The sequence below is a fragment of the Triturus cristatus genome, chromosome 2_1 (assembly GCF_964204655.1).
Source record: "Triturus cristatus chromosome 2_1, aTriCri1.1, whole genome shotgun sequence".
Lineage (NCBI taxonomy): Eukaryota > Metazoa > Chordata > Amphibia > Caudata > Salamandridae > Triturus > Triturus cristatus.
In genome coordinates this window covers 194,070,641-194,214,819 of record NC_140581.1, presented here as the reverse complement: position 1 = coordinate 194,214,819, position 144,179 = coordinate 194,070,641, and positions in this window count along the sequence as shown.

Below are 144,179 nucleotides of genomic sequence, written 5' to 3'. Positions count from 1 at the left end.
GTGCTAGGGACTGACCTGAACAGAATAACAAGGGGCATTGTTTATTGACCTTGCTCACAGTGTTCAGACTAAACTCCAGGAACAGACAGAGAATGAACAAAGCAGACAATTCTCATGTGAAAGACATAAACAGAGTCTTGCAAAAATAAAGCCATATGATAACGCATGCAAAAGTAGCATCATGGCTGCTGGGTTCAAGCTAACTGAGCGATGTCGACAATGTCCCTATTGGCCACGTGACACCCTCCCCTTGGGCAGTTTGTGGTGTATAGAAAAAACAGAATGCAACTGTAAGCAGAATCCAAAAGCTTTGAAAAAAGCCCAAATTAGTAAAAATGTAAAAATTCTAGTTTAAAATGTTTTTAAGGCAAGTCCAGATAATTCATCCGATTACATGAACCGTGGAATGCAAGCTGTTCCAAAAGGTCATCCCTGTTGTTCATAACAAAGAGCGATGCCATCCAGTTGAGCAGTTCCAAGGAACACACGTGCCTCTAAGAGCATATCCGGGCAACTTGCATGATACTCGATGAAACTTCGTTGCAAGAGGCGCTGTGCAGCCTCACAGGTATTCCAGTCTGCCAAAACTCCAAGTACAGCCGCCCACATCAACATGACCAGAACAGGTCTGGTCATGGGCCAGTAATGGACCCATTAACAGATCATAATCCAGGTCAGTGCCGGATGTATTGGAGAGGCATATATCCAAGGCCCAACACAAAGGGAACCGTCAGCAGCAATAGAGCACAGGTTGCACGCAAGTGAAGTAGGCAAAGCAAAAGGTAAGTTCATAATTCACAACAAGCGTCGCCAATGGCAAACATCCAAATAGCTGTTGCATTCAGTCAATGTACAGTTGCAATTGGCCAGGTCTGTGCAGTACCACAAGATGGGCAGACAGTGCGTAAAAGGAGCAGAAGTACCAGCATGCCGCACGCCAGCAAGAGGATTATTGCAAACCCCTTTAGGCGCTGGTAAAAATAGTATGAATAAAGGCCGGTATTACTCCAAAAATCATCTGAAAAGAGGAAACAAGGCCGGATCCCACAAGTTTAAAAAATATAAGCAAGGCCTTCAGTATCAGACACATTAAATATTTGGTGTATTAATTCTCCAAAATGGAGTGGGAGATTGGTGTTCAGTAGTGAGTGTATCTCACTTGTGGTTCTCGCCACCTTCAATTAGAATGTCTTGCGCACAGATGTGAGAGCCACTTCTTGTTGAAACAATAGCGATTTGAGTCTGCTTTGTTTTTTTGAAATCTGTTTCCAAAGTCGGAATGGAAGGCCAAATTGGACTATCTACAATCCCATGCGGGTGTTGAAAAAGGACATTGCTGTAACACGTTGCAAAACTGTTACTATATAAGGGATGCCGGTCCATTAGCCACAGCAGTCGTGGTTATTCAAAATAAGATAACTGCCATTTGAAAGCAACACAAGTGTGAGAATATTAGCTGGGATGGGCGTACCTGTTAAAAAACAAGCCAAATTAGGTGCCGACACGTTACAGGCGCCGTGCAATTTAACTTGTTTGCAAACTAGGGAATGTCCTACTGTGAAACCGCAATCTTCCCCTGTTAGGAAAACCATCTTATACGTGCGCTGACATCTGTAGGTGAAAGGCAAGGACCACAAATCATGAATAGAAGCACTTCCCAGGGCTCAAATCATCCAACCGGGAAGGGTTTAATGCAAGATGTAAACTTAAATAGTGAGAAGGGCAGTGAAATAACTCCATGTATTAAGCACACAGCTGAATCAGTCTCTGCTATAGAAAAAGGTAACTGTTCCAATTCTTTTATGTGTAACAGTGTAAGTTGCGTCTTTCATGGACATAAATTTCTGTTCATCCGTCAAATTAAATGGTAAAAACAGTGCAGAAGCATTCAAATAACCCCATGGAACCTTTCCCATTTTGAGCGTTTGTAACGTCCATGAAAATTGCATCACAGAACGCAATTGATTTTGACCATGATACAACACAGATACATCAGTCTGTACAATATCAATAACAGAGGAAACAATATCCTCCAAGGTGTATATATGGGAAGATAATGTATTAATGCTATTATCCACCAGTCCAAGAACTTTTTCCAAATTAGCCTGGTCAATTTGGTGCAGACACACCGCAGCCTCCATCTGTGACAGTTTCCACAATTCTTTGTATGTTTCATTAATAAATCGTTTGATCTAGATGATTTAGGACCTAAAATAAAATCAGCAAATTGATGTCACTCGAGAAAAGGGACAGGTGTTCTTTCACGGATGACAGTGTGAAGTGTCCCAACCATTGTTGACACAATTTACCCACCAAATACATTGTGACTGAATGAGAATGTGCAAAACGTGGATCAGGTTTACTTTGTGTGAAACCCTGTCGTTCATTGAGAAAACGCAGTTGTGGTGCATTGGAACCTGTTGGCCACAACAACCATCCCAAGGGGTCGACATCAGAAATATTTATACTATCATTTTTGAACAATCAATCATTCATGGGTTTGTTAAGCACAACTACTCACCCATAAGGGTCTCAAGGTGCTGGGGGGAAGGAGGGGTGGCACAGGGTCCTGTCCATCAAGGAGGAGGTCTATCGAAGAGCCATGTTTTGAGGTCCCTCGTGAAGATGGGGAGTGATGTTATCTGTCTGAGGTGGAGCGGGAGGGCATTCGAGGCTCTTGTCACGTGGAAGGAGAAGGAGCGGCCTCCCGATCTGGACTTTCTGGTGTGGGGGACCATGGCATGGGAGAGCTAGGCTGATCGTAGGGTCCTTTAGGGTGTGTGGAATTTAAGTCAGCTGTTCATGTATGCTGGTCCAGTGTTGTGGAGGGCTTTGTGTGCGTAGGTGAGAATCTTGAAGGTGATTCTTCCCTCGATGGGGAGCCAGTAGAGAGTACGCAGGTGCTGGAAGATGTGGCAGTGTCGCGGCAGGTTGAGGATTAGTCTGGCAGCGGCGTTCTGGATGTGTTGTAGCTTGTGGGTGAGGTTTTTGTTGATTCCGGCGTAGAGTGCATTGCTGTAGTCAAGTCTGCTGGTGATGAGTGCGTGAGTGACGGTCTTTCTGTGTTCGAGGGGTATCTATTTGAAGGTCTTGCATAGGAGGCGGAGGGTGTGGAAGCAGGTGGATGCGACGGAGATGATCTGGTGGTCCATTTTGAGTTCAGAGGCCAGGATGATTCTGAGGTTGCGTGCATGGTCCGTAGGGGTGGGTGGGCTTCCCAGGGCGGGGGGCCACCAGGTGTCATTCCAGGCATCGAGGTGTGGGCCCATAATGAGTACTTCTGTTTTGTCCATGTTGAGTTGCAGACAGCTGCTCTTCACCCATTTGGTGACTGGTTTAATGACTTCTTGAAAGTTGTGTTTGGCTGCGTTGGGTTCGTTGGATAGGGAGAGCATGAGTTGGATGTCGTCTGCGTATGAAACAATGTTGAGTCCATGGGTTCTGATGAGTGGGGTGAGCGGAGCCATGTAGATGTTAAACAGTGTGGGGCTGAGGGTGGATCCCTGGGGGACTCCGCAGGTGGTCAGTGTAGGGTCCGAGAGGAAGGGAGGGAGTCTGATCCACTGCGTTCTGCCGGAGAGGAAGGAGCAGATTGAGTCGAGGGCCTTGTTTCGGATCCCGCCATTGCAAAGTCTGCGTGTTAGGGTGCGGTGAGAGACTGTGTCGAAGGCCACTGAGAGGTCGAGGAGGATGAGGGCTACTGTCCTCTCGAGGAGGATGAGGGCTACGGCGGGTGTCGTTTGTTGCAGTGAAGAGGGCGGTTTCTGTGCTGTGTTTTTTCCGAAGCTGGATTGGGAGGAGTTGAGGATGTCGTGCTTTTCAATGAAGGTGGCGAGTTGGCTGTGAGCGGGAGCAGGGAGATGGGTCTGTAGTTCTTGAGGTCGGTGGGGTCTGCCAAGGGTTCCTTCAGGAGGTGGTTGATCTCGACAGAGCATGGGGGAGATGGTGTCGGCATTTCTGTTGAAGATGTGGTGGGGCAGGGATCCATGGAGGCCCCAGAGTGGATTGACTTCATCATCTTCAGAGTATCTTCAGTGGTGAGGGCTGTCCAGCTGTCAATCGTAGGCTTCAAGTTGTCAGCAGTGGTTGTTGAGGGTTCTGTGTGTTGGCTGTCTTCGTCAAAATTGTCGTAAATGTTCTTGATTTTGTGGTGGAAGAAGGTGCTGAGTTTGTCACAGAGGTTTTGTGAGGGAGGGATGCCTGTCGACTCGCTGATGGGTTGGGCGAACTCCTTGATGATGCTGAAGAGTTCCTTGCTGTTGTGCGCGTGCGTGGAGATTCTGTCTTTGATCACTTTCTTTCTTGTATTTCTGATGAGTTGGTGGTGGGCGTTGGTGGCGGCTCTGAAGTTGTTGTGGGCTTCTGTAGATTTGGAATTTCTCCAGGCCTTTTCGAGGAGGCAGCATGTGTGTCTGGACTCTCGGAGTTCGGTGGTGAACCAGCTGGCTTTCCTGGTGTGTGTGTTGTTGTTCTTCTTAAGGGGGGCTATGGTGTTGGCGTAGTCGGAGATCCATCTGTGCAGGGTTTGGGCTGCGGTGTTGGGTATCGTCGTTGTCCGTGATGGTTGAGGTGGAGTTGCCGAGTGAGGTGTTGAGCTGGTCATCGGTGAATTTAGTCCAATTTCTTTGTGGGAGCAGGGGATGGGTTCTGTGGATGGTTGGTGTTGTGAAGGTGAAATGGATGCAGCGATGGTCTGTCCACAGGAGTTCGTGGTGTTGCTGAAAGTTATTGAGTTTCCTGTTGTGAAGATGGGGTCAATCTGGCGGAGTCCAATGTTGTGGAGGTTGTCCAGGAGGGATGTGGTTTGGGGTCTTGTTGGTTATCGAGGTGGAAGTTGAGGTCTCCCAGCAAGGTGTAGTTGGTGGACGCGATTGCCTGCGGGGTGATGCTGTCTGTGATGGAGTTGGTGAATGGTCTGCAAGGTCCGGGGGGTCAGTAGATGAGGGTTCCCCGGAGGGTGGTGGTATGGCTGGCCTGTATCTTGAAGTGTACGTGTTCCATCAGGTTTGTGAGGCTCGTCGGGAAGTGTGCTCAGTCGGAGCGTGGATTTGTGGATGGTGGCGATTCCCCCCCCCCCAGGGCAGGTGGGGCGGTCCTTCCGGGAGATCTTGTATGCTTGGGGAATGGCTATGGCGATGTTAGGTACCGAGGTGGTGTTGGTCCAGGTTTCAGTGAAGAATGCAACATCCGGGGTGGTGCTGTTGAGGAGGTCCCAGATTTCAGTGGCGTGTTTGTGGATGGATCAGACTTGAGGAGGATGCATTGCAGGGTAATTAATATATCAATTGTAGGATTGGTGAGTGTGCGCCACGCATCATACTCGGCCAATGAAGGAATAGAAGGAACATTCAAATTTTTGGCCATTGCCAAACCAAAACAAGTAGTCTGTTGCACCGTGTCACTTAAAAACAAAATTTGAGTCGAAATTAGACACACACGATGCAGGGCTTCAGTACCTTTGACCTGCCAATCTTTAGTACACCAAACGGATTTCAAATCAATTGTGTCTTTCCAATATTCGTAACCATGTAAGGCCAAATCAGTCCTAAAGTAATTAGAATAAATCAATTTAGTGTGAGTTAATATGAATTTAGATTGAGATGGCAATTTAACTTATAGAAATAGGATCTTGGATTAGACGTATTATGATCGGAAACATAAGTGAACTCATGCCGTAGAGCATTAGAACTCCCCTGTTAAGGAGTCAGAGAATGCTACCACTGAGTAAAATTCAAAATTGGTCTTAACATATTTGTTTTATGCAAGAAATGATGGCCATAATGTTGGTAACAGAATAAATCCACATAATTGGCCGAATTCAAATACAAATCTTCAGCATCAAAAGCAGCATAATATTTTAAATCAGAAAGCAATGAATGAATGGCCTGAACATCCTAGTTTGTCTGAGTGTATGTCTTGTGATACCACATCTCCTAGTAAAACTCAGAACACATATGGAATGTTAAGGACCTCCGTCGGACCATGGATATCGAATGTAACTTTATCCCAAACGTTGCCATCTGCAACAGGGAAGGCAGAAATGTTCACAAGAGCTTGATCTCTTTTCATGATAAGGGATGATGCATGGGGAGCCAGAATCCATCAACAAATTTCACAGTAGAGAGTTCAGGCAAATAATGACCATTGATGAGCAAGAACAAAGCTGTCACAAACCCAATCCACATGAAAAGCACTATACGCGTAAGCACCATCCAGATGTATGTCCAGGGCCGGACCAGGTAAGTCTTCTTGAACAAGGCTATGGTAAGACTAGTACGTGTCGGTGGTGATGACACAGATGAGGACGAAGAAGAAGAATCGTAAGAGAAACTTGTACGATCCAGGTAATAACTGCTTGCCCCCAAAAGCAACAATGGAGACTGTACAGCATCAGAATGATTATGTAGGGTACGGTCCAGAATGTCAATGATGACCTCAACTGGAGGAGAATCATACTCAACATCTGCATTAATGGAAGATGAAGGTACAACAGACAAGAAATCAAGAGAAGTTTCCAACTCCCCCTCCACAATGCAGGGAGTAGTCGAAGAAGCTGAAGCCATCGGAATCAGTTAAACGGCTTGGCTTGGAATACTGGGAGTCATACTATTCAGTATCGGCCATATGGTTTAGCTTGGCATTGTCAATTGAAATTAATCTGTTTTCCTTGCGGCCAGGCAAAGGAAGCAAAATCACTGTATGGCTACCCTTCAATCCAAGAACAGAGACATGTGCACGATAAGAGGGACAAAATTATTTTTTGTTCTCCAGCTTTTCTCGTACAAGATCACCAACTTTAGGAGGCCAGCCAGGAACAGCAATCAACACTGCTGCTTCAGTGGACGAGGGCAAATGATCTTTAGCCAGTGTGTCACAGGTCTTTTGTAGTACCTGCAATATAGTAGAATGGTTATCAACGTCAAATGTTGCGACAGCCGCCACAACGTCTAACCCATCAAGGTCTGGCCCAAACATTTTAATGCCAAAGAACATTTTGTAGGGCGTCCACCTACCCAGAGATCTTCTTGGGAGATTATTTAGTGCACGTTGTACCCTATACAAATGAGTCAGCCAACCCCTGCCAGTACCAAAGACTCCTGCTGTCAAAGAATGCTTTAAGTCACGGTTCATTTGCTCCACCATAGAAATAAGGAGATGAAAACTGCACCAGCACCCCCATTGACCTCATTGCATCCTTGTAAGCCTCAGACGCAAACGCAGGACCTTGGTCAGAATGAAAGGTGCCACAGGCAAAAGTCCCCACAAAGACACGCAAATCTCTAATGACATTTTTAGCGTCAGCACTGCATTGTATTCAAACCCATAGGAACCTAGTGAACGAATCAACTGCAACTAAAATATGTTTACATGCAGTGTCAGAAGTCAAAGGACCGCAGTAATCAAGATAAATACAACCAAACGGATGGTTAGAAATGTATAGCTGTGTATGTGATGGACGTGCAACCGTAGATGGATTAATCTGTTGACAAATGTCGCAAGACAGTACATAATTACGGGTTTCTTTGTATAAACCACACCACCAATAACGTTACTGTAAAATAGAAACAGTCGCAGAAACCCCGGTATGTGCCGAAGCCATGCCTTCATGTGAGGCTATTATCAAAGGAATTCTGTTGTCCTCGCTGGGAATCAGCCAATCCCCAACAGGCCGGTATCGTAGCAAATGGGTCTTGCTCAGGTGACAAATGATAAGAATACTTAGAAGGGAAACCTTCCGGTAATTCCGTCCCACCCTTCATAACAGCTATCACCGCTAGAATATCATTATCAATCTTAGTCATGGACCTAGTTACTGCTGCTACTGAACATGTGGCCACCGCAGATTTGGCTGTCTCATGAGCCAAAGAACGCGTATGGCTAAGAGTATGAATATTGTGTGAGTGGAAAACATTCTTTAAGTTCTGCCACTCGAATCCAAAGCGTTTTATGCTTGATTGCATTACCTTTAGAATCTTGATAATCATTCTGAGACCAAAAGAATAAATTGTCATTGAAAGCTTGTACGCAGTAGTAAGAATCACACACAACAAGAGTGTTGACATCAGGATCAGTGAATTCTAAAGCTAAAATCAAAGCACCCAGCTCCGCCAATAGAGCCGTACTGTCCTCCAATACCTGTGTATGGACAATAGAAGACTTGAATTTACCATTTACAATTGAGCCAGCGACAATAGCGCAAGCCGCCGAATAAGCATGCTTTGACACAACGGCTGGTTGAGCAGATCCGTCGGTATAGATGATACATTTGTACTGATCCAAAGGAAGCAATGACAACGGAGGAGGATGAACATGTTCATATTGTAAAATCTCTGCAATGAGGGATCTAAGCTAAACGTAACATCAGCCGATGCCAAAGAACTTTTTGTATCCAATGTGGATGCAAAGCTTCAGAATTCGGAATACTCGCCTATGTCACTGCTTCTAAAGCAGGTACAGGTGAAACCATAAGAATGTGTTATCCTGCACCAGAGAGCGTTCCTTTAGAATCACCATCTGGACCGCTGTCAATTTTTTTTTAACTGTGTAAATCGCATTCCCGCCGCTGGTACAAATGCGATTTATAAGCTATTGGTACTGTGTCACCTTCATTGAACGTCAAATATGTGAAACCTACAGTCCCTGGAACAATTCTTATGAGCAGGTTCGTAGAATTATCACGTATTAACAAGACTTTGGTCGAAAGCAGATCAGAATGCAAAGACCTAAGAATCATGCTATGTTCTGGACGCCAGCTAGAAGACGAAAAAGAGGGTTGGATCAACACGTAAAGCGGTTTGATAGGCTGTGCATAACCCGGAATGTAGGTCCTCCCGAAGTTTAAAAATCTCAGCAAGGATTGCAGTTTTTTCAATGTGGACGGAGGTTGCAGTTCTGCACATTTCTCCAGAAAGTGGGGGGCTAAACCCCTACCTTCATTATTGAGCTCGTAGCCCAAAAAAGTACCAGCAAACAGGCGATGTGTGACTTATCAAAATTAAATTTGAACCCTAAGTTGGCAAGAGACAGTATGATGCGATCCACACGTACAAGATGCGGTATTACCTCATCATATGTCAGATAAATGTCATTGACGTATGAGAAAGCATCAGGGTCCTTGTCATGTAAAAGCGACACATCACGGGCAGCAAAAGCCCCAGGACTGTTCTTATAGCCCATAGGCAAACGCGTAAATCGCTTTTGATTGCCGACCGCGGTAATTGTGGTCAAGTCACGGCTATCAGGATCCAAATTGTGACTATAAAATCCATTGGAAATATCCAGTGTTGTTTTGTATTTTTTTTATAACAATATTATTCAATAACGCAGAACTGTGTGTCTTTTGTACTGCAAATGTACGAACTTGACTGTTTAAATGTCTGTTATCCAAAGCTATACGATATGAACCATCCAGTTTCGAAATCAGAAAAAGAGGATTATTCATGGATGAAACACAGTGTTCAACAACACCCCAATATTCCAACTGGTTCAAAATGTCACTTACGGATGCTTTTGCTTCATGCTTGATCAGATATTGTGCCTGTGGCTGTGGCAGGGATCACAAAGGGATTTCATGTGCTAGCTAATCGAGGAGCGGGGTTCTCACTGTCTGAGGCATACTTCGCTGTCAAAGCGGCAACTTTCTACTTCTGAAACGGGGCTCGAAAAGGAGGTAATTGGCTTTTACGTCAAACTGGCGTGGCGGATCACGTCTTTGCTGAGTGGTCTCGCCTTGTCTGCGTTCCTGTCACTCCCCACCACTGAACTGTGGATCTGATGATTCCTGAAAGGATCGAGGAGAGTGCAGATAAATAACTTGGAACCTCTCTGGTGTCTTAATTTTAAAGTGGTCACGCATATCATATCTACGTTCAGAAGCATCAGGTGTCGGTGAACCCGCACACAAACTTTGCTTCTGCTGTTGGTGCCACTGATTTCTATTCCGTGCCTTTTTAGGAAAGACTGGACACCCCTCTTTTTCAGGAGGAGGCTTATTCTGCTTTTGAGTTAAAGGCTTAGTTCCCAGATTATTGCGCCCCAAAGATTTATATAGGTTTGCAGTAATCTTTGGCAATTCACGTTGTTTATCCATGTCAGCCACGGCCTCTAGGCACTGACTCACCTGTAAGCTAACTGCTTCTTTCTTGACGTTAGCAAGAATCACGTCGGAGACAATAGGGAAAACACCAACCAATCTCATCCCCAACTCCAGGGCAGCCGCTGCCCTGTGCTCATCTTGAACTTTCTGAAGAACGGACGGAAGCACGGTCATGGAGGGGGTGCCAAAATACAGTGAATAAACCGCCGCAAACACCTTCCCCCATGTGGTGCATTCAGCCAGATTAGGAATAAGGCCTTTAGGTAAGCTGATTGTAAGTATCCTGTGTTTATCCATAGGAGACGTATGTGGAAAAACAGCTTTGAGTTGCTCAAACTTCTCCGCCAACCAGAAGGGAAAATCATCCCTATTCTGTGGACGCTTCCCCATCAATGAGTTAATCATGATAGGACTAATAGCCACGCCACCACCATATCCTGGTGGCTGAGTGGCACCAGCCAGAGCTGGCGGTATATTACGAAACATATATTGCATGACACTTTACAATTGTACCTCCAAGATAACTTGGATAAGGAGTAAATCCCGCAAAAACGGGCCATGTGGCTCCGTCGGCAGATAAGGGTCCGAGAAGGACCACAGAGGCATGATGAGGAAGGGCTCCATTAAACCATATGGTGTGCTCCCAAGCTGACACTGGAACTTCAAGTAACCGATACGGACGGACAATTTATGGAACTGCACCACGTTCACATTCATGAAAGAAGTTATTGTTCTCGTCAACATCCGGAAACTTAACCCAAGAATAAAAAACTTTGAAGTGGAAAGCCGCGTCCGCCTCAACTACAAATATAAAATCAGTTCCCACAACCGGGACTCCATGCTGAGTCAAATGAGCAGTAACTGCAGCGCGGTTAGGCGCCGCAATGTTGATTGGTTACGCCATCACCGACACTGGATATCATTCATAATAATTTAAGCTCTAAAAAAACCTATAAATCTCACATATAGGAGGTCAATCCCTCACACCACTGACATCTCCGCAACTGGTGAGAGGGTTTTGTGGACAAGCACAACCGCTATTCAGGGGTCTTGTCTAGAAGTACCAGACCAAACGTTGGTGGTGCCATATTGCAGGGATTCTGCACATACACAGAGCTATGCGCAGGAATATGGGACCTCAGTGTATAGGGGCTAAGCCTTCCCACCACCTTAGGGCCCATGAACCCAGGACCGACTAGCAATAGTGTCTCACTCGCTCTCCTACACACTTATGAAGAAGCAAATGATTAGACACCCCAGAACAAAACACTCACGGATCTCTCAGGAATCGTGGTAACAAGACACACCTTTTCACTCACACTCTTGTACCTGTTCACAATAAGAACTGACTGAAATACGAATATAGTTTAAAATGTTTATTTTAACTGTTGTGCTCTAAAATGCAATATTCGAGCCACAACCAGCAGCAAAATGCATAAAACTAATACAGTTAGCATTGCAGCTAGGCCATATATCATAAAGGGAGATGTCGTCATATAAAGACAGTGGAGAAAGGACTATAAAGCCTAACCACCCTCCCCTGGGTAAGAAGAAGTTTTATTATATAATAGAAGATCTCTGGGCTTTGTCAGCAGACCCCATACCTTAATGCCTAGATAGTATATCTACATCATAGGAACCGCATTGCTTTCCTCCCTGGAAAGCTCCCTCTCCAAGTGTGTGTTACCTAAACATGCATCCCCATAATATCAAAGTACGAGTTTCCAGCAGCATCTGCATTAGCATGTTTTGTCTAGGTGAAAGGGACTGACCAGAACAGAATAACAAGGGGCATTGTTTATCGACCTTGTTCACAGTGTTCAGACTAAACTCCAAGAACAGGCAGACAACAAACAAAGAAGGCAGTTCTCAAGTGAAAGGCATAAACAGAGTCTGGCAAAATAAAGCCATGTAGTAACGTGCCCAAAAGCAGCATCATGGCTGTTGGGCTCAAGCTAACTTAGCGATGTTGACAATGTCCCTTTCGGCCACGTGACAAGGCATATACACGAAAGTACAAACACAGGACGTATGGAAGAGTATATCGAACGAATTCTCTGCGCTGTTTTTGGCGCTGGCGCCTTCTTCTCACAACTGGTGATAGAGAGAGCTCATTGGTCACTGGGCCATCGGCCCTCTCTGGGTGACTAGACTCCTTAATTATCACCAGAGAAAAGAGAAAAATTGAGTTTGAGGGGAATGCACTTACGTTCTGCCTAGACAATACTGCTGCAGTGCAAGAAGCTAGCAGAAAGTTTGTACCGGTGAAAAGGAAATTGCAACAAGCACAGATAGACTACCCTACGATGCACCACAAAGTCACCCAACAGGGTAAGCAGCACTTCAACAGGTAGAAGATTTTCTGTAGTGTAACTGCCGCAATGTGTCCAGGTCGGACTCGGCTCGATCACACTCCGTTCATCATCACCAATGTCAAAACAGGACTAGTCAAGACCAATGTGTAGACCTGCTCAACTTTAACTGGACTCTCCAATTTATTCAGTCATAAACGTTATGCGGTACCATTGAGACAGACAAGTAATAAGTTCACCCGTAGGGTTACGATTTGGAAGTCATTGTTATACATGATCACTCATACAGCCCGTTCACCATCACCAATGTTTAAAGCAGTGCTAGTCCAGAATACCTCACAGACCTTTTCATATTTAACTGGACTTTCCTATTTATTTCGGCATAAACGTCACACTATAGTATTGGGATAGATGAGTAACAAGTCCATTATTATGGATGTGGTTTGGGACCGATATGCAGGATCAAACATGCAGCCCAAAGGACTTACATAAATGCCATTTCATTGGTACATTGCATGGTTCTGGCTCAAGGCACCTTCCCCTCTTTTCTTGTTCCCACCTGTACAAAACAGTGGGGGGAGGAGACTTGTGACCCCCTGGTGTTACCTCTTAAGGAGAACTCTTCTCAAATGTTTATGGTTTTTTGTTTTTCTTTTCGTTTTGAATATTTTCTGAGTTTATGGGGGAGGGAGATTTGACTATGGCAAGTTTGGGTTGTTGTTGTGGGAAGGGGGGATTTTGGGGTGAGATTTGCAGTGGCACGTTATTCAGGAAAGCACTGCTAAGCCATTGTCATTAGCATTATTAGGATAAAGTGAATATGGCGAAACCAAAGCAATTTTCTAACATTTATCACATGTCCTGGAATGTTCGTGGGCTAAACAATCCACACAAATGCAGACATATCCTTGCATATTTGGATAGACACCAAGCCCATATTGCATTATTGCAAGAGACACACTTCAGCCCTTTAGTAACTCCCACCTTCGCAACCCAATGGGTAGAGCATCAATGTTTTGCTTCTTATTCGACTTATGCCAGAGGCACCGCAATACTGATTAAGAAAAACACCCCATATGTGGCCAGCGGATCTCTACAAGACACACAGGGTCGATACAGCATTATGTGGGGTAGACTGAATTCCTACTCTTCCAATAGTTAACTGCTACTTCCTCAATACCGATGACCCTTTGTTCTTCCCTACACTATTGGGGAACATGCTAAATATAGGATCCACTTACGTACTCTGGGGAGCCAGCTTCAATATTGCCCTCATACCCACACAGGATAGGTCATGTCTACACCCTCACCAAGAATTTTGTGATGATTTGGCCATTTTCTTTGAAGAAAAAATTAAGAAACCTTTAATCGGACTTAAATACTCTGCGGACGATGATGCACATAAGCATACTGGTGATGCTACTTTAATAAAGTGTGGTATAATCAACAGGGAACACATGACAGTTCTGGATCATTTCCAGAATCCCACACAAGAGGAATTTAATGCAATTGCTGCTGGCATTTCCTCAGGTTCCCCTATGGACCCACTCCCACACAAGTTTTAGAAACTGTTTGGTGGTGAACTCTTTCCACATTTACACCATATTTGCTGTCAATCTCTAACTAACGCGATAGTCCCGGACTGCTGGAAAAAGGCAGCTGTCTCTCCACTGCTAAAAAAGGCCACACTGGATCCCCAGTGTCCCTCTAACTACAGACCCATCTCCTTGCTGCCCTATCCAATTAAGATTCTTGAGAGGGTAGTGGTTTAATCTCTTTAAAAATACGTTGAGGACAATGAGTTGCTGGACGAAGTCCAATTTGGGTTTCGCCCTGCACATGGGACCAAGACTGCCCTAGTAGCAGTCTTGGATGACCTGAGAATACGGCCTGACAGTGGTCAAGCAGCCTTTTTAGTGCTGCTTGACATGTCGTCCGCGTTCGATCCTGATTAAGAGATTGAAGGAAGTGGGTGTTGTAGGCAGTGCGCAAGACTGGCTGCATTCTTATCTTTCTAAGAGGCAGCAGGCAGTGACTATGTCGCCATTCATCTCCCAGAACAGAGATGTCAAACAGGGGGTGCCACAAGGCTCGGCCATCAGCCCAATTTTGTTTAATCTATATCTTCGCCCTCTCATTGTTTTAATAAAAACATTCGGCATTGATGTCATTAACTATGCGGACGACACTCAGCTTGTCTTCGCTGTTGAAGGCAACAATGCAGTGTCTCTGGAAAAATTCCACAATTGTATGCACAGAACGGCAGAATGGCTGAAAGAGAATTCTCTACAATTTAATGGGGAAAAAACTGAAGTCTTGTGCTGTACCGCAGGTAAAATTCAGAGCCCTCTCCCAGCACACTTTTGGCCAGATTCGGCTAACAACCCCTTAGTGCATGCTAATACAGTCCGAAATTTAGGAGTGTTGCTGGATAGCAACTTACAACTGGACTCTCAGGTGAATAAAACAGTGAATACCTGTCTATCTCTGCTTCGAGCTCTTCGGAAGATACTCCCGTTTTTACCCACTCCTGTTAGACCTCAAGTGGTACGGAGCATTGTTCTAAGCAGAATAGATTATTGTAATGCACTCCTTTTGGGTGCCCCAGCCTCTTTGACAAAGAAATTACAAAGAGTACAGATTATGGCAGCTAAGCTGGCATTAAATCGGTTTTATGGAGCCTCTGCCTCTTTGGCCTTAAAATACCTACACTGGCTGCCCGTTGTGCAAAGAGTTCAATTTAAGGTACTCTGAGTTGTCTACAGGGCATCATACAACACTGGGCCCAAAGTACTACAAAGAAAGTTTGTATGGTACTCTCCTGTTAGATTCCTGCGCTCCTCTTCTGCAAATCTGGTCAGTGTTCCCCATGTTAATAAAGCTCGAATGGGGGGCAGATCTTTTAGTTTCACAGCATCCAGACTTTAGACTGCACTACCTCTGGAATTTAGACAACTGAACACCTTGTCATGCTTCAGGAAGGAATTGAAAACCAGACTGTTCCCTAGAGTCTAGACTTTTCACCTATCTCAGTTTTTGATATCCGTTGACTGGTAATCTAAGCGCCAGGATACCCTTGGGGTGACAGCCACGCTATACAAGTGCACTTTACATTACATTACATTACATTACTCAATTGCCCAAGATCAGCTACCAGGTATCATTACAGATAATCATCTCCTTGATGCTTGGATACACCTTCATCCCTCTAGAAGTGAAGACACCCATTACTCAGCAGTGCACTCAACATGGTCTAGACTAGATTATTGGGTTATCTCCAAGGTAATGGGAAACTGGGTAGAACAAGTTGATCAGCTTGTACGAACGTATTTATATCATTCCCTAATAAAACTAGTGTTTGCCCCGCCTGGGGGTGGGACTCCATATGCCAATTGGCGTCTCACCCCAACGGCATTACTAGATACTGCATTGAGGGCAGAAATAGGGAAGGAAATAAAGGATTTTTTCAAGGGTAATGTTGGGTCAGTAACACACATGACGACGGTATGGGAGGCCTTTAAAGTTATAAGGAGGGGACTGTGCATTGATAAGGGAGGTACAGAATACAGTTAAAAAACTTGAATCTGAAATAAAAATGCTGGTGCAGGAATTAGGACCCTCTTTGGATGGTGATAAAGAATCAGCCCTTAGAGATAAGATTACTGAATATAAAGATAGGCAGAATGAGAATGTTTGTTTAGGAGCAAATATTAAAGGGTTCATAGCTACGGGGAAGGGGAAAGACCCGCAAAAGCCATTTCAGATCTCATTCGAAAGCCATTATTCTCAAATTATGTGACTGAAATATGAGAACCCAATGGCACTATTCAAAGAGACACACCAGACATTTTCCAACACTTAACAACATATTATTCCTTTCTATGGGCTATGCAGGAACAGATACCACTTGAACTTAACCCATATTTTGAGGAAATTGTTCTGGGCTGGCTAGGGGATGCCCAGAGGGAGTTTCTAGAGGAAGACGAGATTCACACTGTGATAATGCAGATGACTTTGGGGCAGGTCCCAGAATCGGACGGCCCCCCCGATCAAATTTTACAAACCATATTCAGAATGCCTAGTACCTTTACTAAACAAAGTGTACGAAAAAGCTTGTGAAATAGGTATCCTCCCCATGAGGGAAGCAGTTACAACTTCTTTACTTAAACCTGGTAAGCCAGCAGAGGAGTGTGAGTCATATCAACCACTCTCATTAATTAATAGCAATGCTAAAATTTTAGCTAAAGTCTTATCTAACAGACTAAGGGCCAGATGTAGGTAACTTCAATTTAGCGAGTACTTAATAACTATTTTTACCGAATCGCTATTAAGGACTCGCTAAATGGAATGTAGGTAGGAATCGCTAAAATATTAGCGATTGCTTAGCATTCCTTAATAACGAATCGGTAATTGAGATTCTTTATTAAGGAATACCTACCCATTCATTCCTATGGGCTAGGAGGCCCATAGGAATGAATGGGAAGATATTTACTATTAGCGATTCGGTATTACCGAATCGCTAATAGCGGAAGCTATTTCAAGGGTGCCAGGGTGTCCACAGGACACCCTGTTGCACCCCTGAAATGTGCATGTGTGCACATGTGGCGCACATGCATGCCCTAAGGACATGGATGTGTGCCACATGGCACATTTAAAAAAGCAAAAAAGTGCTTTTGCAAAGGAAATCGCTACTTACCACCAACTTGAAGTCGGTGGTAATTAACGATTCCTTAAGGCTGAAGTGCACTATTTTAAGTGCTACGTACATTGCATTTAAGGAATCGGTATTTCCGATTCCTTAAATGCAAGAGTATTTTGCAAGTAGGTTTCAACAAACCTACATTGCACTCAGCCAAATACCGGTCGGTAACGCAGAAATTCTGCGAATTTCTGCGTTACCGCTCGGTATTTGGCCACCTACATCTAGCCCTATGCCTCGCGATGGATTCCATTGTACTTCCAGACCAAGCAAGCTTCATCCCGGGATGTGCTACATCCTATAACCTCCGCACACTATTCTCAATAATGCAGGACATAGACCCTGAAATAGCGGTAGTGGCAGCATTTTTGGACACCTCGAAGGCGTTTGACTCAGTAGAATGGGACTCCCTCCTGGGAATCCTAAAACGCATGGTAATGCCCCAATGTTTTCTTGAATGGATCGAACTATTATACTGCCAGCCGCAAGTATTTGTTCTTCTTATTGGAGTGCACTCATCTCCCTTCCTGATATCTTGAGGCATGAGGCAAGTGTGTCCATTATCCCCACTTCTCTGCGTGTTAGCAATCGAACCACTGGTGGCCAAACTCAGACAACATCACAAAGAGCGGGCTCTTCGACACCCCACCAGACACATTCTAATATCTCTTTACTCAGACGATGTCACGTTCTATATCAGAGATTCACAAACAAATCTGAATCCCATGCTGCATGAATTTATAGCTTTTGGGGAATACTCAGGAATACACAGAAATTGGGGCAAATCTCAAATATTACCCCTCACCGACACAGTCTCACCATATACACTAGACTATCCAATAGAGTGGTGCACTACTGAAGTCAAATATTTAGGGATCAGGATCACCAGAGACGGGACTGAAATAATACGAATTAATTACGGCGCAACTTTAGTATCCTTAACGTACTCTATCACACGATGGATAGACATGCCCCTGTCTATTGCAAGAAGGATTTCTCTGATAAAAATGGTAATACTACCTAAACTGCTCTATCTTTTCACTGATATTCCGTACAACCCCGTACAAACATTCTTCGCAGCACAAAAGACACAGCTGATACGATTAGCGTGGGGTGGCAAGCAACCTTGGCTCAGGTGGGAGGTGTTGACTCGTCCCTTCCCGCAAGGAGGATCTGAAGCCCCCGATCTGGAATTCTATTATTACTGAACACAGGCGCACTCTGCTACATACTGGTTTTACCCTCTGCCGTACATGCCACACCTAGCTGTGGAGTTAGGGTATATGGACCCGACCCCACTGACAGGATTCATAGCGGTACACCCCAAAATTAGAGATGCAGACCCTACCACGGTAACATGCACCACTCTGATATGGCAGCGCTTGGCAGAGATGCTGGACATGCTGATGCTATACTGACCCCTATTACCCCTTCCATACCACCCAGACCTAAAAGTGACTCAGGAATTAGGTTGTAGACAACGTCCTTCCTAATATGAGGCCTCCAAAACCGTCTCCCTGCCTGCCGATGCAGCAGCAACAAGACCCATAATACCCAGGGGAGGGGGGCGGCATTGTTACCAACAGAGCTCGCAATGCCCTCGAGGGCGGGAAGACCTCCTTTGGTCTCCCCCGCGTAGGCAATGCCTCCCAATGGCTGGACTCACTCTCACTCCGGCGAGTGGGGTCCCAAGAAGCTGTTGTATGGCCTTTCAGTGGTTGTGGCCACTACACTGCAGCTTCTCTTTCCGTTTAGGGCCAGGAGAGGGGGAGCACTAGGTTCTCCCAAGCACGGAGCTTACACGAGACTCCTGTCGTGATACCTCTCATGGGACTCCGGTCTTCTAACGGACTCCCTTCACAGGGGAGGCCCTGCCCACAGTCAGACGCAGACTTTGCCTGACTTCCTGCATTTTCTCGGCTCCCCTGTTCCTCTCAGACCCTCAGGGCAAGGCAGTGCTGCTCGGACTGCCGGATTGTGGGCGAGCCTTCCTTTCTGCATTGCCCTTCACTTAGCCACCCTCTGGCCCCTCTGTGGGCGTTCTCAAGGGCAACTCTGTATGCGGCGTCTTCACTGGCTTCTGGGGGTGGCCAGGCAAGACTGCAAACTCCATCCGGCCCGCTAGTTGCCCAGCAACGCTTGTGACTCCTGAGGCTGTCGTCCAGCTGACGGGCAGGCACCGTAGATTTGTGCAAAAAGCTTTGGTCTCAGGCTCTCGAAGCCGCCCTGGAAAGATCCCCAATGGGTTTAGGGATATCGGCTGCACTCCAGGGCCCTTACCACGCGATGCCACCCACAAGAGCACTCCTTCACGCTTTTTCTGTCTGCCCCCGGGAGACAAAGGAAACAACTCTCCAGTCCGAGCACATCGCTCCAGTAATAGCACAGGGGTGGGGAGCACCAGGCTCACCGTGCGCTGAGTTTCAAACTTACAAGGGGCAGAGCTGGGCCTAGGCAGGCCAGCTCACAGGGCCCTCCAACAGAGAGAGAGTCCTTCATGGCCTGTTCCTCCTGGCGCCCAGCAGTCCTTCAGCAACAAGTAAACACAAAGTTCCTTCAGCCCCACACATGGCGTCACAGCCCCAATATTAATACCACGTTTAGTATTTGTTCTGCCCTGCCACAGGGCACTGGACCTAGTCCAAACAAGCTCTGGGTGGCACTTCACAAGTGCACCACAGTCCCCATTGTTAGTGTAGGCGCTGGCCCCAGACACACCACAGGGGGGCGGAGCCAGCATTGTGTAATGCAGGCACAATCCCACTACTCAAAATGCAGATTGGCCTATTCAGCCTAGCGCTGACTCACCCAGCCTCTACCCAGCCCCTGTCAATTAGAGCCAGACATGCAATACACAAGAGGCATGCACAAAGACACATAGCACACTCAAATACCCACTTCTAAAAGTGACATTTCTAAAGTAGTGATAATAAATCTGTGAACACCATTACGCAGCATTTATTACCACTTTTCCAAACATACCAAACTTGACCACACTACTTCTCTCATGTCAGGAATTACCACTGAAACACATATCAGGGATTCCCCAAGGCATTCCTATGAGAGGGCAGCCTCACAGTAGTAAGAATGAAACCAAAATGGCTGCTTCTCACTACCAGGACATGCCAAACAGTTAAGGCACATGTCCTACCTTTTACCTACAGCGCACCCTGCCCATGGGGTTAGCTAGGGTCTACCTTCGGGGTGAATGATATGTAGTAAAAGGGGAGTCACAGACGTGGCAACCACTTTATGTGCCACGTCACAGAGGCAGTAAACTGCGCGCACCGGCCCTGCAATGGCAGAGGCCTGAGACCGATTTGAGTGGTGTAAGCAGTGCTGCAAGCCCACCAGTAGCATTTAGTTTACTGGCACTGGGTATAGGAGATACCACTTTACAAGGAACTGATATGTAAATTAAATACGCCAAACAGGTGTAAACCAATCTTACCACGTTTACCATAGAGAGCACATGCACTTTACACTGGACAGCAGTGATAAATTGCTCAGAGTCCTAAAACCACCAACACTAGGCCAGAAAAAATACCATGAGGAAGGCAAACAGTTCAAGGATGACCCTGCAAAAAGGGCCAAGTCCAACAACAGATAAAAAAAAAAAAAATATATATGTATTGATTGATTGTTGCCTCACAGGTGCGTGCTACCTCAAAGATGGCGTCTACTCCTGGACGTACGCTCCTGCAATGTCCTAGTGTTTTTCACTTTTTAGCATGTGTTCCCATTTGGAACACAAGCTTTTGTTACTTAAACACCACCCACTCTGCTTATCAGTTATCTCCACGGTGTCAGAGATCAGGGTAGGTCGTTCGCAAATCAAGCACTTCACAACCGTGAGTATTGGTCTGACGTACATGCTCCCCTTTGACATTCCAATTGATTTAGTCATACTATGAGTAATGCTTCTGATTGTGTCTTCTCAGGGTGTTTTACGCCAGTGAGCGTTTTCCTCTGCCACTTATTGTTGGGGCATAGTACTTTCCCCCTATATGGTAAGCCTCTTTTTTTAGATATGGACTCTTGCATTCATTACAGTCCCAGAACTGCGTATTGGGATTATGTCACTGTTGTTTGCCACATGTCTGTTTTCTGTGTATGTACATTTTTCACGTAAATTCTGACATTGATTCAGTCCAGACCTGCACCATTAGGGTGGAGATGACCCCAGCATGTAACTTTCCAACTGTACAGCATGCCAATTGAGTATAAGTATTTTGGTTTGTTTTGCTTTCATTCTCTCTTTTCAGGTTGGTTTTTAACCCTGAAGGTATACTATATGCTTATGTAAATGTGGTTGGGTACGATTTCAATATTATGCACTTTTTAGTGACCCAATCACAAGTAGGTTAGGGTCTTGGTCCTGATGAATTGTTTTGATCAGTTTTGACATTAAATAGGCAAGAAACATGTCAACAAGTATCACCTTTAGAGCTCGTTTGGACCATTGGATCCATTTGTAGCCATTCATTATTTTTTAACTATAACAAGATGATCCACATATGAAATATTCTAGGGTATCCCTTAGTTATTTATAACCTCACACAACACCAGTCTACTCACATTATTACATTTAACACTGCACCTCACTCTTCACATCGGCAAAAAACGAAAAAACTCCAGCAAAGAGCCCCCTCGCCTTTGGGCACTGTAGCGCCGGCCAACGAGTGGCTACCCAATGAAGAAGCATAACACTCATTCAGGTGTGTGAGGGCTCTTGCTCCTGAGGAATCAGAACCCCCGATCTGACACTTCAGGCTTTTCCCGACCTCTTCCTCACCGACCTCAAAAACTACAGACCCATCCTAATCAATCAATCAATCAATCATGAAATTTGTATTGCGCACTACTCACCCGGAAGGGTCTCAAGGCGCATGAGGGAGGGGGTCTCCTACTGCTCGAACAGCCAGCTGTCTCCTGAAGGCGAGGTGGTACGGGGTCAGTCGCAGGTGGACGGGCAGGGAGTTCCATGTCTTAGCCGCCAGGTAGGAGAAGGATCTTCCTCTGGCGGTGGTTCTCTGGATGCGAGGGACGACGGCGAGGGCGAGGTTTGCGGATCGTAGCTGGCGGGTGGGCGTGTAGAAGGTCAGGCGGTCGTTGAGGTATCTTGGGCCAAGGTCGTGGAGGGATTTGTGTGCGTGGGTGAGGAGTCTGAACGTGATCCTCTTGTTGACGGGGAGCCAGTGCAGGTCTCTCAGATGGCTCGAGATGTGGCTGCGTCGGGGGACGTCCAGGATGAGTCGGGCGGAGGCGTTCTGGATACGTTGAAGTCTTTTCTGAAGCTTGGCTGTTGTACCGGCGTAGAGGGTGTTTCTGTAGTCTAGTCTGCTGGTGACGAGGGCCTGGGTGACCGTCTTCCTGGTCTCGGTCGGGATCCAGCGGAAGATCTTACGGAGCATGCGAAGGTTGTGGAAGCAGGCTGAGGATACGGCGTTGACTTGTCTGGTCATAGATAGGGAGGAGTCCAGGATGACGCCCAAGTTGCGTGCGTGGTCCGTAGGCTTGGGTGCGGTGCCTGGGGCCGGGGGCCACCAGGAGTCGTCCCATGCGGAGGGCGACGGTCCCAGGATGAGGGCTTCTGTCTTGTCCGTGTTCAATTTCAGGCGGCTGATGTCCATCCATTTGGCGACGTCTTTCATCCCTTCGTGTAGGCTGGTTTTGGCGGTGTCGGGGTCTCTGGTGAGGGAGAGAATCAGCTGGGTGTCATCGGCGTAGGAGATGATGTTGAGGTTGTGTTGGCGTGCGATGGCAGCGAGGGGTTTCATGTAGATGTTGAAGAGAGTGGGGCTGAGCGATGATCCTTGCGGGACGCCGCAGATGACTCCGGTGGCCTCAGAGAGGAAAGGAGGGAGGCGTACTCTCTGTGTTCTGCCGGAGAGGTATGAGATGATCCATTCCAGGGCCGTCCCTTGGATGCCGGTGTCGTTGAGGCATTGGACTAGGGTGCGGTGGCAGACAGTGTCAAATGCTGCGGAGAGGTCTAGGAGGATGAGTGCCGCTGTTTCACCGTTGTCGAGCAGGGCTCGGATGTCGTTGGTGGCTGCGATGAGGGCGGTCTCGGTGCTGTGGTTGGCTCTGAATCCGGACTGTGATGGGTCGAGGGATCCGTTCATCTCGAGGAAGGCGGCCAGTTGCTTGTTGACGACCTTCTCGATGACTTTGGCAGGGAAGGGAAGGAGCGAGATGGGGCGGAAGTTCTTGAGGTCGGTCGGGTCCGCTGTTGGTTTCTTCAGCAGTGCGCTGAGCTCGGCGTGCTTCCAGCTTTCCGGGAAGGTGGCTGTGTCGAAGGAGGTGTTGATGATGTCTCGGAGGTGGGGTGCGATGGTAGAGGCGGCCTTGTTGAAGACATGGTGGGGGCACGGGTCTGTTGGCGATCCGGAGTGGATGGTGTTCATCATGCGTGTTGTGTCTTCGGGGGTCACCGTGGTCCATGTCTGGAGGATGGCGGCGGGGTGCGTAGGTTCGACCAATGGGTGCGGGGGTGAAACGCCGAAGCTGTTGTGGATGTTGGCGATTTTGCAGTGGAAGTACGAGGCGAGGGAGTCGCAGAGGTCCTGTGAGGGAGTGATGTCGTTGTTGCCGGTGCTGGGGTTAGAGAACTCCTTGACGATGTTGAAGAGCTCCTTGCTGTCATGGGCGTTCTTGTCCAGTCGTTCCTTCAGAGATTTCTTCTTGGTGGTGCGGATGAGCTGGTGGTGTCTGCGGGTAGCGAGTTTGAGGGCGGTCATGTTGTCGGCGGTCTTGTCGAGGAGCCAGGCCTTCTTGGAGTTCTTGAGTTCGTCGGTGAACCAGGGGGCCTTCTTGCTTCTGTGCCTGGTGAGTGGGTTCTTCAGTGGGGCGAGGTCGTCGGCACAGGAGGTCAGCCACTGAGTGAGGTTGAGGGCTGCTGTGTTAGGGTCCGTTGTCCTGACAGGTGAGTTCTGGCTGAGGGAGGTGGCGAGCTGGTCTACGGTGATCTTGCTCCAGTTCCTGTGGGGAGCCTGCTTCGGGTGGTGGTGGACCGTGTTCTTTTTGAAGCTGAAGTGGACGCAGCTGTGGTCAGTCCAGTGAAGTCCGGTGGAGTGGCTGAAGGTGACATGCTTGCTGGATGAGAAGACGGGGTCGAGCGTGTGGCCGGCGTAGTGGGTGGGGGTGTTGACCAGTTGCTTGAGCCCGAGGTTGGCCAGGTTGGCCAGCAGGGTGGTGGTGTTGCGGTCGTTGTTGTTCTCCAGGTGGAAGTTGAGGTCCCCGAGGAGGATGTAGTCGGCGGAGGGGAGGGCGTCGGGGCTGATGAAGTCCGTGATGTCTTCGCAGAACTGTGCGTGTGGTCCCGGGGGTCTGTAGGTGAGGGTGCCTCTGAGGGTAGTCTTGGGGTCGGTGTGGATCTGGAAGTGCAGGTATTCGGCGGCGTTGAAAGCGTCGGTGGAGTCAGTCGAGATGCGAATGGTGCTTTTGTGGACGATGGCGATGCCTCCTCCGGTCTGGTTGACGCGATTTTTCCTGATGATCATGTATCCGTCCGGGATGGCTATGGCGATGTCGGGGGCTGAGGAGGCGTTCATCCAGGTTTCCGTGAGGAAGGCGACGTCTGGAGAAGTGGTGTCGAGGAGATTCCAGAGTTCCACGGCGTGTCTGTGGACGGAGCGGGTGTTGAGCAGGATGCACTTCAGGTGGTTGCTGTTGTCCGTCTTGGTGGGTGCGGTGCCGGTACGGAGGCAGGAGAAATTGCAGGATCGGCAGGCGAAGGGTCCATGGGTGTGTCGCGGGGATGCTCGGTAGCACCCGGGGGTTCGGGCGGTGTTGAGTGCGATGAGTGTGGCGGCATCGTAGGTCCTGCGGGGGTTCTGGCGCTGGGCGCGGTCCAGGCGCGGACGGGCGCAGACGGGCTTACGGGCGCAGATGGGCTTACCTTTGGCGCTCAATCGGCGCTCCCGCTGCGCGCGTCTGCTGCGCGGTCGCTGAGGGGGCGTCATAAGTAGTGAGCCGGGAGGGAGGGTCAGCTGGGAGGCGGGAGGCTGGGTGGCCAATGGGAAGGAAGGGGAGGCGGGACTGCGGGGTCAGCGGCGGGAAACCGGAACTGGGAAGCGGGAAAAGGAAGGCGAGTGACCGGGGCAGCTGCGGCGGTGAGCTGGCGCGAAAATGGGCAGCAGAGCAGGCAGCGAGCGGAGGGCAGTACCTGCAAGCGGCAGGGCAGAGGTCAGTGGCGGCGGATGAGGTAAGTGGCGTCAGGGGTGTCAGCGGTAACAGCAGGCAGGCAGGCAGGCGTCAGGTAGCAGCAGTGGAGGGGGAGCGACCGCCTGTGAGGTACAGGGGGTCACAGTGACCAGCGCGGAGTGGACCCCTTAAATAGTGAGCCGGGAGGGAGGGTCAGCTGGGAGGCGGGAGGCTGGGTGGCCAATGGGAAGGAAGGGGAGGCGGGACTGCGGGGTCAGCGGCGGGAAACCGGAACTGGGAAGCGGGAAAAGGAAGGCGAGTGACCGGGGCAGCGGAGGCGGTGAGCTGGCGCGAAAATGGGCAGCAGAGCAGGAGGGCAGTACCTGCAAGCGGCAGGGCAGAGGTCAGAGGTCAGCGGCGGCGGATGAGGTAAGTGGCGTCAGGGGTGTCAGCGGTAACAGCAGGCAGGCAGGCAGGCAGGCGTCAGGTAGCAGCAGTGGAGGGGGAGCGACCGCCTGTGAGGTACAGGGGGTCACCATTCCCAGCAAAAGTCATTGAGAAAGCCATCAACAGCCAACTCACCACCTTCATTGAAGAGCACAACTTCCTCGACTCCTTCCAATCCGGCTTCAGAAAACACCACAGCACAGAAACCACCCTCCTTGCTGCAACAGATGACATCCGCTCCCTCCTGGACAGAGGAGAAATGCAGCAGAACGCAGCTGGTCAGACTCCCTCCTTTCCTCTCGGAACCTACATCTACCACCTGCGAAGTCCCCGAGGGATCCTCCCTCAGCCCCACGCTCTTCAACGTCTACATGGCTTCACTCGCCCCCATCCTCAGAACCCACGGACTCAACATTGTTTCATACGCAGACGACACCCAACTCATCCTCTCCATATCCAACAAACCCAACGCAGCCAATCACAACTTTCAAGAAGGCATGGAAGCTGTCGTCAAATGGATGAGATGCAGCTGCCTACAACTCAACACTGACAAAACAGAAGTACTCATCATGGGCCCACACCCCGATGCCTGGAATGACAACTGGTGGCCTCCCGTCCTCGGAAGCCCACCCACCCCCACGGATCATGCACGCAACCTTGGAATCGTCCTGGACTCCGAGCTCAAAATGGACCGCCAGGTTAACTTTGTTGCATCCTCCTGCTTCCACACCCTCCGCCACTTACATAAGACCTTCAAATGGATTCCCCTCAAGCACAGAAAGACCATCACTCACACCCTTGTCACCAGCAGACTTGACTACGGCAATGCACACTACACCGGAATAAACAAAAACCTCACCCGCAAGCTACAAACCATCCAGAAAGCTGCCACAAGACTGATCCTCAATCTACCAAGACACTGCCATATCTCCCAGCACCTGCGCAGACTCCACTGGCTCCCCATCAAGGCCAGAATCACCTTCAAGATTTTCACCCACGCAACAACGGACCAGCATACCTGAACAGCCGACTCGAATTCTATGCACCCCAAAGGACCCTACGATCAGCCCAGCTCTCCTACGCCATGGTCCCCCGCACCAGAAAGACCAGATCGGGAGGCCGCTCCTTTTCCTTCCTCGCAGCCAGAGCCTGGAACGTCCTACCGCTCAACCTCAGATAGACAACATCACTCTCCATCTTCATGAGAAACCTCAAAACTTGGCTCTTAGATAGACCTCCTCCTTGATGGACAGGAACCTGCACATCCCACCCTCCCCAGCGCCTTAAGATCCTTACGGGTGAGTAGTTGCGCTTAACAAACACGTGATTGATATGATTGATTGATTTATAAACTGCATACTTCTTTGACTTACATAGCCTAATTGGGGCGTGTATGCTGGACCTCTATCCGCCACTTGCCCCCCCCTGTGACATTAGCTTTAACATCTTCATGGTCATCCACAACTTCAACCTTTTTTCTGGCTATCCAAGTTGTGATTGAAATCCCCATATGAATCCTTTGGCTTACTGCATAGCTACAATTGTTTATTGATTAGGTATTTAATTAAGTGTGTAACCACAACTCAAAATGGTGGTTTGAATAATTGGTGGAGGGAAGTAAAAGAACCATGCTGCATGAGAGATTGCGATGTGAATGTGAAGTTATTTATTTACCTGTAACACAAATAAAAATCTTATGGCTGCCTACAGATTTTTATTAATACTAATGTTTTAAAAGGAAGGGCTAAGGTACTCTGTGTGCCTGGAAGAAGATTAATCAATGCAGTAAAACATATATTGCAAGAAGGAGTAATTCATGCTCTACGGTGTATGTATTTATTATTCAATGGCTAAGGAGGGGCTCTGTGGCTTTTAATATTTAATCTGGTTCATCCCTCACAATTTTTAAGAGCATTGCTGGTAGATTAAATGTAGACGCAGGAAGGCTGTTTCCAAGAAGTTTATTTCATGAGAAAGATCCCATCCATCAGCAAGCCAGCATGAACACCAACTGACCCCTTAACATGCTCTAGATCAGAACCCCATGACATACTTACAATTCTATACATCACAACTAAGGCATGTCATGAGATTCCAGATCAACCAAGGTAACTAAGATGAAAGATGGGATACCACACATGCCTTGTTATTCTGAAATATTGTCCTCAAAGGCCATGAATATAAATTTACTAAAATTCTCCAAATTTCAAGAGGAGAAACACATATTGCTCATAGCAGGCTATTTTTATTTCCCCCAAAGTCTATTTTTATTAAAATATCAATTATGTGAATCTATGACTTTGGGTATTCCTAAATCATGTATGAACATGGAGGCGGATTTACCATTCTTTTACTCAATGCAACACAGCAAGGCAACTTGCTGAGCTACGTTGCATGAAAGAGAGAGGGCAGAAAAGCTCCATATTTACAAAGATATGGAATGTTTCTGTTTTCTCCTTGTGCTGACGCACTGTGTGCTGCCTTGCTCCAATGCAGCCACCGTTGCACCATACTGCAAGGCTGTCTGTGTTAAAGGCAGGATCGTCCCTTCATGCCCAAAAGCAATCCTTAGAGTCCTAATCCTCTTTCAGTGAATGCAGCACACATAGATAGTGCAATCACCGTAGAGAAATAAAGATACTTTTCCTCGTTACCACTCTGTTGGGTAGGGGCAACATTTTTATGCAAACCCAGTTGTACAAGTCTGTGTAAATGTGGGTTTGCATCAAAATACAGGGGTGAGTGCATGAAAACGCCCATGATCCTCCATGTAACATCTACCTAAAGCAAAGTAACGTGAGGTGGTGCTAAGCTACCTTACTTTGTATTTGCTAAACCAATGCAAACCCATGCAAAGTGGCTTTGCACGGCTTAGTAAATCCCAGTTAAGGACTTGCGTTGCCTTGCGACTACTCGTCTCATGCAAGGACAATGCAAGTCCTTAGTAAATGCACCCCATGGTGTCAAGGAGCTGAGGGGCATTATGCTGTCTATCTCGAGGCTTAGCGAGCACACCTAAGAATGCAGGGTTTGTAATATCATACTAATGCAAAACAACATCCCTATGGAGTGGCTGCAATGAGGCAGTCTTTGTAAACAAGTATTATAGCTTCTTCGTGCCTCCAAGTTCCTCATCCATGCAGTGAGGCCTTGATTACATAAATGATTCTAACAGTTGCCATTCGTCATCGTTATACATTTACTAATGAAATCCGTTGGAAGCAATGATTACATTGTTAGAAAAGATAGCTTTCTCCAAAGTTTAAAAAAAAATGAAAAATGATCATTTTAATTTACTGCTTGTGGTAGGAGAGTTTAATCTTAGTTAAAATGTAATCTAAAATAAATAATTCAAATAATTCACAAGCTGGAGCCACAGAGGAATGATGTATTTTGAATTTCAAGAATTTTAATTTGTAATCACAATCTGGGTAGCATTTAGCATCTTAAAACAATCTTAGCTTGCATTTCTTGTGAGCTGTAATAGCAAAAGGAGCTGAGTATTTTAACAGTTTTACATTACATCACACCACATTACATTAAATACACCTATAATTTCCCTATGAGCAATAACATTAAACGTCATTTGTGTGCAAGTGAGTAGATGGTCAATGTATAAAATTATTTTTTAAAGGAATTTACGTACAGTGTGATTTTCTAAAAACTGTGTTTAGGGCAATCAGTCTTGAATCCTCATTCCCACCCACCCTCCGCTGTCTGTGTGGTTCCCCATCTCATTCCACCCACCCACCACTGTCTTTGTTCTTCCCCATCCTTGCCCACCCCCATTGTCTAGAACAAAGAATGGCAGCAAGGCACAAATTACTGCACCACCCAGTATAGTCACTCCTAAGTCACAAATTGTATATGCCCACCTCAAATGACCAGCTGCCACATGGCCATAAATCAAGTACAAATCTAACAACAAAATGAGAGGCAATATGATCATAAATAAAAAGTCCAAGTTCCAACAGTTTCAATCCACAGTTCCCAATGTGAACAGGAAATCCTTTATTCAAAATTCTTCTATATCATGCAGGTGCAGCCAACAAGTTTCGTCCAACAACAAGGGCTTCTTCAGGGCACTATGAAGAAGTATCAATAATTGTTGGTCATGATAAAACATGCCAGATAACTGCCACAAATCTTCAGCTCCTTTTTATATTTCCAAATCGTTCTTCTTTAAAAAACTGTAAATGCATAAGTGAGATAATTATATATCGTTATGCACGATATCATCAGGTATTCAGCAGAGACAGTCTAGTGTTATTGAGGGAATAGCCATAGTTCAAAAATTCATTATCAATTGTCCTTACAAGGTTTCTTCAAATCGTACGAGTCAACCTGCTCCTCCAGCGTCTCCTCCTTTAAAGGAGGAGATGCGGGAGAAAAATTCATTATCAAGTGTCCTTTCAAGGTTTCTTCAAAATGTACGAGCCATCCTGTTCCGCCCGCGTCAACTTCAACCCACTCCCAGTTTGTTTGGTTTTTGTTTTAAAGTGCACTAACGCTATACACTATATAGCATTTTGTTATTTACTAATCCGTCTCAGATTAGTAATAAAAGAAAAAAATGCTTGCCTCATTTGGTGGGCTCTCATCCTACAAAATGAAATGACAACTGCGTCATAACACTTTTTTTTACATTACTTTCACCCATGTTGCACAACAGCCACACTGCTCTATGGTATGGCTAAAATAATAGCCAAAGCCAATAGGCCTCATAGGCGAGACCTATTGCTTTTGCCAGTGCTTGTTGTACCATAGTCGAATGACTGGCTGCCCTGATTTAAATCACTAGCGTTCTGCAGTGCATAATGTGTAAAAAAAAAAAATATTCAACATTACGTTTCTTCTTTAGGTTTACTCATTGCTATAAGAATATTAACACATTGCATGTTGTCATTTGATTCAAATAATTAGCATGCCATATTTATGTAGCGATTAACTCATTCTAAATTGTCCCATGTCTGCGTAGCTTGCCCAGTGTTGCTTTTCTGTGCTTGTAGACCTGCAGTTATAAAAGGACTTGTTAGGTTATTTTGCTGCTTTGGGACAACTTGTTCCTATTTATTTTGACTAGTGTTGTAAATCTAAATCTAAACTATATCTTCACACTTTCATTACAACTCTGAAATTCGAAACTTTCAGCTAAACAGACACACGCCACAAGCACACAGACACATCATCTAAGACCACGTGCTCATAGATTCAATGATGCGCAAAATAATTGCCATCATTCTTCCCCCCAAAAAACACACAAAAACATCACTTAACTCAGTGCACAATGACAAAATAGCAGGAAAGATGTGCAGAGACACTAAGGGGCATATTTAAAAGAAAGTGGCAAAGCATGTCCTTAAGCCAAGAAGGCTAACGACACACTCCGTCACTTTTGAAAGGCAGGAATACACCATATTTACAAGAATATGGTGCAGCCCTGCGTTTCCCCCACGCTGGTGCTAAATTTAGCTGCCTAGTACCAATGAAGGCACCCTTGCACCATAGTGCAAGGGTGCCTCTGTTGAGGGGAAGGATTGTTTAAGTGTTAGAACGTGTCCCTTCCTGCACATAAACTACTTGGCGTTTTGCTGTTTCTATGTATGCTGCACAACGCAGCACACATGGAAACAGCAAAAACAAGGAGAAATAAAGCATTTCTCCTCATTTCGCCTGTTTAAGACCAGGTTTTCCTTGGTCTTAATTTTGGTGCTGCCTTCTATTTACGCTGCCCTTATAAATAGGAGGCAGCGTCAAATTCAATGGGTGTTGCGGTGGAATGCCCACCACAACACCCATGGCCCTCCCCTTTCACTCTAAAGTGTAGCGTGAAAGGGGGCCTTATTGACAAGGCAGCGTAAGCCACATTAAGTGGCTTAACGCTGCCTTGTCAATAAGGCGAAGCCCCTATTGCTACCATAACGTCTGAAAAAGTGACGTTGTGCTGCGATACAGGCTTGTAAATATGCCCGTAAGTGGCTGTAATTAACAATATCGGACGACATCTCCATGCATGTTTCCTCCTATTATGAGTTAAATGCCATGTTATAGGGGAATAACTGTGTGCACCGGGATTTACAGGCAAATCTTTGCATGGAATTTCCAATTCAGACAGGTTTAACACATATTATTTACCACCTGCTGTGACTAGGGGGTAGCTGTATGGGAGGGGACAGTTGCAGCTTGGGGTATTGTAGAGCGATTTGTGGAAGATTGGAGAGAGAAGAAGAGGATTTCGCCTAGCAGGTGGAAGCATTTTATGCTCTCCTTATGCCTTGGAAGGGGGTGGGGGACAGGCTGTATTGCAGCCCATTTCCAGTCAAATGTTCTGGTCACTAAACTCGAGGCCGGAGCTGCTGTACCTTAAACACAGTAAACACCTTCCCACTTATATAATTGGGAAAGGTGTGGCGCAGCAGCCAGAGCGGTTTACTCTGGAGCGCGGGGGTCATGGTTCAATCGCCAGCGGCAGCTCAGCTCAGCATCATGTGACGCTGGGCAATAGCTCACTTAATCTTCCCGACGGCCCCCAGCGCCTTGAAACCTTAAGGGGTGATTTGTCCACGCTTTAGAAATATGGATTAATGGAGCACAATTGCAACCAGGAATTCTGCTCCGCTTATTTTGCATTCTGGGCCTCAGATGTTGTAAATACACAAATTATAAAGTATTCAAGAGCTCCAAAAATGTATAAATGAACTGCATATACCTACTTAAAACGACCCAGAAATACCTTTTACCATCACTCGGAGTACTGCAGAGTCCTCAGTGTTTCCACGAGGAGAGTGGAAGCCCAGAGGCACCATGACAGGTAGGGCGAAGCTATTACTAGCCGAACTGGATTCCTCCCCATTATGAGTACCACTTATTCAAAAGGAGCTGAAGGAGGTAGGTTTGAGGTCAGGCCAATGTTACCCCTACGTTTTGGTAGTTTTACCCTCCAACCAAGCGCATGAACTATGGAGATCTGAATCATGAAGGAGGATGCGGGCTCCATGCATGGAAGTAAGAACCTCCATGAAGGCTCTAAAGCCTCCACACTCTCATAATCCATCTCTCTCAGTCACTGCTCAGTTGGCACAGCACCCTTGATTTCTGGGCCTTCAATTTAATGTTATTCTCTGCAAATCTACATTGTTTTGAGGAACACCTAACAGGTTGCCGTTAGAGCCTCATGGTGCTTTTATCAGGGATTTCAGGAAGGGGTCATTGGGTATGTGGAAATGCAAATTGTCATAATGTCCAGAAAGGAAATAGCAGGGGATCTTTCTGACACAATAAGACAAAAGGCCATAAATCTAGAGCCTTCTGCCTCAAAACCTCCCATCTGAGAACACAAGAGCAATCAGCAGTCAGAGAAGAAGGAAGGGCCTGGTTCCTCTTGGATTTGTTCAAGCTTTAGCACTCAAGTCTCAAGAGGATCACCACCATTCTCAGACATACACTACATGTCCCTCATTCGTAATGTTATCCCTACCCACAACAGGAGTTGCTGAGACATGCTAAACAAAAATCTGTATCCCATCAAGTGACATCACTTTCACGGTGCTTGCTTATCAGGATGGTCTATTCTAATCTGTCTACCTGCCGCCTGTAGACTGGGATTTTAGCCGTATTGGATTTCACCTTATCTGCTGCAAACTTTACCCTTATGCCCATGACAAATGTTGCACAAATTTCTGCCTTCACACTTTAGAGCTAAATATCATACTTAGTGACCAGGATATCCAGACCCTACTTGTTCTGGCATTGAAAGAACCTTTTTGTGTGTACAAGCCTTGTGTATTTTTTCTGCCATTTGCTTCCAGCGCATGAATGGCAGCCATCTTTTAATGGAGTTTAGAAACTTCATTACAAGATGGTCACCATAATTCAATGGGCATCCCTTCGCTAACATAATAAACAAATCCATGTGCAGTTACGATTGTTGAGATCTTTAGAGTCTTAAAGGCAAAATTATAATTTCACATACCCCTTATGAGAACACATAAAAAATATATTATCTTCTTTACTCTTTATTTGTGAAATAACTTTTAATATTCCAAAATATCCACCTTACTGACAAGGTGCTCTTCACAAACGAATAACACTTCCACTGAAGAAAAATCACATTCCTCACCAGCTCAGTCCCCAGGCATCATGCAAACAAGCTGCTCCTTCTTTGAGCTAGGACCATCCTTCTGGAATAAATTCCCTGTCTACCCATATAAAACTCGAAAGTGTATATTTACAAGAAGCTATCGCCACTGCAGCGTCAATTTTTTTACGCTGCTGCAGCTGTTTTTTGGGGCGCCATATTTACAAAGTGACACTAGAGGCCTTAAACGTCATGTTTGTAACTCCAGCGCCTATTTTTCTTAGCGCCAGATCTGCTTGTGGCAGTTTTTGCTAATGATATGCAAGGTAGGTGTTCTCCTGGAAAAAGCATTATAAAACTGACGCAGCCGTATTTACAAAGCTTTTCGGAAACGGCGCTACTTTTGAAAAACAGGTGCAGAGTACCAACTGCCGCAGTTTTTTATCGCTATGAAAACACAGGTGTAAAAATGACACATGGACACTGGTATAAAAGCAGAACATGCCTAACTCACTCTGGCAAGTTGAACTATGCCATGGACCTACTACCATTGCTGCTCGGAGCACCAAGAAGACCACCTCCACCACCACAGAGGCAGCGCAGGAGAAGGGAGCGGACATACCTCCAAAGGATTACCTTTATTGACTTCAGGGAGGAGAAGGTCATTACTAATTACAGGCTCAGGAGGGAGTCCATTGTCCACCTCCTGCACTGGATTGCACCAAGGCTGCATACAACATTGCAGCGGTGAACCAGCATACCTCTGCCGGCCACGCTACTGGTTGTCCTGCACAGGCTGGCGTCTGGAACTTTCCAACCCACCACAGCCAGAGTGGCAGGAGTATTCCAGACTTCCTTCTCAAGGTTCTTCCCCTCCGCTCTGGATGCTATTATAGGCCACACACCCTAGTACATTTTCTTTCCCAACAGTGCAGCAACAATAAGAGAACAAGAAAGGCTTTTATGCCATTGCAGCATTTCCACATGTGTTGGGGGCAATGAACTTCATCCATGTGCAACTTGTGCCTCTAGCGGCTACGTCACACCTCTACAGCAACAGGAAGCACACGTATTCAATGAACGTGCAGGCAAAAGTGGACCATCTGGGCCTCTTTAATAATGTCCTTGTGAAGTACCCTGGCAGTGCTCATGATTCATTCATACTCAGGCATTCCACCGTCAATAAGCTCTTCCAGAATGGGACGTATGGGAATGTCCTATTGGTTGGTAAGTGCTTCTCAAGCACATGACAGACCACATGACAGTCAATTATGTTGGAATACATTGACAGACTAGTCTTGGGTTGAATGAGACAGTGCATTCGTAGTTGGTGCAGGCCTACATACTTATGCACGATCCTACAAATCACACACGTCTAGACTGCCTACGCCAACGTGAGCCACATGTATAAGTGAACTGAGCTGATGGAGTATCACTGGTCATGATGCACTGGTAGAGCAGCTCACCAAATCATACCAATGTAGCAATGCAAAATCTGTCTGCATGCCATTGAAAGGCCTCATAGGAATGCAGAAGGCAAGCCACAGCAAAGTGCAGCATTCATTCACCCCATGTTAAGTATGTGTACCATGGGCCTTGCTGTGGCCTTTCCCATGCAACACCAATGAAGATCTCACACATTTCCACACATCCCATGTTCAGAGACCCTGTCACTGTGTGCAAATAGTGTGCCTCCCAAGGGGAGGTGAAATGAGGACATATAATTATATGTCTCTTTGTCATGTCCAATTACTGGGCGTCCTGCATTACTCATGGCACATAGAATGAGGGAATTGCATAGATAATGTGTTTTTGGTGCAGGAATGTGTCTCTTAAAGCATGACATTAACCTGACACATGTGCACCATTGTGCAAGAGGGGGGGTTTGATGGCACTAGTCACTACCATGTTATGGTGCGTATGTGGACATACTGTGGATGTGATGGATGTTTAGTATATTTGAAAAAAATGAGGAGTTTGGCCCTAAGGGACTAGGACTAGGCAGGGCCATATACAAAAGTAAGAAAAGAATTGCCTGAACCTCAATTTATTTACAAGCTCTTATAATTTATGCTTCACGGCCAAACACATTTCTTTTTGTTTGTACCGGTGTTTTATATATACCTTTTACTTCATACGTTTATACTTTCATTTAATTTTTTCTGTATTAAAAGGGAAATAGTCCACAATTTTAGACAATACATAAATACATAAATAAAAAAAAAACTTACAAAAAACATTTGAAATCTACATATCTATTAGGACATACTCTACATACTACATCACAGTTCACAATTCTATACAAAAAATAAAGTAGACAAAAAATCATAACCATGTTCACAGGTTACAGTGAATAAATCAGTATCATAGATTTTTTAGAAAAATATCTACATATCCATAAGAGCACAAAGGAATTAATCACATAGTCAATCAAATAGAAACTAATTCAAAGTTTAGTGAAATGCAAGATTTTTAATCCTTATTCTTCTATGCTCTTTTGTTGTGCCGACGCGTTTCGAATCATAGGAAATCAATGCCTGGATTCTCATCAGGGCTTCTTTATTTTCTGAAAAGGTGCAAATGGTTCTTCCTCATCGGTTATCTCCCAGTCTAATCTCTGTATTCTCTTTTTATCGAGGATTCTCTTTCTTGATCGCTTGATCGATGTCAATTTCAGGCCATATATTCAATTACATTTTCATGGCTCCTTATACATGGGACGGAGATGTCTTTACTCATCCAATTCTATTAAACGATTGTATCAGCGTTGTTATTGTCTCGCGTCTGTTTTCTTTTTCCGAACGGTGTCTCCTTTGCTCCTAGAGCATTTACCCGTCACAGCGTTCTTCTGTAAACTCGTTAGTTCCTATTGACGGGTCGCGCTGCTTCTGGGAACTTCTATTGTTTAATTTAAATCGCGGTTCCTCGATATGTTTTTCTTGGGCTGCACTTCGTGTCAATCTCCCGGCTCCTCGATGTCGTGGCAGTCTGCGATTTAAATTAAACAGTAGAAGTTCCCAAAAGCAGCGCGACCCGTCAATATGAACTAACGAGTTTACAGAAGAACGCTGTGATGGGTAAACGCTCTAGGAGCGAAGGAGACAAGGAGAGCTTTTTCCTCTATGTGTGCCGCAGGATGCAGCACCGATAGAAAAAGGAAAACAAGGAGAAATAAAGATATTTCTCCTCGTTGTGCCTCCCTTATGCCTCCCCTGGTGAGGCGCAAGCTTTTGGCACTGCCTCAGATTTACGATTTCTCATAAATCTGGGGCCGTGTCAAAAGGCCATGGATGTTGCTGGTAACGCCCCCCAGCAACACCCATTGCACGCCCCTTTAACGCAGAACTCTGCGTTAAAGGGACTGATATTTATCAGGCAGCATTAAGCCAAAAAATGTGGCTTAGTGCTGCCTGATAAATATCACACAGGCTTCAGCGCCACGGAACGTCACAAAAAGTGATGTTCCGGAGGTCCAAGGAGTCTCATAAATGAGGCCCTTGATATTTTAAAATCCCGTTTCCGGAGCCTTGATATATTTGGGGCTGATTCCCATACTCGACACCTATGGTGTGCAAAATAATTTAGGGGCATATCATCAAGGCGGCGCAAAGAAATTACCGCCGCTTTTGCGGCTGTTTTCGGCTGGAAAGCGGCGATAATTTAATCGCCTTATCAGCAAAGACACTCTATTGCGTGTTTTGCGGATTTAGCCCCCGTTTCCAGCACGCCTAACTTTCCATCGCTAATGAGATGCAAAGTAGACGTGGCTGTGAAACCAACCAGGGGAAATATCCCGAAGGCAGCTTCGTGATATTATCAAGGAAGGTGAGCAATTTTTTAAATCGCGTTAAGTATGCCTTAACGCAGGACAAAGGCATACTTAACATGGGGGGGGGGTGGATTGTGTGGCTAAGACCACAGGCCTCTATCAGCTAGGATATCGCCGTTTTCCACCATGGAAAACGGCGATATCCCAACTATCTCTGGAATCTTTATCGCCTCTGGGATGCGCGTTGTTGATAACGCGCTAACCTGGCGATAAATTCCAGAGATAGCCGGCGATAAATATGCAAGCGCTAAGCGCGCTTTGCAATATTTATCGCCGGACCTTGATAATATGCCCCTTAGTGTGCTGCATATTGCACAACATTTGTGTAACGCCAAATGTGCCATGGGCTGATTGCAATTATGACCAGGAACTGCCGTACAATGATGAGGGCGAAGATAAGGAACCGCATCGAACTGTACCATTGGTTGCCGTAACATGGTAGAGGGACCACATCATCAACAATTACTTCACAGAAGCATGAGTGATGTACATTATGTCACCAAATGATGACAGATATAACTTTGTAAATATATATGTAAATAAGTGTATGAGCACTACCACTGTGTATGCATTTTGATTCCATAGTCACAGTAAACATCAAAACATTCAATTTTAACCTGCTACTCATTGTCACAAAGAAAATGTATGTAGCTATGTGTAACAAACAGCATTGAACATCATCTGGTACAAACGAAATAGTGTGCATGCCAACTACCTGTAGCAAATAGTCCTCCATTGCCAGCCACAATTAACATGGTGTGGTAACATAGATAGTGTGCAATGACTGTGTGTGTATCTCTTGCAGCTAGTCATTTGTATGGCCTCATACTTGTGGATGATGGTAGAATCCACTCATAGTCTGATGACTGTGAAGTGTTCCACATTGTATGTGCTTGGGAACATAGTCCCAAATCCACAGTATACATATGCTACACGCATATGAAATCCAATACGAGATCTCATATCACACATACAAAAGCTACATACTATACTTTACCAGTGCAACAGTGTTGCATATGAACACCTACTGTTATGCACGAGCATCACCGCCTTGATGCAGAGTGTATTTATGGTGTGATTTACACAGCCTTACTGTCAGCAATATGTAGGAGGTCACACCAAGGTATGAATGGTGATCTAGGATAGCATGAGTGAAAATGATGTTGATCACAAATGATGGCACTGTTGCTTTCCTGTGGGGTATGCCCTTTGAATATGAATGGCCTATACTCAAACATTGATATTACACCATCCATACAACCCCTTCCAAGTGGGTGCAACCAATCGCTGCACTTGCGTGCAAAGGAAAATGTAACCCTCCCAAGCTTCCCCACAGCCTGATGCATCCACTGTGGGACATGGCGCAGTTTAGCAGTAGGATGTGCTGTTGCATATATGGGTGCACTGACCCCATGGCAGTGCTAGTTTGTCGCATCCCTGGGAGAAGCTAATGCAATGTCAGTGGGTGCTCAGACAAATTTAGCACACCGAGCACCTCTTGTAAGGTGCGTCCTTGTGCTACCAACATATTGGGACACTCTGCGTAGTATGATCCCTGAACAGCATTAACTCACACATAGGTACACTATCAACACGCATAGGGGTAGATTTACTAGGAAAAGGTGCAGCACTGCTAGCAATTTTGCAGCGCTGAGTTGCGTCATTTCAAAAACGCAGAGATGCACTGTATTTACAATATGACATTTTCCTGTGTTTTTCCTTGCACTAAAAGAGCTGCCTTGTGCCAACACATACACCCTTAAGCCATAGTGCAGGGATGATTGTTTATGTGCAGGAAGTTATCCCTTCCTGCACATAAGCAATCAGTAATGGCGATCAGCTACTTCTATGTGTGCAGTAAGAGCAAACAACAAGGAGAAATTAAAGTATTTCTCCTTCTTGCGCCAATCTAACACCTGCTATTCAGTGGTGCTGCTGATATTTCAAAAGCTAGGGTGGTGAAGTGAGCTAAAGAACGATGATGGATTCCACCCAGATCTGTGACGGGTGGTGATTGTCTGAAAAGTTTCAGCTCTCCGTCCATCATCTCCTTGTGTTTGCTTTGCTCGCCCTAAGTTGGCAGGGTATGCCCAGACGTGGGTCCCTTGCTCACTTTGCCACTGGATTCAAGCTAGCCTGGCTGATGAGTGCTGTTAGCCCAAAACCGGTCCCAGGATGCTTGTTTCCAGTCCAGGGAGGACATGGCTTGGCAGTTCGGGCTGGACTGTTCCCATGAGGCACAGGGTCATGACTGATTTGCATATAGCTTTGTCTGAACTGGGGTGGCAAAGTGAGCTAAAGAACGATGATGAATTCAACCCAGATCTGTGACTGGGGGTGAGTGTCTGAAAAGGTTCAGCGCTCCGTCCATCATCTTCTTGTGTTTGCTTTGTTCGCCCCAAGTTGGCAGGGTATGCCCAGATGTGGGTCCCTAGCTCACTTTGCCACTGAATTCAAGCTAGCCTGGCTGATGAGGGCTGTTAGCCCGAAACCGGTCCCAGGGTGCTTGTTTCTGGTCCAGGGAAGACATGGCTTGGCAGTTCAGACTGGACTGTTCCCATGAGGCACAGGGCCAGCGCTCCGTCCATCATCTCCTTCTGTTTGCGATATTTAAAAAGCGGTATAAAGCCATGTAAAGTGACTTAACGCCGCTTTGTAAATATGGAGCTGGCCATTGCACGACTGGAGCGTCCTAATAAGTGATGCTCCGGTGGCGCAATGCCCTTATAAATATGCCCTAAAGTACACACGTCTGAAGACAGAAAAGAGGTCAACTCCACTATTCACACCCAACAGTGCAAACCTACATTGTACATCCCAATATACCAAAAAACAGATATTTGCCCTATTGGGTCCCAAAAAAAAAACAGACGCATGAGCCTAAAGCATGATGTTTGCAGCCACTGAGTCAGCCAAAAATCACGCTTCTTAGCCTACGCATCAAAATAACCGCATGGTACCTTGTCAGGCCTTGTGCAAAATTGACGCATTGACTGGTAGTGTAAAAAAAATCTTACGCATTGGCTATAAATGTGATGCATCAGCCCAGGAAGTTATGTTATGGATAAAGGGAAGTGATGTCATGGACCCTGCATGCTGCAACCAGTAACTGTGAAGTTACTTTCATTTTCACTGTAAGTCACAGTTTTACTGTCTGAGCTTGGGAGTGGTTGTGTTTTGGCTGTGCTGGAGAGTGAGTTGGTGTGTTTTGAGATGGTTTCTGGTGTCTGCTCTCCCTGTGTATTGTCCTGGGTGCTGTCAGGTGTATGTCTACTGGGGTATTTATGTCATAGGGGTAGTAGTGGGTTTTTGGGGTGTACACCCCATGAGTAAGAAGGGGTTAAGCAGCTTCTTGTGGCTGGTTGCCCATTCCCTGTCTGCCATGGTAGCCAGCGGGGGATGCGTGCTCCAAGGCTACACATGGTGCGGAGGCAACGGTAGGAGACTGCATGCCTCCAGATGCTGAGGCTGTTTAGAGTGGACCGTAACATCCATCAGCTGAAACATCGCTGGGCCGATGTGGTTGGCAGGGAGTCTGACCTCCTGGACTATGTTGTCATCAAAGTTGGTGGAGCAGTTGGTAAGTACGCACAAATTGTGTGCTTTTTTATGTGTCTTATGTACCCATTGGTGATATGTGGTAACATTAAGTATGGTTCACATGACTTTTGGCTCAAAATTTCCATGCCCCCATGCAAAAAAGGGAAATACTGTGGTAATAGTGCTGGTACAATCTGTGCACCAGTGCTATCTGTGGCATTCAGCGGGCCATACAAGTCTTAATGTCCCTGTAGGTGATACAAATGAGTCCCAGGGAAGCATTGAGATTATGTACATGCCCATAGCCCATCCAGACAACTCGTATGATGACAGTTTAGGTAGTGCAGATCCTCTCCAGAGGTACTTATTTCACAACAAGCATTTGTCAGGTACCGTTGTGATGGGCCATTACAGAAAATACATTACCCATAAAGAGGCTTATTTACAAGCCACTTGCACTGCTGCCGCTCAAGGGCCTTGTAAATAAGCCCCATAGTGATGTGCGAATGATCCTCCTTATCATACCTCACCTGAGTAGTCAGGAATTAATGAGGCCAGACATGATTTAAACTGCTTAGCTAACCTCTCAATGTGGTCAACACATTTCCCTTTTCTTGAACAGCATTTTCTATGTAAAAGGTATGGCTCCTTGATGTCCACAATGGCTACGCTGTGCTTTGCACTGGTTTGCCTGACTCCATATCTCTGAATGCATAGCAAATCCTGCATGCTGCCTTTGCATTGCCTCTTGCAGGTGTTTTTGAGGCCAGAGCCACTGGAGCTATCCTTACATATGAGACTCCCATTGTACATGCTTCTCGTATGAGAGGCCCAATGTATGTCAGAGGGTAGCACATTCACATTGTACTGTATGCAGGTGTATGCTAGCCTCAATAAAAGATATCTCAACATTTCCCATACTTTTCCCATGTTATTGTTCTGTTTTGCAATTTCAAACTTAGGGATGCATGGAACATGTCTGAACAATATCAGGTGGTCTGCAGCACTGACAAGTACAGAACTCACCTAACCTAGGGAACAAGTACGTATGATCTGTGATGTTACATGCTCATTTCCTGGTGTCAAAATTCAAGAGAGCCTGGGTATTGCAATACATTGCAGAGTATGGTATGTGATTTACGTAGGTGGAGAGAATCATCAAAGTCAGCTACCATAGTGAAATATGGTAGTGATGAGGTTCTTGACCTGGTTCGGCAAATCGGCCAACAGGTGCAGTTTTGGCTCATAATAAGTATGTTAACTCCAGCCTGTCTTACCAATGTGTATCATTAAGGCATGCCAACTGTGTCATTTTATTACTTACAACCTGAAGGGTTGCATTGCCAATAGAAATGCATATGTACTGTGCTTCTGTTGCACATTAAATATGTGTTCTAAGTTTACTGATGTGTTTTACGTGTTATGTCTTGTAGCTGGACCCTCATCATACACATTTGGTGAGGTGTATGACTTCAAGATCCCAAACTTCACCGGTGAGTGCCTTCATCAATGCTAATTGTGTAGTACAAGGATGGAGTGTGATGTCAGATTCTGTGTGACATGTCAGATTCAATGTGCATCCCTATCACAAATAAACCTTTGTATGGTGATAAATAGATCAGGAAAAGGGGATGTTTAGTGTTGCATGTCTATCAGCCTCTGACTACTGTCAAGGAGAATACATTGCTAATCTGGGATGGACCACATGATAGAGGCTTGACATGGGAGCCATGATCACATTGGCAGACTATGCCAAAATATATGGTAGTGGATGCACATCTGAACATGGCCATTGTTGTGAAGAATTTCAGAATTCATGTCAGTTGCACATGCTATGATATTGGGAGCATGTAATGAGTGGTGGCATGGTCCACCATGGACTTAGAACAGTTCAGGTAGGAGAGGTTTTATATGCCACTGTGTGATGTGAGATACATAACCAGCGTCCATTATTACATGTTATACCTGCCAAGTTATTGTTATTGTTATTGTTATATTGGATTTATATCGCGCCCACTCACCTGCAGGTCTCTAGGCGCTCGGAAATCGATGGTAAACAATAAACTTGGCAAACACAGAATGAAAGACACTCCCTGGTCTAAGTTACACTCAGGATTCTTCTAAACAACAGTGTTTTTAGCATCTTTCTAAACCGCAGGAGGTTCCCTTCCCTGCGCAGCACCTCAGGCAGCGTGTTCCATAGCTGAGGGACTAACACAGAGAAGGCTCTACCTCCCTTAGTTACTAATTTGTAACGGGGGCAGTGTTCAGTATAGTTAGAAATGTGGGTCCTGGTAAAGCTCTTTGCCATATCAGCCATATCAATTACACTTCATTGTGAGACAATATATGTACTGTGCCAACATTGCTGCGGCAAATGCCTATGGCATAAAGGCCATTGCAGGATGCAGAAGGCACACTAATGTTCAGTAAATATGACGTGTACCATTCCAAGGTACCAAAGAGCATTGTTCCTAAGCATACTAAGTACTGACAAGGTCATACCTAGATGTGCCAAGGTGTTGCAATTGCATTGTGCAACAATTGCCCTGCCTTCCTAATTTGGCCTTAGTACAACTGATATAGTATATAATAGGCATGTGTATGCTCACCCTAAGCTGCCAGATGAATGTAGGCTGTAGGGGCTGCTACCTTAGATGTTGTGAAAATAACATTGTTTCATGATGTTTGTACCTGTCCCTGGTCACCCTTTGACTGACAGATCACCTTATTGCTTAAACAAACAACATGACCCCAGAGCAGCTAAGGAAGCATAACATCAGAATGAAGCGCTACCACCACATTAAAAAGAGTCACTAAGGCACACAGGGCCATGAGGAAGCATTATGAGGAGGAGAAGGCCGTGGACAAGTTTTCCTCTAGGACTACCAACACGGGAGAAGAGGAGCTCAGACAGGAAAAGACATTCAGGCCAAAGTACCTCAAAGGCAGCAGTACCCAGCACATCCACCAGCTAACCATCCCAACCACCTGGCCCCACACCTCTGGCCACAGGAGGGCCTAGCTCATTTGAGCTTGACATTAAAAGGCACATCTCATACTTAAAATTGCGGGTGGCTGTGCTAGAAAATTAAATGGATCAGGCACTGACACTCCTCCACGAACTAAGCAGGCAATGGGAAGACCCAGGTGATGTTAGCCACAGGGAGCCTTTCTGCCCTTACTCCTGTATTTAGTTTTAATGTTGGTAATTAGGTGTTATAGCTTAGTTTAGGTCAGTTAGATTAGTGATAGTGATAGTGTAGGGGGTAGTGGTTTTAGGGGTGTTGTATGGGTAGGTCACAATTTTAGTGGGTGAGGAACTTGGTGTTTTGTTGGGGTGGGGGTTGATGTGTTTTATATGTGTATAAAAAAATACAAACATTTAAAAAATGCATAAAAAATATGATTGTTTAGGATTCTATGTGTAGTTACATTATGTTTAGGAGTAGTTAATGTTGTTCTTTTTTTCTTCCCCCTATAGGCACACAAAAGTGATGCCAGCATCTATTTTCTCGAAGCCAATTAGTCAAACATCATTAGCATGAAATTTTTAATGACACAGTGCACATAACAGTGTCGATTTGTAAGATGCCAGCCGCTTCCTAACCCCATGGAGCACCATATTGTAAATACGACGCTTACATGGTGTTAAAATCTGTCATACCGCTGCAGTAATTTTTGGGGCGCACCGCTTCGGTGAAGCAGCGGTGCGCTAGTTCTTTTAAATATACCCCCAAGTCTCCATACATATGCTGTATCCTCCAAACTACATGAAATATTCCACTCTTATCTTTTCCATCTTTCCCTCATCCTCCATCCTTAAGGCAAATGCTACTATCTGAATGTGGGATTTTTTTTTTTAATGTAACCTGCATTATATAAATGCTACTCTAATGAGATTTGTAGCAAACGAAAGAAATCTCTTGGGTTAAATAAAAGAAAGAAACTTGTCTACTACAAGAAGTATAAATATAAATTGTTTTTTTTAAAGGAAGTATTTCAGTGCCGCACTTCCTTTTAGCAGGATGCACAAAGGGCATATATTGACAATCTACTTAGCATGGAAGAAATGTTACTGTTCTTTACCCCCACATGGGATGCGCCATTTATCAGGTAGCATAGGCCCCTAACAAGACCTTTCACAAACTATAATTGATGCTTAACGTCCAGCAGACTTTCCAAAAGGTAATCAATATGGTTTGCTGCCTGTTGAGCTCCTAAATAATTATATCCTTCCTCTCTTCTATTATTTTGAAAAAGAAAGAAAACTTGTTTTAATAATTGTCTGAGCCAGCAAATCATGTAGTTGTTTATTGAATTATTACTTATTTGTAATTGTAGATGTCACAGATATAAGAAAACAGTGAAAACATGAAAGTAATCTCCGAAATTATGATTTTCAATCTATTTGTAGCAGCACTTTTGCTTTTTGGTAGTTTTTATGAGTCCTAGGGGCATATGTATCAAACGATTTTTTAATCGCAAACGCTGCGAATCGCAAAATAACAGTGTTTGCGATTAAAAAAATCGGTAATCGGGATGTATGAGCCAAATCCCATCACAAAATTAAGGAATTGCTAATTTAGCGATTTCTTAATTTTGCATAAGCATTTAAGAAATCGCAATTTGCGATTTCTTAAATGATATGTAAAAAGCACCCAAGTTGTGCGAATTATCCATAAGAAATCGCAAATTACCACCAACTTCCAGTTGGTGGTAATTTGTGATTTCCTTTCAAAATGCACTTTTTTGAATTTTACAAAGTGCCACGTGGCTTTAGGGCATGTATGTGCGCCATATGCACACACATGCTCATTTCAGGGGTGCATCAGGGTGTCATCATGACACCCTTGCACCTTTGAAATTATTCTCAAATTGCGATTAGCAAATTGCGATTCGCTATTTCAGAATTACTTCCCATTCATTCCTATGGGTCTCCTGGCCTATAGAAATGAATGGGCAGGTATTCTTTAATTGCGATTTCGCAATTTGCTAATCGCAATTAAGGAATTTTAAGAAATCGCTAAAAGTTTGCAATTTTTTAAATACATCCCGTTTTGCAATTCTCAAATATGATTCTTTAAAAATCGCTATTTGAGAATCGCAAATGGTGATGTTGATACATATGCCCCCTAATCTCTAGGGACTACTCAAAACGCACATCTGGCGCACCTCAGCGATATCCTCTGTTAGATACTGAGATGTGGAAACAAAGTTGGTCTCCACACATTGTAGACATGAGGTGGCAGCATTCCTCCTGACTCTCCTGATAAAGATTTTTACATATTTAAATGCTTAGCAGATGTATCGACATTAGCGTGCAGCATGCAAATGTATTGAAAGTGTATTTTCCCTCGTTTATGCGGACTAGCTAATATGGGCTGTATTTTAAAATGGTTAAACGTCTGGTTGGCATCCTGCTTTCTTAACTGTATTTTTATTTCACGTATATTATCAATGTGCCCTTGTGGTTCTGTTTTCTTTCATGCAATCCCTGTGGAGTGTTTACAAGCTGTTGCAAAGCACCTGTAAAGCACAGCCTTCGAAAATGCATTCCATTTTGTTACTGATGACTGCGGGTTTGAAGGGCGTTTATGGAAGCTTCTTTGAGCACTAGCACGAGCAAAATATGATGTTGTGCTATCAAAATGTCTCTAGGCTCTGGCGCTGGAGGTTACAAGGGCTTTTTGAACCTGGAAATGTGAGGAGACCCTTTCCAATCTGAGAGGATGAGGGGATACATACTCCCTAGAATCAATTTAATAACCTCTGTGGTATCCCTCTCCTAGAATAGTCAATTCTCATAAAGAGGGAAAATGAGCCATGCCTAGACTCTACCTCTCAGAGGTGGGAAAAAGGGAAATGATTCCTTTTTTTATATAACCCTCACCTACTCTAGTAGTGGCATGCTTCATCATCGGGTTCACCCTGATGCCTAAAGGTTAGGGAGGGATCCACCGTATTCCAGGGAGCTCTTTGAATATTTCTGTCTAGGGAGTGATTCAAAACAGATAAAATTCCTTATCCAACCCCAAAGTATCACTTTTTTAAAGGGGAGGATGGGAAAGATTAAAAATTACGAAGTTGCATTCAGGATATTGTAGTCTTATGACCCTATTAAAACGCCAACATGTTTCTGCCCTACACTATTGGCTAAAAGGGTACTGGGCATTTGTTATGGTGGAAAAACTAGCATTGCTCCCCCCAATACGCCGTATTGTGCCCTATAAGGATAATATGTGGCATTCAGACAAAAATTATTTGTGCATGCAGCAACTATGTTCACTTGCCTATTGGGAGTACCCTACTGCTGGGTATATTTACCCTTAGAGGGGCGGTAGCAGTAGATCCTTTAGTCAAACCATTATCAAGGGTCCCTGCCCTCTCTGTACCTGTTTAGCCTCTGCTCTCCCTGGACCGGCCTGAGACAGGGTTGAAAGGCTGCTTGTGTGGGTGCCACAATTAATGCTGCCGGCCCACTAGTAGCATTTAATTTACAGGCCCAGGGTACATGGGGTACCAGTTTAGAAGGGACTCAAAAGTAAACTAAATATGCCAATTGTGTATACAACAACGGTACTATGTTTAGAGGAGAAGCACATGCACTTTATCACTGGTCAGCAGTCGTAAAGTGCTCAGAGTCCTAAGACCAACAGAAAGAATCTGCAAAAAGAGGAGGTAAGCAGGCAAAAGGTTTCAGGGAAGATCACCATAAACTTGACAGGTCTAACACTCAAATGAATTCTTAAACAAGCCATTAACTACAGACCTTGTATCTAACACACTAGCCTACACCATGATTAAGGGTCCTCCTCACCCTATCATGCTATTGCACACATGTAATTAACATACCCCATTACTCCACAAGCAACTAACATGCATGTCCAGAAGGAAACACTAACCTGACTCCCTATCTAATTCATGAACTAAATACATTATGACTTTACTCCACACTTAAGCAATACATCAGTTGAGCGATTCAATGACATTCTGAAGTGAGCCTTTAATGTTCATTATCCTCTGCAGATAAACTCACAACCACAATCCTGATCATCACCGGGCTTTCAAAACAAAACTGAGAGTGCTTCTACCCATGTGGTTCTTCTACATTCAAAATCTTATCACTTCGCTCCAACCTTACCCACAACAACTTGCATGCACAAACAAATAACCTTCTTTCTCCACCACTCTCACTTATCATTACCCTACCTTTTCAACCAATGGCTTTGCTACATACTTTTCTCTTGAAAACATCCCTATAAGAACTTTCAGAGGATGGAAAAATGAGAGCACACTAAAAAAGTACCCTTAAGAACAGCGTCTTAGTTAATTAACTTAAACATTATTGTGTATTAAGCCCTCTCCTTTATGTCACAAATCAACCTATTCACTAAATCCACATTCCACAACATGAGGACACTCTGATCTATTTTCCATCATCTTTAAATCCCTCAGAATGTTTACGTAATCACCTCACTCATTTTATTACATCTGGAAAATACCAAAGGACTCTACTATGGAGTATCAATATCTGCTTTGAGGCTTATGCACCTTAAAAATTTGTGATCACATCTAACCAGCTTGGAAGGCTCTGTACTGATTGCCTGTTGTCAGAAGATCAACCTTCAAACTACTGTACGTAATACACAAGGCAATAAACAGGACTGGACCAACATTTTTACAAATGCAGCTTGAAAAATACTCACCAAAAGGACCCTGCACTCCAAATTGGCACCACAGCTAATTGCTCCACCATATAAGCAGAACACTGTTGATGGATATTTCTTCTTTATCCAAACTTCTAAGCTATGACATTCACTCCCAGCAAAGATACAGGCTACCATAAATCTTCTGGAGTTTAGTGGGATACTGAAATTGTGTCTCTTCCCCACCTGAACATCAGAGTACACCACAGACTAAGGATCTCAGTATTAACAGGAAGTTGAGACATCCCTGTAGCTTGCAAACTATTGGGCAGCCTTGAGAAAAAGCTGGAGAGTCTTACCAACCAGCAAGTCAATCCACCCCTCCATCCAGCCCCGTGCCCCAGTAAACATGTTGGTTCAGGTTACAGACTTTATTGAGCAAGTTAGAAACAGCCATAAAAGAATATAAAAATGATGTGATTTATAAAGCATGAATAAACAAATCCAATTAATACACATAATAAGTGAACCATCATTACCTTCCAGCCGTTACAAAATGTAAAGAACTCGATCATTACGCCCCATAGTATTTTGTTATGTTATGTTAATGGATATGCGGTATAGCACAACGACTCACCCCCAGAGGGTCTTCTCGGTGCTGAGGCAGCAGTGCCGTCAAGAAGCAAGCATTAGAAAATCCAGATTTTAAGATGTTTTTTAAAGCCTGAGAACTCAGTGCATGTCCTAATGAAAAAGGTAAGCTTGTTTCAGTGGTACGGAGCAAGGTACAAGAAGGCCCATCCACCATACTTAGATGTACGAATACACCGGGGAGAAAGAAAAAGTTTACTCCATTGATCTAAGGTTTCTTCTAGGAAGATAGGGATCCAGTTTGTTCTGGAGATATTTGGGTCCTTTGCCTGACAGAGATTATGCGTCGGCAAAGGGGTTTGAATGTTACTCTTTTCTTTATGGGGAGCTAATGAAGTGCTTTGAGAAGAAGGCCTGAGGGTGTGCCAGGTGGCTGTTTGTTAACCAAACGAGCTGCAGTATTTTGTACCACCTGCATTTTAGATAGAAGAGATTCATTGGATGCTACAACAAGTGCATTTCCATAGTTAAGGCGGCTGATTTTCAGAGCCTGGACAACCGTCTTCCAAGAGGTCAGCGGAAGCCATTGAAAAATCCTCCTAAGAAGGCACATTGTCCCAAACCACATGCCAAAGGTGGATGTCACCTGGTCTTTCATAGATAACTTGCTCTCTAACAGAATACCCACGTTTCTCGCTGTGTTCTGGTAGAAGAAGCAGGACCAAGATCGGCAGGCCACCATTCATCTGTCCAGTGGAGCTGTGCTTTGCCAAACAGTATCTAAAACATAAATGCTTTTCCTTAAGTATATTGCCTTCATAATAAAAAAGGGCAACATTAAAATACACAATGTGGTGATTTCGTGCAAGTAGATATTTCAGAGTATCCTTTTAGGTTTTAATGTTCTGTGCAATGAAATCAGGTTTAAGATAATATCACCGGAGGTTCTTACATAAGTTGCAGAATAACAATATGCTATGTTTGCTTGAACCATCACATGGGCAGGGGGTCTTGTCTGAGGGGCAGGACTTCATTGTGGGAAAAGCAAACAGGTGGTGCACAGTACCAAATCTAAATCTGGTCAGAGCGTAATGATGTTGGATGTTATTTACACAGTATAAATAGTTTTAACAACCCTCCAAAAAGGCAAGGATATATAAAAAAAAAGCAACCATCGATTTCTTCATCTCAGTGCACATTCTGCGTTCAGATCTATGTTGGAAAAAATATCTTTAATATGTTTTTTGGTAAGTGATAGCATCTGGGGTGGATCTAGCCACACTGGTGAAAGTGCTAAGGATGAATTTAGATAGGCTAGCCAATGGATGCAAGAAACATTATCCAATGTACAACAATCTAAAATATTTGGTTTTGTGAAACTAGTTTCCTCTTTTGACCATATAGAGAACCATACTAATAAAGGTCTTACTAAACGTAGCTCCTCCAAATACAGTAAACCAACCTCCCTGCGGGCGATCAGGGATGAAGAAGAAGCAGGTAGACAAAGCAAGCATTTTAGAAAGTTGTTTTCCTCAACTTGTAAAGGATTATTGGTGGGATAACCCCACAGGCCTGCCCAATACGTGGTGGTAGACACTCCTCTGACCTTATATGTCTCATCGATTTCTTTGATGGGTCCACTACCCAAATTTAAGGATCCCATAAGAATTCCTACTCACTTTGGCTTTAGCATTTAGCATTCAGAATCTGTTGTGTCCAGGTACCATTACTCGAAAATAAAACAGTCAGCTAGCAGAAGGCATTTGCTCTGGTAATTGGGGGTATCACCAATAAAAAAGGGTCTACAGTTTTTTCGTTTTTTTCTCACATATCATTGTATAAGTTTTGGACTTAAAATTCACCATTTTTATTTGACACCATAGTCTCAGTATTAACAGGAAGTTGAATCATCCCTGTAGCTTGCAAACTATCATTACCTCCCCTAAATTACTCAATTTCTGAAAGCCAACAGGAGTCCTGGATAACAGTACAGCATCGTCGACGTATAGTAACACTGGAATAAAACGATCGGCGACGCAAGGGACATCTGCTTATAGGGCCTGAAAAATGATATCAACCCCAATAATAAAACGTGAAAACAATGAAGGGGATAATACACAGCCCTGTATAATACCTCTCCTAACTTTAAAAGTGGGCGAGCATTGCCCCTGAGGACCATATCGGACTTTACTTAATAAGTTCTCATACATGCATGCAAGGAAGCCTATAATCACCCTGGGGGCACCAAGGGAGAGCAGCGTTGACCAGAGAATGGAATGGTCAACTAGGTCGAATGCACTACTTAGATCGGCAAAGCAATGGCAGTATATCCCTATCAGCAGATCTTAGTTAACGCATTGCTCTACAGTCCCTAGGCCCTTTCAAAATCAAATCTGAGCTGGTGATAGGATAGAATATTCCTGTGCCCACTCCTCCAGCCTCTTCAAAAAAATCCAGCTCATCTGTTTTACAGAGGAATCCAAGAGCGAAATAGGACGATAATTTTGGGGATCTGATTTATAGCCCTTCTTAACAACCATTTGTAATTGCAATAGGCCTCGTATTTGTGAGAGTTCGAGCTATTGACGTTGTAAATGATCATGTCTTTTACATGTGTGTTTTGTTGTGGAGTGAATGTATGTGGTGTGGAGTGGAATTATGTGGGTTGAATTTGCATTGTTAGTTTTGGAATTGTATATGGTGGAAATGTGTGGTGTGGATTTGTGTAGTGGAACTATGTGGCATAGTGTGCAGTGTAATTATGTGGAATGGTATTTTGTGTTGTGGAGTGATATGTAGTGGAGTTTAATTATGTGGTGTGTTGTTGAATTTTGTGGCATGATGTGGAATTCTGTGGTATAGAATGGATGTATGTGGTGTGTTGTTGAGTTGAATGATGATATTTGGTGTTGAATTATGTGGTGTGGAATGGAAAAATGTGGAGTTGAATTGTGTGGCATGAAAGTGTGTGGGGTTGAGTGGAATTATGCTGGTGGAGTTATGTGGCATGTTTGGAGTATCTATGTGGATTGTTGATATGTGACAGTGGTTTTATGTGTGGAGTATTTACGTCGTATTGAGTACAGTCTAAATATGTGGAGAAGAATCATGTTGCGTGTAGTGGTATGGTGTTGTGTTGTGTTATCTATTTAATGCTATATCCTCATGTTAGGTTAGGTAAGGTCACGCTATGTTATTGAAGGCAGTTTTTTTTGGTTCAGAAAAACGAAATCATCGTATTTACCTCTGCGTTTTCTTTAAATTCATCACCTACCACCAGATAATGAGCACCTTCAGCCACTGACTTTGGCAGGAATTTAAAGGATAATCTTGGTGGGTGGGGCTAAAACGGACAGGTAAATATCGAGGATGCCAAATACATTGCCATTAGCAGTGACCTTCACATCTACTATATTTTCATATCTGTGAATAGATATGAAATAATAAACAGAGTACCATTAAATGGGAATCGCTAGTTATTTAGCGCACATGGAAAACAAAACTATGTAGTGTTGTGAGCTATATAGGAACAAGCGACTCTTTGTTATTGGCTTTAACCTGCAGTGTATCTACATGGACCGAAATCGAGAAATACTGTAGCTTAAGCGCGCCTGATACCCAAGGACAAACATTACATCAATTATGTTGAGTAAAGAGATGTTGTGTATGTAGCAAAACCTAATTTAAACGCACAGTCGAAGCAGGGTTTCAAGGGAACTATGGGCCCTCGAGCAAACAGGTTAAATGTTCCGGCCTCTTCTGCAAGGGCAGTAAAAGATACTGTACTGTCATTGATGTTCAGTGGGTCCTTCTCACGCCTGGGCCTGGCTGCACTGCACCTGATTCACAATTAGTAGTGACGCACCGGAGATTCTCTGCGAACAACTAGTCAATGTTAGCCCAAAATCTTTCAGGAGGGCACAGACATTCTGTGGGTTTTGGACTTGGTTGCGAAACCCACAGTCCACCTCGGAATGTTTTAAATCTAGGGCTAGGGGGCAGCCGGATGTGACGAAACCCGATGCACACAGGGGGGGCGGGGGAGGGGGTTGTCACAAAGGAATCAAAAACGTTGTTCAACCGGAGTATAATAAAATTGTGCCCACAACACATCACAGAAAACATGCAGTAAGGGTCAATCCTAAAAGCAACAGATATTCGGTTTCACAAGATATATTTTCTATTCTGAAGCAAGCTTCATAAATCCTTTTGACTCCAGAGGTCACAAAACTGGCATCTTGCCAAAATGTGCCCAAAATAAACAACTGCAATAAAGGGGTTAATATATGAATACTGCACCGGAAGAATTGTTAATCTTTTTTATTTGGGATAGTTTCTGCCCTTCAAAATGGCTGAATTCAGACAACAGTGGGATCCCGTCATTAGTGCGTATATAGGAGAGTGAAAGCTCATATAAGGACCTGTTCAGCGGCAGCTTTGGGCACTGACCTAGGAAGAGGCAGAGTTCTAAAGACTAGATGCGATTCTGAGCCTCTCACTTGTCTATTTCTTTTCACACAACACTAATATCAATTGACATATAAGTCTACTGTTAAATATATGATAAAAACATTTCACCTATAACTTCATTTGATTAAGATTCAACTCTTGATTGTGACACACGGTGCAAGGCTCCACTGGCTAAGAGATGTACCTCATTACACAAGAATTTGCAACTACAAAGCAATTATCACTGCACTGTGCTTTGGCTTTAAACATCGTAAGCTAAAGCGAGGGTGCAGTGATTGCTTAAAAAGTAAAGAAATATAAAAGTATTTGTTTTCTATTTCCTTCCTTTTGAAGCAATCACGGCACCCGCTAAAGCACTGGTGCCATAAGCAAAGCCAGAAACATAAAAAAGGCATGCATTGTTCAGAGCAACAAATTACACAATAATAAGATGGCGACCGGAGCAGACGCTTGAGCGCCCGGCTCCGTCGGTCCGTGGCCTCGGACTACTATCCTGATGCCCATCCTCGCCGATTCTCGAGGTGCACCGTGTGCGAAGACGCGCTGACCGCGCTGCTGCTTTCCCGGAGTCTCAACCCGCCCGGATGCCCGAGTTCTGGGTGCTTTTGTCCTCGGCACTGAAACCCTGCGCCCTTACGGCCTTTGCCGGCCTCCTGGAAGCTCCGCAGTTACCGGACCAGCTAGCGCTAACCTGAGCCCCGCGGTCCCGATCTCGCCTCGCACCATGGATCGTTGCCGGATGAGCCCGGGGAGAGACGGCCGGACACCTTCTGCACCCTGTGCCTGACGGGCTGGAGCGGTGGGGTGGGCCCCGGTGCGGTGAGTCTCCTGCCCCGCTCTGAGGACCGAGCTGTGGGGGGCTGCTGCCCCCTTTGCCTATTGCCTAGCCAGCGGCGAGGGGGACCGGCGAGAAGATAAGCGACTGTCGGCCTTTCCTGTTGCGGCGTAGACCTGAGGGGAATTGACCACTTGCCACGACCCCCCCCCCCTGGCCATTGCACCGTATAGCGGCAAAACATGGCGTTGAGTGCCTGCTCGCGGCTGGGGGGTGATACTCCGGTCTCGCCCGCTGCCCACTTCGCCCTCCCTCTTCCGGACACCAGCTCCACAGTGCCGTCCCGGATTGCTGCCGATGTTGGGGCCCAGCTTCCGCTGACATGCGGCTCCGTTCTGGCTGTCCTGCGGGACTTTCAACTACAGATGTGCGCTGGCCTGCAGGCGCTGAGTGAGAGGTTTGACCCCATACTGTCGGCTGCGGGCCGTGAGCGCACTGTTTGTCATCCACAGGGCGTGGGTCCTCCGGTGCTCTTGTCCTCTTGCGGGGACGCAGCGGCGGTGTATGATTGTGCTACACTGGTGCCTTCATCTAGCGCTCCCGGCGCCCAGGGTCCACCGCTCTCCACCTCAACTGCGGATACTTTGTCCCCCTGGTCATGGCTGCCTGCTTCATTGTTCCCTGCCTCATCGCGTCCGCGAGGCTATCCTGCTGAGCGATACCTAACGGCTTCGAGGGACCGTCCGCGGTGGCCCACTGCTGCCTTTTTGTGGAACTCCTGTACCTTACTTGCCAGGTTTGGATTTTATGTGGTGCAACAAGGGACCTCAATCGATGGTCGGCGGCCATTTCGTGATCCTACTTCCCCATCCTCTCACAAGCGGCCATCTTGTCTTTGTCTGCTCGGGACACGGGGCCTTCACGCAGGAGCTGGTTTAATCCCAAGCCCGCGATCGGGCCAGGGCTAGTCTGACTTCTATCGCTATGGTTTATGGACGGGCTGGCCTGGGACTGGGACTGTATGTATGTTTTGCGTGCACTTGTCGCGACTTGTATCCCTTGCTTAAACTGTGGTGCCATGGTATCTTTGCATGCCGTTTTTGGCGTAGAGGGCTCTCAGTGTGTGGGGGCCATAACTGGCTGATGGTTCGGGGCGCTCTGGTGTCTAGTGGGCTCCTCCCCACCTTCTTTTCTGTTTTCTTCCCTTCTTTACTCTGTTCCTACTTTCTCTCTTCTCTATATTTCGGGTTCCTTGGGCGACAGGCACTATGCTGGGGGGGGGGTAGGCCGTAGCCTCCGCATTGGTGTAGGGTGGGGGGGTAATACTCTGTTCTCAATTAGTTCTATGGGCCTTTCTTCTTTTATGTCTCTGTGCTCTACTTTCTTCGATTCGGGGTCCGGGTGTGGGGTGGATCGAGTGGGGGCGGCTCTGGAGGGGCGCGTACTTGCTCATGTGACTATCCTGATATATCACTGCACCGCCTCACTGATTGAGATTTTACTCCCATTGTTGTTCTTACTGATGTTGCTGCTCGCCCGTGTGGTGAAGCTATCTTGCGGACTCGAATCTACTTTGCTCTTATCCTTCATTGACTTTTTTCTCTGATAAAATTATCAAAAAACTTAAAATTAACCTTCACTTCTCCTTCCCCGGGTTTCAAAGATATCTCCAGTATGTGACTCATAACCTGTTGTTAATCCTGACCGTTGATGCACGGGGGCTGTAATGTGGGTATCAGTGCTTTACTGTATCGTGGCCGGCCTGACGGTTGTAGGCCCGTATTTGTTCTTTTAAGATGCACGAATAAAGGTTTTTAAAAAAAAAAAAAAAAAAAAAAAAAACAAATTACACAATAAAAGCGCCCTTGTTAGAGCCGAGGTGTGCCACGCCTATCAAATTATTACATTTGTAAACAAGCATTTGCAATACAATAGATCTCTAATTTATGAGAGTTTGAGCATTTACAATGGCAATAGCTTAGACTCTTTTAAATGTGACACCTATTTCACTTCAAAGAATCTGCAGCCATTGTCTGGAGCTGCTTGAAAGTGAAAGCGTGCATGGTGGCAAAAGCACGTCATACCCGCAGTAGGAGAAACCCATTAAAGAGTGCTAACAGACTAAATAAGACATATTGTCTCATCCGAAGTAAAGGGGCCAGTCGCCATGGGAGGTTACAAAGGCAACATGGTGGTACCAAGGAGGGACTAACAACCCTAACAACAACTTGCAAGTCAGCGTTTGCGAAGGACAATGACACAAGCCAATGAAAAATATGGGCGGGAGTGGGCGGGGCTTCTCTTACATACTCCAATACAACAAGTCTCGCAGACCAGCGCATGCACGCTGACTCAGGCGTGACCTAAAAATAGGTACATCTATTGAGACGGCTCAGGAGGAAGGTATTGTACTAACTATGGCTGCATTAAACACCCTAGTCAGGATAGGTCTCCATAAATCTTTGGCTGCTCTAAATGCATCTTTCAGTACCTCATCTGGGCCGGGGGCCCTTCCCTTGCGCTATCATGTAGAGCATGGATAACCTCCTCAATACAAATATCTCATGGGAGGGAGTTCAAACTACAACTTTCCTCAAGCACTGCTAGGCCACTATCCTCTCGGTTCTGCTTAAACATTTTTTAAATAGGGACATTAACGGTATCCCATAATAACTTGTTGTCATTCGTTTTGGCAGCTTGGGTCAATTTTGTCCATGCTTCTTCCTGGCTACAAGTACCTGTCTATATTCAAATCAAAGAGACTTAACCAGCGTGTTGTCCCTGGAGGAACTTTACATTGCCGCTTTTTTTGCTGGGAGGCCTGAGTACATGAGTGGCCAAACCATCCCCTGTTTCTAGATCATGCAGGGTGCAGCTTTTGGGTTAAAAGGGAGCTGATAGAACAAATAATGTGATTAAAACTGGACAACAGCTTATTGGGGGCCACCACCTCATTCAGACAATAGCTAATCTCAGTGAATTTTGTAGTTACTATTTCTTGAAGATTGCTATTGGGCTCAGTTCTCGACCATTTAAATTGTATTCCATGAGGCTGGTTGGAGTAATATTAGTAGCTAAGGAAAATACTTCTCATCTCTTGCCCCAAACATTGAAAGGTCACATAATAGGGTTATGGTCACTTATTACAGTCTGAACAATGAAGGGGTACCAATCATACTGCTAGCAAAAGCGGACACCAAAACATGATCAATAACAATAGAGGCATTTCTGCCAGTAAAGGATGGGATTTGTTCACCGTTAGTGCCGCATTTAAACTTCAGCATGAGATGATCATATTTAGCAATAACTGAATTCAGTGCATTCCGTTAATCATTATGACAGAAGTGCACAGAGCCCACCCTGTCCAAATGTGAGTAACCACATACTTGCCTTGCTGGGAAAGGCCAAGACTAAGGGGGTCATTTATGAGCCCCGCCGTCACTTTTGCGCCGCCGTTGCATCACTTTTTTGGACGCAGCGGTGGCATTAAAAATGTGCTACATTGCTACGGCTATATGCTTGTTGTTTTTCTTTTAGTTTTATAAATCCACACTTTGTTTATTACTTTTTTATACACTTTGGGTACTGTTCACTTATTGGTCAAGTTACTTGTATAACTAAGGATTATGGCTAGCTGCAGGATGACTGCTCAGCAGGTTGTTGGGATGCTTTTAGAGTCTTCTTCTGACTATGATTATGAGACTGACTTTGCATCTGAGGCAGAGGAGGGAGGGGAGGATTCAGGCAGTGAGTCTTTTCTCCACATTGAATCATCTGATGATGAAGCTACTCTCAGTGCACATGAAGCTACTCTCAGTGCGGATGAAGTGCCTGTTTTAGAGGAGGACACTGATGTGCCGATAGTACAGCAAGAGGCATCTGGATTGCAGCCTGATACTGCGAGGCTTCACATTGGAAGTGCTGGACTATGGGTTGACCAAAACATGGTGCAGCAGGTGCTGCCTGTCTTTAATGGTGTCGCAGGGTGTAGAGTGAATTGTGAAAATGTTTTCTCTATAACTTTCTTTTAGTTGTTTTTGGACGATGTATTTTTGGCTGAGATTGTTGAGCAGATTAATTTGTATGCTGAACAGTATTTGATGGACAACAGTGCCAGGCTTGGGCCCCACTCTAGAGCTACCCAGTGGACTCCCACAAATCTGGATGAGCTGAAGAAGTTCTTAAGTTTAACTTTTTTGATGGGCCTGGTTAGGAAACCATCTCTGTCTTCAAATTGGTTTACTAATCCCTTGATGGCAACAGCTATATCTCCTGCAACCTTGAGTCATAATCGGTATTTGCTTCTTCTTCGGATGTTGCATTTTGTTGATAATGCTTTTGCGTTGCCCCGCGATCACCCTTAGTTGATCGATTTTCAGAGATCTATGTGCCCAGGAAAGAAATAGCCGTGGATGAGTCTGGTCCTGTTCAAGGGTCAATTGGTTTTTAGCCAGTACATTCCTAGCAAGAGGGCACGCTATGGAATTAAGATGTATATGCTGTCTGAGAGTAGTACTGGATATGTCTATAATTTCAGGGCCTACACTGGTAGGGATTCCAGTATAGACCCCCCTGGTTGTCCGTCCACTTTTGGAGTTGCATAGAAAATTGTGTGGGAACTGAGCATTAACAAAGGTCACCATTTATATGTAGATTACTTTTACACTGCTGTGCCATTGTTCAAGGAATTGTTCAAAGTGGACACTGTTGCTTGTGGCACAATCTGCTCTAACCGTAAAGGTTATCCAAAAGAGCTGGTTTGTAAAAAACTTGTGAAGGGACAGTGCAGTGCCTTGCGTAAAGATGAGCTTCTAGCTCTGAAATTTTCTGACAGGAGAGATGTCTATATGCTGACTACCATCCATGATGAAAGTACTTCACCTGTGATTGTTTGGGGTCAAGTTGCTGAAGTGCGCAAACCTGTGTGCATTTTAGACTACAATAAGCACATGGGTGGTGTAGATCGAGTAGATCAGAGGTTAGAACCTTACACTGCTGTTCGTGAGGCGTATGTTTGGTATGAGAAGTAGGCTATCCATTTATTCCATTTTGCAAGCTACAATGCCTTTGTTGTATTTAAGGATTGCTCTCCATAGTCAAAGATGACATTTGTTCAGTTTCAACAGTCTTTGATAGGCAACCTTGTTTTAGTAGAACAGGCAGGAGTTCCTAGAGACACAGTGGTGGAGGATGTGGCTGGATTGAAAGATCGCCACTTTCCTGATCATCTCCCTCCCAAGGCTAAAAAAGACTTTCCCGCTAAAAAATGTAGAGTGTGTGTGCGAAAAGGTGTGCGGAAGGTGAGTCGTATGTACTGCCCATAATGCCCTTCTAATGCTGGGTTGTGTGTGCCCACATGTTTTGCGCTCGTCCGCGCCGAGGACGGGCCAACGGCCACCCCCCCTGCAACTCCAGCACCACGACCTTCTACTGATACGGTGAGATTAACCTACTCCACCGATGAACTACTAAAACTAAGGCATCTGGCGGTCCAACCACATACACCCCCGCATCTAAGCTACTCCAATCACATCCTAGGCCCACTCTCATGTCCTACTTGCAACAAATGTACCGGGAAACCTTCAACAAATAACCCACCATTAATTCAAGCAGCGTTAATAAACGCCAGATCCCTCCCCAAACACAAAATAGAAATCGCCGATTTGATCGACGCGCACAAACTGGACCTACTGTTCGTCACCGAGACATGGGGCGATGACGCCTCAGGACCCGACTTTGCAGAAGCTACTCCAATCAACTACAATGTTTGTAGATTAGACAGACCAATAAAAAGAGGTGGCGGCATTGCCATAATTTATAAAAGCCTCTTTAAACTCACGACTAAACCTTATGCATGCCCAGAATATGAGTCTCTCATCTTTACCCTAGGCCTATCAGCAAAATCATCCTTCAAGGGAATGCTGATTTATCGCCCTCCAGGGTCAAGAGCTAAGTTTTTAGCAAACATAGGCAGTATAATTGAAGCAGTCGCCGACGCCCCTCATTTTACGCTACTAGGTGACTTCAATTTTCACCTTAAGACTTTGAATAACCACGATACTACGCAGCTTCTTGCAGACCTCTCAGCTGCAGGCCTAATGCAACTTATTAACTCCCCTACTCACCAGGCAGGTCATACATTATACGGTATATTTACTAACAGTCCTCTTGTAAATGTCACCCAAATAATTCCACTAATCTGGACAGACCACTCAGCTATTTGTTTCACAGTGCAAACAAACCCTACTAAACCGAGTGTTACTGCACCAGCTCGTTTAACATACAGAGACTGGAAAAACATTAACATAACCCAATTAGCAGAGATGATGCAGGTTAATCATATCCCCAATGAGCATGACCCTACTAAAGCATCCTCTAACTACCTGACAAACCTAGATATGGCCTGTAACAAGCTAGCCCCACTTAAATCATCACACCGGAACAGAAAAATACCTTCAGCCCTATGGTTCACTGAGGCTCTACGCATGCAGAAACAATACTGCAGGAACCTCGAAAGACAATGGCGTCGCAACTACAGCCCTGCAGACAAATCAAACTATAAAAATGCCCTCTCCATCTACAAAAGAGCGATAACCACTGAGAAAAGCCATTACTTTATCACTCAAATCAATCAGGCAAAGAACTCGGCAGGAGAACTATTCAGGGTAGTTACCACTCTATCCAACCCCCCTACGCCGCCCTTAGAAGGCTCTCAATCACTGGCAGATGCCTTGGCCAGCTTCTTCGAGGAAAAAGTCAGCTCCATCTTTCAGACTTTATCTCACTCTGACCCCTTACCATCTTCGAGTCCACTCCTTACGGGCACTCAGCCAACCTTACTATCTTTCAACTCCGTGGACCAGGATCACATTCATCGTCTGGTGGCCAGCACTAAATCCGGTTCCCCCCTCGACCCATGTCCCCCGTCCATTCTTAACCGTATCCCGGAAGCAATTTCCCCTCCGTTGTCTACCATATGCAATACTATGTTCGCAACAGGTATATATCCCTCAGTCTGGAAAGAGGCGATCATAAAGCCATTGCTGAAAAAACCAACGCTAGACCCTCTCATCCCAGCAAGCTATAGACCCATCGCCTGTCTCCCATTTCCAGCAAAGATTTTCGAAAAGTCCATGAACATTCAGCTATCAAAATTCATCAACGACAACAATCTGCTCGATGACACACAGTTCGGTTTTAGGCAGGGACACGGGACAGAGACAGCACTATTGAAAGTCGCAGACGAAATCAGAACAACCATGGACAAGGGAGGGACGGCCGTCTTGATACTCCTAGATCTCTCCGCTGCATTTGACACGGTCGATCATGTCACCCTGATCGACCGTGTCGCAGCTCTGGGAATAGGAGGAACAGCTAAAGATCTGATTGCCTCATTCCTCGCCAATCGTCCACAGACTGTCAAAATGGGTAATTTCACCTCCCAGACCTTCTCACTCCCCTGCGGCGTTCCACAGGGCTCCTCGCTAAGTCCGACGCTTTTTAATATCTATGTTTCGGACTTAGCGAGGGTGATAAAATCTTATGGTATTGCCCTTACCACGTACGCCGATGACACGCAACTAGTACTATCGGTGTACAATAACGGAGCAAGCGTGGCAGCCAACTTTCAGGAGGGAATGAAGGCGATAAGCTCCTGGATGTCATCAAACTGCCTCAAACTTAATTCCGATAAAACGGAGGTGATGACATTCGGGAGCTTGAGACCAACATGGTCCCCACAATGGTGGCCAACGGAGTTGGGATCCCCCCCCCAACCGGTGGTTAAGGTCCGCAACCTGGGAGTCACCTTGATAATAAACTGACTTTCCACCATCACGCCAATACCGTCGTATCATCTGCCTTCTACACCCTCAAAAAAATCAAGAAACTCCTTCCTTACCTACCACAGTCAGCCGGCAAAACACTCATCAGCACTTTAGTGTTTTCAAGAACGGATTATTGCAACTCTCTGTTTCTAAATGCTCAGGAAGGAGTTCTCAACAAACTCCAAACCGTGCAAAACGCGGCGGCCAGAACCTTGCTTTCTATTTCCAAATTCACATCTGATCTGTCTCCCATCACATCAAAGAGCTCCATTGGCTCCCAATTAGGAGCCGAATAAAATTTAAGGCTCTTTGTATAGCCTATAAGACCCTTAATAACTCAGGGCCTAAGTTCCTAAAAGAAGCTCTTCGCCCATTGGAGCAACGCAGGATCCTTCGATCCTCCACAGCCTTCATGCTGTATGTCCCTCGGACAAAAAAGGCCACTTGGGGAGACAGGTGCTTCACTACAGCCACTGCTAAATTGTGGAACACCCTCCCACTCCATATCAAAACTGCTCCTACGCTCCTTAGATTCCGAAAAAGCCTCAAGACATGGCTTTTCTCTTCTTCTTAACCCCCCCCGTCATATTGTAGGGAGTTCTGTGATCACCAGCGCCGAGACACCTGTATGGGTATTTGCGCGCTTTAAAAATAGCAAAAATAAAATAAAATAAATAAATAAATAAATACCACACACAACGGAGTTTTTGGTTATGACCGGGACCATAAAAGTAAAAAGACAGGTCTGTATTGGTTTTATATTTTTGTTCAGATTTCATGGTTGTCAAAAGTGTGATGTATTCAGTTAGGGCTGTTGTGCTTGTAGTTAAAGGTTTGTATCTATTGCCAATTGGTTTGTGATTTTTTGTTGTTGCATAAAATATGTGATGACGGGGTGTGAGGACTGGCGCTTGGCTGGCGGTGTGCGTGAACTGGCGCTTTGCTGGTGGTGTGTGTGGGCTGGTGGTTGGCTGGCGGTGTGCGTTAACTGGCGCTTGGCTGGTGGTGTGCATGGACTGGTGCTTGGCTGGCGGTGTGCGTGGACTGGCGCTTGGCTGGCGGTGTGCGTGGACTGGTGCTTGGCTGGCGGTGTGCATGGACTGGTGTTTGGCTGGCGGTGTGTGAGTAGTGACTTTCTGCTGGTCACTACACACACTGCTAGCCAAACACCACTCCACGCCATCCATCAGCTGGTGTGGTTGCTGTCTTAGGAATGTGGGCGTGTGAAAGTGATGGCCCTTAAATGGTGCTGTCTGCTGATGTGAGTGTTGTAATGTGATGGGCCAGCGGCTGGCGGTATGAAAGTTTTGTATGAGGCACACGTATGAAAGTGTATGAATGGCCTGTAAAGCGGTTGGTGCCTTGTCGTGGCTTTACAGCTGACGAGCTGTGAGTCAATGGTTCAGTTTCTCATCCTTTCAATTATTAACAGTGCATTTCATTTTTGTGAAATCTCTGGTTAATACAACTGTATATACTGAACCATCACTCACCCTCGTGCCAAATCCAACCAATATGTCTGTGTGCTTGAGGAATAGGTGGTTGTGCAGAAATATTTGTCTTTTCTATCTTTCTGCAGCAGGGTGTACCTTGTCCCTTTTTGTGAATATTGTAATGTGTTGGTTTTTTGCCTGGTGGTGTGAATGGTCTTGTGTGTATCACGTATGAAAGGTGTGTGAATGGCCTGTAAAGCGGTTGGGGCCATGACGTGGCTTTACAGCTCACGAGCTGCGAGTTACTGGTTCAGTTTTTTATCCTTTAAATTATTGACAGTGCATTTCATTTTTGTGAAATCTCTTGTTGATAAAATGTTATATACTGAACCATCCCTCGCCCTCGTGCCAAATCCAACCAGTATGTTTGTATGCTTGAGGAATAGATGGATGTGCAGTAATCTTTGTCTTTTTTGTCTCTCTGCCAAGGTGTACATTCCATCTAAGAATAACCTACCAACTGTAGATATGGTCGTAAACTAAACACCCATGGTAGTACATGGTGATGTCTTTCTTGTGGATCCCAACAAGTTATCTTACCCACAATGTCCTGCAAACCGCAAAATGTGTCTGTCACATTTTCCTTGCATTATTGTGCCAACATTTTCACGCTGGAGAAAGAAACAACAAATTTCCTACCCCCTGCCTTTCTCCAAGTATCCCAATAGAAATGGTTCCTCACTCGCGTGGGTGGTTCAAGGACCCGCGACAGGCAAGGGAACAAAACCTGTGAGGCGAAATCAAAATTACCTATCACAAACAAACCTGGTTTTCAAGGGGCATCCCATGATTTTTGGGCCCCGGGCTGGGCGGCCATCTAGGGAAACCTACCAAACCCACACATTTCTGAAAACTAAACACCAGGGGGATTCCAGGGAGGTATGGCTTGCGTGGATCCCCCAACATTTTCTTACCCAGAATCCCCTGCAAACCTCAATTTTTGCTGGAAAAATCACTTTTTCACACATTTTTGAATGCTGGGTGATAGGAAAATTGTGTCAGCCCGGTGATGCCACAACTTTCCCACACAAAAATGTGTGGAAAACGGGATTTTGTCATCTAAAATTGAGGTTTGCAGGGGATTCGTGGTAAGAAAACGTTGAGGGATCCACGCAAGCCATACCTCCCTGGAATTCCCCGGGTGTCTAGTATTCAGGACTGTGTGGGTTTGGTAAGTGTCCCTAGCTGGTCACCGAGCACGGGGCCAAAAACCCAGGTGACCCCCCTTGCAAAACCAGGTCGTTTTGTGATAGGCAATTTTGATGTCGCCTCAATAAGTTTTGGGCCCTTGCCTGTCACGGGTACTTGGGCCTCCCACACGAGTGAGGCACCATTTTAATCGGGAGACCTGGGGGAACCCTGGGTGGTAGGAAACTTGTGTCAGCACAGTGATGCCACAACTTTCCCACACACAAAATTGTGGAAAATTGATTTTTTCAGATAAATTTGAGGTTTGCAGGGGATTCTAGGTAATAAAACGTTGAGGGATTCACACAACCCATACCTCCCTGGAATCCCCCGGGTGTCTAGTTTTCAGAACTGTGTGGGTTTGGTAGGTTTGCCTAGCTGGCCGCCAAGCACGGGGCCAAAAACCCAGGTGACCCCCTTGCAAAACCAGCATGTTTTGTGATAGGCAATTTTGAAGTCGCCTCAATGCGTTTTGGGCCCTTGCCTTTCGCGGCACTTGGGCGCCCCACATGAGTGAGGCACCATTTTTATCAGGAGACCTGGGGGAACACTGGGTGGTAGGAAAATTGTGTAATTCTGGTGATGCCACAACTTTCCCACACACAAAATTGTGGAAAATTGATTTTTTCAGCTACATTTGAGGTTTGCAGGGGATTCTGGGTAATAAAACGTTGGGGGATTCACACAACCCATACCTCCCTGGAATCCCCCGGGTGTCTAGTTTTCAGAACTGTGTGGGTTTGGTAGGTTTGCCTAGCTGGCCGCCAAGCACGGGGCCAAAAACCCAGGTGACCCCCCCTTGCAAAACCAGGATGTTTTGTGATAGGCAATTTTGATGTCACCTCAATACGTTTTGGGCCCTTGCCTGTGGCGGGTACTTGGACCTCCCACACAAGTGAGGCACCATTTTTATTGGGAGACCCGGGGGAACGCTGGGTGATAGAAAATTTGTGTCAGCACAGTGATGCCACAACTTTCCCACACATATATGTGTGAAAAAAGTAATTTTTTCAGCTAAATGTGAGGTTTGCAGGGGATTCTGGGTAAGAAAACATTGGGGATCCACGCAAGCCATACCTCCATGGCATCTCCCGGGTGTCTAGTTTTCAAAAATGTATAGGTTTGCTAGGTTTCCCTAGGTGCCGGCAGAGCTAGGGTTAAAAAACTACAGCTAGGCAGTTTGCAAAAAAAGGGTAATTTTTCACTGTGAAAATGTGGGGTGACCACCTTGCGTTTTGGGCCATTTCTCGGGCACTAGGCCTACCCACACAAGTGAGGTACCATTTTTCTCAGAAGACTTTGGGGAACGCGGTGTGGGTGGACTTTTATGGATCCACACAGATTCCAGAACTTTCCACCACAGAAAAGTGAGGAAAATGTTTTTTTTTTACAATTGTTTAGATTTGCAAGGGATTCTGGGTAACAGAACCTGATGAGAGTCAGTCAAGTCACACCATCCTGGATTCCCCTGGGTGTCTAGTTTTCAAAAATGTATAGGTTTGCTAGGTGTCCCTAGGTGCCGGCAGAGTTAGGGTTCACAAACTACAGCTAGGCACTTTGCAAAAAAAGGGTAATTTTTCACTGTGAAAATGTGGTGTGTCCACCTTGTGTTTTGTGCTGTTTCCTGTCGCTGGCACTAGGCCTACCCACACATGTGAGGTACCATTTTTCTCGGAAGACTTTGGGGAACGTGGGGTGGGTGGAGTTTTGTGGATCCACGCAGATTCCAGAACTTACCACCACAGAAAAGTGAGGAAAATGTGTTTTTTTGACAATTTTTTAGGTTTGCAAGGGATTCTTGGTAACAGAACCTGGTGAGAGCCAGTCAAGTCACCCCATCCTGGATTCCCCTGGGTGTCTACTTTTCAAAAATGTATAGGTTTGCTAAGTTTCCCTATGTGCCGGCAGAGCAAGGGTTCAAAAACTACAGCTAGGCACTTTCCAAAAAAAGGGTCATTTTTCACTGTGAAAATGTGGTGTGTCCACGTTGCATTTTGAGCCATTCTTGGGCACAAGGCCTACCCACACAAGTGAGATACCACTTTTATCTGGAAACTTAGGGTAACACAGAATTGTAGAGCAACTGTTATTACCTATTGACTTTCGATGCATTTCTGCCTTACAAATGAAAGACAATGTGTAAAAAAGAAGGCATTTTTAAAAATGACCTATAATTCTCATGCTAGTATGGGTACTCCCAATTTTGGAAATGTGCAAATATCTACTGTTTCTAAACTCTATATTTTGTTCCCATTTCATAATACATAGGTGTCTTGTATACCGATTTTTCCATGTATTCATTTTCCTGTAATAATTACTATTTACCCGGTACATAATAAAAAAACATTGCAAGACGCTGCTCAGTTATTGGCCCTGGGTTCCTCGGGTTCTTGGTGAACCTACAAGTCCTATATATCTTCACAACCAGAAGGACCCAGCGGATGTAATGGTATATTGGTTTCAAACATCTGTCATACTTAGTAGAAGTTATAGGTGAAAACATTGGCACAAATGGCTGTTTTGTAAAAACTAATTTTTAATTGTTTCTATTTTCAACTGTTAGTTTCTATACAAAAACCTTGAAGGATCTACACAATGACCCCTTGCTGAATTCAAAATGCTGTCTTCTTTACAGAAATGTATAGCTTTCCAAGATCCATCATTGCTTTCATACCCTTTATTACCACTAACTGGAAGGAGGTTGAAAGCACAAAAAATAGCAACAATAGGGTATGTCCCAGAAAATAGTCAAAACTGTGTAAAAATCTTTGCTTGTCTGATAAAAGTCTGCTTGTCCCTGAAAGCAGTGAAGATGGTGATTTCAGCCCCACAACCCCTTTGTTGATAACATTTGCAGGGGAAAAAACAGACGCTTTCATCTGTAGTCCTTTTTTTTTCATTTTTCAAAAAAAATGTCATATTCAGTTTGGTCCCAAACTATACCATCATGTATAGGAACGGCTGTGATGTTCACTACTGACAAGTCTCTTGCTTCACGATGGGATGGTTTGTGTGGCTGGAGAAGTAAGTTCACTCTTTTACTTGCTGTGTCCATTTGAATATATCTTCCACTTATCAGCATACCCAGAGGTATTACCAGAGATAACTATCGTAGAAAGAAGAATATTCCCAAAACAATCCATAGTTCAATCCATGGTGAAACCAGATAAGTCTTTTTGAGGAGATTAAAAAAGTCTGTTGCTTGTTCTTTCAAAGTTCTTTGTGCTGGTGTAGTTTCAGGTTCGCTGGGCTCCTCAGGAAACGTATCAAAGGTAATGAAATAGCCAGAGGCAGTTCTGTCAATTGTTTGAATTGCATCAGGATTCATTGAATTCGCTGGAACTATTGGATCACTTGTTACGTCGTTGTAGACAGGTGTATCATGACGAGCTGTTATTTGGGTTTCATGAGTAACGAGTTTCATAGCTTTGTTGCTTAGTCCTTCAAAGGTGATGAGTCTTTCAGTTTGAACCTCTTGGATTGTAGCTAGAGGAGTGCGTCTGCTACATTGGCGGAGTCCACTTGGCCTACTGCTTCGTATCGGCCACATAGTGTGGTTTGATCAGATCAATGGACACAAATCTTTTCTCCTTTTTACCAGCAAGGGGCGGAAAAAGTACTGTTCTTGATCCGTGGATTGCTAGGACAGGCACTGGTTGTCTGTAAGAAGGCCCAAATTGCTTCTTGTCCACGATCTTTTCTCTGACTAGATCACCAAGCTTTGGGATCCAGACAGGCCTTGCTGGGACAGCAGTTTTTTCCCCAGTGATGGTTGGCTTCAGAAGCACGTTGCTTTGTTTTGTTCTTAGTTCATTTAAGTCCTGTAAAACAGCCAAACGATCTTTGATATCAAACTTTTTATTTTCCATCACTGTGCCTGGCATATCAAGGTCTGGAATCAACATTCTAGTTCCAAATAGGACTTCACCCTAGCTGTGATAGACTGCTTTATGTCCTGTTTTTTTCTTTCAACAACAGATTTTCCCTCAGGATGGAATGGAGAAGTATACCGCAATGCTATGCCCAAACTGGCCATGGTTTCTTTATAAGCTCGAGAGCTAAACGCAGGACCCTGGTCAGAATGTAGTGTGCCAATTGCATATGTGCCGAAAAAGACTCGCAAATCTTTTATAACAGTTCGAGCGTCAGCCGAGCGCTGAGGCCACCTCCATAGGTACCTAGATTTAGTGGTCATGGGATTGCATTTGTCCAAGAGGACACCTGCACGTAGATAGTCTAATGCTGTCTAATAATGCTGTCTGTAGTGGGCTGGCTATGTTGTAATCAGGTATCTGGGTGCGTTCTGTACTGCGATCTCTATTGCAGTCTATGCGGTTATTGATGAAGATATGAATCAGTGTATTCATTCCAGGCCACCAGTACCTCTCATTTAATTTCTAACTGTTTTAGCGATCCCCTGATGTGTCAGACCCTCTCCCAGATGCGCTTCATAAATCAAAGCTCCTCTTCGTTCCATGTTTGGCATTACCCCATCCCCCACTCCAGGGATTCGAGCAAACGGAACATTGTTCGCATCAATTATATATGAGTATATGAGTATTTGAGTGGAAATTATTTAGGTAACTCTGTACCGCTGCCTTTGCTTGAAGCATTGACAGCCAGAATTATTTCACTGTCGATTTTCGTTTTTGAACGAGTGATTGCAGCTATGGAAGCCGTTTGCACAGCCCCTTTCGTGGCTTCATCAGCCAATGAATTCCCTTCAACGTGAGTGTCATTACGTTGATGACTCAGCGTGTGTATCACTTGAGTCATTTGTAGTCCATTTCGCAGCTGAACTACTTGTTCCCAAAGCGTTTTATGCTTGATTATGCCACCTTTTGCATCTTTGAAACTATTTTGAGGCCAATTCTGTAAATATTAATTGTAGGATTGAACACAGTAAAAAGAATCGCACACTATAAGTGTGGGGAATTCGCGATCCGTGTTTTCAAGTGCCATCTTGAATGCTTGTAGTTCAGCTCACTGAGCTGCACAATCTCCTAGAGATTGCGTTTTTGTGACCATTGGTCTGAATTTGCCATCGCGCATACAACCTTTAACGATCGCGCATGCTGCACTGTAAGCTAGTTTACTCTCCGTAGCAGGTTGTGCAGATCCATCAGTAGAAATTATAAATTTGTACTGATCAAGAGGGAGAATTTCAGTAGGCAGAGGACATTTGTGTTCGTATTGCAGGAATGCTTGTGTTTTTAAATAAGGATCAAAAACATATTCAACATCAGTTGCAGCAAGAGTATTAACCCATTGTATCCATCTTGGATGTAAAGCTTTTGCATTTGGGATGCTAGCTTTAGTAACTGCCTCTAAGGCTGGTACAGGAGTCACAACCATAATGCGTTTCCCCTGTGCTAGGGCTCTTTCTTTTGCTACAGCGGTTTGAACTGCTGTCAGAATCTTTTCTGTAGAAGTGAATTTCATTTCTGCTTGTGTATACAAGTGTGATTTGTATGCAATTGGTACTTTTTCACCTTCGTTAAAAGTTAAGTAGGTGAATCCGCATTGACCCAGAATTATTCGGATCACTTAGGGGCCGATTCCGATTCCGGTCGGAAGGGCTCCGACCAATGGTCCGAGCCCCTCCGACCGATTCGGATCATGTCGGCCGGATTCCTTTCCAACCGAGCCATTCCGATGGGCTCACTCGGAAAGGAATCCAACACGGATTTCCGGATTGTGGACGACAGGCTCGGAGAGCCAGTCCGCCGTCCGGAAATCTCCCAGTACTCCCCCGGCCGCCTCTTTGCGACCGAGGGAGTACGATGGCAGCTTTTCACTGCCTTTTCGTGCTGGTTTTTCTGGCACGAAAAGGCAGTCGGAAACTGTCTTTGGGGGCCCCCAGTAGGGCCCCCATGGGTGCGAGGCTGCCAAATGGCAGCCTGGGGGCACCTATGGTGCCCCTCTGTGGATCCCTGCACCCAGTGGCAGGCACCTTCGGGTGCCGCCCACAGGGTGCAGGGATGAACTGCACCCCTGCTTTCAAGGATGCAGGCATGCATTCCGCTCGATGCTTGCATGCATTGTCTTGTATACGATTGGCACCGAACCCTGTTCGGTCGCATCGTACTAGCAGGGCCGTAACCGACGACAGCAGGTCGGTCGGTTACGGCTCCTGACTGATGTGGGACGGACCTGAGTCCGTCCGACATCGGAATCGGCCCCTAGGTTGCATACATTTACGCATGTTTGCAAGTGTTTAGTTGCTAACATGTCTGTTTGAAGTGAACGCAGACTGTCTGTGTGTTCTTGTGTCCAAGTTGTGGCTTTGAAATCAGGTTTGATTAATTCGTAAAGAGGTTTAAACCTCTCTGCGTAGTTTAGAATGTATGTTCTTCTCTTCAGGGGGGAGGAGCCTAGCGCTTGACCAAGATGGCCGCGTGAGCTCCGAGCTCCCGAGACCCTCGCGCCCTCCGTCGACTATCCTGTCTCCAATCCTGTCGGTATGCATGGCATCGAGTGTATGACCTGTCAGGGAGGCGATTGATGCTACCCGCGGTCGGATCGCCCATCGGGAACCGGACTTATGCCTGGCGGAAGATTGCGGCCTATCTCCCGGGGATGCCAGGGGCTAGAGTTGGCAGGATGCCCGACTTCTAGTTGAACAACAACGGCCAGGCGAGGTGTGAACTGTCGGACGGAGGTCCCCGTCCTTTCACTTTCGCTGTCTCTCCCTTTGTCAGCCCTGCCCCTGGAGAGCTCTTGGTGGCTTTATTATCCTATGGACGCTCGGCAGGCTACTCTGGTGGCCCACTGCAGAACTGATCACCCCTGATTCCTTTCATTGAGAGGGACCCGTCTTATCTGAACCGACCTGCTTGGTATAAACCATGTCGGGCAAAGCAGAGGTGGATCGGCTGAAGGCTAAGTCTACCAGGCGGGGAGCTTATACCCAAGTCAATAGTATGGACCGCTATGCTCTGCAGAAGGGATCACCGAGTGGGTCAAGCCAGTCGCCGGATACCCAGAAGGATGCCTCGCCTTTGGCCCCGGAGCTCTCACTACAGGATGTCATGGGCGCGCTCGAAGGGATGCAGACCTCGATTGGGAGACAGTTTGATGCCCTGGCGCATAAGGTGGATGCCATCTTGGTGGATGTTAATCTGATCCGTGCGGACTTGGGCAAAACTAATGAACGGGTTAGGACCCTGGACCTCAAGACCACGGGCCTCACCGATGATGTCACGGAACTGCAGATCGAGGTTCGTAAGCTGAGGACCGAGAGTGATCTCGCCGCCCGCCGACTGGAGGATTTTGAGAGCCGGGCCAGGCGCAACAACGTGCGCGTCATCGGGGTCCCGGAGTCCTCGGATGAGGCTTCGGTTGACCTGCTTGTCGAGGACTTGGTGCTTAATCATCTGAAGCCTAAAGGTCTTGGAAAGTTCTTTGCGGTTGAAAGGGCCCATAGAGTGCCGGGTGGAAGGCCCAAGGTGGGTGCCCCACCGAGGCCGATCGTCGCTCGGCTCTTTCATTTTCGAGATCGGGACGCTATCCTGCAAGCATCAAGGGTGACGGGCCCGGTCCCCTTCCAGAACGCGTCGGTGAATTTCTACCCGGACTTCACCCAGCACGTGCAGAGGCAGAGACAGGGCTTTCTGGGGGTGAAGAGGCGGCTTCGGGAGAGGGATCTGAAGTACGCCATGCTCTTCCCTGCCAGACTACGTGTGGCGCACGAAGATCGGACATTTTTCTTTGACTCTCCTGTTGTGGCCGATGAATGGCTGGACGCTTTGCCCCGACGACGGACGGGGGAGGACATTGCCGAGGATGGGGACAGTGGCCGGGATGGGCAGGGCTGATTTTTCTGAGCCGGTCTGACTCGATTTGGCTATATTTGAAGACTTGAATAGAGTGTAGTCAATGCGGAGGGCGGCGGGAGGACGAGGGGTGCTCTTTTCCTCCCTTAGGGTACTTTTTGTAGATTTTAGGGGTTTTTGTAGGGCGACAGGCACACTGCAAGTTGGGGGGGCTTTGTAAGCTGCCGCAGGGGTGCAGGGTGGGGGGGGTTTTTGGGATTTTGGGTTTGTTGTTGGGGGGGTTATTTCTGCAAGGCATGATGATTCTTTTCAGGACTGTTCCATGGTGGCTCTTCGGGAGTGGGGTGGGCCTCTTTACGTTTGAGGATGGGGGGTAGGGGTTTAAGTGTTATAAGCTGGAATGTTAATGGTTTGGGGGATCGCATTAAGCGTGGGATTGTTTTGCAATTCTTGAAACGGTCAATGCCGGATGTCGCCTTGCTGCAGGAGACGCACCTTATTGGTAATACGTGCTATGCTCTGAATAGGAAGGGTTATAAATTCATAGCACATTCGGGATTCTCCTCTGGGTCCAGGGGTGTGGGCATCCTAGTCAGAGCCTCGCTACCATTTGAGGTGGACTCCACCATTGTTGATGATAGGGGGAGGTTTGTGGCGGTGGCGGGGCGGTGGGAAGGAAGAACTTTGGTCTTAGTTTCGGTTTATGTCCCGCCGGCCCTGCAGGCCTCCACGTTCACAGATCTGGGTAGGGCCCTGCTGGATCTCCCGGGGGGTATGCTTGTGGTGGGAGGTGATTTCAACGCTGTTGGCTCCGGCCTGCTGGATAGATACCCGCCCAGAGACACAGGGGGGGCTCAGAGGTGGCTCCCAGACTTCCTAAACACGTTTGGCCTGATAGACTGCTGGAGGCTCCGGCACCCCACACAGAGCCAATACACGTTCCACTCCGGGGCACATGGTAGTCTCTCCAGGATTGATTACCTACTCACTCTGGCTGCGCATGCCTCATTGGTCTCCGAGGCGAGGCACATGGCGCGTGGTATATCTGACCATTCGCCAGTGTGGATCCGGCTGGATCTAGGTCGGGAGGGAGGAGGAAGGGTGGCCCCTATCAACCCGTGGTATTTCCGAGATCCCAAGATGCGCAGCGCGCTGGTAAAGAAAGTAGATAATTTTTTCAAGGATAATCAGGGATCCGTGGACTCGGCAGTGTCGCTGTGGGAAGCATTTAAGACCCTGCTCCGAGGGGAAGCTCTCTCCCTAGTAGTAGCTGCCAAGCGGCGGAGAGATGGTGAGGTTCTGCAGGTTGAGGAGGAGATCGCGGCTCTGGAGGGAGCGCTGGAGGAGGAGGTTACAGAGTCCTCACTGCATGAGCTTTGCTTGAAGCAAGCTGAGTATAAGGACCTGGTGACGAACGCCGCTAAGACCCTCAGTAGGGAGCAGCAGGGCCGATTGTATGATGTTGGTGACAAGGCAGGGAAACTCCTGGCTTGGCTGGACAAAAAAGAACGGGTCAATAGAGTTGTGCCAGAGTTGACGGGAGAGAGGGGAGAGGCGATTGTGGAACCTGAGAGGATTGTACAGTGTTTCTCGGACCATTTTTGTAGGGTTTATGCTTCAGTGTCGGATAGGCCGCCCGAGGACTCGTCTGACCTCCTCCGTGATCTCGAGTTGCCTTGTCTCTCTGACATAGATAGGGACGATCTAGATGGTGACATAACGGTTGACGAGGTGGCAGGGGCTATCCGCGCGTTAAACTCGGGTAAGGCCTCGGGCCCGAACGGTTTGCCGGTCGATTTGTACAAGCTGTTTCCGGATAGGGTCGCCCCTCACCTGCACGCCATGTTTATGGAGGCGCGGGGGAGTGGGACCCTCTCGTTGGACCAGCGACTGGCGTCGATTGTGGTTCTACACAAAGAGGGCAAACCCCGAGATAAGTGCGCCTCATATAGGCCTATCTCACTTCTTAACGCAGAGCCGAAAATTCTGGCTAAAATCCTGGCGACTCGATTGATTAGGGTACTCGGCGACTTGGTCCACCCGGATCAATACGGCTTCATCCCGCACCGAAACACAGCGTTAAATCTCCGGCGCCTTCATGGTGTAATCGCCAGGGCGGACACTCTGCGTGAACCAGCTATCGTGGCGTCTCTTGACGCCACGATGGCATTCGACACGGTGGAATGGGCATATTTGTGGGCCGTGCTGACCAAGTTCGGCTTTGGCCACGGTTTTGTGAGTTGGGTGAGGTTGCTGTATGAGGGGCCACTTGCTAGTGTGGTGGTGAATGGTCGGGCGTCGACTCCGTTTCAGCTTGGGAGGGGTACCCGGCAGGGTTGTCCCCTGTCGCCTTTGTTGTTCACCCTCGCCCTTGAGCCGCTGGCTGCGTGGATACGTTGGCACCCGGATATACGGGGCCTTAGATGGTCGCCTGAACACGAGGACCGTATTTCGCTCTATGCCGATGATATCCTGCTGTATCTCGCCTCACCCAAGAAATCACTTATAGTGGTCTGTGACGTACTCACGTCATTTGGTAGGAACTCGGGTCTTGTTATCAACTGGAGTAAATCATATTTGTATGTACTTAGTGGCGAGGTTCCCCCGATCCCTAGAACATGTTCGATACAGGTCGCTCAGCAGGGCTTCGTGTATTTGGGGATCTTTATCTCCATGGACCCTGCTGTGAGATATGAGAAGAACCTGCTCCCCCCCCTGGCACGCCTGAGGCGGGATGTTGAAGGCTGGCGGAGGCTGCCGCTCTCCCTCGTTGGGCGTGCGGCCCTGTTCAAAATGATGTCGCTTCCCCGCTTTCTCTACGCACTGCAGAATACTTTGGACTGGGTTCCGGCCAAATACTTTCGGGAGGTCGAAGGCCTCCAACGAACGTTGCTTTGGGATGGGCGGCCGCGAATAGCTATTGCAAAGTTGACGCTTCCATGGTACGACGGGGGCATTGCGCTCCCAGACATCCGACGGTACTATTGGGCCACCCAGCTGAGTGCGATTAATCATGGGTTTTATGGCCCTGCCCTCAGCCCTGGGTATGCCATGGACAGGTGGTTGCTGCGTGGTGGTAACTATTACAGGGCGTTGTATTCGCGGTCCTTGGACTCGTCCCTCACGGGGCCTACTGCTGTGGCGGTGCGAGTGTGGAAGATGGCAACTGACTCGCTGGGCTGGAAGGATAGGCTCACCCTCGCTACCCCGCTATTTGAATCTGAGACACTGGGTAGGCTTTGGCACACAAAAGGCTTTGACAAATGGGACTTGATCGGCATCTCCAGGGTCGGAGATGTCCTGATTAAGGGGAGGGTGAAGTCCTTTGAAGAGTTGCAGAAGGAGTACGAGCTGGGGCCGTCTGAGTTTTTCCGCTATATTCAGGTGCGTCACGCCCTCCGGTCGGTCCTCATAGAGGGTGAGAAGGTGCCTGAGTCCTCTCCTTTGGAGGACCGGGTTCTTGATGGCCATATGCCCGAGAGCACGATCTCGCTCATCTATAAGAAACTGATCAACGTCCGGGCGGATATGCTTCTGGGGTTGAGGGACCAGTGGGCTAGAGATGGCCTCGAGTTGGATGACGAGGATTGGCAGTCTGCCGTTTCCTCTCCTAAGGAGGTGGCGATCCCGTCGCGTCTGAGGCTGGTGCAGCTTAAAATACTGCATCGAGTGTATGTGACGGGGCCAAGGCTGGTTCACATGGGATTCTCGGAGGACGGCCTATGCAGGAGGGGTTGTGGTATGGTGGGTACTTTCCTGCATATCATTTGGGAATGTGGTGTCATCACGGAATTTTGGAGGAGAGTCCATGCAGTGATGGGGGAGGTGACGGGCATTGCTATGCAGCCGGAAGCGCGGTGTTGTCTACTGAATGTCTGGGGGCCCACTGATCATAATGCGGCGCAGACCCAATGGGTGACTCTGGGCAACATGGTCGCTAAGAGAGATATCGCGCGACTGTGGGGCTCCGCGGGGCCCCCCACATTGACCGCGTGGAAAGAAAATATGGACTGGAGTATGTTAAGGGAAAAGACGGTCTATTGCGCTAGAGGTCGCCCACGGAAGTGGCACGCCATATGGGGGCGGTGGAATCAATACAGGGGGGGAATATGTCTTGCCCCGGATCTGGATCCTCCCGAGGAACAGCTTTCCTCCTAACCCTCTTTCCAGCTCAGTATGGTTTATGGACTTTTTGGCCTCTACAGTCCCTCTTCTTCCTCTTTACTTTGTACTGTAACTGTTAGATGAGTGGGGTCCGGCCTCCCCTGTGGGGCTCATCATGGGCTTTCAGTGTTCTTGCCTTGCTGGGGTTTGATGTGCGTTTTTGTATTTAATTAAAATTGAACCTTTGCACTTCTCCTTTCATGGTACTGGAGACGCATCTCTGTTTTTATATATCGATGCTGTCGGCTGAATAGCTGTGTCCTGACTTTTGAAAATAAAGGTTTTATAAAAAAAAAAAAAAAAAAAAAAAAAGAATGTATGTTCTTCCAAAATGCAGGAAACCTAGAATCGACTGTAAGTTTTTCTGCGTTTTTGGAGGTTGGAGCAGTGCACACTTTTCTAAAAATCTGGCTGCCAGGCTTTTGCCTTCACTTGAAAGTTCGTATCCTAGGAAAAGGACGTTGAGATTGGCAATTCTTGACTTTTTAAAGTTGAATTTGTAACCCTCAGAGGCGAAACCCAATATAATGGTGTTCACCCTGTTCAAGTGCCTGTCCAGGTCATCGTCTGTCAGATATATATCATCGACATATGACAATGCTTCGTCATCATAAATTTGTAGTAACTCTGTTACTCTTGCTGAGAATAACGCCGGGCTGTTTTTGAATCCCTGTGGGAGTCGATAAAATTGACGTTTGGTCCCCATTATTGAGAAAGCGGTCAAATATTTACTTTCAGGTGCAATATTTTGACAAAAGAAACCATTTGAAATGTCTAATGTGATTTTGTACTTTTTACGCATAATGTTATTCATTAATGCTGTACAGTGTGCATTTTGCACTGCAAATGTTTTACAACAAGAGTTTAGGTGTCTGTAATCCAAAACTAGACGATATGTATTGTCTGGTTTGGAAACAGGAAACAAAGTATTGTTCTTTGATGAGGTGCATGTTTCAATCACCCCTTGGTATTCAAGTTGATCTAAGATCTAAGATCTCTTGCTTAACCGGGTACTGCCTTTGTGCAGTTGGTTGATTTTTTAACTGGATTTTGTGGTGAGGTAAGTCCTCATCCCATCCTACATGATTCTTATATAATGCTGGGGCCTGGGCCACTGCCCATTTCCTTGCATAAGTATATTTTAAATGTACTGATACATGGTTAGAGAAGGCTGGCATAATGATGATGTCTTCGCCATGTGGGCACTCTCTGACAAATTTTGGTGGCCAGTCTTGTTCTGCTAGAAGTTTATCATAACTCTTTGGAAGTCGCTCCCAAAAGAGTGCTTTCACTTTTCTTGGTATGTCTCCCTCCATCCGGAGTGTTATTTCATATAACTTATGCGAAGAACTATACCCTGGTATCTGCAGTTTCAACTTGAATGTCCTCATTCAAGTCCACTGTCTCCAGAAGCCCCTTCAGGTTCTGGCGAGCTACTGTAACTTCTGCTGTGCTGTCCAACATTGTCTAAGCCCATTCTCCATTCTTGAGTTGTTTCTCAGAATCCTCGGCATGTCTGATCTTCAGACCTGCTACTTTCTTTTTGAAGAATTGAGGTTTTGGTTTGTTTTTCTGAACGTGTTGATCGTTTTTGGACTTCACGCGTTCTTCTTTTTGATTTGACCGTCCTCTTCTTTCGGATGTCTGTGATGATATCTGAAAGGTACGAGAGGAACGTGTATCAGTATCTTGATACCTGTCAGGTTTTCTCAAATTATCCCTATTCCTGAGGTTATACCTCCTTTCAGAGGGCTCCTTTTGAGGAGACCTACCTCGGGATTGAGAATCTTTCTCTTTTTAATGTTGTTTGTTATTTTCCCACTTCTTTTTAGAAGAGGTAGGATTGTTTTTAGTAAAGGCCTTTTCAGGACTTTCAGACAGTTGTGATTTAACTGTGTAATTCTATAAAATTTTGTATCTGATTAAGTAATTCTTCGTCTGACATTGCTTCAATGTCAGGATGAGGTGCGTAGCCGGCTAATATCGGCCATGTTGCTCCTGGTCTACCTAGTGGACCGAGCCTGGCAATGTTTTAGGGCGCCTTTTAACCAGAGATCATGCTCCTGGTATGTGAGTGGAATTTCAATATCCTCGAAACTAATATATTCCTCAGGTGGTTCATCTTCTTTGTAAAAGTGAAACGCTTTAGTTACTGGATTTGATTCTGGGAATACTATCCATGAATAGAATACCTCTGTCTGATGAGATTCATGTGCCTCTATCACAAAAACTACCCTACCACCTCTTGGTGTTAGGCCATGTTGTATAAGTTTTAAAGTGATGGCTCGCCTTAAATTTGGAGCGATGATTTTTGCATTTTCATCGGTTTCATTAAAACCTGTATAATCAAAAGCTGCTGAAACTTCGTCGGGTACAGCTCCACCAGTATCGGTGTTTGTGCCATTTTCGGTCATTGTTTAATGAAAGTTTCAGAGCAAGTTTCAAGGGAACAAATATAAGGTGCACAATATTTTGGAACACTGTATCCTTCAACGTTGAACAAACCAAACAGCTAATACATAGGATTTTTGTCCTACTCATCTATGGCGGATATTATCCCTAGCCACTCCAGACGTCTTATGGAGTATTATGAGTAGGGGTCTCTGAGAAAAGCACAACTGAGTTACTTCAGTATCTAGCGTTAAATTAGTGCCTTACCAAACCGTTGGGCGCCATGTAGTGTAGTTCCTATATCCCTGATGGGATCTGCGCATTGGAATAATATACACTATAGTTTTGACATAGGACTGAGGTCAGTATGTCTCTATCGAGTACATTAAACTTAATTACTTGTGTGTGCCAGCTAACTCAGAGGTCACTAGAAACTTCTCGAATATACAAGAAGGGATTAGGTTCAGACAACCGCATAAACATGACAACTTTGTTTCCCTTAGAGTCGGAACAATCTCAGAACCGTGGAAACAATAGATAACAGTTTCACTCAGTCAATCGTGCATGCTTCGTTTCTACAGAGTTGTACAGAAATAGAGAGACGGGCGTTTCAATAAAAGGGGGTTTATTGAGCAGTCTTATTTCTCATGCAAGAGATATGAACTGCTACAATCGTGAGACAGGATGCGAAGTACAACAGGGTTAGCAGTAAGATAAAATAATACTGCAATAGCATGGTTTGTAGCTATGACATATATTCATAAAATACATACATAAATAACACAAGCTAAAATGTGAATACTCATCTGATGCTTCTAAATAGTTCTACCCCAGTGTACCTAACTAAAGTGTAGTATGAGGTAAGAAGTAGGTGCTGTTTTATAAAGTATAGGTAGCTATAGTTTTAGTTTTGCCAAGAGTTGCCAAAAGTTTCTCTAAGTTCTAGTCTGCTCCATACCTTAGAATGTGTGAGGTTGGAATCTCCGGGACTCGATATCCAACAACCCGCAAGGGGAGTCAGAAACACTGGAGCTGGATTCCCTGCGAGGAGGATGACAGCGTCTGGTCAGTGCATCAGGCGGGAACTCGATCTCCTTCTGAACTTGTCGTGGCAAACCGCAAGTAGGCAGTCGAACTGGACCGTACCGGAACCGTGGTTTGCCAAAGCAAGTGCAGGTATATTTATACCTTGAATGTGTTTAGGAATGTCTGTATTGACGTAAAGGTCTGGCATCGGGACATCATGAATGAACCCCTAAAGAATAGATTTTCATGCATAGTAAATGAGCTCTTGGAGAAATCAATATCCAAGCAAGGAAAATTCCTAAAGGCTTAAGAGTCTGGTTTTCCAAGAACTTGTTGTGACGTGGATTGACGGATGTAGGAGACCATGCCTGTATTTGGTTAGCATGGACAATGCCTAAATAAGGGCTGGATTTTCTATGCCTAAATAAGGGCAATATGAATTGTACCTATATAAGGGCATAAATCGGGAAACCTTTATACGGAATCTAAATCTACACACAACACCTTTTGCGCTTTGCAGCTGGTGAACGGACCAAAGAGGGGGGCCGTAATAGAAGAAGCTACTGTTGGGATCGAACGAGAGTGCTTATAGAGGGGCTCGTCTGGGGCCTCACTAGTGCTGTGACTCTCCTTCACTTACTGTTTCGTGACCTGATTAGTGGCTGAATTATTCATATCCCCATTGACAACCTCCACGAGCCCCAATAGCTCAGCAATTTGCAAGGACAAACGGTGTTCTGCTAAGTCTATTTCTTTCAAGATTACTACAACAGCTCTCGCAAGGAATGAGTCGTTACTAGTGCAATTTGCGTCCATTGCCAACTTCGCACTCCCAATCTTTAGCTTGCCCATAATGTCCAATAATTCAATAATGCCCATAGGTTAAAAGTAGTATTAGGCCCAAGCATAATAGGACTCCAAACGAGACAGCAGATAAAGTCTCAGGGAGCAAAAAAGACACGTTTGGACACTGTAATCCTAATGGAAAGTAGCCACTTACTTCTTAGATGAAAGTCCCGGCTAGGTGCTGTACTGGTCTTGAATAAATGAGAGGCCCAAACACGATGAATGGAAACAGAGTGCAACAGTAGGGAAAGTGTTGGATAGTGGAGGGGATAAAATCACTATTCCCACTCCAGCAAGTGCTACAGTAGGTAAAGTGTTGGATAGCGGAGGGGAATAATTTACTATTCCTACTCCAGCAGGTAGAACAGTATGAAAAGTGTTGGATAGCGGAGGAGAATAATTTAGTATTCCTACTCCAGGGAGAGCAACAGTAGAGAAAGTGTTGGCTAGCAGAGGGGTAACAATTACTATTTCCACTCCTGCGAGTGCAACAGTAGAGAAGGTGTTGGATAGCGGAGGGGCAACAACTACTATTCCCACTCTAGCGAGTGCAACAGTAGAGAAAGTGTTGGATAGCGGAGGGGTAAAAATTACTATTCCCACTCCAGCAAGTGCAACAGTAGGGAACATGTTGGATAGCGGAGGGGAATAATTTACTATTCCCACTCCAGCAGGTAGAAAAGTATAGAAAGTGTTGGATAGTGGAGGGGAATAATTTACTATTCCCACTCCAGAGAGTGCAACAGTAGGGAAAGTGTTGGATAGCGGAGGGGTAAAAATTACTATTCCCACTCCAGTGAGTGCAACAGTAGGGAAAGTTTTGGATAGCAGAGGGGTAAAAATTACTATTTCCACTCCAGTGAGTGCAACAGTAGGGAAAGTATTGGTTTAGCGGAGTTGTAAAAATTACTATTCCCACTACAGTGAGTGCAACAGTAGGGAAAGTATTGGATAGCGGAGGTGTAAAAATTACAATTCCCACTCCAGTGAGTGCAACAGTAGGGAAAGTGTTTTATATCAGAGGGTTAAAATTAATATTTCCCAAAAATGTAAAGAAAAAGAAAAAAGAAACAAAATATCAACTACAATGCATAAATTGTTAATAAGACAAAAATATAAACCATATAACAACATAAAAAATGGCAAAAAATCCCAAAATAATTTAATGTAAAAAATACTAAAAATTAACTACAAACATTAATTTTTAAAAGTTTAAAAACAACATTTTACAAACAAATAACTATCTTTAAAATAAATTAATTATAATAAAAAAATATGTGTTAATGATTTTTATATAAATTACTTCACACCATATTCCCCTATAAACAGACAAACAACTCCTACAGATTTGACACAATTAAAATATTTATCAATTGGGGGATCCCGGGGGTGGGGGAGCGAGATGGTGGATGTTGGAGAAATGTACCGCTGTTGAACTGTTTTCTGCCAACTTGCCGCATTCAGGGGCTACTGCATTGCTCTACATTGTGGAAAATTATGTGTCTGATTACTGTATTGTGCTGCTGCTAATGAATACAATAAAAACAAGTTTAAAAAAATATATATATATTTATCAATTAATTATTTATAATTTGCAAACAATTAGTAATTAATTATTCTTAAATAAATTAGCACAAACAACACTATAAAATAGAAATATAAATTAAATACTAATAAATAAAAAATATGATTTACTTTATTTTAATTAAATTACTTCGCACCCTATTCCCATATAAACCTACAACCCACTTCTAAAATAAATTACACAATTATTATAATTATCAATCAAATAATTATTCAAAATTAATAACCAATTAATAATTAATTAATAGTAATTTAATTATAAATACTAATACATACAATTTACTAATTACTTTATTATAATAAAATTACTTCCCACCCTATTCCCCTATAAACCCACACCCCGCTCCTGAAAAAAATTATACAATTAACATAATTATCAATTAATTAATTAATCAAATGTAATAACCAATTACTAATAATGAATACATCATTAATTATAAATACGAATAAATAAAAATTAATAATTACTTTGTTATAATTAAAGGGGTAATTAGGATGGTGGGCGGAAAAGCATCCCGACCGCCGTGGTAGTGGGAAAGCACCGTCCGCAGGTCACGCAGCAAAAACGGCGGTCAGAGTAGGATGCACTGCCTGAAACACCCGACCGCGGCGGTCTGATTCCAGGATTCACTGCTGGAAAAGCTGAAAATTCCTCCGCGGCAGTCGGATTTGCTGCAGTTTTCCCATCAGTCAGGAACAAATGGAACTATACGCAGTATTGCCACTGCCATCCCCTTATGGTCGGATTCTCCGCTGCGGTGTGATGGGCTGCTTGAGGCATCGTGATTTGACTGGCGGTCCTCATAGCATTCCATACGGCGGTACCTCTCTATTGGCTCCGTCCGCTATCGGTGCAGACGGAGATTTTTGGCGGAACCCGAAACACCGCAGCAGACGGGAAATGGTCTATCTATGCCTATCATACAGGGCAGACACAAGGACCGCAGGTGGAGTGCGGAAAAGGGCATTTTCCGCCACCACCAGCATGGTGGATGTGCCTCCGACCTCCATCCTAATCAGCCCCTAAATTACTTCCCACCCTATTCCCCTATAAACCCACAACCCGCTACAGCACTAAAATACGCAAAAATTAATTAACATAAAATAAATTAATGCTAAAAAATGTAACACATACATTAACCCTTTCGATGCGCATGACGGAGCGGTTCCGTAAGGCCCGTCGGTTGCGCTGTGCGCATGACGGAACCGCTCCGTCATGGCCCCGCCCGCGCACCGAACCTTCAGCACAGCGCGGAAATCCGTGCCGCGCTGAAGGGGTTAAAAAAGCTATACTCATACAAAAAAATGACATCACATACTTTTAACACACATACTAAAATACAGAACACTAATATAAATATCAATATTATTAACAACGATATTTTTACAAACGATATTACTGTCTTCGATATTAAAAAAAACGATATTTCTTACCTTACTGTCGATATTCTTGTACCTCGATATTTGAAACTCAATATTATGGTACTTCGAAAAAAACAACTCGATATTCTGTCTGTGCACCCACCTGGGAGCAGCCTGCATGCGAAATGAAGAGGCAGCGCTATAAGTGTGTTGGCCACACCTCTACCACGTCGCAGCTGCGGCGAGTTAGAACAGTTGCACCGTGGGTCAGGGTGGCCCATCAGGGTGATGGATGGCAGCTAGAAACAAGAGCAGTATCAGCCCCCTGACTAGAAAGCATCCCACGCCGCAGTAGGAGAGGCAGCACTATAAGCATGTTGGCCATGCCTCTTCCATGTGGCAGCTGCAGCGGGTTAGGGCAGTTGCACTCTGGGGCAGGGGGTCCGACCAGGGTGATGGATGGTGGCCAGAAACAAGAGCAGAAAGGGGGTTGGGAGCAGTATTAGAGAGCAAAAAAAATCATCTGGAGTTGCGGGAAATGCTGCCAAAATCCTCTCAGGTCAGAGTACCACTCAAAGGCACACAGGTGCATCTCCAAAGCTCGTCAGCTTGCTGGCTCAAGGGAGCCTTTTAAACAGAAAGGGGGTTGGGAGCACACTGCCTCACAGTCCGCCCCTTTGCATCCTGGTAAATGCAGTACACAGTTCAAACTTACTTCAAAATTAGCTGGAGTTTTTCACCAAAGTTGGTGCAGACATTGCTGTATATCGCTAGATACGTGTTTCTGGGTTGAGCCCGTCATCAGTAGAGAGCAGCAGTATTAGAGAGCAAAGAAAAATCATCTGGGGTTGTTGGAAATGCTGCCAAGTTCGTCTCAGGTCACAGTACCACTCAAAGGCACACAGGTGCATCAGCTTGCTGGCTCAAGTGAGCCTTTTAAACAGAAAGGGGGTTGGGAGCACACTGCCTCATAGTCCCAGCACAGTAACAGGAGCAGCGTCGGCCCCTGGTTATGAAGCATCCTGCGCCGCAACAGGAGAGGCAGATGTCATGCCCCGGGATCCGAATCGATAGACGGTCCAGTATATAAGGACCAAAGACGCATACGAACGCGCTTAGCGTTCTAGCTGGATGCCTGGTTTCCGTCCTCGCTTAGCTTGCCTGACTTCCGGATTGTACTTCCTGTTTCCGTTGTCGCGCTAATCGGCGCCGAGCCTTCTCAGGTTCTGCCCGTGTGTTTTGAGTCTTTCTGAAGAGACGTTATTGCCGTAAATTGCGAGCCTCTCTGTCATCTAGAGGCCCGCGTTTGCTCACGAAGCATACTGCGGCGATTCGCGAGCCTCTCGTCCATCTGGAGGCTCGCTCCTGCTTAAATAGCATTTTTTGATTCCCGCCAATTGCGGCGGATTTCGGAGTGAGTGCCAGTAATCTACCTTCCCCAGAGCTGCTGTGTCGTGGGGGTGCTCACTCCTGGGTGGTGGTTGGGTGTAGACACAAGCATATCCCCCGCACTGTGCCCTCGGTTCCCTCACTAAGGAGAAGCGTTTCCAAACTCCTCTACAGTTCATTACGCCCAAGTTGGTTCATATCTTCAGTTGAGTCCACACACTTCCTTTCCCTCCTTGCACCTGTTCAGCCATTTACCCACCTCCCTTCAGTGGTGCTGGTCTCCCCTGGAAACAGAAGACCGACTTATCCATAGGGGACGCTAGCGTGGACCACGCCATAGTGACCAGAGTTCTTCTGAAGCACGGTAACAGCGCTGTGCGCTACTCTTTTGTTCTTGCACTTAGGAATTTAACACGGGGTGGGTGAATATAATTATTACTGTTTTGTCTTTCTCCCTAGGAGTTATCCTATTCACACTACACCTTTTGCTATTACATTCCATGTGGAAATAGAGGGACGCAGTTGTATATCTTCCTAGTGAGTAAGAGGGGGAAAAGAATTGTGTATCATCATTAATGTTCTAGGTAGACCATTCACTGTATTGTTTGTCTTATAGGGTATATGAAGTAGAAGTTGGTTTGCTCCACGCCTGCCCCCCTCGTCCTTAGTCCCTTACTAATCCAGTGGAGGTGACATCTCTTATGCTAAACAAGACCCCCGTGGTATGTGGATTAGGGACTTGTCTCTGCCTGGGAAATGCATAAGGTGATATGTAGTATAAAGTAGAATTTTCTATTACAGCACGCACAGAGAAGAACCACGTCCTTGGTACCAACCAGCCACACCTCTGAAGTCACACCCTCCTTCCCTTGTTTTGTTACCCTGTTTTCCCCTGGCGTGCCATCCGGTTCTCTAGGGTTTGATAGAGACGGAGGGCCGTAGGGGAGGACGGAGACTTACTCTTCTGATTCCTGACGCTCCTGCAGAAGATCCTGCGAACCCTTACAGAACGCTAAGCCTAACAGTGTGTTCTGCCCGAGCGTCATGGACCTGGGAACAGTAACGTTGGCAGATGTAGCCAACATGATAGGCAATTTGCAGGCCGAAACTCAGGCCTTGGCGGCCAGAGTAGATACTTTACAGGGTCAACAGAGAGTGGCCTCTGCAGGAGAGAGAAGCACCAACCAACAACCCGTGATTCAAGTCACTACTCCCCAGTCCATTCCTCTAGCTCCACCTGAGCGCTTTGCAGGAGACGCAGCGAGATGTGCCGCTTTCCTCAGCCAATGCCAGTTGCACTTTTCGTGCAAGGCTAACTGCTTTCCTACGGAGCAGTCCAGGGTAGCCTTTGCCATATCTTATTTGAGCGGGTCCGCAGCAGATTGGGCGATACCCCTAGTAGATAGAGACGACCCATTGTTGTATAATTACGGAGCCTTTAGGAGAGAATTCCGTAAATTATTCGATCGCCACATGTATACTCATGCGGCGGATACCGAGCTGTTGGCCTTGAAGCAAGGCAGTCATGAGTTGGTACAATATATAACTACATTCCAGAGATTAGTGGTGGAGGCCAATTGGCCAGAGGAAAAGCGTGGTACGCTCTTCTACCGAGGGTTGCGGGATGACATAAAGGACGCGTTATCCCAAATAGTAGATTTACCCGCCTCTTGTTCTGACCTTATAGATTTGGTAGTCCAAATTGATCACAGGCTAAGAGAGCGAAAACACGAAAGAGGAAAGGGTGAACCTCGGTATGTCCTTTCCAAGGAGAAGAAGAGCGATTTACCCAAGTCTGTGGATGAGAGTGAGCCTATGCAAATAGGTATGGTGCGAGGCCCTTTGACACTCGAAGAGAGACAAAGAAGACGAGCAGAGAAACTCTGCATGTATTGTGGTAAAGCCGGTCATTTTGTAAGGGCCTGCCCGGTCAAGCCAAGCACTATCAACCGACAGGGAAACTAGAGGGTCCGGGGTCGTTTGAGGCCAGGCTCCCGGGCATTACAGGTTATGCGGTCTCCCCTGTTGATCAGGACATAGCTTCCACCTCACACTTTTACGTCCCAGCATATATCGTACATGAGCATCAGGGTCTTCATGTACGAATCATGATCGATTCTGGGGCTTCAGGGAATTATATGGATGTTGATTGGGCTAAGACCAATCTCATACCATGTATAAAGAAAGACGTCAGCAATAGGGTTACTGCTATTGATGGCAGACCTCTTAGCTCAGGGCCAGTAACACATCAAACAGAACAGCTACATATGAGTATCGAACCCCATCATCAGGAAGACCTATCCTTCGATCTGATCCATTCCCCGCATATTCCTGTTTTATTAGGGATCCCATGGTTAAAGCTCCACAATCCCATCATTGATTGGGAGAATTCCACCCTGTCGTTCCGACCTATCCAAGGGCAGGAGGCAGTGATAGCAGGTACTCTGGGACATAGTGCCTCGGAGACATTGGAACAGGTGCCCGAGTTACCCACATGCTACAATGATCTGAAGGCTGTATTTGATCCACGAGAGGCAGAAATCCTACCCCCTCACAGAGCATATGACTGCCGTATAGACTTGGAGGCAGGAGCTAGAATTCCGTGCAGTCGGGTATACTCGCTAACGGAAAAGGAAAACGTCTATCTAAGACAGTACCTGGACGACATGCTAGAAAAAGGGTTCATCAGATCCTCGCGTTCTCCGGCCTCTTCTTCCTTGTTTTTCATTCCCAAGCGGGAGGGGGGTTTGAGATGCTGCATTGATTATAGACGGCTTAATCAGGTTACTATAAAGAATCGCTACCCGTTGCCCCTCATTTCCTCCCTCCTTGACAAGGTACGAGGCGCACAATACTTCACGAAACTAGACCTACGTGGAGCCTATCATCTTGTGCGAGTCAAGGAGGGAGACGAATGGAAAACAGCCTTTTGCACCAAATACGGGTTGTACGAGTATCTGGTTATGCCCTTTGGGCTGTGCAATGCTCCCGCAGCATTTCAATTTTTTATAAATGAAGTGCTGAGAGACATGCTGGAGGAGTTTGTCATAGCTTATATAGATGATCTCTTGATTTACTCGGTTTCCTTGTCTGATCATGTGTTGCATGTACGGAAGGTTTTAGAATGCCTCCAAGACAACAGGTTGTATTGTAAACTAGAGAAGTGCACCTTTCACACGCAAGAAGTGCCCTTTCTCGGGTTTGTTGTGTCTCCATGGGGTCTGGCTATGGATCCCGGTAAGGTGAAGGCAGTTCTTTCTTGGCCGGCGCCCAATACTGTCAAGGAGTTACAGAGTTTTTTGGGTTTTGCCAATTTTTATAGAAGGTTCATCAAAGATTTTTCGGAATTGGCATCACCACTTACGGCTCTCTTGAAGAAGGGTGTCAGTTATACCTGGTCTAGGGAATCTGAAGATGCCTTTCGTCGGTTGCGTTTAGCCTTCACCAGAGCCCCCGTTCTTCACCATCCGGATCCTGCCTTACCCTTTGTTGTGGAGGTCGATGCTTCGCAAGTGGCTGTAGGGGGGATTCTCAGTCAAACAGACCCCGTTAGCGGCCTAACTCACCCTGTGGCCTATTTTTCACATAAGTTCACCCCAGCAGAATACAACTACGCTGTGGGTGAAAAAGAGCTTCTTGCGATCAAAAAGGCCTTCGAGGAATGGCGTCAGTATTTATTGGGGGCTAGGCATCAAACAACGGTCCTAACGGATCACCGTAACCTCCAATATTTGAAGTCCGCCAAGGCCTTGTCTATGCGACAATTACGTTGGTCGCAATTCTTTTGCGAATACGATTTTTGTATTCACTACCGTCCGGGACGGAAAAATGGGAAGGCGGATACCTTGTCTCGCCTAGGTTTTCATCAACCAGATCTGCCCATAGACACCCCGACCATTGTTCCCAGTGCGGCTATTGTAGGGGGGATACTTACTGAAGAAAAGTTTCTCGCCAAGGTTCGGCAACACCAGATGTCGTCAGGGTTGAAGGACATCGTAGGAACTCAAGAAACTACCATTCAAGATGGATGTGTATGTGTACAAGGGGGTGTGGTCTTGCCCACCGAGGAACTGCAACATCAGGTATTGGATTGGTACCATTCACATTCCTTGGCAGGCCATCCTGGGATCAAAAAGACCACACAAGTAATACGTGAGCGATTCTGGTGGCCAAGCATGCTGAAAGACATAGTGGGGTACATCAAGACGTGCCATATATGTGCCCAAGCTAAAATCTCCCGCCAAAACCCCGTGGGTTTGCTCTTGCCTCTCCCTGTTCCTCCTGGACCCTGGCATACCGTGTCCCTTGATTTCATTGTGGAGCTGCCCATGACTCAAACTCAGCATAATACCTTGCTAGTGGTGGTGGATATGTTTTCTAAAACCGCTCATTTTGTCCCCTTGCGTGGGTTACCTACTGCCAGTGAACTTGCATCAGTGTTTTTACGTGAGATCGTCAGGCTACATGGGTGTCCTTCTGTCTTAATATCTGATAGGGGGGCCCAGTTTGTAGCACGATTCTGGAGGGGCTTATGCTCATTACTTGGGATAGACGTCAGGTTGTCCTCGAGTCATCACCCGCAGTCAGATGGGCAGACCGAAAGGGTCAATCAATGTTTTGAGCAATACATAAGAACTCAGGCTCTACAGGATCCAGGGGAATGGGATGAATGGGTGTGGGTGGCAGAAATTGCTTACAACAACAACCCCCATTCTTCGACTGGCTACTCACCATTCTATTGTGCTAACGGGTTTCATCCCAAGTTGTTACCCACAGGGGTTTCCCCGGACGGCCCTACCCCATCGGCTAATGAGCTTCTATCTCGACTACAGGACATACAGAGGAACACTCTAGTGAACCTAGACGCAGCAAAAACAAGATATAAGGAAGGGGCCGATCAACATCGAAGGTTAGAACCCATTTATGAACCAGGGGATAAGGTGTGGCTTTCCACTAAACATCTGGCACTTCGTGGTCCACGCAAGTTCAACCCTACTTACATAGGCCCGTACACGGTACACAGTGTGATAAACCCAGTGGCCTTGAAATTGGAACTGCCTGCTTCTATGAAGATACACCCCGTGTTCCATGTTTCCTTGGTAAAACCCGTTGAACCTGGTACCCGACTCCCACGACGTCCGGCTCCGGTCTCTCTTTCAGATGATTCTGAGTATGAGGTGGAATCCATTGTAGATTCCCGTGTGGTGCGGAATACACTCCAATATCTCATACATTGGAAGGGATACGGAGTAGAGGAACGTACGTGGGAACCGGTTTCTAATGTGCACGCCCCTCGTCTGGTTCGCCAGTTTCATTTGAAGTATCCCAACAAGCCCAAAGCGGGGGGGGACCGCTGTGGGGGGAGTGTGCTGTCATGCCCCGGGATCCGAATCGATAGACGGTCCAGTATATAAGGACCAAAGACGCATACGAACGCGCTTAGCGTTCTAGCTGGATGCCTGGTTTCCGTCCTCGCTTAGCTTGCCTGACTTCCGGATTGTACTTCCTGTTTCCGTTGTCGCGCTAATCGGCGCCGAGCCTTCTCAGGTTCTGCCCGTGTGTTTTGAGTCTTTCTGAAGAGACGTTATTGCCGTAAATTGCGAGCCTCTCTGTCATCTAGAGGCCCGCGTTTGCTCACGAAGCATACTGCGGCGATTCGCGAGCCTCTCGTCCATCTGGAGGCTCGCTCCTGCTTAAATAGCATTTTTTGATTCCCGCCAATTGCGGCGGATTTCGGAGTGAGTGCCAGTAATCTACCTTCCCCAGAGCTGCTGTGTCGTGGGGGTGCTCACTCCTGGGTGGTGGTTGGGTGTAGACACAAGCATATCCCCCGCACTGTGCCCTCGGTTCCCTCACTAAGGAGAAGCGTTTCCAAACTCCTCTACAGTTCATTACGCCCAAGTTGGTTCATATCTTCAGTTGAGTCCACACACTTCCTTTCCCTCCTTGCACCTGTTCAGCCATTTACCCACCTCCCTTCAGTGGTGCTGGTCTCCCCTGGAAACAGAAGACCGACTTATCCATAGGGGACGCTAGCGTGGACCACGCCATAGTGACCAGAGTTCTTCTGAAGCACGGTAACAGCGCTGTGCGCTACTCTTTTGTTCTTGCACTTAGGAATTTAACACGGGGTGGGTGAATATAATTATTACTGTTTTGTCTTTCTCCCTAGGAGTTATCCTATTCACACTACACCTTTTGCTATTACATTCCATGTGGAAATAGAGGGACGCAGTTGTATATCTTCCTAGTGAGTAAGAGGGGGAAAAGAATTGTGTATCATCATTAATGTTCTAGGTAGACCATTCACTGTATTGTTTGTCTTATAGGGTATATGAAGTAGAAGTTGGTTTGCTCCACGCCTGCCCCCCTCGTCCTTAGTCCCTTACTAATCCAGTGGAGGTGACATCTCTTATGCTAAACAAGACCCCCGTGGTATGTGGATTAGGGACTTGTCTCTGCCTGGGAAATGCATAAGGTGATATGTAGTATAAAGTAGAATTTTCTATTACAGCACGCACAGAGAAGAACCACGTCCTTGGTACCAACCAGCCACACCTCTGAAGTCACACCCTCCTTCCCTTGTTTTGTTACCCTGTTTTCCCCTGGCGTGCCATCCGGTTCTCTAGGGTTTGATAGAGACGGAGGGCCGTAGGGGAGGACGGAGACTTACTCTTCTGATTCCTGACGCTCCTGCAGAAGATCCTGCGAACCCTTACAGCAGACCTATAAGCGCTTTGACCACTCCTCTTCTATGTGACAGCCACGGCGGGTTAGAATAGTTTCACCTTGTGACAGGGAGTCCCACCAGGGTGATGGGTGGTGGCCAGAAACAAGAGCAGAATTGACCCCCACGCTAGAAATCATCACGCGCTGCGGTGGGAGAAGCAGCATTATAAGCCCAGCGGCCAGGCCTCTCCCGTGTGGCAGCTGTGGCAGGTTAGGGCAATTGCACCCTGGGACAGGGAGTCCCACCAGCGTGATGGATGGTGGCCAGAAACAAGAACAACGTCGGCCCCCTGGCTAAAAAGCATCCCGCACCGCGGTGGGAGAGAGAGCTCTATAGGCACATTGGCCATGCCTCTCCCACGTGACAGCTGCGGCAGGTTAGGACAGTTGCACCCTGGACAGGGAGTCCCACCAAGGTGATGGATGGTGGCCAGAAACAGGAGCAGCGTCAGGCCCCTGGCTAGATGCACCGTGTGCCTGGAGATGCAACGCTGTAAGCGCGTTGGCCATGCCTCTCCTGTGTGACAGTCGTGGCGGGTTTGGGCACTTGCACCCTGGGACAGGGCGTCCCACCAGGGTGATATATGGCAGCCAGAAACAAGAGCAAAGTCAGCCCCCTGGCTAGAAATGTCATTCCACACCACTCCCGGAGAAAGGAGACAAAAGAGGGCTGCCCAGCTTCTAGGAAACTGCCCGAAAAGGCAGAACTATGTCCTCCCTACCCCTGGGATCGCCAGGTCCCACTTACCTGCATGCAGCGCAATTAAGATGTTACTCCACAATCTTTTTTCACACATCACACTACCGCACTGTTCAATTACATTTATCCACAGAGGCATAATAGGTTGAAGAATGGTGGTGGCATGGCTAAGCAAGGGACAAGATGGTGGTTCCTTGATCTAAACAGCCTGGAATTGGATGTTAAGAAGTGAATGAAAGCTTTATTCTACGACAAATTCTTGAGTGGTTTGCATGTCTCAGTATTCAGGACTGGAACATCGAAATAATGCCTAGATTACTTACTTGTAATCCTGAACACTCCTCTTTCTACACTTTGTCCAAGGCCTTATGTTCTCCTTACCCATCCAATACGCCTTGTACATCGTTACCTAGCATCGGGACACCTCAAATGAGGAAGCTATGTGCTCTAGAAAGGGCATTATTATTATTATCTTTGGCCTAGTGCAGGGTTCTCCAAAGTCGGTCCCGGAGGGCTGGATCCATGTCAGATTTTAAGCATATACACATTTAGATAAATGTAGTTATCTTAAAAATCTGGCATGGATCCGGCTCACAGGACCGGCTTTGGAGAACTCTGGCCTAATATCCGAATGCCAACCTCTTTTAAAATACCCATCATTGGTAGAGTGAGCATAAAGAGATATCAGCAGCCAGCAGCAGGAGGCACTCCTATGTACAGGTGATATCCACGTCATTAGTGAGGATTGTGAAGAGGAAGAGCCGGACCAGTTTTACTGTCAATTACTGTTAAATAATCCAGCTTTAATCAATCGATCTATATCCTCTTTTTTAAATGCTCAACTAAAAACGCTGTCATAGGGGAACATATACATCAACCGTGCTTTTTCTTAAAGAGAGGCAATGCTTAATTTTAGCCAGTGGTTGTAGATGGGGACATCCACCTCTCTTTTTCAGTGGCAGGGATTTATTTTTAATATTCAGATTTTGACCCAGTGCAAGATAAAGGGGCACAAGGTGAAATGAAGACTAGACAGCAGGGCACAAGTTGGGGGTACACACAGGTACACGGTATCCACCCACTATTTTCGTCCCCCCTGCCAAGAACATGGGCTCTACAGAAATATGCTGAACTTGTCCCGGTGTAATTTTCAGACACCTGGACACGTTCAGCAGCGCCTGTACGTTGTCTGCTTTCTTTTCCCAGCAGCAACGTGCAGGCACCTCTAGCTGGGCCGAAGTTAAGGTGCCATCAAGCCTCCTTTTGTTTGAATATCCTGACTGAAGGTGGCTTGGAATCACACACTTAGGGGCCGATTCCGATCCGGGTCGGAAGGGCACCAAACGCGATCCGGCCGGAAAAAGTATGTGTTTTCCAGCCGACTCGTACAGCTGTACGAGCGAGCAAGTACGATGCGAGCTACATGAGATTCACCGACCGAGTCGTTTCCGGGTCCGAACCGCTCCGTACGTCTCGGTCGGAAGCTAACCGTGGTGTGCAATGGATGCGATTTACAACTGAGCCAGTACGATGCACGTGTCGGACAGCCTGTGCGAGCCGGAGTGTCCGGCTCGCAAAAGCTCCCGGAATCAGACTTCGGGGGTCTGCGTCGGACCCCCTGGCACCCGCAGCCCTATGACTCGGACACAGGGGGAGACCTATGGGTCTCCCCAACACAGGCATGTACGGCGCGGATGACACCGATGCGTACCCACTGTAGGGGGCGCACTTGTTCGAGACGTACCCATTCAGTCAATGGAAGCGCATGTACGCATCGTACAACTGGCTCCCATTGACTTCTATGGGAGTCCGACCGAACCGAGTCCGACAGCATACGTGTGCATCGTACTCGCTCGGTCGGACTGTAGGGGTCCGGCTCGGTCGGAAAACACTCCGGATCCGACTCGGTCGGAGTGCTTTATGACCCGGATCGGAATCGGCCCCTCAAATGTAAATGCCATGCAGGGGAAAGAAAGGCACACAGCGTGTTATCTCTTCACAGATACGACGAGAGGCGTGCTTTTGCCTTTGTTCAGTTCTTGAATATAATGCATGCACTGTAAGAATGCCAGGGGGTGTATGTACAAGAATTGCCGCTAACTAATTTTTGCCGTTAACTAACGCTAACGTTAGTTAGCTGCAATTTTCTTACCACTGCGTACCACTGAAAACTATCGCCATGGTACCAATATATTTACAATACGTCTCTACATGGCGATAGTTTCTCATTGCGGTGGAATATGTCGACGTGAAGACCTCCGTTACAGCAAAAAAAATCTTGCCGCTAACGTCGAAAAAGTGACGGGCGGCCAGTCAGCGGTCAGAGAATGCCACTTTTTTCAAGTTTCACAGGAAAAATAAACTACAGAAAGCCAGCGAAGTTCCCAAAAACTAAATCAAAAACAAAAAAAGCCCAGAAGAAACATGGAGGAATCTGGACCCAGTAATGCAGGAGAGAACAACCCCCTAACCCCTGAATCAGCCCGTAGGAACAGCCAGAGACCCTGGTGAAGAGGAAGAGGAAAATCAGGTTCAGCCAGGGAGAAAATAAGATCCTGATTGCGGAGGTGACAGAGAAACAACACCAGCTCTTTGTCAGCTCCACGGTGTCATTGGGAACCAAAAATGCAATATGGCAGTCCATTGTAGCCAAGGTGAATGCTGTAGCAGAGGTCAACAGGACAGTGACTGACTGCAAGAAGTGCTGGTATGATGCTAAGCGAAGACCAAGCAGAAACTGTCCCACAATCAGCAGGCTGCACTGCAAACCGCAGGTGGGAGTCAAGCGCCACAGGAGGAGCTGGATGCCTTGAAGGAACGGGTGCCCGCAGTCATCTGCGAGGAGTCAGTGGTTGAAATCATGGGACAGGATAGTGCTGAACATGTCCAGCTACATCAGCAACAGGGTAAGTAACAACCAGGGACTGTGGGGAGTGGGGGTGAGCACTAATGTTACTCATGTCCAACTAAATATCCCTCGGTGCACAACAGCACTGTCTGCAGATCTATTTCCAGACACATTTGTCCCTGGGGGTATAGACACATGCCACCATAGTTGTTGAATACATATAAAGACACGTAATGGTTGTGTCAGTAACATGTAATTCTGCACATCAAAATATTCTAATATAGAGCAAAAATAATATGCATTAGTCTACAAAATAAGGGCAACATGAACAAGCAAAGGGGCATATTGTCTGGAGAGGTGGAAGAGTGTTGCATTGGCCTCCTAGGCTCAACAACACACTCAGCCAAACTGGCAACACAGGGCTGCATCTCATTGACAACAATATGATGCAGCCTGGTGAACCTCCCAGCTCTGGGGCAAAAGTTAGCAGACCACCACCGATGCCGGCTCACATGCACCATTGTGCAGGGGTGCCTGTGTTGTGTGGAAGAATGTGTATGTGGAGTAAGGTCCCCCTTCATGCACATGTACAATCTTCACCTCAACTCAGACACCCCTGCACAATGGTGCATGTGTGCCAGCATCGGTGGTGACCTGCTAACTTTTGCACCAGAGCTAAGAAGGTAATGGGCTGCGTCATATTGTTGTCAATGAGATGCAACCCTCTGTTGCCAATTTGGCTGAGCATGGTGTTGAGCCTAGGAGAGCAAATGCAACACTCTGCCACCTCTCCAGTCAATATGCCCCTTTGCGTGTTCATTAGATGCAGCCCTGTGTTCCCAAAGTGACAAAACATATCGTGAGTCCTTGTAGCATAAACACATGCATCTCCACTATATTGTAACTATGCACACTTGTGTCATAAAGGTGCATATTCCATATTGTCTAAATTCAGCATACTGGAGGGCTAATGAGCAGAAGGGATATGCATCCAAAAGTACAGTGTAAGGACACTGCATATTAGGAATATGTTCCATTAAAAATTAAACATGTTTTTTTCTGTGTGCCATGCTCATAGAACCATACAGTCCCTGTCAAGCTGCATGTCAAGTGAAGTATGACCCCGAGCAAGAATTACAATGTTGCACTAATGCATGTCAACTTTCTACATGTCATCTTCACCTGATATGTTAAAATGCACTCGACCACATCAAAGTATCTACATGTGCCATACAGTTAACAGTGTTGTACAGTAATCACAGTCCTAGTGTGAGATGGCCATTACACATTGACTTGCATGGAAACCAGTCATTGGGGAAAGTCAACAGTGGCAGTGAACTAATGTATAGGCACATGTCTGTAAACATCGCTACACAAACAAAGGCATCCAATCACCCTGAGCAGAACAGCATGTATCATCCATGTGTCCATCAGAGGGAAGTATCTCAAAGTGCCCATCGCCATGCCAATATCACTTACTGTGACGTTGGGGTGGTGATAGTGGCTTAGCACCACTTACAAGCCACTGTAAACCACTGCCACGTAATCAAGGCCCACGTACATACTTCACGTGGAGTGAAAGATGAGAGCAATGGGTGTTGTGTTGTGTGTTCTCCCGCAAAACCCATAGAAAAACATGCTGCTCTATACTCACAAGGGTGAAGCCAATAGGAGGCCAGTGAGAAATGTAAGGTAAAACATGATCACTATCATGCAAATATATAGAAAATCTTCATTTCCCAACGCTTTTGCAGTTTCCATGTGTACTGCATTGTGCAGCACACATAGAAACAGCAATTTGTCAAACATTCATAATGTGCCAGAAGGGGTCCCTCCCTGCACATAAACATTCTTACCCTGAACACAGACACACTTGCGCTATCTTGCTAAGGTGCCTGTCTCACGCTGACAAGTGAAGTGCCAGTGCAGGATGAAACGCATGCTGCACCATAAACTTGTAAGCCTGGTGCAGGCCTATGTCACTGAAGTGGAAGAGTGCAGAGTCAATCCTGTAAGGAGAAGGCCACACTCTGTCACTTCATTATATCTATCCCCGATGCAAAAAATACATCTGCAGTCCAACAGTGCACAAGTGTCACAACCCTGACTAAGAGCCATATGTCCTCCAGCTTGCAACATATCACCATTGAAAATGCACATAAGTGCAAGGGTCACTGGGTGAAAGGAATAAGGGGCAGTAAAACAGAAGCAGTACCATCCCTGCATATCTACGTACATCAATGAGAATGAAATTTGTCAATTTGAGTTTGCAACATGTGTATCTACAATGTTTTGATCATGGCAAATCAAGCATATCTACCTGTCATATCATGGGGTACATCACATCAACCCTGATCTCAACTGCATTATTGCCCTACTGATGTCACAATAACAAGCATGTGGCATTGCCAACAGCAAGGTGTGGTGCCATGCAATCTACACCTCCAAAACTAGATAATCATAACAAACTTTAAACTGGAATTAGTAGGGGTGACTCAACCACAATGCAGTGTATAGTAAAATAGATGAGAGCCAATCTGCATGACTATAATGTGATACAACCTGAACCACTGTCACTACTGAACAGAGGACTCAACTGGTGCAGCATGTTTGTAGAAATTGTACCCTCGCATTTTTGGCTTTCTGGAAAACTGTAACATGTAATTTACAACTCAAATGTTCCATCACTATCCTGCATGTCATAGGTGTTGCTATTTCAAAATAGGGATTGGACATTGTTATGCAGTCTGCATGTAAACCGCTTAAATGCATGACCATACGTGAGACACACATACAACAGCATCTCCCCTTTACATTGCAGAGGGAGAAACATCAGCTCCTTTACAGCAGCCTGTCCCACTCTTCAAAGATGAAGATGAAGACATCTCAACCATCGACCAGAACACCCTCTAAGAGCTTCTCAACTCCATTGGCAGCCCATCTCCAGACGCAGGGACATCCAGCAGCATCGTGGAAGCTCCACCCCCTGCACAAAACACCCAGCAGCAAGCACCTACCACCACAGCTGTCTCCCAGGAAAGTGAGGACCCACTTCTAACATTTCAATGCCCTGCAGTAGAGGTCCAGCAGGAGATGGCTGGTCAGGTGCGGGTGGGGTTTGACAGCCTGGCAGTCAAACTAGATGGAGTCCGTGGGTGTCTCTGTCCCATTAGGGACCACCTAGAGTCCTTCAGAGGCACCCTCAGGCCGCTCCATGCTCTCAGCATTCCATGGCTGACATCGCTGGAGTACGTACTCAGAGACAAGAACAACTGTCCAGTCAAAGTGGCTCCAACAATGTCGTCAAGGAGTTGCGTGAAATGAGAAAGATCATGGAGAACATGGAGCGGATGCAGGCTTCACACTTGGCAGCCATGGCTGCATACCACAGAGACATGGCTGGAGTCTTGCAAGCCCTGCAGCTTATCATCACTGCAGTGATGCCTCATCATTTGGCACAGGTGAATGCTGCTGGAACTTCCACATCCACCTCTTACTACTTGATGTGTCACAGCCTCACAGTGCTCCAGCCAATACAACATCAGGCACGCAGGAGGCATATGACACATCAGATATGAAAGATGTGGATGAATCCATATTCTTGCTAAAAAGTCCGCAGTAGCATTAATCTGGGCCAAATTGACAGTTTCTGCTTGGACCTGTGCTTACCATCATGCCTCGGAACATCAGCTTCCACTGTCCTCTGAATGACTCTGCTGCACTCAATTTGGTCTTTAATAAGGACTGCCATTCTTGCCATTGTTCTTAATGACCGTGCAATCAGCCTGATGACTGAACTCCACCTCTTCCTCAACATGTCTCTTGACATGTTTCCCCAAAGAACTCTGTCTGGACCTCCACTGGGTATTTACACAATGTGGGGGTTGTTTTTCCAAGAACTGGGAACGTCTCCTACCTATGTGTATGCACATGTAAATAAAATAACTAAAGACACACAGATATGTGTCGCTTATGACCATTTAAGTATAGAAGTGTAAACAAATGTATGATCAGTGTATCCATCAAAACTTACCCAGAGGGACATTCAATAAATGGTCATGTTGAGTATGTGTCCCAGATTGGCATTGAGATGACCTGGTATGTGTGAAGTAGCCAATGCATCATAGCTCAAATACAACATTCTTGCAAGAATTAAACATGTCCCTACGTACATGATGGGGATAGGCACTTGCTGCAACTTTTCAAGTCAGTGTCATGGCACAAGAAGTGTCCTCACCTAGCATTGCTAATAAGTCTTACTTGGCAGATCTACTCATACTCAATGGTGTGGACAAAGCTTGTTGTGATGTGTGTCCTGGCATGTCACCTCTCAAGATAAAGACGTCAACATATTTACAAAGATGAGGAAGCATAATGGTGCATATTTACAAGCCTCTATAGGAAACAAAATGTTACTTTCAGTGACGTTGTGTTTGCAATAGGGCCTTCTTCTAATGTACAAGGCATCATTCAGCCACTTAATGTGGCTTAACAATGCCTTGGAAATAAGGCACCCTTTCATGCTGTGCTCAGCGTGAAAGGGGAGGGCAATGTGTTTTATGGTTTGTAGTGCACTGCAACTAGCATAGCTTCAGATGCTGTCCCACAATTTCAAGGGTGGCATTAATAGGAGTAAGTGCCAAAAGTAACTCCTGCGACAAGTGTGTATCACACTGGCACTACATGGAGAAATACATGATTTTCCTTCGTGTTTGCTGTTTCTTTGTGTTCTGCCTTGTGCAGCACACATCTGACCAGCAAACTAACAACATTGTGTATGTGCAGGTAGGTGAGCCTTCCTGCACATTAACATCCAATTTCACAAATGCAGACACCCTCGCACTATGTAGCAAGAATGCCTGCGTTTGTGCTTGGCAGCTGGACTCTGCACCAGGCTCAGGGGAACTGCAGGAAACACGGCGCATACCTGCATTTTCACGATGGATATGTGTTGTGATTTCAATATTTGCTTAAGCCCATGTTTCTCTATTGTGTTGTAAATGTGCAACAATGTGGTGTACAACTCTGTAAGTTACTCATAAGATGATAAACATATCAACAGAGTATCCTTATCCAAAGGCATATCTCAAAATTGCCATCCTGAAATTCATGAGTGTTTCCTAAACACAAAACTACTGTATTATGATAGTAGCGGTTCACTAAAATATGATGTCATGACCACACTTAAACAGTCTAATGATTGTTGTGTGATTGAATATGTTGTATACAATGTCAAAAGCACCATTCCATCAAATCACTTCTGACATAAGTGCAACCACATTTCCAAAACAGTAACCTTTTATTAAAATACTACACAATTACCTACCTTAAACTAACACTAATCACTACAATTAACCTAATCTGAATTAACTGGCACTAACTAAATGTTGCTCTTAACTATCCACCGTATCTAATACTAAACACGCAACAACATATATGAGACATTAACCCCACTCCCCCCTTAAAGTACATAATCAGACAGAACAAATGCATCTTAACTAAACAAGAACTAACTATACATATATCGTGCACAAATATATATTTTACAGTTTTTGGGGGTTTTTATACACGTGCAATACATCAACCCCCCACCCAAAGGAAAAGGAAACTTAGCCCATAACACTATATTTAGAGAATACAAAGTCTAAAACCTTATCTAAAAATTACACTAAACTAATTATGTCAACTCTACAACTACACTAAATAACACTAAAAAACTTACACTAATATAAAAACATTTGTATAAAAGCAATGGGTGGACTGTAGAAAAGGGGGCAGGCTCACAACACGGCCTGCTCAAAATGGGAGCCCAAGAGTACCCTTGATGTCCTGGAGGTGGGTGTACATGTCCGACACATCCCTTTCAACTTGTACTAGTCGCACATTCATGTCCAGCAAGCCCTGACAGTCCCTGTTGCTGAACCCTACAGCATGTGTTCGTGCTGCAGATGGCATAAAGCATTCCCTTGTGTGCGTGGATGTGAGTGGGCACCTGTTTGCGTGCCTGATCCAGTTGCAGTAGGTTGGCTGTGTGGGGTCTGAGCTTGTGCGGCAGACCGGTGAGGATGTCTGGACCCACGCCTGACATTAGAAGGGCCTGGTATGGCCTGTGTGTCCATTCTCAATGTTTGCTGTGCAAACAGGGAGACTTCCATCTCTCAGCTGCCCGGTCATCTCTGTAGCTCTTTGCCATAACACGATAGCCCTTGGCCACCCGGCGTATGTGCAAATATCATTCCTTACGTATCTGGAATGCCTGTGCCTCCTCTGGCGACATGTTGTCTGAAAAATAGGACAAATGACAATATGTAAGTCCTGATATTTATGTCAATGTTTTCCATTTATCTTTGAAACACAATGGCATGAAAACATGGACCCTACACTCTAACCAAAGATTGTGAAGTTCAAAAGTGACCTGAACAATGCAATGTGGAATTAAGGATCAATTACAACCTGATGATGTTACTGAGCTGGCAATGTATGACATGGGACATGTCAAGGACAGAGTAGAGTCACAACATTTTAAGATTGTCAGAGTCAAATGATGCTGCTGTCACATACTCATACTGAGTCTACCAAGGGAATGCGCCCAAGCAGACAGCTTTACAGGAACATTGCAGAGCCAGACTATGCCATGCCAAAGAAATACATAGGGCATCTTCGCAAGGTGGTTGTGGAGCGTGCCATTGGTCTCCTTGGCTTAACACCACGCCCTGCAACTTCAGGAACCCAGGTTTACACCATACCCACAATAGTATGGTGCAGACCTGTGTCTGCCCTGTGCTGCAGGAAAATCTTTGCCTCCTTGCGGCCTACGCAGGCCCACTTGCACAATGATGCAAGTGTCTCTGCATTAATGTGGAAGTTGATTATGTGCCAGAGGGTGCCCTAACTGCACATAACCATTCTTTAAATGGTGTTCTGTCACTTCTGTGTGCTGCATAATGCAGCACATATTGAAGTCACATGATGACAGTTTCATCACAGATTGGTCATTTGATGTAAGGCGCACATTCATGCACAAGAACAATCAATAGTGTCTTGCTGTTTCAATGGGTGCCGCACAACACAGCACACATTGGAACAGCAGAGATGGGAACTAATTAAACCATTCTCACCACAGTGCATATTCATATACAATTTGGCCAGGGTATCACACATTACGCACTCAAACATACTCAAGCTGGGCTTGGAGATAGGGTCCAGACATCAAATATGTTGGTTGTGCTTGTATACATTTCCCATCATTAGCACACATGATGTGATGTGAAAAGGTGATATTGAGCACTATTGGGGTTCATTCTCAGGCAGCCAGCTTAACGCAGAATCATAACTCAGGCTAAGGCACTCTTGCTACCACAATGTTGTACTATGTAACATTGATGAGTAAATTGTGTCCTTGTAATATGCCCTAACATGTCAAAGATACAACAGATCAGAGGAAAGCCACTAACTATTGGCAGGGATCCAAGGTTGGGACATAACTATCCATTACAGTGATGTCGGCATATCCAAAGGAGGAGTGACTCAGGATCCTGCAGCACTATTTAATCACATACACCAGCTTTCTTATTGTGTATGTGACTAGCTCTTAGTACTGATACCTGTAACTGACACCTGATGCACCAAAGAATTAATCATCATTGACAGTTATTTCATTCAAGGCTGTACATGCATTCCATGTCTGGTCATAGCCATCACCAACATCACTCACATGTCTCCTGTCCTGTCTGTATGCTGTTTATTCTTCATGCATCAGCTGGAGTGATATAACCCTTTGGTATTTCTCGACTGGGTATCACTGACTGGGGATTTGCAAAGTTATGTCAGGAAGACAAATGCTGTGCTCAATCGCAACTTCCTACAGTGTGCATACTTCACCCTTTTTATGATCCATCATCACACTGGAGGCAAGGTACATGTGATACACACCCACACTGTGTACAACTACATACAGGATTTTTCACAAACATTCTTCCCATCTCATAATGCAAATATTTCATGAAGGCATTCACCAGTGGCGTGTGGGTCCATGAAGGCTTTGATGTCCCTGTGAGTAATCAGTGGTCCTCCAGCTGTGAGACATTAAATGAAATGTGTGTTGGTATCAGATGTGAATTCTCACGTGTCCTATTCATCATCAGATTCATCTGCATCAAAATCAATGCCCTGTAACAGTCCTGTCTCTGTTCATGTTGCATACCTGATTTATCTGCTTTGTCTGTCGTACCCACCAAACATGATCAATGCAGCCTTGTGCAACACAAGACAATCCTGCTACCAAATGTGCTTATTTTGCACACACTCCTTGAGCGACACATTCCGGTGGCTACGTTTATAGCCAAAACATCATGTTCTATATGGTCTGTAGACAATATTTTCTCTGAAGATCTCACAAGGGTGTGTTAAGACAGATGATGTGGTCTGATCCTATAGTGTGTATGCGGCAGAATGATGCTCCAAAAAAGGCATATTTGTCCCAATTCAAATGTTTTAATCTCATTTTACCTTACACAAAATCAGCCATGTCACAGAGCAATTGTGATTTTAAAACAGTGTTGCAGTCATGTGGTCTTTCACATACATTGTGAAGAGTCAACATGTGATTAGACCCTTGCACAGTGGTGCCAAACATGTTTGTACATATCCTGTTACCACCAGGTTTCACTCAACACTGCAGGAGCAAGGATATGCCCAGTTCACTACCCCTGTCCTGGCAGGTATCACCCGAAGCAGCACAGCGACCTCACCACCCGGACACAGGGAGAGGGTGGGGATTAAAGAGGGAAAACACAAACAGTCCACGCCTGGGCACAGTCCTTCCAAACCTTATTGGTAAGTAGCTCCTCCCGTACCTATTGGAAAACAAGCAACAGGGATTCAGATCTTTCAATAAACATTACTCATGGACAAGCATGAACAGGCACCGCTTGGAGCAGAAGAAAACAAATCCTTACCAGCATTAGGAGCCCAAATCACCCATTCATGAAAAATGGGGTCCACAACTCTTTTTCCTCGAGCAAACCAGAGGTGAAGATAAGTTCCCCTATCTCCCGTGCGTGTATCTTCAAGAGTAAAAATGCCAAAGGAAAAAAGTCTCACGTGGACATAAAAAAAAAACACTCTTTAAGCAAAACATAACCCCAAAAAAGAAGGAACAAAAAGCGTCCCTGAATGTATTCGCAGCCAAGATAAAAAAGGACCCAAATGTAGAAAGATTCAGAAAATGACCATGATGGGCTGTAGAATATCGAGGAAGTAAACGGAGTAATCCAAAACAGAAAAATAGACACGCAGCCACGTACCTGTAAGTCCAGAAACACAAAAAAAGGGAGCCAGTCAGCGTTATCAGCGTAATCCAAATACAGAGAGGGAAGAAACGAAGGCAAAGTCCCAGCACAAGAAGCGCCTGCAAGCCTGCAAGCGGCAAGTCCAAGAGGGGAAGCAAGGCAAGACAATCCAAGCGACGGCGGAAACAGAAACCAAAGGCGAAGTCCTTCCGGGTATCCAGACTGGGAAACAAAACCAAGCAAGGAGGACTGGCTGCCGTCTCGTTTTATACCCCCGCAATCGCGCCAATTGGGCGCGAACACCGCAGCCCTGCTCATGCATGTCCATAGTGAGGTGAGGAAAGGGTAAGTTCTCATCTAATTCCTAACAGTATTCCCCCCCAAAGGCCTTCCTACAGGACGAGGTTTAGTAGGATGACGTATATGGAACAAACGTACCAGTTGGGGAGCATGAACATCAACTGCTGGTTCCCAAGTACGATCCTCAGGGAGGTATCCCTTCCAATCTACTAGATAATACAACCTCCCACACCTGCGTCTGGAATCAAGGATGGCGTTCACCTCAAACTCCTCATACCCGTCTACTAGAACTGGAGGGGGTTGGCAACACCTGAGTAGACCTGGTGTATGGTTTCAATAGGGAAGTATGGAACACTGGATGAATACGATACTCATCTGGCAAGTCCAATTTCATGGCCACAGGATTCACTATACTGTGAATACGAAAGGGTCCCACATACCGCGGCTGTAATTTCCAGGAACCATTCAACTGCAAATTCTTCGTTACCAGCCACACCTGATCCCCTACGGCATAAGAAGGAGTGGGAGTTCTATGCCTATCAGCCTGCTTCTTCATATTAACCTTGCCAATCCGTAACTGTTCCTGTGCTGTCTCCCAAATCTGGACCAAAGACAAACTTAATGTACCCAAAGCTGGTACATGCCCTGTGGGTTGTATTGAAATGGCTTTAGGATGAAACCCCATGGAACAAAAAAAAGGAGTCATCCCCAAGGCAGTATGCAGACTGTTATTATATGCAAATTCAGCCAAAGAGAGAGCCATAACCCAACTGCATGTTAAGGAGGTTAATAAACACCTAAGATACTGCTCCATAGTTTGATTGGTACATTCTGTCTGTCCATCCGTCTGAGGATGGTATGAGGCTGACAGATGCAATTCCATCCTTAAAGAGGAGCACAATTCGGTCCAAAATGGGATACAAACTGGGCCTCTCTATCAGACACAATGGCAGTGGGCAACCCATGTAACCTAACTACATGATTCACAAAAAACGTGGCCAACTCGCGAGATGTAGGCACCTTTGGTAATGGTATGAAGTGTGCCACCTTCGTAAACAAATCCACTACCACCAGTATGGCTGTATACCCTGATTCAAGCGGGAGGTCAGTAACAAAATCCATACTGATAGTATGCCACGGAGCTGGAGGGACAGGTAACGGATGCAGCAACCCAGAAGGACTTGTGTGTATAGGCTTACTAATGGCACAAACAGGACAAGAAGCTACAAACACCTGAACATCATGTCCCACTGTCTCCCACCAAAACCAACGTAAACAGAACTCTCTGGTCTTATTCATTCCAGGATGACCCACTAAGGATGAGGAATGACACCAAGTAAGAACTTGATCCCTCAATTCAGGAGGTACAAACAATCTTCCATCATGATACAATAACCCTTTTTGAACGGAAAAAAGCGGGTTAGTCAGCCAATGGATAAGATCTATATTCCCCATTTGTCCCTTTACAGAAGACATAATGTCCTCTGCTGAAACATACCCCACGATTCTCTCCCTAGCTATCATAGGTCGTGCTTCCAAATCCGGCACCACACCGGTCTGATCCACATGTATGCGAGACAATGCATCTGATTTCAATTGTTGAGCTGCAGGCCTATATGTAATGATGAAATCATGTTCATTAAAGAATAGTACCCATCTCATCTGTCTCGGGGTCAAAGCTCGGGCTGAACGAAAAAACTTCAAATTCTTATGATCTGTATAAATCGTAATGGGGTGTCAAGCCCCCATAGATGATGCCTCCATTCTTCAAAGGACACTTTAATGGCTAACAATTCCATCTCTGCCACAGTGTAATTGCGTTCAGCTGGAAATAAGGTTTTAGAAAAGAACGCAATTGGGTGCATGAAACCTGTGTCTACGTCTCTCTGAGAAGGAACACCACCTACAGCACACAGGGAAGCATCGGCTTCTACATAGAAGGGCGAAGCAGGATCCGGATGAACAAAGACAGGAGCTGAGGTGAATTTGTCAACCAACAAGTCCAACGCAGCTTGTGCACTAGGAGACCAAACAAACGACACCCCCTTTCTCAACAAGGCAGTCATAGGTGTCACTACATCCGAAAAATGTGAGTTAAACCGCAATAGAAATTAGCGTAGCCAAGTAGGACCTGTATGTCTTTCACACAAGTAGGGGAAGGCCAAGTGACAATAGCCTCTATATTACGTGGATTCATCTTAATACCACCAGCTGAAACGACAAACCCCCAAAACTCCACACTTGAAGTATGGAACTTAAATTGTAGCTGTTTCACAAACAAATGGTATTCCTTCAGCCTCTGCAGTACCTGTGACACATGCATCTCATGATCGACAATAGATTTAGAAAAAATCAAAGTGTCGTCAATGTATACTATCACACTTACGTCCAGATATTCCCTTAAAACCTCATTAATAAAAGCCTGAAAAGCAGCTGGAGCGTTACACAACCAAAAGGCATAACGCAATATTCAAACAAACCAAACTTCGTCCGGAAAGCGGTCTTCCATTCGTCCCCTTCACAGACATTAATTTGGTGGTATGTGCCCCTAAGATCCAGCTTGGTAAAAACAGTGGCATGCTTCAGTTGGTCTAACAATGCAGGGATCAATGGGAGTAGATATTTATTCTTTATTGTCACTTTATGAAGTGCCCTCAGGTTCGGACGATGCATAAACATGACTACAGTTTGGGAAAAAGGGGGTGGTGATGGACAGAGCTTCTGAATGATGCAGAATACTCTTACCAAGTCAAGAGATCATGGTTTTAATCCATCACCGTTTTTTAGCTCACTGCACCATCCCAGCTCAGAACCTGGCTACATGCAAATTAGTCTGTACCTGTCCCAGTGCATGATGGGAACAGGGCAAACCAAACTACCAAGCCAATTCTTATACTGGGAAGGAAACAAGCTTCCGGGGACCGGTTTCTGGCATCACAGCCTTCGTCGGCCCGGCTTGCCTGAATCCGGTCCCCGGAAGCTTGTTTCCATCACAGTATAAGAATTGGCTTGGTAGTTTGGTTTGCCCTGTTCCCATCATGCACTGGGACAGGTACAGACTAATTTGCATGCAGCCAGGTTCTGAGCTGGGATGGTGCAGTGAGCTAAAAAACGGTGATGGATTAAAACCATGATCTCTTGACTTGGTAAGAGTATTCTGCATCATTCAGAAACTCTGTCCATCACCACCCCCTTTTTCCCAAATTGATTTTATCCACACTCAGTGTGGGAGGGTATGCTCAGACGTGAGTCCCTTGCTCATTGCACCATCAGGATTCAGGCAAGCCGGGCCGACGAAGGCTGTGATGCCTAAACATGACTACAGGGCAACGTAGCACCCGGCAACAGATCAAATCGACAATCAAAAGATCGGTGAGGTGGAAGAATGTTGGCCCGGATCTTATCAAACACCTCACCGAACATCACATATGGCGCACGAATATCACCATCTTCTCCACTATATCATCTATGCTACTTATTGGTATGGCTCACTAATAAAAGAAAAAACAAGTATTTTTCATACGAGGTGAGACAAGAAAGCTATCTATACGTCTAAAAACTTGTGTCTCCAACACCCAAAAGTGGTGAAAAAAGTGTGAGAAGGAGTGTTGGTGCCTCACGGTAGCAACACCAAGGAGGATTAAGCAGGATGGTACTCGCCTGCTACCTCAAGATCTCATCATCAGCTACCAACACTCCAAAAAAAAGGAGGAGGAATATGTGTAGGAAGAAATGAATCGAAAAACCAAGTGCTAGGGTGTGTGGTAAAAGAGGAAAGAACTGTGCAGTGATCCGTGCACCACATTAAGCCCCACAATAATATACAAATTTGAGCTAGATCACACTGGCTTGCGTTTTTTATTCTATGCTGTGTGACTGCTCATATTTAAAATGCCGACATGTTTCATTGCCTTCTGGATAAACTCAGGGCAACTTCTTCAGGACGTGGGGTATTTTCATTCCACCCTGCACCACTATTTTTGTCAGTTAAAAACAATTCTGTTAGAGACAAAGAATAGACAAAACAACACAAAACAAACTTGGTTGGCAACCGGTTTAAAAAGAAACTGATACACTATGTATTGCATTCCGAATTACACCGTATTTACCGGGATATTGCCCACCATGGGCATACCTTTACCCTCGAGTCCTTGTGGCTGTGTACACGCATTCAAGGCTCAGCTATTCGACTCCTGTCGTGAGTCTGTAATACACAATAAGAGTCGTGAGACTGCCATTATCAGATACCTGCCACTGTTTGTATCATAGATAATTATTACTCATGCGTCTCAGTCCTATTGTACGTCTACCCTTCAATTGTGTACTTCTTTAGATCTTCCTCGTACTCTGCATCAGGTTAGGTAAGCTCTGTCCCCTTACAATGGCGTCCCTTTTATCGAGTTCGTGCACACCCAATTATTAGCATTGAAACCTGGCTTCCCGCTCAAATTATGCTGGCCCGGGTTCCTATCTCTTTTTGGCCGAGTGCCCTAAGTTAAAATTCATAAATCGGGACTCACCGTAGAAGCATCTGTAACTGGCGTTAACTCAGCCCAGCAACAACGCGACTGTTGTTTTTCGTGGTTAAGAGCGTGATCACGTTCACCACATGACCGGACTTCGATGGTCCCACCCTCCTCAGGGAATCAGCGGATCTCGCAATTTAAAAGACGCTGCCATGTTGGAATGGTGAACTCCTTAGTGTATTCCATGGTGATTGAAATTGCCACGCACATATGGATATATCTACCAAGTGGCTAGCGAAGGCACATCACAACATATGTTTTGTACAACCATCTGGTGGATTTTGTCGTGTGTACTGGTAAATAGACCTATTTGTAAAATTTGGAGCCAGCACACGTCTTTCCCCAAGTGCTCCTCCAAATGCGTTTCATTTTTTATTTTTATTTTTTGTGTTCCCCAAAATAGCATAATGGTTGATAAAAATATGCTGCCATACACAAGCCCTTCTACGAGAGTAAAGGTTGTCACGTTAGCTCTCAAATTCTAAAACGATGACAATGAGGAGTGAGGCATGTTATAATACACTCTCTTGGTTATCTGCTTGCTGAATGTATGGACCTTTTTAATGTAGAGTCCCTAACTTTTTTACTGTCTCTGATCTTTAATAACACTCAGCCATGCATGATGATAGATCTATGTCGGTGTAAGCACTAGGATGAATGATTTATGTGTTAACCTTATTCCACTCAATAAAGTCGTTCAATCCAATTTGATCTGCACCCTCCTGATAAATCCAACGTGCTTCCCTACTGCTCAGTCTGGATTCCATGTTGAACTGGTCGCCTGTCACCCTTTCCAAAACTACCCAGCGCACGTCTTTAGAGGTGTGTTTATGAGACTGGAAATGTTGCACCAATTTTGTGCTCAATTTACCTGCGCGTAGCGTACTAAGATGTTCTTGTATCCTTATTTTTACCTTCCTGGTGGTGAGACCGATATAATGGAGCTCACAGGGGCACGCCAATCTATAGATGACATTAGACGTATTGCAGTTACTAAATTTATTTAGAAACCACATTTTTTTATTCACAAGGGTAACACTTTTAGTGGGTGATGTAAGTGCACACACAGAGCAACTCCCGCATGGGTAATGCCCCGGAGGGATGTTGGTCTCTCGTGGATCTGTTTTAGGTCTGGTGTGAACTAGCCGATCACGGATATTCGCCGATCGTTTAAATGCAAAACGGGGTGGGGGCATTTGCATATTGGTGGTGGTTAGCAAATGCCAATGTCTGCGGATGATCTGCCTGATTTTGGTAGAGAGTGGGCCAAAAGTAGTAACCACTGGAATGCATTTTCCTTTTTTCTTGGAGGTTTTTTCCAAAAGGGCCGCACGGGGCGTATTGTAAGCTCGTTTTTTTGCCTGTCTTATTACCTTTTTAGGGTATGCTCGATTTTCTAACTTGGTGGCCAGTACATTGGATTGTTCAGAGTATTCTTGTAAGGTGGAACAATTACGGCGATATCTTAAAAACTGTCCCACAGGCAGGTTGTCCCGGAGAGCTCTAGGATGGTATGATCTATAATGCAGTAGGGAATTTTTTTATCAGTTGATTTGTGATGCACCTTAGTCACAAGCTTGTCATCTTCAGCCTGAATGTCAAGGTCTAGATATACTGCAGATGTTCTACTCACCGCCCAGGTGAACTTTAAACAGCTATCTAGGCCATTAAGCCAAGTTAGAAATTCATTAAGTCTCTCTTCCGAGCCTTCCCATATGCATAGTACATCGTCTATGTATCTCTTCCAGAGAACGATATTCCTCTGGAAGAGATTGGTGTCAGAATGGATGTGGTACGCTTCGAACTGGCCTACATAAATGCAGGCCAGACTTGGGGCGAAGGTAGCCCCCATCGAGGTACCAGACACCTGGAGATATATCTGATCCTTGCATGAGAAGAAGGATCAGATATATCTCCAGGTGTCTGGTACCTCGATGGGGGCTACCTTCGCCCCAAGTCTGGCCTGCATTTATGTAGGCCAGTTCGAAGCGTACCACATCCATTCTGACACCAATCTCTTCCAGAGGAATATCGTCCTCTAGAAGAGATACATAGACGATGTACTATGCATATGGGAAGGCTCGGAAGAGAGACTTAATGAATTTCTAACTTGGCTTAATGGCCTAGATAGCTGTTTAAAGTTCACCTGGGCGGTGAGTAGAACATCTGCAGTATATCTAGACCTTGACATTCAGGCTGAAGATGACAAGCTTGTGACTAAGGTGCATCACAAATCAACTGATAAAAATTCCCTACTGCATTATAGATCATACCATCCTAGAGCTCTCCGGGACAACCTGGCTGTGGGACAGTTTTTAAGATATCGCCGTAATTGTTCCACCTTACAAGAATACTCTGAACAATCCAATGTACTGGCCACCAAGTTAGAAAATCGAGCATACCCTAAAAAGGTAATAAGACAGGCAAAAAAACGAGCTTACAATACGCCCCGTGCGGCCCTTTTGGAAAAAACCTCCAAGAAAAAAGGAGAATGCATTCCAGTGGTTACTACTTTTGGCCCACTCTCTACCAAAATCAGGCAGATCATCCGCAGACATTGGCATTTGCTAACCACCACCAATATGCAATTGCCCCCACCCCGTTTTGCATTTAAACGATCGGCGAATATCCGTGATCGGCTAGTTCACACCAGACCTAAAACAGATCCACGAGAGACCAACATCCCTCCGGGGCATTACCCATGCGGGAGTTGCTCTGTGTGTGCACTTACATCACCCACTTAAAGTGTTACCCTTGTGAATAAAAAAATGTGGTTTCTAAATAAATTTAGTAACTGCAACACGTCTAATGTCATCTATAGATTGACGTGCCCCTGTGAGCTCCATTATATCGGTCTCACCACCAGGAAGGTAAAAATAAGGATACAAGAACATCTTAGTACGCTACGCGCAGGTAAATTGAGCACAAAATTGGTGCAACATTTCCAGTCTCATAAACACACCTCTAAAGACGTGCGCTGGGTAGTTTTGGAAAGGGTGACAGGCGACCAGTTCAACATGGAATCCAGACTGAGCAGTAGGGAAGCACGTTGGATTTATCAGGAGGGTGCAGATCAAATTGGATTGAACGACTTTATTGAGTGGAATAAGGTTAACACATAAATCATTCATCCTAGTGCTTACACCGACATAGATCTATCATCATGCATGGCTGAGTGTTATTAAAGATCAGAGACAGTAAAAAAGTTAGGGACTCTACATTAAAAAGGTCCATACATTCAGCAAGCAGATAACCAAGAGAGTGTATTATAACATGCCTCACTCCTCATTGTCATCGTTTTAGAATTTGAGAGCTAATGTGACAACCTTTACTCTCGTAGAAGGGCTTGTGTATGGCAGCATATTTTTATCAACCATTATGCTATTTTGGGGAACACAAAAAATAAAAATAAAAAATGAAACGCATTTGGAGGAGCACTTGGGGAAAGACATGTGTGCTGGCTCCAAATTTTACAAATAGGTCTATTTACCAGTACACACGACAAAATCCACCAGATGGTTGTACAAAACATATGTTGTGATGTGCCTTCGCTATCCACTTGGTAGATATATCCATATGTGCGTGGCAATTTCAATCACCATGGAATACACTAAGGAGCTCACCATTCCAACATGGCAGCGTCTTTTAAATTACGAGATCCTCTGATTCCCTGAGGAGGGCGGGACCATCGAAGTCCGGTCACGTGGTGAACGTGATCACGCTCTTAACCACGAAAAACAACAGTCGCGTTGTTGCTGGGCTGAGTTAACGCCAGTTACAGACGCTTCTACGGTGAGTCCCGATTTATGAATTTTAACTTAGGGCACTCGGCCAAAAAGAGATAGGAACCCGGGCCAGCATAATTTGAGCGGGAAGCCAGGTTTCAATGCTAATAATTGGGTGTGCACGAACTCGATAAAAGGGACGCCATTGTAAGGGGACAGAGCTTACCTAACCTGATGCAGAGTACGAGGAAGATCTAAAGAAGTACACAATTGAAGGGTAGACGTACAATAGGACTGAGACACATGAGTAATAATTATCTATGATACAAACAGTGGCAGGTATCTGATAATGGCAGTCTCACGACTCTTATTGTGTATTACAGACTCACGACAGGAGTCGAATAGCTGAGCCTTGAATGCGTGTACACAGCCACAAGGACTCGAGGGTAAAGGTATGCCCATGGTGGGCAATATCCCGGTAAATACGGTGTAATTCGGAATGCAATACATAGTGTATCAGTTTCTTTTTAAACCGGTTGCCAACCAAGTTTGTTTTGTGTTGTTTTGTCTATTCTTTGTCTCTAACAGAATTGTTTTTAACTGACAAAAATAGTGGTGCAGGGTGGAATGAAAATACCCCACGCCCTGAAGAAATTGCCGTGAGTTTATCCAGAAGGCAATGAAACATGTCGGCATTTTAAATATGAGCAGTCACACAGCATAGAATAAAAAACGCAAGCCAGTGTGATCTAGCTCAAATTTGTATATTATTGTGGGGCTTAATGTGGTGCACGGATCACTGCACAGTTCTTTCCTCTTTTACCACACACCCTAGCACTTGGTTTTTCGATTCATTTCTTCCTACACATATTCCTCCTCCTTTTTTTTGGAGTGTTGGTAGCTGATGATGAGATCTTGAGGTAGCAGGCGAGTACCATCCTGCTTAATCCTCCTTGGTGTTGCTACCGTGAGGCACCAACACTCCTTCTCACACTTTTTTCACCACTTTTGGGTGTTGGAGACAAAAGTTTTTAGACATATAGATAGCTTTCTTGTCTCACCTCGTATGAAAAATACTTGTTTTTTCTTTTATTAGTGAGCCATACCAATAAGTAGCATAGATGATATAATCACTTGCTCCACAGACTGTCTAAAATGTATGACAACTGTTATGGATATATGAACTATATGCTCACAATGTGAACAGGTCCTTTTTGTATCACCTGAAGCTGCACAGCGACCTCACCACCAGGACACAGGGAGATGGTGGGGATTAAGGAGGGAAAACACAAACAGTCCACGCCAGGGCACAGTCCTTCCAAACCTTACTGGTAAGTAGCTGCTCCCGTACCTATTGGAAAACAAGCAACAGGGATTCAGATCTTTCAATAACCATTACTCATGGACATGCATGAACAGGCACCGCTTGTAGAAGAAGAAAATAAATCCTTACCAGCATTAGGAGTCCAAATCACCCATTCATGAAAAATGGGGTCCACAACTCTTTTTCCTCGAGCAAACCAGAGGTGAAGATAAGTCCCCCTATCTCCTGTGAGTGTATCTTCAAGAGTAAAAATGCCCGGGGAAAAAAGTCTCACGGGGACATTAAAAAAAAACCACTCTTTAAGCAAAAAATAACCCCAATAAAGAAGGAACAAAAAGTGTCCCTGAATGTATTCGCAGCCAAGATAAAAAAGGACCCAAATGTACAAAGATTCAGAAAACAACCATGATGGGCTGTAGAATATCGAGGAAGTAAACAGAGTAATCCAAAACAGAAAAATAGACACGCAACCGCGTATCTGTAAGTCCCGAAACACAAAAAAAGGAAGCCAGTCAGCGTAATCAGCGCAATCCAAATCCAGAAAGAGAAGAAACGAAGGCAAAGTCCCAGCACAAGAAGCGGCAGCAAGCCTGCAAGCGGCAAGTCCAAGAGGGGAGGCAAGGCAATACAATCCACGCGACGGCGGAAACAGGAACCAAAGGCAAAGTCCTTCCAGGTAACCAGACCAGGAAACGAAACCAAACAAGGAGGACTGGCTGCCATCTCGTTTTATACTCCTGCAATCGCGCCAATTGGGCACGAACACCACAGCCCTGCTTATGCATGTCCATAGTGAGGTGAGGAAAGGGTAAGTTCTCATCTAATGGCCACTTGATTCACATTAAGGGTCCACACACACACATCTCCACATACACTATCGCAATAGGATGCACTGCGCAGCACACCTTGTACTCTGGCTAAGGCACTCTTGCTACCACATTGTTGTACTATGTAACGTTGATGAGTAAATGGTGTCCTTGTAATGTTGTGTGCAGGAGTGTACACATTCCTGCACATGGTCATACCTCATCATAACACTGTCACACTTGCGCAATGGTGCAAGTGTGATTGTGTGGAAGCTGGCAGCTTGAATTGAAAAACTGACTGACATGATCCTGTAGTATTTCTTACATTGTGTTCCTGATTAGAGTTTTGAATTTTGTAAGAAAAAGTTGATTGATGAACTTTGGAGTTGTACTTACCATCTTGCCTACCAAGGTGGTCTAACATGTCACCCTCATGACTAAGGGTGGGCGGACAACTCCGTTCCACCCACGGAATGTGCAAAGATTTGCCCTTCCGCGTTCCGCGATAATAGGCGGAGAAACAGGGCAAATATCCGCACACTCGGGCACAACGAAAGTTGTCCGCCAGCCTCCCGCCCGCAGTAGTAAATACATTAAAAAAGCAATTTTTCCTCCTGGGAACTGCGCATGTGCAGGAATGCGCATGCATGGGCTCCTGCGCATGCGCAGTTCCCAGAAGGAGACGCGCTGGAGGAGGATGGAAGCCCAGGGATGCCGCCAATAAGGTAAGGTTATTTAAAAATTGCTTTTTTAATGTATTTAATACTGCGGGCGGGTGGCGGGCGGGAGGCAGGCGGGAGGCGGGATGTGTGTAACGGAACTATGCAGAGAGTGCGGAGATTGGTTCCATCTCCGTGCCTCTCCGCGTAGGTCCCTTACGCACATACGCCCACCCTTACTCACGACCCATGCAATCCTGCCATCAATGCTTCCATTGTCGGACAGGCCTGTCAACCCTGAAGATCCTTATCATTTGACTGCGGACATGCTCCCACCTCACCTTATGTACATGTACGGCATATCCCTGCAGGATCCTTCCCCCACTCTCAACCATCAATGGCAGGTAGAATTTCACAAGCCAGAGGAAGCCCCCCAATGCCCCCTCTGACATCCTGCCCTCCCTATCCACACCCGACATCTCCCAAAACACCCCGAAACACACTATCAAAAAACAAAAGCCCCAAAATATCCCCCTGCAACAGTTATTATTATCAAGGTACCCCTTGAACAGACACCCGAAAAGATTTTGTACAAGACTCAAAATACACATAAAGACGAAGTACACAGGACTTCACAGAGACACATGGGACAGTTCACAGGACACAACACTACTCTCTACTCCAAACAAACCAGCACACAACTCAAACCACCTCCAACACTCTCCACAGACACTGACAGTGTGCTTAAAAGAGAAAGTGAAACTGTTCAGTATTCCTCCATTACACAGGATTCATGCTGACATAACGTCCTGTGTGTTTGCGACCCGTTTTTTGACTCTGCGATAATATTTAGCATACTATTGGCTTATGCTGTAATTTTTAGTGTTGATACTTATATTGCGATTATTTTCTATGGCAGTTATGAAAAAATGATTGCTTTCGTGTTTGAGCGGCAACTTTTAGACGCAAAGTGCAAGTTGTTCATCAGATGTACAATATTTCATGAAATAGCATGACTGCTGACACAATTTGTCTATGTGATGTGATCTGTGTAGTGTATGTGACTTCAGTCATTCTAATATGTCAAGTTTACAGTTTTACAAGCTGTCTACATGCACTTGGACCACACTTTGCAGCCTATCCACATTGAGTCATATATGATGAGACATGCATGCATCAGGGGTAGTCATTATGTTTGGCATAGTTTATATGTGTGACAACATAAGCGACTGTCAAAATACACATTACTGTGATGTCTGCAACTGTTTGATAGGCTTACAAGAAACATGTAAATGAACTTCAGGCATCCGGTACTTGTAAAACATATTTCAGATGCTGCAAACAATGTGAAGGCTTGACCACAGACTTGTACTTGGTTATTCTTCAACCTAGATTTATGCGTGCAGCTGCAAAATCAGTCATGTGCATGAATCAAGGTGATAGTGGGACACAATGGGGATTTGCATAATCTGATGAAGTTAGCAAATTGTGTAGATTTGGCATTTGATTTTGTCATTTCTGAAACATATGTGCAATACATTCTGACATGGCATACTGAACAGTTTGTGTCCGGTACCAATTCACATCAGTCTAGTGTGACAGCGCTACACAGCTTGAAGTTAGAAGGAAAACAATATGATGGCTGGACAGGTGACATACCAACCATTTTATGTGAGTATGCAGTATGCAATGTTTCAGCCTCTGTGGGCGACATGAGCTTGTGGTAGCACCACTGATGTTGTTGGCAGAAATCTATGCACCAGGATGCAGAATGTGTCAGCCTGGTACAAATTATGTAGAGGTCAACAAAGCACACAAAGCCATCTGGTAATATGTTGTAAAGCCAGAGTCCAAAGTGGACATAACATTGTTGGCTGCGCACAACAAAGCAGCACTTTACATAGTGTACTACTTACAACAGTATAACGTACAATGCCAGTAAGCACCTACAGTCCATATTGAATTGATCCAACACTGTATTACTTGTATTTGACCCAAATTTGTCAGACACAGGTACTGCAGTGTTTTTGCAAAATGTCTTTGATGGCTAGGTCTGCATCTTTCACAAGCCTGTGTGCACTAGCAGTGGACATTGATGCAGCATCAACAACACTCAGCTGTTGGCAAACTCTGGCATGCCAGATGTAGACCCATTGCAGACAGGAAAAGCAGAAATGGTGCACCGAATAGTGGTGAACAATCAAGGTGCACATGATCATGTACAAAGGGTACACTGTACTGCATGGCACACCCCAACACAATAATGGGTTTTATGTAGTGATATTTTATTTCACAAAGTAACATTCTTGTTTTTTGTTAAAGAAAAATCCATGTGATGGCATCTTTGTTTATTGTGAATATGTAAAAACAGTTCTGATGATTTGATCCCTCCTTGCTGTTCCAGCAGCAGAAGCTGTGGTGTGTCTAGCATCTGCCTCTTCGTTCTGGCCATCCTCTGGATTGTCCTTCTCCTCCTGGTCTTCATCCAACGGCGTGTTTGTGCGTATACAAATATTGTGCAGAATGCAACATGCCATTATGATCTTGCATACAAGTTGCGGACTGTGCAGGAGTCTGCCCCCCAATATATCTAGGTACCAGAACCTGGATTTAAGAACTCCAAATGTCTGTTCAACAATGGCCCTTGTGCGTCCCAGTGCAACATTGTAGTCTCTCTGTGCCTGTGTGTGTGTGTCACTTTGATGGGCGTCATCAGCCATGGTGAAAGTGCATATCCTTGATCACCTGAAATAGATAATGGAGAGATGTGTCCATTTGTATTTGTGCCACCTGTGTTTGCAGAGTGCCTTTTTCGGCGTATGTGCATTGTGCAACTTTGTACTTTCTGATTTTTCATGTGGAGCTTCTGACAGTTAACCAGCATCATTGAAATTAACTTGCCTATACTTGACAGTCTACACATCACCATGTTGTCATTGTCCGGGTCCTGTGTATTACCTCCATGTTGTGACTGTCAGGATGTATGTTTCACTACAAAAGAGATTAGAGTTTCTTTACAGGCCCATTGCACAAACTGAACCTCTCCTGTGCACACATTTTATAGGGTGCACCATTGGCACTTGTGCCTGCTGAAACATCCACCTTAACGTTTTGATGATTACTATGTTGGAACATCATCTAGATACCTCATTTGGAGTGATTGTGCTGAGGGTAGCTGAGAGTGAAGATCCTTGTCCGATAAACCTTGAACTCATTGTGGGCTCCTTACATCCACCTTGTCCCCAAGGTGGGTCAGTATTTAAGTGACAGTGGCACTGCTATATGGTGCAATGAACTTACTGGGACATGTGAAGACAACGGACACATGCATTGATGTCCTTGTGCATGAGTTGACTTTGACTCTGCATGTGTGCATGTTTGGTTAATACCCATCAATATTGCCATGTGTGTGTGTCAGTTCACAATCAACACACATTGTAATTTCTGGTTTTGTGCATCAGATTGCTACACCTCACCAGAGTAGTCATATGGATGCACAACATTAGTGAGATTGTGATTTGGATTGTTTGTATGCTCTTCCTATGCATGCTCCATTCTGCAACAATACAGAGTGATGTTCAATCAACTTTGGTGAATATTTGTGTGCAGTTGGTACTCCCCTCATGCAGCACTACTTGCAAACACATGATGCAGGAACACCTGCTGCATGGTGCATGGCTGACTATGTTTTTGCATGTCAGCTAATTGTGCACCATCACATGTGAGAGCAGGGTATCTGTCATCTTGTTGTACATATGGCAGATGTGTTTATTTCAAGATGTATGTAGCACAGCAGAAGCATATGTTCTGTGTCATGTGGTGCATTGATTAATTTAAATTCCTCTGTTCAGTAATGAGAAAACAGTTTCTTTTGGACAAAGTTATATCATCTAGACATCATCTGTTCTATATATTCCATTCAAACCTGATTTCTCTCATCCAATTGCACATAGTACATACTCAAGAAGTTAAACCATATATCCCAACAGATAACCTGAACACTTAAAGTTATAGAAAAATACAAATCGATTTATTGATTAAAAACTCTTAAAAAACATAGTTTAAAAAAAATATCACATGACTAAATTCCCTTTCATAATTAGGGTCTTGTCCACCAGCCTGTCCCCCGGGTAAGAGGTGGGTGGGAGACGGCGTGGCTGGTGCAACCAGCCACGCTGGGGAATTTCGGCATGTGATATTTTTGAGCAAGCATACGAGGTAACCGCCATTATGGTCACATTCTAAGGAGCCTGAACTTTAATTTGATATTGCGGTCCTTGATAGCAACAATTGCCAAAATTAACTGGCCTGGAGCATTATACGCCCTTCGGCTACACTACGTAGCACGAGTACATCTTTGTGACTGAATTGTGGGATTCAAAGATAAATCAAAGTGCAACCTGGATAAAACGCAGGAGCTAACGCCCCAATATATGTGGAAACTATCTGTCCAGCATATCTGGAGTGGCTTTCCTCGCCAATAATAGGTGTTTTTAACTGATCAAGCTAAAGTTTTATGTCAAAGAGAGTGAAAACCTTTGTCTTGAAAAAGATGGTGATATAAGGCATCCATCGAAACGTGTTGACGCTTTGAAAACAACACAATCTGTGAAAAAGGCTGTGGCCAACGAGTATCTAACACATTCAAAAGTACCAGGCTCCATGCCCATGAAATGGTTTTACAACGGATGTGTATCACGTAAATGACATATTGTTTTTGTCTATGTTATGTACTCTCTTTTTTAACATGATTATAGCTTTATGGTTATCATTTTGAGAGAAGGTACTTTGTAACGGAATGTTGTCGATTAACAATGTTATGGATTATGTCAACCGTCTTTTTTAAAACAATGTTTTTTTAAGAGTTTTTAATCAATAAATCGATTTGTATTTTTTTATAACTTTAAGTGTTCAGATTATCTGTTGGGGATATATGGTTTAACTCCTTGAGTATGTACTATGTCCAATTGGATGAGAGAAATCAGGTTTGAATGGAATATATAGAACAGATGATGTCTAGATGATATAACTTTGTCCAAAGGAAACTGTTTTCTCATTACTGTATAGTGTCCAATTCCTTTGGTCTGAAGGGGTTCCTCTGTTTTTTCGATAATATATTCCATTGTTGCCATAGTGGTTTGTGTGAGATTTTCTAGGCCGCTCCCTTGTTGGTCTGTATAACTTATGGCTTGTATATTTTGGATTGGGTGCTTGTGCATATTGTTTGGACCTGTTCCAAGGTATGTCATATTACATTGGCTACATGTGCATTCTCACATATTTGAGCTACATGCTTGTGTACTTGAGGTTTGTGATGTGTTCATTTTGTACTTACCAACAAGCAGTCCATTTTCATATGTGCCATTCTCAAACCGCTAGTTGATGATCGATTGGCGAAGGATGTAGGAGTCATGCACACTCCCAGGAAAGCTTGCAACAACATTGATGAACAGGCCCAGGTGGACCACAATTGCATGAACATTCATTGTGTGTGTGCTTCCTGTTCCTGTATATATGTGCAGTGTCTGCAGGAGGCACAAGTAGAACAAGGTTGCAGTCAATTGCCCCATCACATGCGGAAACCCAGCAATGTCATAGAAGCCTTGCTTGTTGTCAAGTTGTTCTTGTGCAGTGTTGGGGAAGCATACGTGCTGCGGCGTCAGGCTGATGATGGCATCCAAGACAGTAGGGAGTAACAATGAGAAGAATGACTGTGAGTCTCCACCCACTCTGGGAGTGGTTGGTTGGAAGGTACCAGAGGCCAACATGTGCAGCACTGCAAGTAGATTTGTCTGCAGAGGTATGTTTGTGCAGTGCTGTGATGGTCCCTGAAGCCTTGACGCTATCTGGGTGTGTATGCGTAGGATGAAGGTCCTTTTCATCCTGTAGTGAGCTATCACATCCTCTGGCCGGAGGTCTATCAGGGTGATGCATCGGTGATAGACCCGCTCTGTTCTTTGGCGCTGCCTGTGTGGTGGTACTGGTGGTGATGGTGGTGGTGGTTGCGGCCTTCTTGGAACTTCAAGTTGCAAGAGTAGTACCTCCATGGCGTCATTAGGTAAGCAAATGAGGGTCTGGGTTAGTCTCCCTTTTGTACAACTGTGTTTGCACCATTTTTTAGACCAGCTTTTTTCTGGTCTTAAAAACCAGCCGTTAACTGGCCTCAGCAGCAATTTTTGGGAAAAATCGCTGGGCCGTGAATACCATGTAAATATTGCGAAGTAGGGTTAGTGGCATTTTTTACATGGGAACGCCCACCTTGCATCTGATTTTCGTTAAGTCACGCTAACAGAAGTGGCGATCCCTAAAATTCACATTTACGCCGGAAAAGAGCCGCTAACTGCTGTTACCGGCAATTTGTAATTAAGGAGACAAAAAAAAGCCGGCTTAACATTAAAACATTGACGCTACGGTGACGTTAACTCCTTGTGCATATGACCCAGGTGTGTTAGTCTGTCCCAGTATTTACACAACAATTTCATTAGCACTATTTTATGCCTTTTATAGCACTAGGCAAACCAATGCAGGGTGTCAGAGCTCTTTAAGTAACATAGACATTATACATTGACAATAAATCATGTACATGTGTAAATCGATGTAGACGATGAGTTACATGAGACAAGGTTACATGTCTTTCATAAGTCACTGTGCTATATTAGAAGGATAACATTTATAAACTTAAAGTAACAAAAGGATCTCTGTGTGTTAAAGGCACTAACCAACTTTGCTATCTACATAAAATAAAAATCTGTCATCTGCATGTTACGTGATACACTTTGCAGGAAACACATTCACCCACCATGCTACTTTGATTCGAATCTGGGACTTTGAAAACACAGATCTCTCCAACAAACACGTTCACCTCCAGAGTTATCTCATCATTATTATCACTCCCTAAGATTTACTGGGCCCCTTTTACAGCAGATGCCTTAACCTATAAAATATTTTAAAATGCAGACTTTGCAACCAATTAGGCAGGGCAGATCTACTGTCATGCTTCTCCTTGTTGCCAATTTCTTTGTGAAGGGGTTTGAAAAAATTTATATATTAGTTGAGGGCCAGATATTTGGTCACAATTTTTTGGCACAACACCAACATCAAATCTCTTTTGTTAAATCTCATAATGTGTTTGAATGTACTCATGATATACCTGATAAGCATGTATTAATATCTAATGTCACTTCTTGTGATGTCACATCCGGTGAGGTCACTTCTTATGTCACGTGCAATGTCACGCATCGTGACATCATGCGCTGTGATGGCACGTGTCATGATTTCACTTGCATACTGCCTACCCTGGTTCGTCCCCGCCTTTCTATTTGTTAGGACTTGTGCCCTGCTACACAGACTTTGTATTCAGTTACCCCGACATTCAGCCGCGGCGCCGGAGAAGCTTTTTATTTAAAGTTGGCCCTCGCACCTTTTTTTTTTTTATACAAATTAAGCCCTGATAGGGGTATTAATTTCTAAGTTCATCAAGATTGCCCAGCTGAAAGCAATAGTGTTAAAACTGAACTTGATTTGCGTTGAAAATCATCGTGCATGGGGAAATAAAAGCCTGAAGTTTGCCGTAATTTAGCAGTCTGTGCAGGAGTAATTAAAGACGCGCGTCCCATTACTCGCACGGGAACATTTTTCATTTTACTTTATGAGTTTGCCTCGTCTCTCCACCCCCTAGCACGGTTCAGTACTCCACTTTGTTAAACACTTGGAGAACTGCGGGTGATTCTTCAAAATGTTAATCTCCTCCTGTAATCAAGCGCGTCATTTATTTCATACCTTCTCTGAAAATGGATGAGCCGGCGTCTGACATCCAGTCAGCGCCGATTGGAAAATAGACTTCTTTGATTTTCTGGAAAAAATGTGAAATACTTTGACATTAATAATGAGACCTTTAAATAAATCAGCGGAAACTTTTTCCACTTACATTTTTCAGCCATTTTCTTGAGAAGGGTAAGTCATTGAGTGATGAAAAAATGCTTTTTTCTGTTGACGTGCTCATCCCCTATGTCTGCAGAAATGACTTAAATACGGGCTAAAGTGGTTCTTTATTGAAATGCTTTCCGGTTTGAAAGGAACAGGAGATGAAGAAGGACAAAAGAAGCCCTAGTTAGAGATGTTTGGTGCCTGGAAGATTTTTCTCAGACCACACTGTTGAGGTCAAATACAAAATGGCGCCTGTTGTTCATCTAATTCTGTCTGCATTCTCACACTTGATGGCATTTGGTGGGGACAAAAGATATGAACCATTTGTGAACAGAAAATTATTTATGTCAAGAAGAGTCAGTGCGGTAAAATATGCAGCACTGCTTTGCACAAACAGTGCACAACTGGACAGCGCCATATTTACAAAGAGTCTGACTGTAATAAAGAGGTGACGCCGTAATGATCCAAAAATATTTAATGAAGAAAGTAGGAAGAAACGGGCGAGAGCCAGGCGGCACGGCTTCCACTCCAGGACACCTGCAGGAACTGAAGTCCTGGAGTGAAATCCAAGTGGAATCAAATAAGCATTCCATGCACGCTCTGCTCACGCTCGAATACAATAACAATACAATCTTAACCCCTTCGACGCGCATGACGGAACGGTTCCGTCATGCACGTTGGTTGCGCTGTGCGCATGACGGAACCGTTCCGTCATGGCCCCCCCCGCGCACGGAATCTTCAGCGTGGCGCGGAAATCCGCGCCGCGCTGAAGAGGTTAATACAAAGCGTATTGTAGTGAAGGCAGCTATTTAAATACATACATTGCTATGTTAGCATAAGCGCGTTAGATGTTAGCAAGCCATCTTGCCACATTTGCTGCTTTTGCACACGATACTGCAGAGACATATTATTTGAAAACTGCTTGCTTGCCTTTTTTTCACATGAGAGCTGTCTGTTGTTCACATCCCTAGACGTGCACTGCGACCTTGGTCTGAACATTGTGTACCGCCGCTAGACAATGTATGTTTTTGAGTTCAGGTTGATCGGCCCACTCTCTAGTCATAATATGCACACAGCTGCAAATACCTGAATGTTGAGAGCCTTTAATATTACAGTGTGCATGCGTTAGAAACACATTCTGGAGAAGAACATTTCCAAGCGCAGGACAAAGCTGATCCTGTGATGTGATTCACCTAAGCTGATCTTTACGGTATGGGGTTCCCCATTCAAGCCTAGAGACCTTCTATTAGTATAATAATACTAGCCTACTAGCGAAGGGAAGGTGGTTGTATTCCACTGTCATGTGTAATATGATTTCTCCCTTCATTTTCTATGGTATTGTAACAATGCTGATGGTTTTAATTATAATCATTTGTCTGCTTATGTTAGCCAAAGTACTGCATCTTAGGACACGTAGTTTATAAAATAAACCTTTTAAACTTTACTGTGTCTCTGATTACTCTTGTTGTGGACTGATATGAGAATAATAACGAACAGGTATTTCTGATTCCCACCATTCCTGAGAGTACTCTAAGTCGCTTGTTCTGGGTTGTCTATACATTGGGACCTCCGAGAGAATACGGATAACGAATGGGACACTGATGCTGGTCGGATAGGGGTTCTGGGTACTGAGGTGAGTTTTTGGTACACCACAATTCACTGAGGTCCTGGTTTCCTGCACATAGTTCTGTGCATGAGCAGAATCCCTGCAACATGGCGCACCTAAAGTTTGGTCTTTTGATTTGAAACGCCTTAGTAGTGCTTATATCAGTCCACAACACCCTCACTCTTGTTTCCGGATAGCGGGAGTGACGGTTTTGACCTACCTATTAGTACGATAGGTTCCCTCAAGCTTGTTAATTAAAAAGGTTTTTATTTCTGAACTCTTGGGCTACTGTAAAATCCTTTGTTGTTCTTCTCTGTGTCCTTATGGCGGTCGATATTGCAGCGCTTTGCCGTACACCTATGCAATGTCATCTGACGCAGTATGGGGTGCCGGATGATGGGATGGCCGTTATTTTTGTAGTGAGAGCCGATGCGTCTTACCCCTACGAATTGTTTTATTCTTGGGTGACACTGCCAGCAGTGAATGCGGATGATAATATGTTTCACTCATATACTCACACATGGGTCCCAGCAAATTATACGCCATATAGGACGCAGGAGATTCCCCTTTCGGCCTGGCAGCATTGCATTTGGTTTAATGGCGCCCTTCCCCATGCGGTTACACCGGCTAGAATGGGCCCTTTGTCAATTCCAGGGGCCACATGGCCGGTGCTGGCCGGATTTACGCCTCATCCCCGCTCGACTGCGGAGGTTACAGTAGTGCGGCAAGCACTGCGTCCATTTCTGGAGGCGACAGCAACTGACACGTTCATTACTGTAGACACTGCTGACACTAGAGTGGCTCCCCTGACAGACTATATGACATAGTCCTTCTAATTGAAGGTGACATACAACGCACAATACAAGGGATTTTTTTGGATAATCTGACCTCTTCCTATGACATTCTCTTGGAAGAGGCGGACTGGCCCCCTGCTTTCATTTTAGATGCTCCTAGAGGGGAGGAGGTAATCCTCCCGTCCTTTGCGCACACAGTGCCAAAGGAGCACGCTGAAAGGTTTGCCGAAGAGTGGGCTCAGGTGCTTGCACCGGCTTTGTATCGTACTCAGGTGGGCTGGGATAAATTGTCTCCCAGCCATGAGATTCCCTTGCGGTCTATGCCTCAACCACAACCCCAATATCCCATGCGCCGCGAAGCTAGATCTCACGTCGCAGACATCCTTGAGCAATTGGAATATCAGGGAGTTATTGAAACATGTGTGTCACCAATGAATAATCCTTTATTCACTGTAACGAAGCCTGATGGGTCGTACCGCCTAGTTTTGGATTACCAGCATTTAAACTCTCATTGCCGGACGTGCGCGGTACAGAATACCCACAGTTCTGCCCTCATTGATAGTCTTGTGCGTAAAAGGTTTAAAACCACACTTGACATATCCAATGGCTTTTACAGCCATAACCTGTCCTCTATTAGTAGTCAGTGGACAGCGTTTACTTCTGGCGGCAAGCAAAAACAATTTAAAAGATTGGCTATGGGCTATAAAAACAGCCCTGGCGTCTTTGCCGCACGTGTAGTCTCTCTGCTAGAGAGCATTGACCCAGATGCGTACTCGTATGTTGATGATATCTATCTCACGGACAACGAGTTGTGGCTGCATCTGTGTCACGTTGATCGCATTATTGTTATGTTTGCAGACTTCGGTTACAAATTCAACTTTGCTAAGTCTCACATTGCAGAGTATACAGTGTTGTTTTTGGGCTACGAGCTCAACAATGAGGGTCGAGGATTAGCTCCTCACATTCTGGAGAAGTGCGCATGTCTGCGTGCTCCTACAACATTGAAACAATTACAGTCTTTGCTGGGCTTTCTGAATTTCGGTCGTACGTACATTCCCGATTATGCCCAGCGTATCAAGCCGCTATATGCCTTGGTACAACCTACTTTTTCCAAATTGAGCTGCCTGCCGGAGCATTCAGCTATTTTGCCAGCTTTGCAGGCTGATCTTCTTGCTTCAAAATATTTACTGACACGTGATAACCACACTAACCTGGTCATAAGAATTGTGCCAGGCGCAGTGGGTTTCACGTACTTAACAGTCAATGAGGGCGACACAGTCCCCATTGCCTACAAATCACACTTGTACACTTCGGCTGAACTGCGCTTTTCCTCAGTCGAAAAAGTTTTGACTGCGGTGCAGATGACGATTCTTAAAGAACGGGAGCTGTCGCAAGGAAAACGCATGTTGGTGGTCACACCGTATCCTGCCCTAGAGGCAGTGACGAAAGCCAGTTTACCCAATTCAAAAGCTTTGCATCCACGTTGGATACAATGGGCCACTTCTCTGACATCGCCAGATGTCACCTATATCTTGAATGCCTCATTGCAGACGCAGGAGTACTTGCAATATGAATTCAATCAACCGGCTCCTCTGTCTTTGCGCCCGCTCGAAGATTACCATTGTGTCATTTATACTGACGGTTCGGCGCAACCGGCGACGGAATCGAAGCATGCCTATTCAGCAGCTTGCGCAATTGTAGCAGGTACTTTTGAGAATGGAGAATTCAAGTCTGATGTCGTGCATACGCAGTCATTGGGTGATTGTACCGCACAGTTGGCAGAGCTCCGTGCTCTGGTGCTTGCACTAGAGTTTGCTGATCCTCGGGTTACTACTCTTATAGTGAGTGACTCGTTTTACTGTGTTCAGTCTTTTACCGACAATCTATTCTTTTGGTCTCAAAATGAATATCGTGATTCCAAAGGTAGCACAATTAAGCATAAAATGTTTGGGTTCGAGTGGCAGAACTTAAAGAACATCCGCCTCTCATGAATGTAATTCACACTCTTGGTCACCAACGAGTTGGTGTCCATGCTGTCGGCAACAGCTTGGCTGACGAGGCAGCGAAAACAGCAGTGGCGACATATCTAGTAGCAGCAGTTACAAGATCTAAAAGCAAGATCGATGATGACATTTTGGTAGCTATTGCTGCTACAGAGAAAGGAAGTAATTACCCAAGAGGTTTCCCTTCTCCTTACCATTATCACTTAAGTCATGATAACGTCCCATTAGTGAGAATTAACGACGTTGGTGACAGATTGATTCCCAACGCGGACTGCAGACCATCCTTGATAACAGCGGCTCACAAGGGTATGGCCTCTGCCCATGCCGGCGTTGCAGTAACTATTACTCTGTTACAACAACGTTACTGGTGGCGCGGGTTATATAAACAGGCTCGCACTTATGTTCTTGATTGTGACATTTGCCAGCAGATTAAACCTTCAACTGCTGCGCGCCCACCACAAACTCAGTTATACATATCTAATAAACCACTTGGGTGTGTTTATCTAGATCACTGCGTTCCTTTCTCCTCTGTTACTGCGTACAAGTATATCTTAGTTGCAGTGGATTCGTGCACACGTTTTCTTTGGGTATGGCCACAAAGGAGTGCTGATGCTCGCACTGTCATAAGGGATTTGCGTGTCTTTGTGGGAATTTTTGCGTGTGGTACCTTTCATTCTGATCAGGGCCCTGCGTTCGCCTCTAAGGCGTACAAAGAAGCCATGAAATCCTTGGGGGTCCAAGTCAAATGTTTGTCTCCATACCGACCTGAGGGTAATAGTGTAGTGGAGCGAATGAACCGTGACTTAAAGCAATCCTTAACAGCTAGGGTTTTAGGAACTGGCCGGAACTGGTTTGCCCATCTGTATAACGTTCAACGTGCACTTAATAATCTCCCTAGAAGGTCTCTGGGTGGGCGGACCCCATACATGATGCTCTTTGGCATAAAAATGTTTGTCCTGGACCTTGATGGTCTAGACATGGCGGCGTCTGCCGCACCCTTTGACGTAGATGATCACTGTGCTGTGTTACAGAGTCTACAAGAGACTAGAGATAGTCTCGCGAAGGAACACTTGCCCTCCACATCTGATGCTGCGCTTCAGATTCCGGTAGTCGGCTGGCTACCTCGAGTTGGTGACCTGGTCCGTGAGAAGGTGCAGAACAAGAAGGAGTTCGGCCCCTCTTACCGTGCCCCGGTTCCAGTGCTTGGCGTGCAGGGTAAAAGAACAGTCATTTTACCTCCTCTTCCTGGTCGCAAGGATAACAGGTACATCTCCATTGACAATGTCAAACTACAGCGAGTGGCCGATTCTTCTCAGTATGACTCCAGCGGTCTCTTGCCCTGCGATGCTGAGAAATTCTGTTTTGGCTCCGGCTTCTACCACCATGCCTGATATTGCTATCGAGATGCATACAGTTGCTGATCCCTTGTTGCTACCACCAGCTGATGGTCAACCTGAAGATACTGAGTATGCTTATCCTGCAGATGTAACATTGCCTGTTTTACAATCAACCGCAGTTACCCAGTCACGTTTCTCCTTTGATACTAACTCTGTGACTTCCAGGGCCCCATCAAAAGTTTCTATTTTTGCTGTTTGGTTTAAACGACATTTTTTGATTCCCTCTTGGACTTACATTTGGCTGATGCTCATATGTATTTTTTTATTTATGTCCATCGGATTTGTGGTGGTATTTTTTCGTCTTGTGAATGGACACTACCTAAAAGAAAGATCGACAATTAGATTAATTGATGGAACTTTGGCCCCCCACTCCTCATCATACATCATGAAGAGAGACCAGACTTTAGTGAATATTACTGCCTGGCCTGTGTTAGATGGGATTGCATGGGATGCTGTTAAATTTCAAATTCATGGACCCACTGAGGTTATTAATGTTGCAAATGTATTTTGTGTTTCTATGGGTGATGTGGTTAAACAAAACATCCGCTCTGATGATTGGGATGTTCAGGCCATAGACGCACTGTTTTCTGATTTGAAATATTATGCCGCTTTTGATGCTGAAGATTTGTATTTAGACACTGCTAACTACGGGGAGTTGTTTTGTTATCAACATTATGGCAATCATTTCCTGCATAAATCCAATACATATCGTAATTTTGTGAATTATACACAATGGGAACATTGTCCAACGCCAATGTTAGGCAGCTCCAGCACATTGGTGAACAAATTTGCCTATTTTACTGATTTCAGTGTTTCAAAACCTGCCGCCTTTTATTTTAAAATGGCAGCGGAGTCTGCCTCGAAGGTTAGGCTGACACACTAAATTATTGTATTCCAAATATTCCTTTATGGATGATTTAGCGGTCAGGGGTTATGATCTGTGGAAAGATACTATTGATCTTAAATCCGTTTGGGGTTCTAAACCATGGCAGGTACAAGGAACAGAAGCTTTGCATCGCGCCTGCCTCATCCCGAACCACATATTATTTTTTAATTCAACTATTTTTCAGACCACCTGGTTTGGATTGGCTACTTCTAAAAAGCTGAATTCCCCCTCTATTCCAGCTCTGGGGGCCTATCCATATTGGGATAATCATACAGATCTGTCCCTTGATGCGTTGCAGTCATACATTACTAACACATCATTCAATATTTCCAAATTAAATTTGGAAGGATGGTTGACTTGGCAGACGAGCTCAGATTCCTGTCAACATCGTTTTTTGGGTCTGCAGCCTGGGTATACGCAGGTTCGTGTAGACCCCCTTGATGAATACAGGCCCCAGCTAGGCCCGCAGGACACAAGGGTTCGCTCTCCTGTAATAGAATCTATAAGGAAGTTGGCACGGAAACTGCAAAGTACAAAGACAGCATTTATTAACCCTTAAGGGTGGTCCTACAATCCACACAACACTCTTCAGTATTGCATAGAGTAGCACAAAGAACTTACGTCACGTTATACACAATAGAGGGGCTCATAAGTGGGTGGATACAACATGAGGCCGAAGAACATTACCATTTATGGTCATTTTCGATACTGAATCAATATGTGGGCGGAGCTAACACACTCCTTGAGCCCGCGAAAACATGGTCAAGCAAGGCTAACTGATAACAGATGTGGTCAAGTCTGGGCATGTGCCAGATAGACAAAGGAGCTATTTATAGACTGTTACTAGGCAGATTACAAGAGCAACTAACACAGAGGTTGGACTCTTCTCGTGGGGAACACGTGGAAGCATGACAATACAAAATGGAGTCCGAACTGCGGTCAACATAGACAGAGAAAACACGATCTATTAGAGGGGAATTAATGTCTTTAGTAAATGCTTAATCACATCGTCGTTTCAATTTACAACAGACGACCCTTTCAGCATTTACTGAAGACATCCGGTTTGTTAGGATAATCATCATGTATGTCAATTGTCATCATTTCTTCAACTTCCTTAGCTAAACGTTTTTGGTGCGCAACATCGGCAATAGCTTTCTTATCAGGGATACAGAACGATACACATAATGAGCAGAGCAAGGGACCACATTGAACGCAGATACAGCACGAAAACAGAACCGCTACAATGATGCAGAGACCAGTTAGGACCTTCCATCCCCAGGCAGTAATTAACGCCCAAAACCATCCAGAAAAGGACCAAGTGCCGTTTTCTGTATGGATCTCAGCTGCAATTTTATGCAGTTTATTGATGGCATTATAAACTGATGGCGTATGATCAGGGATAAACACACAACAGCTACTTCCAATAATTTTACATGCTCCTCCTCTGTCAGCTAGCATAACGTCTAATACCATACGATTCTGCAATGCAACAATTCTAGTAATTTGCAATTCCTCCGTAAGGTTCCCAAGAGCAGCAGCAGTCTGATTTGTCACAGCTTCTACCACTCTTGTTAATCTTCGGATCTTCCTACTGTTCAGGGCAGCTCCAACAAAGAAAAAAAGTCCTAAGTTAAAATCAATATACTGTTGCAGACTGGTGTCAGTCTGATCTACATCGTCAATTGATAAAGTACGTTTATACCTATTTACAGTCACATTATTCAATAATTTCAGATCCTTATGATAAGATGCGGGTGCTAGGAATACAGGAGGTAATAGAAATGATACATAGCATACCCCAGACCACCCAGCCGGCAGACGGTAATAACCTTTATTTCCACACACAAAGTACGTATTATGGGAGGCTAAGAAGGTACTATTGTTCAACCCATCAATATTCAGAACAGTAATACAATCACTAACACCAACAGGAATGAAACCCACACTCTGGACACACAGATCCGCTTGAGCTTGTGCTACTTGAATCACAAATTTGTCCTTTCCCACAGTGTCTCTTGTGTTCGTGAAGATGTAGGGAATGGATTCATTGTCTGGTCGGTACTCTTCCCACTCCCAAATTGTCCCATTCGCTTGTGGATACCCATTTTTGTCTTGATGGCATTCTTTATTGAGTCTAAAAAGCAATCGTCCCACTGTCGGTTTCCGAGTGGCAAAAAGCAAAGTATACCATGCTCTACAAGAGCCATTATGAGAGAAAGGAAGTGGTATAAATGGCGTTCCTCCTTTCTTCTGATGCGCTGGCATCATCTCACATATCCAACAGTTCGTAGCATTCGTAGCAACGTGGGTATGATGCAGCATCTGGATAAAAGTGTTATTCAAGTAAGACTGTCGATGCTTCAACTCTTGATATGGTAAAGTATAAAAGTAGTGCTCCTCAGGCACCGGAGTTGTCAACACAAGAATCTTCCGAGCAGGAGTTACATCCTCCACGAACCATGTTGTTATCCCAACAATGGCTACTGTCAACATGAACCCTAATGCACAAAGGATTTTCTTTTTCTCCATGTCAAAGTGGAAATAAAACCCAATATCTTCCTGAAACTAAAAGTCTGTCAGAACTCTTCCCCTTGGGCAGCGGTTGATTTCTTCACCAGCGGGCCAAGACGGGTGTCGCTACACTAATGCAGGGCTGATCCCCCCCCCTTGCCTCATCGGCTCTCCGTTTCACTAACCCAAGGGCCATTCTGACAGTATGTCCCGGTACTGGGAAACTCACTTCCTTGGTCGAAGATGATATCGCCTTCCTCCAGGAGTCGCATGGTCCGGAAAGAGCTCCTCAGTGGCGTTTGGCTCCGCAGCACGGCCTGTCTCTGCAGCCAAGATGTCTCGTTGATCGGTCAACACCGCAGGTTCCACCAATCCGGGTGGCACCTTCCTACAGTGCAGAGAGTGGATCCAATTCTTTCTGTTGGAGACTCGCACAGCCGTCCTCGTTGCGAGGAGGACCTGCTCAGGGCCCACCCATCTCGGTTCCAAGCTGTTTGTTCTGTCAAATATTTTCACCATCACGTGGTCCCCAGGCCGGAGACCATGTCCTTCACCGGTAGACCGATCAGGGAGCGCCTCTCGGACCTGTTGATGGATAGAAACCAAGTTATCCGTTAACTGTGCCAGATAATCGCTCATCATTACACAAGGTACATCATACACAGCCTTAGGTCTTGGTGGACCCCAAATATTCATTGGGCGTCCGAAAACAATCTCATATGGTGTAAGGCCGGTTCGAGAGTGCGGTACCGATCTAATTAACAATAACGCCAGTGGCAGAGCGTCTGGCCAAGTCAAAGACGTCGAAGCTTGAATTTTGGCGATCTTAAGCTTCAGTGTACCATTATACTTCTCAACTAGGCCTGCAGACTGAGGGTGAAACACGGCGTGGAACTTCTGAGTGATGCCTAGGCCTTTCAAGACATACTTTATAACATCCGCTACAAAGTGAGGGCCGTTATCACTCCACAGAAGTCTACAAACGCCATATCGGGGGAAAAACTCCTTCAGCAGCAGCTTCGCAATAGTCATTGCAGTATTGTCTTTCGTAGGGTACGCTTCAACCCATTTGCTGAAGGCGCAAACCACTACTAGAACATACTTCAGATTATTACAGCGCTCCAGCTGGATGTAATCCATCTGCAGAACCTCAAAGGGTGCAGTGGGTGTCACAAACCCTCCTGCTGGAGTTCGAGTACCCTTTCCTGGGTTGTACCTCAGGCAGATCATACAAGTCTGCACCACCCTCTTTGCTGTGCTAGCAATCTCTGGATGCTCCCAGACTTGGGTAAGCAATTTCACAATTGCGGAAGCTCCAACATGTGCTAGCCCATGTGCCATCTGAACCATAGGTTGTACAAAAGCCGTGGGTAATTTCCATCTATCCATCTGCTTATTTCTCCAGCAACCCTCATCATCCAATTCTCCCTCACTAGCCCATTGTTCCCGCTCTTTGTCAGAAGCGGTCCTTTGCATTTCTCCCACTTCCTCCTTCGCATCATGCCATCTTTCCACCTGTGACTTTACTACATACATGGCAGTAGTACCGGGCTGCATCGCAGTCTCCCGTGCTACTCGGTCTGCTAACGCATTCCCTTCTCCAACTTTATCAACTACTTTCCTATGGGCGCTACACTTAACGATGGCAATTTTCTTTGGGTATGTCAGTGCAGTTAAAAGATTATGAACTAACTCTCCATGCATTATCTGTACTCCATGTGACGTTAAAAACCCTCTCTCCTTCCAGAGTAGGCCGAAGTCATGCGCTACTCCGAAGGCATAGCGGCTATCTGTATAAACATTCACACACAATCCTGTACTGAGCTCACATGCTCGTGTTAATGCTATCAGTTCCGCTGCTTGAGCTGATTTCTGTGGTATGCGCGCTGTCTCCACTATCGTTTGTAATGTGGTAATTGCATATGCTGCTGAAGTCGTACCATCTGGTAGCTTCAGACAGGATCCATCCACCCACAGTTCTCCATCTACATCTGGAAAGGGCGTATCCTGGAGATCAATACGACCCTTTGTTTGTTCCTCAGTCACGAGAATACAATCATGCGCTTTCCGCGCCTCAGGCTGGGTTTCGGGGTATAGCAACAATGTTGCCGGGTTTAACGTTACGCACCTTTTCAACGTAATATGAGGAGCCAAAAGCGTCAACTCATATCCCGTTAAACGGGCGCTGGTCAAATGCTGCGTCTTCGTTTGATTAAGCAGGGCATCGACAGCATGGGGGACTAATACCAACAGCTTATGAGATAACACAATTCCCTCGCTTTGGCGTATTGACACAGCTGTCGCCGCAACCGAGCGAAAACACCCTGGTAATGCTCGGGCGACAGGATCAAGTACAGCCGAAAAATATGCACAAGGGCGCTGCTTATCGCCGTGCATCTGCACTAAAACTGACAATGCACATCCATCTTTCTCATGCACATACAACGAAAAGGGTTTTGCATAATCAGGGGTCCCTAACACTGGCGCTGAACAAAGGGCCTGCCGGAGTTGCTGAAAAGCAGTATCACACTCATCTGACCAAGGGATTGGGCTAGGCGTGTCCTTTGTCAAGAGGGCTAACAATGGCTTAGCTATATGTGAAAACCCTAGTATCCACTGTCTACAAAAAGAAACGAGGCCCAAAAATGCACGCACATCCTTCTGTGTGGACGGTCTCGGTGTATCCAAAATTACTTGGATACGATCCGATGTGAGTGCACGTCCCTCCTTAGACAAAAGGTGACCCAAATAAGTCACCTTTGGTCTACAGAATTGCAATTTCTTCCTAGATACCTTATGATTGTGGGACGCTAAAAAGGAAAGTAAGGATAACGTACTTTTTTCACACAACTCCAGGGTGTCAGCCGCCAGCAAAATGTCATCAACATATTGAATGAGGGCGACCCCCTCGAGCAGAACAAAGGAATCCAATTGTCGTTTCAAAGCCTGACTGTAAATGCTAGGGCTTTCTGTGTAGCCCTGGGGAATCCTACAAAAACGATAAGATCTATTATTTAATGTAAACCCAAAAAGATATCGGCTATCAGGGTGAATAGGAATGGAAAAGAAGGCATTCTTCAAATCAATCACTGAGAACATGGTCGCCGTAGGCGGGACCAAGGTAAGCAACGTTGTGATATCGGAAACCACTGGGTACTGAGGTATCACGATCTTGTTCACTTCTCTCAAATCAATTATAAACCGATAAACTCTGGCATCCGTATCCTTTTTCAGTATGGGAAGAATCGGACTGTTACAAATGTTGTAGGGGACTTCCTCCACTACCCCTACCGCTATCAAATCCTGCACTATCTGTATAAGAGCCTCCTCCCCCTCCTGGGAAATACGGTACTGTGGGAGGCGTGGTAACACCGCCCCCTCCTGGACGCTAATGTGGACCGGTGGAATCACCATTTGTCCCACATCAGTATCCGAAGTTGCCCACAAAGCACGAGGGAGGGTAGCTAACAGCGCATCCTCTGACATCGTACACATTCGTTCTGATCGGGGGTAATTGTCATTCAATATTACCCGTACACCAGCAGGGGAGCAACGGATCGTAGCCCTAAAATGCTTTAACATATCAAGACCCATAATGTTGTCCGGTGTGTACGGGGCAAGCAGAAACGGACAGGGTGCAGAAAAAGAATCAACCTTAAACATGAGGGGCTGTGAAAGAGGGCTTCGGGAGAGTGTACCGTCAAACCCTACCGATGTGACCATTAAGCCGGATGGGGGAGCCCCCGGAACCAATTGCTTAGATAGCGCACTACGTGTCGCTCCTGTATCCACTAGGAACTGATCAGTAGAGCCCAAAACTTCAGCCGATACATAAGGGCCCTTCTGATCGACCGGCACCTCAACTGATTCTAACCCCCATCCAACGCATTCCTATGCATGCTGAGAGTCATGGTACCCCGACCGGTCAATCCCTGACGCTTGATACTGATGCTGGCGATCGAAAACATTTAATCTATCACGGTGCTGCCCAGCAGGGTCAAAACGAGCCTGTTCATTAGAGTTCCCTCGAAAGTTCGAGAAACCCCCTCTACCTCGCGGGCCACCATGGGTATGCCCCTGACGCGATGCATGCAACACCGGGCAGTCCCTAGCCCAATGACCCGATTGCTTACAATACGCACATTGGTTCCTATTCAAATCAGATCGGCCCGAGGGAGGACCATAAGATCCTCCCCGACCTCTATTACTACCCCGTCGAGGCGGGCCATAGACTTGTGCCAACATCACCCTTGTTTTCAAATCTTTCGATTTCTTTTCCTCCTGGCCCTTTGCTTCTTGCTCCTGACGCTCATAATACTGGGCGATAGTCAGGAGGGCCGTCGGTGTAGCGGAGGACCAAGAACTTTCACTCGCTTTTAGACGGGCCGCAACTGCCGGCAGCAGATTAGCCACATATTTATCCGCAAAAAGGTGGCGTCCCGTATCGTCGGTAAGCGACTGTCCACTAAAATCATGAAACGTCTCCTCAAAGCGCGTAAAGAAGTCCGCAACTGACTCGTCAACTTTCTGTTTACATGCAGCTAACATATTCCAGTCAATCTTTTTAGGGGGGATAATTGTCTTCAGCTTAGCCACAATAGCAGCAGGGAGATCTAAAATATTCTGGGGCGGTTTCTGCGCAGGCTTCCTCTCCCTATCCTCATCCTCCAGTTCAGACCATCGAGCCTTAAAAGTGGCAACATCATCTACCTTTCGCACAGATCGCCACATATCTGGTGGTAGAATAAGCCCAAAGAACAAATCTATATCTGCTAAGGTCATAACGCAAGAATTCAAGGCCCCCTCAACTTCTTCATAGAAGGCCGCTGGGTTCTTGCGGGGGTCAGGCAGCGCATTCTTTAATGCCATAACATCAGCTCTATGCCACGGAGTATAAACCCAATTATACACAAAATATCCCTTAGCATCGGCGGAGGTAATGTCCGAGCTAGTCCCCGCTCCTTTAGGAGGAACATACAAAGGCGCCGCCTCGCGCATTGGCTTAGCATGCACTAGATCGCTCTTATCTGATTGAGAGGTGGATGAGTGGCCTTCTGCGGTACACGAATCCGACTGCGTCTCCTCCCCTGCTCGTGGGCGCGCTTTTCCTTTATGGGCCAACACCGCGTCCCGCAAGGCGAATAGCCGCCGAGCCGTATCAGGAGCCTTAGAGGGAGAAAAAACACCATCATGCAATGCTTTAGCATCCGATGTCACTTCTTCAGGCTCAAAGACACTAGAATATTTCCGAAAAGCAGCAATCACTTCCTCAGCGAAATGACTCAAAAAATACAATCTCTCTCTATCCTGCCACGACCCCCAAGTATGGAACAATTCATCCACGGACACCTTACCCTTAAGCGCACGGAAGGAAATTTGCCGAAGCTCAGCCATATGCTCAGCCGATAACATGGACCGCGTATCTACCTTACCCGGACCCGGGACAGAATCCTGTGGCCTCGGAGCAGATGCGCCAACATAAGGGGGCGGTGAGCGATCTAGTAAATAAAAATCATCATCAAGATTATTAAGGACAGGATAAAGTGGCTGCCGAACAGCATATTGACCCGAAACTTGCAGCCTACGCTCTTTCTCTTGTCTCTCTGTCTGTTCTCTGTCTTCCCGACGCTTCGCTTCCTGGGCTCGCACATGATCATTCTTCCGTTGTTCTTTATCAAACAGCGCTTTCTCACGCTTCTCTCGCTCACGCACCTCCTTCACCCACAACCGCACACACTCAAACATATCCTGACGAGCACGTCGCTTACACATACACTGTTCCACATACTCAATCTTACGTATATCAAACGATCCATACAAAGGCCATCGCAACTCAGGATCTTTTTTTGTATATTTCCTCCATACTGTGCTGTACATTATGGAAGAAAGACCATGCTTCACATACATATCCCTATTAGGAGTCCCCTCTGGGGGAGCTGGAGCAGATTCCTCGAGGTTCAACCGGTTTCCAAAACAGCAACACCACTTACGGAGTGCGCTGAAAGCAGGCATGCTCAGAAATAATGCAAAATATGCAATATTATAGAAAAATGGCACTTAATCGTTGCGCCGTTCAAAGTTACACAGCTCCGGAGAAATCTCTCCACATTACCTGCCTATATGTGTTGCAACGCATATATATTCACAAAGACAAATACAAAATATGACTAGTCATCACAAATCAAACTCAAATAGCCAGATCAGGCTTCAAAAACTCAGAGCAAGTACCGTACACCGGTTCTTACCAATCAAGAGTCCAGATTCCAACTGCCAAGCTCCACAATCGCCCAAACGGCTTTCACGGCAAGTCCGACAGAAGAGGTCTCAGTCGAGGACCGGCGCCACCCAGACGGTCAGCTCGGAAGGGAAGGAAGAAAAACCTCGGGATGCCAGGGCTAAGACGCCGCTGGCAGTGATCACGTCCCCGGCCAAATTCCTCACCTTCGTCGCGACCAGTCCTTCGAGCATCCGAGTCGCCGATGAGCCCCACGTGACGGGCGCCAATTGATGAATACAGGCCCCAGCTAGGCCCGCAGGACACAAGGGTTCGCTCTCCTGTAATAGAATCTATAAGGAAGTTGGCACGGAAACTGCAAAGTACAAAGACAGCATTTATTAACCCTTAAGGGTGGTCCTACAATCCACACAACACTCTTCAGTATTGCATAGAGTAGCACAAAGAACTTACGTACATGGTCCCCTTTTATACACAATAGAGGGGCTCATAAGTGGGTGGATACAACATGAGGCCGAAGAACATTACCATTTATGGTCATTTTCGATACTGAATCAATATGTGGGCGGAGCTAACACACTCCTTGAGCCCGCGAAAACATGGTCAAGCAAGGCTAACTGATAACAGATGTGGTCAAGTCTGGGCATGTGCCAGATAGACAAAGGAGCTATTTATAGACTGTTACTAGGCAGATTACAAGAGCAACTAACACAGAGGTTGGACTCTTCTCATGGGGAACACGTGGAAGCATGACAATACAAAATGGAGTCCGAACTTCGGTCAACATAGACAGAGAAAACACGATCTATTAGAGGGGAATTAATGTCTTTAGTAAATGCTTAATCACATCGTCGTTTCAATTTACAACACCCTCTTTGAATCTTCTCATTCTGTTACTACCTACTCTGTTGAGAAGTTATGCCAGTCTTGGCTGCAACATTCCACCTTGGCATCTGTTAAAATTCATTTATCTAAATTACATGACAAAATAGATTTGAATGATTTTGTTAAGGGTCCTGTGGGTGGCAGGTCCAAAAGATGGGTGTATGCTATTTATAACGAGGTTTGGAAGTTATCACAAATTGAAGCTGCTTCCAGATTGAGAGCTATTGATCAAGCCAATATGGAAAAAGTGCTAGCTGTTATAGATAATAGCATTAAGTTCCTTTCTTCCAGAATTTACACATTAGATAATATTGTTTCATCTGTTGTTGATATTGTGCAGGATGATGTGTCTGTTTTGTATCATGGTCAGAATCAATTGCGTTTTATAATGCAGTTTGCATGGACTTTGCAAACGTTAAAAGCTGGGAAAGTCCCCTGGGACTACATGAATACTTCATCATTATTCCTTCCTTTTAATCTAACTGCGAAACAACAATTCATGTCCATGAAAGATGCAACATGCTCATTACTGCATATTGAAAAGTTAGAACCTTTGCCTTTCTCTGTGGCCGAATTGAACTCAGCTGTGTGGCTTATCCACGGGTTAATCACATTGCCATTTTCTTTGTTTAATTTCAGTTTGTGCATGAAACATTATGCCCTAGACAGATATGAACCGTTGGGTACTGCTTTCCTGAATGAAGTTTGGTCACTCCCATTTACATACAGGTGCATGAGAGATGGTAAAGAAGTTTATTTGAAGGGTGAGGAATGCTCTTCCACACCTGATCACTCTGTAGTCTGTAGGCATATCCAATTGCAGCGTGTGCAATGTGCAATCGCCTAATTTAGCATGCGTCCTGAAAGGGATTCCAATGCCAGCTATTACACCTTCGTTCACGTTGCTAGCTAACGGTAGTTATTTGCTTTTGAATAACGAGGCTTGCTGCGGGATGCTAGTGGGAATTCCCTACATTGTGACTGTATCACAGAGAGTAGTCTGCTGTAAAAATGTCCTTTTCCCACCCCCGCATTGGCGGCTGGATGTATCCATCTGGCCTTCCATTCCAACCTCGAAAGCAGAGTTCAACAGGATGAGCAGAATAAAGGCTCTATTGTCTCAAAAAGAGGTCGCTCTGACTTCGTCCTGTGAAACATTTGTCCTTCACGTAGCCAACACCCGTACCGAGGTGCAGGCGCTTTTAAATACTGATCTCCCACTTCATTTTGGTGCCCTGATTCAAACTATATTTAACGCCTCGTCAACGACTGGCTTGGTGCATTTTTTCAAAATTGTGGGCTCCGGCCTCGTGACCTCCTTCCAAACTATTTTTGGTGTGATACCGGCCTTTTTTCATTCTATTTTTTCCAGCGTCTTTGGAGGGCTCCCGTTGATTCTCGCCCTCATGGCTGGCGTGCTGCTGTTGGTCTGTGTACTGCACAATGGCTGCACACTTTGTGTCACGCGACAGCCTGTCCCGGCTGCTCCATCTTCGTAAACGGATGCTTGAATACTATGGAACTTTACCACTGGCTACCCTGAGCATAGCCTATGGATTATCCTTCCGGTTTGCCTACTTTACATGCGTACAACCTATTTTTCATTGCCTAGATTGTCCTTTCGAATGGGTTCTGGATTTGTGCTTGTCAAACTCGGTGTCTCCTGCCCCGGATTATGATCGACTGATGAGTCCACTAGTGGCTCATGAGTTGGACTGTTCTGGTGTTAGGATTATGGCCTGTGGTGCGGCACATGGAGTCCTAGGGAACTGAGACATCGGAACGGCAGCGTATGACTTCTTGGCAAGAAGTTATCTGGAAGAACACGTAAGTTGTCCTCTGAATGTGCTAGAGGCTCCAGTGGTCGAAGAACATGTATGTTCGTTTACCTTATTAGACTGGATGGCGGACGCTCTGTCGAACTTGAACTCTGCGTTCCTTTTTGTATCCCTATTTGTTTGTGGTCTGATCAAGCGGGGGTGTAGTTAAGGCAGCGATTTGGATACATACATTGTTATGCTGGCATAAGCGCATTAGATGTTAGAAAAGCCATCTTGCCACATTTGCTGCTTTTGCACCCGACACTGCAGAGACATGTTATTGTTTGAAAACTGCTTGCTGGCCTTTTCTTCACATGAGAACTGTCTGTTGTTCACATCACTAGACGTGCACTGCGACCTTGGTCTGAACATTGTGTGCAAAACACTCTGAACCGCCAGACAATGTATGTTTTTGAGTTCAGGTTGATCGGCCCACTCTCTAGCCATAATATGCACACAGCTGCAAATACCTGGGTGTCGAGAGCCTTTAATATTACTGTTTGCATGCATTAGAAACACATTCTGGAGAAGAACATTTCCAGGCGCAGAGCAAAGCTGATCCTGTGATGTGATTCACCTAAGCTGATCTTTACGATATGGGGTTCCCCATTCAAACCTAGAGACCTTCTATTAGTATAATAATACTAGCCTACTAGCGAAGGGAAGGTGGTTGTATTCCACTGTCATTTGTAATATGATTTCTCCCTTCATTTTCTATGGTATTATAACAATGCTGATGGTTTTAATTATAATCATTTGTCTGCTTATGTTAGCCAAAGTACTGCATCTTAGGACACGTAGTTTATAAAATGAACCTTTTAAACTTTACCGTGTCTCTGATTACTATTGTTGTGGACTGATATGAGAATAATAACAAACAGGTATTTCTGATTCCCACTATTCCTGAGAGTACTCTAAGTCACTTGTTCTGGGTTGTCTATACATTGGGACCTCCGAGAGAATACGGATAATGAATGGGACACTGATGCTGGTCGGATAGGGGTTCTGGGTACTGAGGCCATGATTGTTTAATAGATGTCAATGAAGGTGGTTGTATTCCACTGTCATTTGTAATATGATTTCTCCCTTCATTTTCTATGGTATTGTAACAATGCTGATGGTTTTAATCATAATCATTTGTCTGCTTATGTTAGCCAAAGTACTGCATCTTAGGACACGTAGTTTATAAAATAAACCTTTTAAACTTTACCGTGTCTCTGATTACTCTTGTTGTGGACTGATATGAGAATAATAACGAACAGGTATTTCTGATTCCCACCATTCCTGAGAGTACTCTAAGTCACTTGTTCTGGGTTGTCTATACATTGGGACCTCCGAGAGAATACGGATAATGAATGGGACACTGATGCTGGTCGGATAGGGGTTCTGGGTACTGAGGTGAGTTTTTGGTACACCACAATTCACTGAGGTCCTGGTTTCCTGCGCATAGTTCTGTGTATGAGCAGAATCCCTGCAACAGTATTAAATAAGATACACAACACTGACAGTGCTTAATTTGTAAAATAATAAGT